General features: G+C 41.1%; 2 protein-coding genes across 3 annotated transcripts in view; one reads left to right on the plus strand and one right to left on the minus strand.

Moving 5' to 3' along the window:
- Positions 1-15757: 15757 nt before the first annotated feature.
- On the plus strand, positions 15758-70452 carry KDR (kinase insert domain receptor). Of its 2 annotated transcripts, XR_014224869.1 has the most exons (31): positions 15758-16018; positions 17951-18023; positions 24310-24506; positions 25699-25829; positions 30483-30651; positions 30748-30887; positions 32425-32590; positions 34948-35062; positions 35145-35299; positions 35402-35558; positions 39531-39654; positions 42093-42201; positions 44736-45062; positions 45170-45316; positions 46747-46878; positions 49504-49610; positions 50028-50163; positions 51702-51806; positions 51886-51999; positions 53798-53886; positions 56566-56719; positions 57977-58071; positions 59625-59747; positions 59842-59953; positions 60396-60495; positions 60585-60690; positions 62543-62688; positions 65480-65573; positions 65668-65753; positions 68432-68921; positions 69452-70452. XR_014224869.1 is itself a non-coding variant. In XM_082244168.1 (30 exons), exons 1-30 carry the CDS (start codon positions 15772-15774, stop codon positions 68643-68645), a joined length of 4170 nt encoding a protein of 1389 aa, XP_082100294.1. In that variant the 5' UTR covers positions 15758-15771; the 3' UTR covers positions 68646-68948. The 2 variants fall into 2 exon arrangements, 1 of the variants encoding a protein (XP_082100294.1); XM_082244168.1 differs by lacking the exon at positions 69452-70452 and having other exon boundaries at positions 68432-68948.
- A 65580-nt stretch (positions 70453-136032) lies between these two features.
- The window catches only part of LOC309549292 (uncharacterized protein), a gene marked incomplete at both ends in the record, with an annotated part of 12944 nt that continues 4797 nt past the window's right edge, over positions 136033-144179 (minus strand). Inside the window, one exon of the mRNA XM_082249442.1 lies at positions 136033-136124. Within this exon, the coding sequence (XP_082105568.1) occupies positions 136033-136124 (92 nt within the window). The remainder of the gene's footprint in view (positions 136125-144179) is intronic.

Consider the following 144179-nt stretch of genomic DNA (forward strand, 5'->3'; position numbering starts at 1 on the left):
CGGTCTCCGATGCTCAGCCAGGGAAAGTCATTTCTGCCAATATATTGGACGATAGTGACCACGGATGCCAGTCTATCCGGATGGGGAGGAATTCTCGGTCAGTTATCTGTCCAGGGACTTTGGTCCCTGGAAGAATCCAGGTTGCCGATAAATGTATTGGAACTGAGAGCGATCAGACTTTGTCTGATTCACTGGACCGAGCAGCTCCAGGGCAGCCCGGTTCGGATCCAGTCGGACAACGCCACGGCCGTGGCTTATGTCAATCACCAGGGGGGCACCAAGAGTGTCCGAGCGGCCAAAGAAGTGGCTTGCATTCTTCGCTGGGCGGAACGATTTGTTCTAGCTATCTCTGCGGTGTTCATTCCGGGGGTGGAGAATTGGCAGGCAGATTATCTCAGCCGTCAGACTCTGGATCAGGGGGAATGGTCCCTCCATCCAGAAGTTTTCCACCAGTTGTGCCTACGGTGGGGCACCCCGGATGTGGATCTGTTGGCATCACGATTCAACAGGAAAGTACAGAGATTCGTGGCTCGCTCCCGCGATCCTCTAGCAGAGATCGCAGACGCACTGATCGCCCCGTGGGGGCAATACCAGCTAATGTATGCCTTCCCTCCTCTCGGGTTACTGCCAAGACTTCTTCGCAGGATAGAGGAGGAAGGAATTCCAGTAATCCTGGTAGCTCCGGACTGGCCTCGCCGAGCTTGGTACGCCTACGTGGTCAGACTGGTGGCGGACGTCCCGTGGAGACTTCCTCTCAGGGAGGACCTACTGTCTCAGGGACCGATCTTCCATCCTGCTTTACGATCGCTGGCTTTAACTGCCTGGCTATTGAGACCCAGGTGCTGAAGGACAAGGGATTGTCAGCTTCAGTTATTCCTACTCTAGTTAAAGCAAGGAAAGCGACTTCCAGAAAGATTTATCATCGTACATGGAAGTCCTACATTGCATGGTGTGAACCTCTGGGGTTCCACCCACAATCTTATTCGGTTAGTCGAATATTAGCTTTTCTGCAACAAGGGGTTGAGCAGAAACTGGCCTTGAGCACTATCAAGGGTCAGGTCTCAGCATTAGCTATCTTCTTTCAGAAGCCTTTAGCTACTCATTCCTTGGTGCGGAATTTCATCCAGGGGGTGCGACATCTGGCTCCGCCAGTGCGCGCGCCGTTACCACCCTGGGATCTTAATTTAGTATTGTCGGTTCTTCAGAAACCTCCCTTTGAAGATATTAGGGAGATTCCTGTACCTACGTTGTCCCAGAAGGTGGCCTTCTTGGTGGCTATCACTTCTGCACGCAGGGTGTCAGAACTGGCCGCTTTATCTTGTCGTTCCCCATATCTGGTGGTTCATAGAGATAAGGTGGTTCTTCGTCCGAATCCATCCTTCCTACCAAAAGTGGTTTCAGAATTTCATCTGAATGAAGAAATTGTATTACCTTCCCTGTGTCCTAAGCCCAGTCATCCTCGGGAGTTTGCTTTACACTCCTTGGATGTGGTCCGGGCGATCAGGGTATACTTGAAAACGACAGACTCGTTTCGCAAGACGGATTCACTTTTTGTGATTCCGGATGGACCCAAAAAGGGGTTGCCTGCATCTGCTGCGACTATTTCCAAATGGATCAGACAGACGGTGGTACAGGCTTATTCTATTAAGGGTCGGGAGCCCCCGTTCCCTGTTAAGGCGCACTCCACTCGGGCACTTAGTGCGTCATGGGCCTTTCGCCATCAGGCGTCAGTGGTCCAGGTGTGCAAGGCGGCTACCTGGTCGTCGGTGCATACCTTTACAAAACATTATAAAGTTGATGTAATGGCATCGTCTGATGCCTCGTTTGGCCGCAAGGTTTTGCAGGCCGCCATTTGAGGAGACCAGTGGTCTGCCTCGAGGGTTTTTTTCCGTTGGAAATTTTCATTTGAGTCTCATTCTTTGTTTATAATGAGCCTTTAAAACTTCTAGTTTGGCACCGGTTGGGCTTTCTAGATTGGATTTTGATTTCGGTCAATCCCACCCCTCATTTGTGGCACTGCTTCTGGATGTCCCAGTTCTTGTGAATCAAGAAGACTACGTCTGTCAATGAGCGACAGAGAAAATCGGATTTTTGTAAGATCTTACCGTAAAATCCTTTTCTCTTAGCTCATTGACAGACGTAGTACCCGCCCCTCTATCATTGAGTTGGGTTGGGTTAAATTCTCTGTTGCTGCTTTGTGACAGAACTGATGCCTTGTAGCAGAGAGAGGGAGGATATACCCTCAGGGACTGCCCCTAAGGTGGAGCCAGAACGTTTTTTCTTTCTGCCTAGTCCTGCTCCTGCGGAGACAACATAACCCAGTTCTTGTGAATCAAGAAGACTACGTCTGTCAATGAGCTAAGAGAAAAGGATTTTACGGTAAGATCTTACAAAAATCCGATTTTTTTAACTTCGTTCACTAGCTGTCAAGTTCCAGCGTCCAGAAGAGGTTTTCAAACGTCCAGTGTATATAAGGCCTTACTGTGGTCATTATGAGAGGGTCCTACTCCTTTGCTGGACTTTTTAGATTTATTTTATAATACAGAGAAAACAACCGGAGGAACACAAAGAAAAGTTATGAGTTATGGCTGGGAGATCTCATTCTTGGAGCATTAACGTAAAACATTTATTTCTTATTAGACTCAATGACGTGTTTTCTAATTAATTAATTTAGATAAAGAACAATTTATTATATACTGTATATATGTAAAATATTATAACATCATTTTTATTAGGTTTTAAAATTTTGTCTCACCCACTTCTCCTTCAAAATAGGTTGTTAAACAGGATATATGCGTAAGCTCAGTACATTTTAGGGCTCAACCAAAACTACAAAGCACAACATGTCTTTTAAAACAAAGATGTGTGCAACTAAAATCATTTTTAATGCAAAATTATTTATGCAGGGTGTCATTTGTATTTTTTTTTCTTTTTTTTTTTTTTGCTGGCTAGCTGGTAAGTGAGCTGGAAAACATTTTTTTTTCGTCCATTGAGGCACATTGCATTATCTAAATAACCAAAAGATTTTAGATTGAAGATTTTATATAGAGAGCACTACATTTCTCCTTTTATTTCCTAATACATCATGGATTTACATAGAGAGTGTGGGAACTATTTATGAGAATACCATCAGAAAGCAGAGCTGCTGATAGAAATTACGGGGGCCCTGTACAGACTACCTGACAGCCCCCTTCCCCCCCAAAAAAATATTAAAGCTAAATTTCTAGAAAAATTCAATATAATCATTATTAGCATACACAAATACAACATAACTCACAGAATTCCTGCTAAATCTAAAAGATGAAACTGAGTTAATAAATATATCTGTGTGTGTGGGGGAGGAGTTAGGGCTCATGCACATGGGTGCTGTGGTCTGTGAATCAGTAGTTCATTTATGTGGCTTGAGCCACCTGGAGCTGTATGAACACAGGTGCAGGTCCTAATTTGACAGGTGTGCATTTGGGGGCCGCTCACCTGCACACCTGTCCAATTAGGGCCTGCAGGTGTGTTCATACAGGTGCTGCATCCCCATAGAATGACAGGTGGTTCCAGCCCAAACCCCTCCTTCACACAGCCAGAGTACCTGTGTGAATGAGACCTTCATTATATTTTTCTAACCTAAAAAAACAGATCTCTCCAGGGGTGTGCTGTCACTACTAACCACATAAGCCCCAGGCCTTATTTCGGACACTTTTTGTTTACAAGTTAAAATCAGTATTTTTTCCTAGAAAACTACTTAGAACCCCCAAACATTATATATATTTTTTTAGCAAAGACTCTGGAGAATAAAATGGCAGTCATTGCAATATTTTTTTGCACGCTCTTTTTTTTAAATTATTGCTCACGCTTTGGCGATCGCGGCGATACCTCACATGTGTGGTTTGAACAGCGATTTCATTCGGCTCGACTTCCATATACGTTTTCTTCATGCACAAGCTAACACCGACGGGGGCGGCTGAAATTTTTTTTTTACCTATTTATTTTAGTTATGTTTTTTAACTTTATCACCGTTTTAAAAAAAAAAAAAAAATTGTATCACTTTTATTGCTGTCACAAGCAATGTAAACATCCCTTGTGACAGCAATATGCAGTGCCAGGTACTCTTTATGGAGGGATCGAGGGTCTAAAACACCCTAGACCCCTCCACTACAGTTCCATGTATTCAAAACGCCGAAAACTGCATTTTTGAATGCACTGTTTTTTTTAATCTGCCGCCTTTAGCAGCAGAGTAACCCGGGCGTGACGTCATGGACCTGGGCAAAGCCACGGAAGGCGGCAGGAGGGGGGGGGGCGTCCCCTCCCGCTCGCCGGGGAAACGATTGAGCGGCTCCTGAGCCGCATCAGTCATTTTCGCCGGAAAGCCAACCGCCGACTCTAAACAACGGTACCGGGGTGATGCCTCTGGCTAGAGGCATCTCCCCGGTATAACACCGCAAAATCTGCCGACGTAGCCATACATCACTTTGCGGTAAGTGGTTAAAAGGGATTCCATCTTCATATGGTCTTCTCTCTGGTTTCTTGGGCTCCAGTTGTTTGTCCAAACTGCAATAATGTAACTCACATGCATATGCACAGGTGTCATGATCACAGCACAGCTCTCTCAATGGATAGTATGCCCTCCATTGAGAGTGCAGTGCATGTGCGCTGGTGCTATCACCGGCTTCTACCCTGAACCTACAGGTAAGCCCTATTATAGGCTTACCTGTAGATACAGGATACAAAATGGAGTTTACTACTGCCAGATCAGTTAGTAAAAGGGTAAATAGGAGTTGATACCTGGATGCAGAGGGAACCGACAGTGTATGGGAGAAGAAGCAAAGTTGCATAGGTCAGGAAGAAGTCTGGGGGAGAGAAGTGGGAAGCCCAGCTACATAAAGGGCACTGAACTACACTGGGACAAGATAACAGGCAGCTATGGAACCGGGTGTAACAGTAAATTCTTCACCCCATGGGAATGCAGCTGATCAGCTATGACTGTGTCAGGAAGACAGAGCAAAGGGGGAGAGAGATGAAAAAAATATACAGGCTGGGACAGGGCCGGATTAAGAGCATCGTGGGCTTGGTGCTGAGGATTTTGAAGGGCCTTAAGGGCCGTGCCTTGGCATGCACCCAAAGGAGGAAGGGTGCAGCCATGCATGCCTAATTCAACATGGGATGCTGTCTCTGAAGCCCATAAACACATCCATGCATCGGCAACTGTCCCTCCTTGTCCGGCCTTCGTGCTGTGTGGGGAGGTTCTGAGGGTGCTGCCTGGGGAAGCGAGCATAGAAGCCAGACTTCTGTGTTTACAAGTGACAGAAGAGCGGTAACAGTGAATATGGCCAACCCGGGGCCTATATAAGGTAGGGGCCTGGAGCTGCAGCTCCAATAGCCCCTACGTTAATCTGGCCCTGGGCTGGGACAAGGAGTATAGGAAGAATTTCAGGGAGAGAAATACATTTACAGAGATAACAAACTCAGGAGCAGAGCTAACATTAGAGCCAGTGCTGGGGGGCACACAGGGAGGGGGATTAGTGAGAGACAACTGTTCTACTTCATGCTCCCCTCTATCTTCCCCACTCACCAGACAGTGGAGAGATGTAGGCACAACAGATAAACCACTGTGCAGCAATACGCAGGATTTCTCTTCTCCTTCTGGGCTCCTATATCTCTAATCCTTACGCTCCCACAAAGGTGATGCCATAAAATAAAAGTGTTCCATAGTGTAGTATTTAATTAATACTTTATTGGTAAAAACATATATCGCACTTACAGAATAAACCGCGTAATACACACTCTTCCTGGTCTATGGTGGACGTCGCACTCGGCTTGCATTCCAACCACCGGATGCGGTAAATCAGTGATTTGTAAAGGATTAATTAAATACTACACTATGGGGCACTTTTCTTTTATGGCATCACCTTTGTGGGAGCGTAAGGATTAGAGATATAGGAGCCCAGAAGAAGAAGAGGAATCCTGCATATTGCTACACAGTGGTTTATCTTTTGTGCTTAGTACATCTCTCCACTGTCTGGTGAGTGGGGAACATAGAGGGGAGCACGGAGTGGAGCAACTTATATTATCTGAGCACATCACTCACTGCAAGATGGGTATCTAATTTAAGACTTCATAGAAACTTTTTTATGCGGTTATAGATGTAATCTGTGTATATAACTATACAGATTTTTTGTCACTTATCACAATACTGGCATCATTTTTAGTACAGCATATTGTACCAGTAATAGACACTATTATAAGTTGTGGCACTTGGCACTTTGTATTTATTTAATTGCACCTGTCACCCTGTATTTATTTAATGTGTATATATTTTATATTGAAGAGGTCACCTTATATTTATTTAATAAGTGTATATTTTATATTGGGGCGGCACAGTGGTGTAGTGGTTAGCACTTTCACCTAGCAGCAAGAGGGTCACTGGTTCGAAACCCAACCACGACACTACCTGCCTGGAGTTTGCATGTTCTCCCTGTGCCTGTGTGGGTTTCCTCCGGGTACTCCAGTTTCCTCCCACACTCCAAAGACATGCTGGTAGGTTAATTGGATCCCGTATTAAAAAAAAAAAAAAAAATGGCCCTACTATGTATGTATGTATGAATGTGAGTTAGGGACCTTAGATTGTAAGCTCCTTGAGGGCAGGGACTGATATGAATGTGCAATGTATATGTAAAGCACTGCATAAATTGACAGTGCTATATAAGAACCTGAAATAAATAAATAAAATATTGAAGAGCACATTATCATATATGGTATTTATTGAGGAATTGATTGCAATTGGCATTTTATATAGCTATTGTGTGCAATATATATATATATATATATATATATATATATATATATATATATATATATATACATTGAAGAGCACCTTATACTATATATGAGTAAGTTTGTGTTTGGTAATAATAGCATTAGTTATACACACAGTCACATCATTTACACTGATAACACTTTTTATCTAATGAGCACGATTCGTTTTATATAGAGAGCAGTGCTGATATATTTATTTATGTACATTGAGTAAAGAATTTTTGTCCTTTTTATCAGCGGCAGCCCACAAACTCACTGTAGAGCACAGATTTGATAACCATAAAATTTGGTAATTCCTAAGCGCAGGACAGGTACACCCCAACATTAACAAAAATTTGACTGCCATTTTGTTTTGTAGCACAGCACATCATGACCACATCAGGGGAGATTTATCAATTCTGCCAAAATGATGGCACTGCAATACACCAAAGGGCATGCAATGTGTTGCACTAATGACCATGTTTTACCATGCACTACAGCAGTACAATAGTATGCATGAGCACTTTAACTTGTAAACAACATGAACCCATTGTGTCTGCTTGTACAAAGAGACTACAGTATTCTTCAACATCCTAATACTAAACATCTGTCCCTTTGTATAGATACTGTGTTTTTTTTTTTTTCTAGTGGCTTCAGTACCTTCTTCTAGAATACAGAATTATGGCTTTGACATCACTCTGACTTTCCTTAAAGCGTTTGTTACCCCCACACTTCATATTCCTGATATGTGCCCACTCTACCATGTACTTGTATTAGAAAGTCTCCTGTTATCTTTGTATTACTTCCTTTATATTGAAATCCCCACTGTTCCTGCTAGTCCCCTTGCTTCCCTATTAAAAACTGACCACACTGAGTAGGAGAGTACATCGTGGTCAGTTCTCTAGCTATGCTGGGAACTCAGTGTACTCTCTTCCAATAATCAGACTTGTCCTGACACGCCCCTGATGAACAGCCATTCACTTGCAAGCTCAGTGTGCTGCTGCTTCCCCTTCCTCCCCCAGCTCTTATGCAGCTGAGAACAGAGGGAATGTGATCACTTATAAAAAGGGAAAAAGGTATTTATGACGTTTTTATATATATATATATATATATATATATATATATATATATATATATACAAAAAAAGGTTTTGCCTTTCGTTTCAGTTTTAAACTAAAGGGGCTGTTTTACAAGGTGATTGTTTACAATCACTTTAAATCAGACTTTCATGCAAAAGGAAAGACGCCACCATAGACACAGGTGATTCCTACAGAGCTTGAAGCTTGAAACCACACAAGAAAACACTCCAACCCATTGCAAGGGTGCATTCTCGCAGGATTTCAAGCACCCAGTTATCCCAATAGGCAGCAGTGAGGCATGGTGACATCAGCCATTCCTCCTAGAAGCATTATAGGCCAGGACTGTGGTAAGTAATTTTTCGGAGCGATCTGTTTGTCTATCAATGGCTTTTTAAAGCCAATGGAGTTGGGGGGACATGGGACTTCAAAAAAGTGGACCTTCTGTTTTGAAGGTCCCCTTTAAAAATATGCTTGTTCCAGTTCAGTGTCTCAAAAAGTAAACAGCCAGACAGATAGTATTTTTTCAAGGAGGTCAGCAATGATAGCCTTCAAATTACTTTCAGTATAAGTTTTCTTCAGACCTTCTACCTTTCTGAAGGAGCTGAAGGCCCCCTACTGGCCACTCTGTAGATAATGGGGTCTGTGTAGTCGCTCTTTTTATCTAAATAGTACACAGTTGTATAATGTTTTCTTTTATTATGAATTGTGCTTATTTGTGTGCATTTATCAGACATATATAAAGATTGATGGGCAAAGAGCAATAGTTGTTTGGATAGGAATAATTTGCTAAAATGTATCATTTTTCATTTGATATTGCAACATTCCAGTTTAGTTGGACATTTGTATTTTTGTGGATCATCACACTAGTTACATAGTTTATAAGGTTGCAATATAAATGATAAAATATTATAAATTATAAGGTTCAGGCCCAACAATGCAGACGAGCTGAAGGTCACTATCAAAGCACCCTGGGCTTCCAGAACACCTCAGTAGTGCCACAGGCTGATCGCCTCCATTCCACGTGGCATTGATGCAGTAATTCATCTAAAAGGAGCCCCCGACCAAGTTTTGACTGCATACTATACTGTACATGGACATACTTTTCACTAAGAAAACATTTCTGTATTAAAATTCCTTTTTTTTTTTTTTTTTTTTTATTGGTTTTTATGTAATATTCTAACTTTCTGAGATACTGAATTTTGGGTTTTCACTAGCTGTAAGCCATAACCATCAAAATTAAAAATAAAGAAATGCTTGAAATATATCACTCTGTGTGTAACGCATTTATATAAAATATATGAGTTTCACTTTTTGACTTGAATTACTGAAAAAAAAAAAAAACTTTTTGATGATATTCTAATTTTATGAGATGCACCTGTTTATGTCCCTGCTAAACCAGCTGGGATTCGATCCATCTATGGCCGCCTTTACTCTGTATGCATAATACAGTCACAAATGCCATTGTTTCTGCTTAGCTAAAACCTTATAGGACAGCTGAGATTCTACAAAAAAAAGTTTAAAGAAGATAGAGCCCAAACCAGGGGCGTAACTACAGGGGTTGCAGAGGGTGCAATTACAACTGGGCCCCATGCTCCAGGGGGCCTGCGCGGCTCCCCTATACACCTGGATAGGAGGGGCAGTGGGGGCAGCATGTAGAGAAATCACTGTCCTCCTTTTTCTCTTCCTGTAGCTGCAGGAGGAAAATGGAGGAGATTGGTTCTTCTGTATGCTGCTCCCGCCACTCCTCCTATACAGTTCACTTGTGTTCTGCTGTCTTTGCAGGACTTGTGAAAGGGTCCCATTGCGGGACCGTAATAAAGGGCCCCGCAACGAGAGTAAAGGGTCCAAAGAGCAGTGGGAAGAGCCCCAGGCTTGAAGGGAAGGGCCCCGGGCAGGGGTCCAGGGGGCCCTTCATGTTTTTTTGCACCGGGGCCCTGAAGGTTCTAGTTACGCCTCTGGCCCAAACTACAGCTTCTATAAATAAAACATGATCTATGAATGGAGGGGTGGAGCTTTCAAACATCCACCCATCCTCCATTCATAGGTTATGTTTAATTCATAGAACATATAGTCTGGCTTCTATGAATGGAGCAGCTGGGTGGAAAGGGCGGGCATAGTCTGGCACTGTTGCTGAGAGCCTATGACGGAACCTTAGCTCTTTTACCCCCCTGTTGCACTAGAAAATTATGGTGGAGGGTAGTGGGGAAAGAGGGGAGGGTGGGGGGGGGGGGGGAGTGAGCACATAAAGATGGAGGAAAATCTCAACTAAAATAACAGGCACATCACAAGTGACACGTTCACTGACTGGACTGTTGGCTATGTCCCTTGTGCTGATTTTTCTGGGGGGGTTTTTGGCTGATAGCCAGGTATAGTTTTTATTGCTGTGGATTTTTTGGATCCCATACTGAGCGACTGCCCTGCTGCACATTAATGACACGGGGTTGTTTGATCGCCACAGGTTCCATTTAGAGAATAAAGTTAAACAAGCTGCGCTATTACAATGAGACAGTGTTAATCAAACACACAAACATATATAACCTATAGTGAAAATTATAAAAAATGGTGATTGTAATGTGTTATAAAAATATATCCCCCTATTGTGAGGAAGAGAAAATATATATTATATAACACATATATTAGAAAAGTTCATAAAGTCTCTTGATCAATGAATTTCCAAAAAATTAAGATTCTGATGATCGCCAAGCTTCACTAGGTGTAAATTAACCGCCACCAATAGTAAAAACTGCTTACCAGAATGAAAATAAATGCAAGCCAAACAAGCAAAGGGACTTGACACCCAAAAGTCTCCAAAAGGCAACACATTCCAAAGTCAAATGCTCCACTACACCACCAAGGCTTGGACCGTGTATTGGGATCATCCAACATCAGACCGCATACATATGAGAAAAGATAAATGGCCCCATAGTGTAAAACTGATAAACAATTTGGGGTAATAGAGGAGAAACACTTACAAACGTAAAAGAAAGTGAGCATAAAGGTATATCACACAAGCCGTGAAGAATCCCAAAGATAGTAGATGATTTGGATGAAAACCAGACTCCACCAAGAGTGTAGTGACCGCCACTAGTGGTACAAACTGCTTACCAGATGTTAATATAATGAACGCAAAAATGGGAAGGATTTTTTCTCCCAAGGTCTCCAAATATCCAGGTACTCCAGGAATAGAGACTTCACTACACCTCCAGAACTATGGCGGAGCCATCGGTAGTGGGTAAAACGATCCAGTCCTCTCAGGTGCTGTGCAGGAAGTCAAGAGAATACCTTGCATGGGGCAATGGCGTCACATGCTCCACCTCGTCCAATCATTAATTGATTGAGAAAATGCAAAGCGTTCTCTGACTGGCACCCATGCAGAGTGAGCGACCCCCTGTGTTCACTATGCAGCAGGGTAGCTGCTTGGCATTGGACCCTGAAGACAGCAACCTCCTGCGTCAGTGAGAAGCTGTTGCAGGGGAAGCAAGAAAGCACCAACAATGGCTGGGCTATGGGAGCCTATGGATGATGTCACAGCTTTGGAAATTCACAGCTGTTTTCGATTGCTCCTTTGCACAGGGTAGCAGCTTAGATGTGATGGCTGTATTCGTTTTCTTTTTAGGCTTTCTTTCTTAAAATTCTCCTTGGTGATCCAGACCATAAGTCTATTGTTTTTCAACAGAGCAAGCTCTCTTGCAGATGTAGCAGATTTATGGATGTGCCAAACCATTTAACACTAGCAGGAGTGCTTACAACGATCGGCTTTTATTCATTTATTTTAAGCCTTTATTCCAAAAATAAAAAATAAAAAAAACTGTTGTTGTAATTGATTAAAAAGTGTGAACTGGAGCTTGGCTTCAATTTGCTAATGTATTTAAATCTGCTCGCACATCTAATACTCCCCTCGCTCCAGATTGGTAATGTTGCTGTCCAAATGTGCCCCTGTGCTCATTCATCCAGAGTGGGGGCATGCTAATACAGGAGGTGTGTTACTGGCCAGATCACCACGGGAAAACAGAGGGGAAAAAATGTAATGCAGCTACAACATCTAACGATTGGTAAGCTGCAATATATTACATTTTTGGTTTCGTTTGTTTAAAGTGATTTTAAAGGTAAGACATTTTTACCTTAATGCATTCCTTGTATTGAAGCGGAGCTCCATCCAAAAGTGGAACTTCCAAAAGTGGAACTTCCGCTTTAAGTGCTCCTGACCCCCACATTTGGCATGTCATTGTTTTTTTTTGGGGGGGGGGAGCGGGTACCCAGCTTTTGACAGGTACCCGCTCCCACTTCCACTCGAAACACTGAAGTGCCACAAGCGGGATTTCTCCTCTCCCCCTCCCTCCCGGTAGCCTTCTGGGACAGATAAAATAAAAGTGAGGTAGATGGTGCTGCCAATAATATATGAGTAAATTCATATAAAAATATATAGTTTGTAAAATCACAAAGTATATAAGACCAAGACACAAGCTTAGAATAAATATAGGTAAAATGACAAATAAAAGGAACCAGGTATGTAAGATGATAACAGAAAGGAAATAATCAAAAATGCAAATCAAATGCAAATCCTAAAGTCAATATCTTCCAATAAATAAACAAGGTGCATTGAAGTGTAGAAATATGGTAAGGTGCAAAAATATATATAAAGTGCAAGTGGTGAAAATGGTAAATAATTGGCCAAGAAAAAATTGCCAAAACGGAAAATTGAATAAGGTGCAACGTTCTGGGACACATCACAGGTCCAAGAAGATTGCCCGACCATTGAGGAGGCGCAGGGCGACTCGTGCATGCGCAGTGCGCACCAGGCTGTGAAGCCGCAAGCTGTCACAGCAGGGTGCCCACACTTGATGCTGGTGCCAGCGAAAAGAGAAGGAGAGAAGCGAGGCTTCGGGTGGTCGCATTGCTGGATCCTGGGACTGTGAGCGAGCCTGCATGTGTGCTCCCATAGCAAGCAGCTTGCTATGGTGGAACATGTAAAAGAGCCAGCAAGGAGAATGCCAGTGGGGGTCCCCAGAAAAGGAAGTTTGGGGCACTTATGTGCAATACCATTACACAGAGCAGGTAAGTATAATATGTTTGTTATTTTAGAAAAAAAAAAGTAAGCTTTTGCAACCACTTTCACAATCAGCTAGTTTGGCTGTACTTCTCCTGTGGATCACAGGAGTGCAGTTTGTTCTGCCCTCCTGTGACCCGTTTTCCGCAGACAGCGGGCTGAAGTCTGCTGTCGGCTGACGCCACAGAGCTGGTCCAGGCTCTGGCAATATCGCGACAATGAAGTTGGGATACGCCCAAATGCCTGGACTGGCACACTCAGCTAGTGCGGGCAGGGGGCTGGGCAGAGCAGAGAGCGGGTGACTGACAGTCGGCAGCTCTCTGCTCAGGGAGCTGTGTTAACTGAGTGAGCCACAGTATGTGTGTCTATGGATGCACAAAGCCTGGCTTGTGAGCGAGCCTGCATGTGTGCCCCTAAGCAGATTGCTATGGTGGCACATGTAAAAGAGGCAGTGTGAAGAATGCCAGTGAGGGACCCCAGAAGAGGAAGTTTGGGGCACTTCTGTGCAGGGCCGGTGCTTCCACTAGGCAAACTAGGCAGCCGCCTAGGGCGTATTGCAACCTAGGGGCGCAGCCATGAGTTGGCACTCTCTGTCCATCATGAATGATCCTTGTGAGCTGAAGGGAGGGGGCGGCAGTGGGGGAGGAAGTATGGACAGAGGAAGATGCCAGGTGTCTGGGGCAGTGGCTGAACTACCAGGCCCTGGCTTTTCACCACTGTTGGGGGGGGGGGGGCCCAAGAGGCAGGAAGGGAGCCCACAGGAGATCTGCCTGCATGATGATCCTCTTTGGCTGGAGCTGAATGGTGTAAACCCTGGGCAGGAAGTGACTCTCTGCACTGAGCTGGTGGGCAGCCGTTCATTTCCCTGGGTCGGTATTAAGCAGGGAGTGGAGGAGAGCTGAACCTGACCCCAAGCTTGGCACTGGAGCAGAAACGACGAGGCACCGGAATGGTCTGAGGAGGTTTGGTATTAGGGACGTGCACAGTTCTCGGACTGCTGCTTCTCCCTTCACCAGGAGCCGTTTGGAGCTGTGGTGAGCACTGTGGTACAGAAGAGGAGCATCCTAGAAGAAGGAATCAGCAGGATCACAGTGAAGGAGGGCAGAGTGCGGGCCACTCTCTTCATACCGCCCAGTGAGTGTCCCCAGAACAGGGGATCAGGGTCCCTGGGCGTGACATGGAGGTTCCCTGGTGTGAAAGGGAATCAGGGTCACGACGTGTGCCATGGGGGATAGGGGTCACCGGGTGTAACAGGGTTTCGGGGTCACCAGGTGTGCAATGAGGAATTGGGGTCCCTGGGTGTGCCATGAGGGACTGAGGTCCCCAGGTGTGACATGGAAAAACATCAGGGTCTCTGGGTATGACATGGAGGAACATCAGGTGCCCCTGGTGTGACATGGAGGATCATCGGGGTCCCTTGGTGTGGCATAGAGGGACATTAGGGTCCCCAGGTGTGACATGGAGGAATATGGGGGTCACTGGGTATGACAGCATAACATAGAGGAGCCCTCAGATAAGGGTCACTGGGTATGACATAGAGGAGTTTTTAACCCCTTCCCTTTTTATTTTTTTGGGGCGGGGGGCGCAAGTAGCTGGTCTTGCCTAGGGCGTAAAATAGTCTACCACCGGCCCTGCTTCTGTGCAATACCATTACACAGAGCAGGTAAGTATAATATGTTTGTTATTTTAGAAAAAAAAACGTAAGCTTTACAATCACTTTTACAACCGTCTCATTTGGCTGTACATCTCCTATGGATCACAGGAGTCCAGTTTGTTCTGCACTCCTGTGACCTGTATTCAGCAGACAGCGGGCTAAAGTTCGCTGTCGGCTGACGTCACAGAGCTGGTCCAGGCTATGGCAAAATAAGATCACTACAATGGAGTTGGGATCTGCCCACATGCCTGGACCGTCACTCTCAGCGAGTGCGCGAGGGGGGGGGGGGGGTCAGAGCAGAGAGTCGGTGACTGAATGTCAGCAGATCTCTGCTCAGGGTGCTGTGAGGACTGAGCGATCGGCAATGTTTGATCACTTGGTTCTCAGTGTTGGAGGCAACGGGGGACAGATACCGCACCCACCTAGGTAAGTATGATCCTTAAAAAAAAAAAAACAACATACAAAAACATTTGGCTGCTCAAAGACCAGGCCCTATTTTGCGATTCGGCACCGTATGAATTTAATGGACAATTGCGTGGTCATGCGACGCTGTACCCAAATGAAATTGACGTCCTCTTTTTCCCACAAACAGAGCTTTCTTTGGGTGGTATTTGATCACCTGTGTGATTTTTATTTTTTGCACTATGAACAAAAATAACAATATTTCTCAAATTTTTTTTTTATATGAAATTCTCAGAAAAAACTTTGAGGTTATCATTATTATGATTGCTACTACAGCTTTACCTTTATCCAAAGCACCGCTCCCTAGTAGTAAACTGACAGCTCTCCTGCTGCCTTCCCTTGAGTTAGGTGTACTTTATTTTAAGATCAATGACAGTGCCAGCTGCTACAGAGAGACTGGGGGGCATCTTACTATGGGGCCCCATGGATCATAGGTATGCCTCCTTATTGGCATGGTGCAAAAATGACCACAAGCCGGCCAATGGAATCACGCAAAATGACATGATATGAACTGATCAATGTCTACAATAAGTAAAAAGAGGGAGAAAGTTATATAGAGTATCGCTGATCTATAGTGTAGAGGTGATAGAGCCCAGGGTGAAGTTTCCACTTTCTTTAAAAGGGGTGGGGACTCCTTGTGTGGGCGGGGCAGGTAAGTTCAGGGAGTAGATCAGCCTGCCAGCTAGACTCGCACATAGTGATGCGGCTTCATAGCCGGACAGAGACAGAGAGACACACCGTGTATGTTGTATGATCGTCTCCACCACTGGAAGCGAGCGGCACTGATCCATCACTGGGCACAGGAGCTGACCATCATCCAGTACTGGGCACAACGTCTGGGGATCTATATAATACTATATTGTCATTGTCTTCAGTCCATGAGAGCTTCTGAATTGGGATGTGATCTGTCTACAATGGACAATACAAGGATTAAGATGATGCTGGTGGTAATTCTGCACTGCTGTCTGATCGGATCTCTTATGGCATCAGGTGAGAGATCAATGAAAAGTATTATTAATTAGTATTTTATCAAATATGGCAATGTAAATAATGTGTAAATAGAGAAAAAGTAAACCTTGCTTTAGTATGGTTTGTATGATAGTATATTTTATACAAAAAAAAAAAGGAAAAGTTTATATATATATATATATGTATGTGTGTGTGTGTGTGTGTGTGTGTGTGTGTGTGTGTGTGTGTGTGTGAATCTTGCTCTAGGATGGTTTGTGTAATAGTATATTTTAAATGAAAAATAAAATAAAAATAAATTTATATATATATATACTTTTATTGTCAGAGGATATTGTACTATATATTGTATTGTCAGGGCTGTTCATTTAAATACTTTTTCATCTTCATTTTTTTTTTTGTAGTAAAAATCAGTGTGACTAGCAAGAGAAATAGTTCCAAAATTTTAGTAAAATACTTCCAAAATGTTAGAATAAATTGTAGGCACACTGTTCTGTAGTGACACTCTTCTGCTGAGCTTTGTACCTAGATATGGTTACTGCACCATCTCATTAGATAGCAACCACCAAGCATATTTATTAAATACGATTATAAAATATTTAGAAATCAAAAACTGATAAAATTACTTTTTTTTTTTTACCATGTGGATGAATTACAACATCCACGTAGCAGTGATTTTATTGTGCAATTGTTTAAAAGTGTTCAAAATCCCAACAAAATTCCCCTGGACAGATAAAAAAAAGAGTTGTATTTGGAAATAAGGGACAGTTATTAGCAACATAAATAGGACTGTTCCCCAACGCACCATGATAAACTGTGCCTTACCTGATCATATTATATATTGTTTGCAGCATATGAAACATTTTTTAGTATGTATTTGCCATGAGCTCCTAATATGTTATAATATTATAATATATAATATAACATTATAATATGTTACAATCCATACATACACTAAGAATGACATATGGAGTGGGGATAACCAGTGTAGTTCCTTTACTTGGTATTTTGCATTCGCTTTTTATAAACATCTCTCTGCTTACCATTTAATATTTATGTCATTTTTTACTATTTCATATGTAATATATGTATGCAAGCTATATGTATATGTAAGCTATTTGTGTATAAATATATGTGTGTGTATATATATATAAATATATATATATATATATATATATATATATATATATATATACATTTTTCAATATATGTATATACATTTATATATATATATATATATATATATATATATATACATATACATATATATATATATATATATATATATATATATATGTATATATATATATATATATATATATATATATATATATATATATATACACATTTATGTGTGTATATATATATATATATATATATATATATACATTTTTCAATATATATATATACATAAAAAAATATATATATATATATGCACCTTTATTAGTAATACTGTCTGCATTAAGTATTAGTAATTTTCTTCTGGTGCGTTGCGCAACATTACGGGAAAGGAGATTAGAAAGTACGGAGTACACGTCACTTTCTGTAAAGTACATAGGAAGGGTGTAGGGACACCACAGTGGGAGAAGGACAATGGTCACATGCTACCTCAGTGTGACGATATAAGGCCAGGTCAATTTTGTCTGTCTGGTATTTAGAGGTCCACTTGTTTTATTATAGCAAAATTATTTCAGCGTTGGTCCAAACCAAGTATAATCATCAGATGAGGACTCATTAATTCCTTCCAATGTCACACATCCGTTATAAGGGACATTGGAGCTAGCCTGGCAGAATAACAGGAACTCCACCCAAGTCTAAGAATTGATTTGCTTTGCATTTCTCCCAGGACCATCTGCACCATCTTCCTGTTATGATAAGCTGAGTGGTGAAGGTGTACAGAGAAGAATGTATTATCCACTTTGCCCTTACACCCTGTTATTTTTTTATTCTTTGCAGATTTTCCAACTTTAAGCATTAAAGAAAGTAATCTGGTAATACCTTCAAACAGTACACTAAACATCACATGCAGGTATGTCATCGATACCCTCCAAGTACAATGTTTATGCTGCTTTGGTACTTTTAGATATGGGTTGGGTGCCATGTGTTAATAAATTTTCCATGTTTCGGTTTTCAGTTTTGTTACTAATGATGGTCTTTTACAGTTGACCGCTGCAATAGAAGGTGAGGTCCCTTCTGTGTCCTAGAGAAACAAGAGTCAGCTTGACACTGATACTGCAAAATGAAAGATAAAACATGGCATGACTCTTCTTTTTTATCCATAACTGAAGTGTCATCTTTCCTCCACACCTGAAAATTAGGGAGCCCCTCACAAGTCATAGTGTGTATACACATGTAACAATATAATTGAGCAACTTTCTTGAGAAACCTAATACATACATCCCCTAGAGTAGAAATGCTCCTCAGACATATAAAGATGAACCCTCACCTAATGATGGTTATCGATACACTTGGGCTTTGGGTTATCGATACACTTGGGATTTTACCCCCTTCCTGACCAAGGCCTATTTTGCGATTCAGCACTGCGTGACTTTAACAGACGATTGCGCGGTCGTGCGACGCTGTACCTAAACGAATTTGACGTCCTTTTTTTCCCACAAACAGAGCTTTCTTTTGGTAGTATTTGATCACCTGTGCGATTTTTTGATCATGCACTATAAACAAAAAAGAGCGTCAATTTTGCAAAAATAACAATATTTTTCACATTTTTTTATATGAAATTCCTAAAAAAAAAATTTAAAAATCAAATTTTTTTTTAACATTTTAGGCCAATTTGTTTTATGCTACATATGTTTGGTAAAAAAAATCGCAAAAAGCGTATTTTGATTGGTTTGCGCAAAAGTTATTGCGTTTACTAACAAAGGGAAAGATTTTTGTAATTTTTGTTGTTTTATTTTTTTAACGAGTAATGGCGGCGATCTGCAATTTTTTTTGCGGGACTGCGACATTGCGGCGGACAGATTGGACCCTTGAATGACATTTTTGACACTTTTGGGGTTACCAGTGACATTACTACAGTAATCAGTGCTATACATATGCACTGCTACTGTAAAAATGACACTGGCAGTGAAGGGGTTCACTTTTTTTTTTTGAGAGGGAGGGGTTAAGTGTGTCCCTAGGGGCGTGTTTATTACTGTGATTGGATGTGGCTTGAGGTGTAAGAACAGTGATCAACGATCCTACATAGCAGAACCGTAGGATCACTATTCTTACATGGGAGAATGACAGGCGGCTTTGTTTACATTAGCTGCCTGCCTTTCTCCCGCTGTAACGGACAATCTCGAGTGCCCGGCGGACATCTGGTCTGCCGGACACACGCGCGAGGGGGTCCGTGAGCGAGCGGGAGCACGCCTCCGGCGGTGCGCGCTCGCTCCCTCCCTAGAGCCTCACAGGCTAGCGACGTAGAACTACGTCGCTTTGCCTGTGAGGGGCTGACTGCCTACGTAAATCGTCGTTATGCAGTTGGCAAGTGGTTAAAGTGGCCCTGCAGACTTAAAGCATTTGTTACCCCAACATTTCAAATTCCTGATATGTGCCAGCTGTACCATGTACTTGTATGAAAAAGTCTCCTGTTCTCTTTGTATTGCTTCCTTTATGTGAAGTCCCTGGTGTTCCTGCTAGTCCCTCTGCTTTCCTATTAAAAACTGACCACACTAAGCAGGAGAGCACACCGTGATCAGTTCTCTAGCTATGCTGGGAACTCAGCCTGCTCTCTTAGTTGTTTGGCTATCCCAAGACAGCCTTAGCATCTACTGAAGCCAGTGATCAAGTAGACAACTAGCATTTTCAGAAGTCAGCAATGGCTACTTACATTTCTGTCATACTAGGTTGCCTTTAATATCTTACTCATTTGCCTGGTAAATAGTAGGTATAGGCTGATACAGTGAATTGCACAGTAGGATGCATTTTTCTTACATGAAATGTTTTGTTTTGGGTATGAAAACGAATCACTAAAGTCTGGTATCTCCTTGTCTTACCATCAGTTAATACTATTGCTAAATACTTCTAGATCCTTTAAAAAAATATTTTCATAGACAAAAGATATGATATCTTGTGTCATAGCTAATAGCTACAAAGTTTGGACATTTTCAATGTTTTACTTGTCTTGATTGCACAATGACACCAGAACGTATTTTACCTACAACATACATTATATGGCTAAAATGGTGTGGCCACCTCTCCAAAGGATTTTGTTTGAGTATTTCCAGTGAAGATACTGTTAATGTTACTTTGAAAAGTATATGAAGAGCCAGCAACACAAACACCTGTGTTTAAAACTTTATTGGCCACATAGCGGTGAGATTAAAAGAGCAGCTTACGCATTTCGGCCAATAGCCTTAATCATAGCATGATACATACTGAACAAGCTCACAATTTATACAACCCCCATCCATTAATAAACAGGTCTAGACCATTAAACAATTAAAATCAAATGGAAAAACAAGGGGTGCAAGTCTGGACAGCCACAAGCAAGATGGTATAGCATGTCAAATGGATCACAATACAGAGAAAATGCTTGCAAAAAATGTACACATTGGAAAGAAAACATTCAAAAATAGTTACAAAAAATTTGTACAATATATATGATATAAATAATATACCGGAAGCAGGTCCTGGAATAATATCACTGGCAAAAGGCTGAATCATATCTAAAGAAAAGAAAAGATACTTTGGATATGGTTCTGCCTTATGCCGCTCCCAGTGATATTATCTCAGGATCCTCTGGACCTTCTTCTGTTCTATTATTTATATCACATTTATTGTGCACAATTTGAATTATTTTTTTAAACTATTTTTGTATGTTTTCTTTCCAGTGTGTACAGTTTTTGCAAGCATTTTCTTGGCAATGTGATCCATTTGACATGCTATACCATCTTGCATGTTGTTGCCCAGATTCACACCCCTTATTTTTCAAATTTGATTTTAATAGTTTTACACACTGTTTGTTAATGGTTGGGGGTTGTATAAATGGTAAGCTTGTTCGGTATGTATTATGCTATGATTAAGGCTATTTGCGAAACGTGTAAGCTGCTCTTTTATACTCACCGCTATGTAGCTAATAAAGTCTTCATATACTTTTTCACGGTTTGTTTCAAGTGCTTGGAGTACACTCTGAGCCAGAGCATGTTATTCAGAATTCCTGCCTGGATATCTATCTTTTCTGAAGTGAGTGCTGCATCTTTTTCTTTTTACTGTTAATATTACTGCAACAATAAGACATTTTGGACAATTGTGTACTTCCAAGCTTGTGGCAACAGTATAGGGAGGTACTTGCCCTGTGGGGCATGCCAACTGCAAGGGGTGAAGATGGGGCCTTTAGCCCTGCAGCTATGGCGCAGTAGGTGCAGACCTGTACGATGGAATAATATGGCAGTCCTTGTGCCTTTGGGGCACCTGTGTTGTGTGCTGTGAGACAATACCTGGCCATATTCAAAAGGGCAGACAGGCTGCATTGGGCACAATGAGATCATTGAACATGTCTCCACAGGCACGGTTTTTAGATTGGGCTGACTTGCTACATGGATATTGTCTGGGTGGATGCTCCCATTCTTGGGGGTTATTGGCCTGTTGACATAAGGGTGTGCTTCCTTTTGCAGTTTATTATGTAATAGCTCCCATAAGACAAATTGGTTCTGAATCTCTGCCCAATTTTGGTATTTGTTACTGTTTCAAGGACACGCTCCTCTAGTTCTTTGTGTCTAGGGAAGAATTGTCAGCAGCCACCTCTGGTTTTGTATAACTGCGTCTCAGGGGTTTTTATTTGGGTAATAACATGGGAGCTTTCCTCCTACCCCTCTTTCCGTCTGTGGAAGGATGAAGCTGTTGAGGATCAGGAGTCTGCATCATCTCAGGAGTAGACTTAGGGTATGTGGTAGTCTGAAAAAGAAAGGGTAACAGTGGGCCTCCTGGTGACATGGATGGTGTGAACAAACTGGGGATGCAGCTTCTAGAGTCAAGTCACTGGATTTGGGTTCTGGCAGCTGCCTAATAATCCCAAACTTTCTGTATCTCAGGAAGGGGTGAATGCAATTGGGCTCACCCAGGAAAGGTGTTTTCTTCACTCCACTCAGCAGTACCCCATGGAGGAGTTCTAAAAAATAGTGTTCTCTAGCTGTTGACCTGGCCACTTTCTGCTTGAGATCCCAATAGGTCCTGGTATGGCGCCACAGATGAGAGGTTGGAGGCTCTTTTTAATCCTGTGGTGGGAGTAGCTCTGTAGGAGGTAGTGGTTCTAATGGGGAGTTTTGCCAAGTCCTCAGGTTGGGCAAAGCATATGTGAGTTTGTGGATGCGTTGGCTGACTCTTCATAGAGCAGCTTCCCATGTTTGTCATGGTCTGTCCATATGAGGATGCTATGGCTCAAATGACAGGAGGTATAAGGACTACTGTTACAGCATGACTGTGGCCTTTGCACAAATTCAGGTGCATAAATACCTGTTTTGATAGCCATAAAGATATTGTTTGGGTTTGATGAGTTTGGTGTGGTGGAACATGAGAGCCCTTATCCCAACCCTAATGAACACCTATGGAATTATTTGAATGCTGATTATGAGCCAAGCTTCTCATCCAGTATTGGTACCTGAATTCACAAATGCTCAAATTCCCACAGGCACACTCCAAAATCTTGTAGAAAGCTTTCCCTGAAAGTGGAGACTGGTATACAGTTAGGGCCATATATATATTTGGATACAGGCATCATTTTAGTTTTTTTCAGGTATTTACCAAAACATATTCAAGCTATATTTATATAATGGAAATGGTCTGAAAAGTGCACATTCAGGTTTAATTTGAGGGTATGTACATCCAAATCGGGGGGAAGGGTTTAGGAATTACAACTCTTAAGAATAGCCATCCAACCTTTTTCAAGGGACCAAAAGTATTTAGACAATTGAATCAAAAGCTGTTTCATGGCCAGGTGTGGGCTACTCCTTCATTATTTCTTCACCAATTGAGCAGGTAAAAGGTCTGGAGTTGGTTCTAAGTGTGGAATGTGCATTTGAAATCTATTGCTGTTAACCTACTGTATATCATGCGTTCAAAGGAGCTGTCCATGCAAGTGAAACAGACCATTGTAAAGCTTCAAATATGAAATAAATCCATCAAGTGAAGGACACTCTCTGGGAGGTGGGCGTATCATTGTCAAAGCCTACAATCAAAAGAAGACTTTACAAGAGCAAATACAGAGGGTTCACCACAAGGTGCAAATCATTCGTAAGCCTGAATAATAGAGAAGCCAGATTAGACTTTGTCAAAAAACATCTAAAAAAGCCAGACCAGTTCTGGAAAAGCATTCTTTGGACTGATGAAACTAAGATTAAGCTGTACCAGAATGATGGGAAGAAAAAAGTTTGGAGAAGGCTTGGAACAGCTCATGATCCAAAGCACACAACGTCATCTGTAAAATATGGCAGAGGCAGTGTGATGGCATGGGCATGCATGGCTTCCAGTCGGGCTGGGTCATTGGTGTTTATTGATGATGTGAAGAAAGCAGCTGGATGAATTTTGCAGTGTTTAAAGATTTACTGTCAGCCCAGATTCAGCCAATACAGCAAACACACTGCAAAAGCAACCCAGGAGCTTTTGAAGGAAAAGAAGTTGAATATTTTGTAATGGCCGAGTCAATCACCTGATCTCAACCCAATTGAGCATGCATTTCACTTGCTGAAGACAGAAAGACCCACAAACAAAGAAGCAGTTAGAGGCTGACAAAGCATCAGAAAGGAGGAAACCCAGTCTTTGGTAATGTCCATGGGTTCCAGACTTCAGGCAGTCATTGCCAGTAAAGGATTCTCAACAAAATATTAAAAATTAACATTTTATTTATGATTATATTCATTTGTCCAATTTCATTTGAGCCCCTGAAAATGGGGGACTGTGCATAAAAATAGTTACAGTTCCTCAAATTTGTTCTTGATATTTATGTTTAACCCCTTGGATTGTTTCATTTCGTTTTAGATTTATTCTGGTAGCATATAGAGCCAAAAGTTTGAAAATTGTTCCTGTGTCCAAATATATATGGATCTAACTGTAATTGCAGAGGGGCCAACTCCATATTACCAAATTCCAATTGTTTTGGATTGGGATATTCAATAAGCTCATAGAAATGTGATAGTCAGGTGTCCACATATGTTTGGCCATAAAGTGTATATACTGTATATGCATGGTGAAATAGGAAAAACATACCTTCCATATTACTTTTTAACATAACAATTTGCATCATTTATACAAACTGTATTCTGCAACTAAAGGACACTAGGCATAAATTAACAGAATGGTGCATTTCCTTTATTTCCTAGTGGGGAGCAGCAAGTAGAGTGGTCGTGGTCTGTAAACCTCAGCACTGATGATAGCCGTATATCCCTGATTCAGTGTAATGAGGATGTCTCTTGCCAAATCCTTGTGGTGAGAGAGCTCACAGCAAATGACAGTGGAATATTCATGTGCTTCTACGAAGGAACTAATGCTAACTCAACTGTTCATGTGTCTGTCAAAAGTAAGTGGATTTGTGTTGTACTTTTAGATTGTGTGCACACTGCATAGCACTCTCCATCCTACTGATCTACTATATTACCTTACAGTAAGATATATTATTCCTTATCTATGACAATTAGGATTATTTTTTCCAGAGCTACCAATCTAATTTAAACTTTTAGATTCCAGTTAACTTCCAGGGCAGATGTAAATCTCAGTTTTGGTTTATTGAATTCATAACAGTTATTTACTGTTTATGTCTTGCTAAATCCTTTTTTAATTTTGGGTACAATTAGGAAGAGTTAGAACATCTATTGGGTTGTCATTGCTGTTTATGCACCCACTGGGTAGGTTCACCTTCTCTATTTATACTGGTGACCATTGTCACAGGGAAAGAAAGTGATGGGAAATCTAAAATTTTAAAGTTGCCACCAGTTAGGGGTTTTCTTTCAATGAGAAATTCACCCCAATGGGGCACCAACAGGGATCCTGTTTCCTACTCTATTCAAAGTTTAAAAAGAAAACAAGTTTTCACCTACAATGTTAGGCTCTATTTATATATACGCGTTTCAAAATCACGGCAAAACCTTGATTGTCACGTGACAAACCATGTGAGAACGGTGGCAAAGCGTGAGTGCTCAGAGCCAAAATTTGGTCCCTGAGCCTCTTTGGCATGACAAACATGCATCAAGTGAATGGGCTGCCCTATGCGCAACATGCCTTTCTGCATGTGAATCGTGCTTTTTAAATCGTTAGCGGGATCCCTTTCTGCTAAGTGATGTGTTAGCAGGGCTGTAATTCTGACGCTTTCATACATGAGGTACAATGAAAGTCAACCTAATGAAACTACTAAACTGAACTGACAATCCAACCTAATCTAGGAATTACAGCTGAGGGCTGGAATTACAAAAAAGGGAGTAATCTTCCGATCTTAGAGTTTACAGCAGTGCACAGTTTCTGTAGACAGAATATGAAATGCCAGTTGTAGCCAGAGTTGAATCGAGTAGCCATGCATACAATATGATTATTTACATTCACTCTAATTATAACTGCAAATTTGTAGACTTTTGTCTGACGCAGGATTAGTCTATCAGTTCAGAATACTCCAATGAAATCTACACTCTAACTAGGAACTTGTAATGTCACAAATGAAAAGTTTTAGTGAATACCACAAAAAAGTAACATTTGTAAGAACAATGTAATGTCGTCTTTAGACCAGGAATCTCCATTGGTGCCAAATGATAACCCTGTTGTTGTGACCATCCATGGAACTGCTTCCAGCAATGAATCTGTCACCATACCATGCCTAGCCTCAAGACCTGATCTCAACATGACTCTGCGTACGGTAAGTGACACACTAACGTGTTTTATGTTGACTAAGGAATTATGGATTTTTTAAGTACTAATATATCCTGGTGATTATTATGTAGATTAAGGCCTCTTTCACACGGCCGCTCCGGTTTTTTTGTCCGCTGCGGCACTTTTTTTTTTTTACGGACACGGATGACACTTGGTCCGTATGTCCGTATGTCCACATATCATCCCCTCCGTTTGCGGATGATATATACGGACATAATGTTAGTCTATGGGGATTGCGGATGTCAGCGGATGACACCGCTGACATCCTATTTTGCTTCAGTTCTGTTTTTTTAACGGAGGAAAAATAGGGTTCTGTTCCGTTCCAAAAAAACAGAACAGAACTGAAAGGACAAAAATCGGATGTCAGCGGATGTCCGCTGACATCTGCAATCCCATTGACATGCATTATGTCCGTATTTCATCCGCAAAAAAATGGGATGAAATACGGACATATGGAATGCCCGTGTGATAGAGCCCTAAAGAAAAACTATCATTAAAAAAATTGTTAATGGTATGTAACATTCCAGGGGCCCAAGCACATATAACACGTAGTGCTGTTCAAATTCACCCCCTGGTTTCTAAACAGTGTGTTCAAATAGATTTCCCACTCCCTCTGTCCAACAACGCTGCTAGAAAGGACATGGATATGTGATTGATAGCTCTGGTTTCTGGAAGCAGGGGCCTCTCTGGAGGATAGCACTGCCATTCATAATGATCACACAGCCTGCAGTGCTGTTTGTCTATGAGCAGCTGCTTTCTTCCATACACTTTATGAATGAGCATATACTGTATACATTTTATGAATGAGCAATCAGCACTGTTGGGCTGTGTCATACAGTGCACCGTTCAGGGTATTACTGATTTTTCAGTATGACCTATTGGCTGGACTGTGGTTGATTTATTACGACTGGAGAGAGCAAAATCTGGCACATTTCTACATAGAAACCAATCAACTTTTAATTGAACAAGCTGAAGTTAGACGCTGATTGGCTATAATGCACAGCTGCACTCTCCAGTTTTAGTAAATCAACCCCGCTGTGTATTTGCAAAAGCCGTTGTTGATAGACACACAGCTGCAGCTCTATGTGATCTGTCACTATTATAATATAAATGATCAGCACTACTTTTTCATTCATAATAGCGAAAGATCACTCTGTGTAATATATCTGCAGCTAACTGTATACACACAGGGAACTGGCAGATACATTACTAAGGCTACGTTCACATGTGGGCGCAGCAGATCACGGGCAGAATCACAGCGATTCTGCCCGCGATCCGGAAATCATTGCAAATCGCCGGACGCCTGTGCGATGCCCGTAATTTGCAATAGCACCCCAAACGCTGTATGATGTTGCCACGATTTCCGCCTGCCGAATCGCGGAAACATTGCGCAAACAGAATCGCGGGGCGCATGATGCCCAAAAAAGGTACAAGAGCTTCTTTTGCGCATCATGCGTCCCGCGATTCTGTTTGCGCGATTCAGGAGAAAATCGCGGCAACATCGCACAGCGTTTAAGGTGCCATTGCAAAGCACGGGTATCGCACAGGCGTCCAGCAATTTGCAATGATTTCCGGATCGCGGGTAGAATCGCAGTGATTCTGCTCGTGATCCGCTGCGCCCACATGTGAACGTAGCCTAAGGGCGGCAGTTCTGAATGATCTTTTAGTATTATAAAGGAACGAGCCATGCTGTTTGTTCATTCATTAAAAAATACAGATCTCCTAGCCTGGAGGTGGAGCTACAGCCAGCATATAGAGGTGCATTTTGGGGACAACAGGGCCATAGATGAAATCGAGATCAAATGCTATATGCACTTGGTCCCCTTGGAAGCTACATTTTTTTTGTAATTAACAATAGTTCTTTGGAGCCTAACTCCAGTCATGCAAAAAATATTTGTTTTGAGTAAAGTAGTATACAATTAGCATTCTGACTTTTTTTTATTGCTTTCTGTTTTTCCATTGGGAAGATTTTTCCCTAATTTACTACCTCTGTGACACAAGGACAAGACGCAAGGCTCCATTCACCAGGCTCCAGCATCTTGGATCGTGGGCAGAATCGCCGCAATTCTGGCCGCGATCCCGAATCATTGCAAATTGTGCGATTCCCATGACTTGCTATGGCACCCCAAATGGGGCGAGATTTGGCCGCAATTGTCGCCGGACTATTCGCGGTAAAATCGTGCAAACAGAATCGTGGGACGCCTGTCGTCCGAATTAAGTTCTTGTACTTTTTTTGGGTGACAGGCGTCTTGCGATTCTGTTTGCGTGATTTTACCGTGATTCGTCGGGCTAAAATCGTGGCAAAATTACACCGCATTTGGGGTGCCATTGCAAGTCAAGGGAATCGCATGGGCGTCCCACATTTGGCAATGATTCGGGATCGGGGGCAGAATCGCAGCGATTCAGAGCCTAAGAGGAGTGGTTGTTACTGGGAAAGGAAAGCAGAGAGAGCAAAAAAAGTTTTGGCAGAAGTTGTAACACTTTCCCACTCTAAAAAATGTGTTTTGTTCTAGTTGGAGAAATTTCCAGACAGAAAAAGAGAGATCTCCCCAATAGGATGGCATTCAAAACCTGACAGATTCTAACCTTTTCACACTCTGTCTAAAACAAAATAAAATATGTGGGCTGGAGTGGTTCTAAAGTCAAACTGTTTTTTTTTTACCCTAATGCATTCCCTGCATTAAGGTAAAAAGCAACCCAGTATCTGTTTCTTCCCATTCCTAAACATTTACCATTTAGTCCAGTCACTGTTTCTGAGTTGCCCTGGCTGCAGCACCAATCCTCTCACTTTCTGCTTTTAGGGCCAGTTCACACCGAAACGTGGTGCAGGTTTCCCGCACATCGTTAAAAATGCACTGCACTTGGGATCTGCAGCGGGTCTCAGAGTTACATAATGACACCTCAAACGTAGGTTGCAAACACAGTGCGTTTGTCTGCTTGAGTTCCCATGTTACAGTATTAGCATGCAATCCGGCTGCTGTGCATTTGTAAAGTAGTGCATACACTACTTTTGGTATGGTCTGGTGCGATTCAAATGAATAGGGTGAAATCGCACTGCACCCAGATTGCATATGAATCACAAAGGAATACACAGTATGTCCCTGTGCGATTCATGGTGTGGCCCGGCCCTCACAGGAAACACTGAAGGTGGCAAAAGCTACAGGCTACAGGTGCCCGCATAGTCTTGGGCAGGGAGATGCAGACAGCGCCAGCAGGGGACTTTCAGAAGAGAAAATATTATTGTTGCACAGAGCAGGTAAGTATAACCCATTTTTTCTTTGAATTTAAAAAAATAGCCTTTAATATAGCCTTTAAGTTGCAAGTAAATGGTGTTCTTGGGCATTAAAATTCTGTAAAAGCATTTAGTGGTTATTAACAAAACTACAAAATGGAATTTCCCACATTAATCCTATGTAGTAAAGTTAGAGGGTATTTTTTTTTATGGACCCCTTGAGTTGTGGACCATTCCCCATATAGTTATAAACACATAGGTGGATGTCCTGCTGTAGGCAGATCAATATACTGTGATCAGCCTTTCGTTTTCAATTATTTTTATTGAACATTTTCAAAATACAAATAGGAAACAGTAAAAGATAACAGCCAACAGTGGTATAACAGCATCAGTAATCAGTAGGTACGGCCTTAGAACAGCCAACACAGGAACACACTAAAGGCCCATATAGCAGGTGATAAATAAAAAATTTTAAATGTTGGGTGCCAAGAGCTGCCATTAAAATGAATATTCAGGTGTTGTGAACCGAGATATTCGGCAACTGTTGATGCCATCCCCAAGGTGAGCTGCGGAGTTAAGACTCTGCTGCCTCCTTCCAGAGACACGCACTAGGATCAGTGTGATCAGCCTTTCTAGGGGGTGTTCATAGTAAGCCCATGTCCTCTTGTTACCCTGGTATTGCAGTGATGATACTGTTTATGATGTTTTTCAATAGATTCGATGCCATGCTGCTGCTAAGTGTCAATGCATGCCTCTGTTGTATGCAAAGCCCGATTCCATAGCTTTGCTTGCTGGGTGTAAATCTGAAAAATGAGTTAATAAATGTAATTTTTTAAATTATTTATTAATTTTTAGGTTTTATTTTCATACCCTCTTTCATGCTAAGCTGCTAAGCTATTTCACCAGATCGGTGTGCATTTACTTCGCTTCAAATTATTCATATTTTCCAAATCTTCTTTGAGACTTTCGTATATATCAGTGCTCTCCAAACGTTCTAAGTGGGGGGCCGGTTTACTGTCCTTCAGGCTTTAGGGGGGCCGGACTGTGGCTATTGGTAGTAGAAAATGCTCCAGCATCAGTGCCCCATCATTGATTTAATGGGAGGAATAGTGCCCCATTGATGGTGTCAGTAAGGGGAATGAATACAGGTATGTACGTGTTTCCTCCTTCTCTCATCCCAGTAAGGGGAATGGCGCTCCATCATTGGTGTCAGTTGGTGGAATAGTGCCCTGAGGACCAGATAAAAGGCAAGCAAAGGGCCACATCTGGCCCCCTGGGTGCAGTTTGGAGACCACTGGTGTAGATCATAAAATATGTTCCCGCTTTATCTCTGAACTAGGTGTGACCAGTAAAGAAAAAATACATTCCATGAGAACATGTATTTATTGAACAATGTTTATTTCTTAGAAATATGCAGACAACACGTTTGTTCCCAATGGACACAATATTCAGTGGCATTATCAGAAGGGGTTTACAATCTCCAGTGGACTGGTGAGGTTTGCGGATATGGTCTTCTGTGAGACAACGGTCAATGGAGAAACATACAGCTCCCACAAATTTATTATTGTAGTTCAAGGTAAGAACATTTCAGCAGCTCTTCAGTAATAACCATACATAGGATATAATTTGTTCTTCAGTATTATTAATTAATAATAATTTTTTTTTTTGTCAGATTTTATGATTCATAGCCTGTCAATGAATCCATATCCTCAGATCAGACTGGCTGTGGGGGACAGGTTGGAAATAACCTGCAAAGCTCACATTTCATTAAATGTCAGAGCTCAATTCAGCTGGGACTATCCTTCAGTAATGGTAATTATAGTTGTTCTTCAGTGTATAGTTTTTTTCACACTTTAAAATTCAACTAATAATTTATTTTTTCATTTTGGATAGAGTAAGGGAGGATTATACCCACTGCCAATCTTTTTGCTATCTGTATACTATTGGGGAAATGACGCATAGCCAAAACCGAGAATGACAAGAAATACCTCCATAGTGAGAGGATACCTTTTATGTTACCAGGGTCACCAGAACTAGTGTCCCCATTAGAAGAGTTCCTAAATATTCCAGTTCTGGCAAAAACACAAAATGTGGGATTTTTTTTCACTTTCACTTGTAACAATAAACAGGACAAATAGAGCGTTTGAATTGCCCCAACAGGGACACAGCAATAAAAACCTGGCAGGTGTTCCAGTCTTTCTCCATTCTAAAACTAAATAAAAAGGTGGCTGGCATGAACATGCACCATCAGAATAGTCGGCAGCATCTTCTTCATGTTCCCATTACCCATCATTGACTGTGTGTGTATGTGACCAGTTCTGCAAGTCATGTACTATATTGGACGTACGTTTGGATTCACGCTTGAGCTTTTTGGGGTGTGTTTTTTTTCTTTTTGCCTGTTTTGCTAATTGTAATTTACATAGATGTTACCTGTTTTCTTAAACTGGCTATAATTGGTTTTTTTTTTTTTTTTTTGCTACAGCCAGCAGGCTAAAGGAAAAAAAAATGAACGGGTGTTTCCATCCATGCAATTGAGTTGGAGAGAGGAATCCACCCCATTGAGACATTGTGTTCTAACAGTGGGGACTCTCTGCTATCAGAATACACTGATCGATGATTGCAGCCCATTGGCTGCAATCGCTCATGAATAAAAAAATTCCAACAAGCCTGTTTAACAGTCAATCGTTAGAGCAACCACGCATGGAGCAAATTCAGGGGGTCCCTGGGGAACCGGCCCAATTTTGACCAATCTGTGTCTAGCTTTAGGTTCAAATGCATGGTGAAATAATTTTTCAGACTTTTACTAGTACAATAGTCCAAGGGACAAGCTCCAACATTGGAGTTTTTACCATCATCATCAGCTAACTTTTGTTTTCGACACCTTGTAAGACAAAGGGGCATAGTTGGAAAAAAGGGGGACTGATCTTAAAATACAGGTAGTTACTCTATGACAGAATGTATTTTCTGAAAAATAAAATATAATGAACATGATCTGGGGTATAAGTGATGACTCGACCTCTATCCCTAGTGTACATATAAAAATAAAAGAGGAACAAGGGTTGTGGGACTTTGAGTGAGGTTGGTCATTAGTAGATATCAATTGAATATAAGATGTAGAATAATGAATAATTTGTTTAATATTTCATAAAGAGTACAAAAAATAGACATACACAATCAAAGACTGAACATGAATTATATACATTCATACAAATATTTCCATAATAATAAGTCAAATGTATTTTGTCAAGTCAAGAATGTATTTTCTCTTTGTAATAGAATAAAAGTATGGTTGTATTCCTTTGTGTTAGAAAATGACTGAAGTGAAGGGTATGATGTTTATAAATTTTAGGATAATGGAGTTGCGCAAGGGAAACTAAATTCTGCACCAAGTGAAATGGAGCAGTTAAGTACACTAACCATAGAAGAAGTAAATTTGAGCAACGGAGGGAATTACAGCTGCACAGCAGATACCGGAAAAATGAATAAGACTAACGTCACCACAGTCATTGTGTATGGTGAGTACATTAGAATGTCACTTCTGTTCAGAGCCAGTCATGGCTGTTGCCTGGGTTGGATTTATATAAGGCGAGCTGTGCCGCTGGGGCATTGGGTTGGGACCTTTTTCCTTGGGAAGCTCCAGCTGGCTCATACGGACACACTCGTTCATCTGGCTGTTTGCTCTCCTGAATTGCTGCACTGTCCAGGGCTATCTGATTGAGGTCTGTAGTTGTGGTAATTTGGTATTACATTTTGTAAGCTGATTTATTTTTATTGGACTTTCTGTTTATTTGGGACCCGTGAATTGTATATTTATAGATTTTGATTTATGTGGATGTATATTTATTTATTTTTGACATGTGAACACCTAGTGCACATTAATTTGTAATGGCATCCCATCACACACGAAGAAGCCTTGTGGTATTCTGTTGGAGTCATTTTTTTAGTTTCTTCCAAATGAATATGCTATCTTAATATACTGCATTTGTAGAAAATTGGACATTAAATTTATTATTGGACATTTTGTATTTATAGTGGACATGTCAACATTTATGTTTATTTATTGTGCCTGCATGTTTTTTATTTAGCTTAAGGGCCCATAAACACATAGAGGGAGATTTACTAAAACTGGAATGTGCAAAATCTGCTACAGCTCTGCATAGAAGTCAGTCAGCTTCCAGGTTGTATTGTTAAATGATAAAGGAAAAGGAATTGGCAGCACTCCAGGTTGAGTCAAAATCCAGATTTATTGACTGGACATCCAAATATGACAATCGTGACAAGGTAGACGCGTTTCACACACTGACTGTGTGCTTAATCATTACTAGTAAATGATTAAGCACACAGTCAGTGTGTGAAACGCGTCTACCTTGTCACGATTGTCATATTTGGATGTCCAGTCAATAAATCTGGATTTTGACTCAACCTGGAGTGCTGCCAATTCCTTTTCCTTTTTCAAGTTTTCACGGAGGCGAGCCGGGGCATGCACCGGTGTGAGTCATCAAGCAATTACACCACCTTGAGCAGTGAGTTCTTGTCACTTCAATTGTATTGTTAAAGCTTACTTGAGCAAGCTGAAGTTAAGTCGGCCATAGATGATAGAATTTTCTTTGGTTGCAGGTACGAAAATCACTCGAAGCCCGCCGGTTGAGTTATTGTGTTCTCCTGGCGGGGTGGGGGGGGGGGGGAAACACAGTGATTATTGCTAGCAGCTATAGCCACTGATAATATATGCATCCTGAAATTCAACATGCTAATTGTACGCAAGTCAATTGATGGATCAACTTGGGTACAATCAGCCTGCCCATACACCATACATGTTTCAAATCTCGGCCAGTCCTGGCTGAACTGGCCAAAAGTAGAACCGTCTATGGATGACTTTAGAAGCTGATTGGCAACCATGCTTAGCTGCACCAGATTCTAACTGCTGCTGTTTTAGTAAATCTCCCCCATAGTGTATGTGCAATGGACTGTGTGCTCGTTTCTTTCTGATTTTTGTGCTCAAAACAGCTGAATCTAACCATCATGCTGCAGTGCATACAGGAATAATCACATGTACTGACTTGTGGTGCATTGAAAAAATAGATGCATTCTTTGGTCCATGGATGTGCACTGAAAGCTACTTAATGCATGTCAGCATTAAAAAACATGTAAATGGGCCTTTAGACTAGCTCTATTCAAGACTTACTGCAACAATGCAGGCTTTTGGAAGGCCTATGTCACACTTACTGCTTAAATGTTCCTAGACTTTATATACATTAATGGCATTCAAATGTATGCTGAATGCTATATCTACCTGCATAATGCCAGAATGTTTTGGGCCTTCTATGCAACTTGGCCCCATGGTAGTCTTATGGTTTGATAAGGCTATAGTAATGCCATTGAGTAAAGCTCAAACAGAGGATCTCTACTCTCCCAGCCTAGCTGGGGTTCAATGAACATTATATTATTGCTGGATTTTCCGTAGGAATTTAAAAAGGAAGTGCTCCGGTGAGAGAAATCAGGAAACTCAGCCCATAGCAGACCCATGGCTGTCACATTCGAGTTAGATGTAGGCAGAGAGCTACTCTCCAGGGTTACAAACAACAATAAAGATCCAGCAGGAAATTGCACCCTACATTGTTTCAGCCAAAACATAAAACATTGGATAGCTGGACGTGATTTCCACATCCACATGTAATATTATATGTAATAAAAAAAAAAAAAGCACTTTAGAAAAAAAAGAGAAATCTGTTTCTCAGCTCAGGTTTTCAGCTTAAAACAAGTTATACATTTTGGTAAATGTTTTATGATTTGACTAGGTGACTTCAATAGTACTTTCACACTGTAGTATAAAGCGCAGCATGGTTAATCTGCTAAACAAATGTATTTTCAGAAAAACCCTTTATATTAATTGATGACAATATGGAGAAGGTCTTCATAGTGAAATCTGGAGATCGTGTAAGGATACCAGTGAAATTTACAGCATTTCCTGATCCTGAGGCAAAATGGTAAGAGCTTTTTCCTGAAATCCTTCTGAAATGCACTTATATGTTTAATTCAAGAAGTAATATTGCTGTGCCTTTCTTACAGGATCAAAAATGGTAAAATCTTTCACAATTACAAAACGCCATACCTCCTGTCTATCAATGAATGCAGTGAAAGGGACTCAGGCAATTATACAGTTGTTCTTACCAATCCACGGACAAAGGATTTTGAGAAGCACAGTTTCCAGCTCATTGTACACGGTGAGCTCATTCTTCCCAAAGAAAAGAAGTAAAAAAATGTTTCATTAGAAAAAAAATTGAAAAAAGTAAAAAGAATAAAACCCACTTTATATTTCTTCCTAGTTCCTCCACACATATGTGAAAAGGCAGTATCCACTTCTGTGGAATCAATCAAGTTTGGCAAACGTTCTACCCTAACTTGTACTGCATCTGGGATTCCAGCACCAGTTAACATCCAGTGGACATGGCAGCTGCTGGACGAATGCATCTCATCACCTCAGTAAGTGAACTGCCCAGGTCTTATAAATATGAAGTTCCCCTTTAAAGTGGTTGCATTCTATGCATAAAGGCAAAAAACCTTACCCAAGTCCAATCTTAATCCAGCTCCCGCTACTGTCATTAATCACAGCCAATGAGCATGCACAAGTGCCCCCATAGCAAGTGGCTAGTTATGGGGGCACCCGGGGGGGGGGGGGGGACAAGAGTGCCAGAGGGGGACCTGAGAAGAGAAGGATTGGGGCTGTTCTGAGCAGGTAAGCATGCTTTGTTTGTTATTTTAATGAAAAAAAATGAGCCTTTGCAACCATTTAAAAACCACTTCAAGCTAAACCTTTTTTATTTCAGTGGGTAAGAGTCAGAACATTTATCACGTTTTTGTTGCTTATGAGACTTGAGAGACTTACCCTCACTTACCTTCTGGTTAACAGAGTATCACAAGGACAGGAAACAGTGTGATATGTCTTTGCTGAAGGCATGAACATGAACAAAAGCCCCCTTTATTGAGTAAGGTGTGGAAGGGTAGAAAATCTGTCTGGGTTTTTATATTGTCTTGGATCTTAATGTACGCTTGATGCACAAATAACTCAGTTGCATTTAAAAGTGAACTCTTGGATATTAATATACACCAAGCGCAATTAATCCCGTTGTGCTAAAAAGCACAATTCTCAGCTCTTTTGTATAAGATAATGGAGCGCGCTCAGCAGTACCCAGTAATACAGACACACACAGGCTGTTATCACATTGGATGCACGATAGAATTTCCCACGTAAAGCATTGAGCTCCGTGTATTTATGGGACAACAGGGATAACAGCAGGAAGTGATAGCTATACAACATCAGCCAATCAGTTCCAAATGTACAGTCACATGACATAGTGGAAATCGCACCTAACACTACACAATGAAACCAGTGTGTAGAACCGTGAACGCTGCTCTAATTAAACTCGTTCATGCACTCCCGTCACTACCAGCAGGAATCCCACTCAGCAAGGCTCAGAGAACAATGCCTAATAGGATTATACTACTGTTCCCATCGATGTGAGGCTATCTGCAGACAAAGAGCCATGCTTTTTCCACTATGGTGATCAGACACAGTAGAAAGACATGAGTGTGTATCCCTTCATAAAGGCAGATAGCATTTCAAAAAGATATTGACTATAGAGAGCAAACATATCCCCAATGAGCGAACAAATCTGCACATTATACAGGGGCCCCTGCTGGTGGTCATATCCTTGCTGCTTGATCCTTGAACTCCGCACCGTAATACACATAGATCTCTTCCAGGACAACAGACCCACGCATGGAGGGTTCTACGGCGGAGATGTCTATGCAGAGTGAATGCGTCTACACAACTAAGGGAAGGTTTTCACTGCCAGTAGGCTTTCCTCAATGCCGCTTCGCCTGTACACGCCATGATAACCGACAACAGGAGCCATAATGGCAAGCTAAATAAAACACATCCTGAAAAATGTCAACACTAGTCCTAATAAAAGTTCCACACCAATATCTTCTTGTGCAAGTGACACCCAAACTTCTCATTTCTTGTCTCAATGTCACAAGGACTGTGACTGAAGGCAAATGTCTGCAATTAGGACACAAACAGCATGAACATAACAAGTTCAGACTCTTAGGACCAGTTTCACATGGGCTTCAGCTTGCATAGGAGCAGTGTATAGCAGTATATGAAACTTTCAGACAGCTTTTTCAAAACTTTTGGAAATCTTCAAGCAGCTTACTCTAAAACATTAAAGCACCCTTCATCTTCTGTATGAAAATGTGATCTTAATGGGGGTGCTAATTGTCTCTGAAACAAGAAGCTAGCAGTCTTCAGCAGCCATTCAGCAAGCTTCCAGTAGTGTTGAAGTCTGCCAGCAGCTTGTTTAAAGTGGCAATCAACACTTCCATTAGAATGTGTGTTCAGCATTTAGAAACTGGAGCTTAATGGTACCTTAAAAGCTTTAATAAAGCTTGCTGTTCATACTGCTTTTATGCAAGCTAAAGCCTGTGTTAAACTGGCCTAACCCACTATGTGAGAAATTAAAAATAACACTTTGGAGTTTAGTTTAGCTTTAGGTGGTTAAAATCAAAAGGAACCCATAAACATGAAATGGCAATTAGGTGTACTGACTCTGTATTTGTGGTGCCAGCATCATCGCTCTTTGTTGGTGGTACTCTTACACAACAGCTATTTCCTAATTTAGTAATTTCAAATAGAGGTCATCTTATGTCTTTGGTTTCAAATAAAGTGATTGATCATGCTACAAGCACGCATAAAGTTTACTACCTAGAGTGTCAGAACTTTACCCGTTCAGAGTGGCCCAGCATTCAACCATAGCAAAGTTCAATGAAAATATCCCTAGATGCCTTTATACATGCTGTTAGCTTTCTGACAGTCTTGAATTAATTATTTAAAGGTAGTCTATGATAGACTTATGTACAAATATACACATATTTCAGTAAAAGCTAATTTTTATTGTAATAAAAAACAGTATATTGTAATTAAAACAGTATAAATTGACCCTGTGCTGAAACCTCTATCTAAAAGTCATTTATTATTTATTTCATTGTCAGATAATGAAACAGTTGTTGCCTAATTTAAAGATTAGTTACCAAAATATGCTACTAGGTGTTAAAAAGTATTTATCATACCGTATTTGAAACTACTATACATTTTTTTCTTAAATAACAAACATGTTATACCTACTTGCTATTTGAACTGCACAAAGTGGCCCCGAACTTCTTCTTCTGGGGCCCTCCACCGGTGCTCTTGACTTCTCCTCTTCCCAGTGTGCCACCATAGGTAACTGCTTCCTATGGTGGGGCAGCTGTGGGCTCCATCATGAGCCGGACCACATGTGTCTATTGACTCACACAGCGCGGCTCAGCCCCTCCCCCACCCCCAGCTCTCTGCTCACAGGATTTGGTTGACAGCAGCTAATGGCTCCTGCTGTTGTCTCTGTGAGGAGAGAGAGAGCAGAGAGCCGCCGATTGGCACAGTGCTGGATCGAGATAGGACTCAGGTATGTATACAGGGGGGTGGGGGAACAATACAAACACTGGGACATTTTGTTTACTTAATGTAGGGAATGCCTTCAGGTAAAAATTGTATATCCTTTAGAACCACTTTAAGTTAGCTATTCCCAAGCCAAAGGGAAGGTCATGAAGTGTTTAATATTGTTAATGATGGCAGAGGCATCTTCTAATACTCTTAAGATTGACTCAACTAAAGGGTATTACAGAGGCATTACACTTCCAGAGAGATCACTACTGTAATGGATATCTTTCTGATCAACTCAGTCATCAGACTGATCAACTCAAACTCATCCGACTGATCAACTCAGACTGATTAACTCAGTCTTCTCTGAATGAACATTTTATCATGTCTTCTTTGGTATAGTGGTTTGTAGTCATAATTAGGCTTGCAGTGCTTAATGTTATCTGGGTAAAAGGCCATTCGAGAGGAAATGTGCTGATTGATGCACAGATGACAGACAAGGATCCTGTGCTAAGCCCACATGGCTTCCCTTATCAGACCCCTGCACAGGCTCAGGCTTCCTGCTTTGGAGACCAGAGCATTCCGCTTTCCTGCTGTTGTTGACCAGATGACTTCCTTTAGCATCTTCCTTTGGAACCATAGCACTTCCTACCATCCCACAGAAAGGTCTTAGGAGGCTTATTTGGCTCTTCTATTTAGCTTCACATGGAGAATTAAGAACTTATGAATGAACCTGTTTTTTCTATCTTCTATGAGTCCCCTCCTCTGCTTCCTCCCAGCCAAATATTGGATCTAATTTTGGAGAGGATGTCGGCTGTTCACCTTTTCACCCGGATAATACTTTATTTACCATGTATTGATCTTCACATGCTCCATTGATCTAGAATGGCACATAATACTTGAGTGTTCTTTTTTATAGTTCTTTATGTATGCTGATTAATGTTTGTGTTATTAAATGGTCTGCATTTCCTTTTATTCAGAGTTCACAGTGAAAAGAAGAACACTTATAGCTGCCAAAGTTGGAGGAATATTCTGGACAAACATGGAGGCAATATAGTTGAGATGCATGAAAGTCACCCAGATTTCATAGAAGGAAAAATAAAGGTGAATTTAGTTTTAAATTATATAATAATTTTTATTTTTGGTATACTTTAAAAGGGCAATAGGAGAGAAAAGGGGGTTAATTTAAAATTTATAGGTAAATGTTATCACTCATGAAAGCATTAACATGTTAAAGCACTTTCAAATGTATTTTCAATCTTTTTAAATCTGCAACGTTTATTAAAATTATACCTGGTGATTCCCTCCATGTTGGTCCTTGTTGTAGGATGACATTGACATTGTCTCCTAAATGTTTCCTACATTGTCACCCTGTCACACACTCTCTTAGTGGAGAATGTCGTTGCATAGGAATGGTCCGCTGGATGGTCAACTGTTATCACTATCAAGAAACCCACCCTAAGCAATGATGTGGATTGGTTGCTGCTGTGCATGCTTTCAATTTTGTGCTCATTAAAAATTAGGGAAAACACAATATAGCATATGGGATAATGCATCCCATTGTTTCATCTTTGCTTAAAAGGTATAGAAGACTAAAATGAAATTTGTAATGCTGTGTACTAGGCAGTAATGGGGGCAGCATTTATTGAAGAGTTTTATGTTTCCAAAGAAATAAAGTCTATGTGAGTTTCTGAATAATCAAATTCTTCTATGCCTGTTAAGCTTCAGGCAGATATAAAGACACACGTTTTTGCAGGTAGGCAGTCAGTAATAAATTATTATTATAATTTTTTTTTATTTTTTTAACCACCTCCTTCCCAAACCTATTCTGACACTTCACTCATACATTTTTTCTAGAAAATTACTTAGAATCCCAAACATATATACATATATATATATATATATATATATATATATATTTTTTTTTTTTAGCAGAGACCCAATAGAATACAATGTGTTGCAATTTTTTATGTCACATGGCATTTGCGCAGCGGTTTTTCAAACGCAATTTTTTGGGGAAAAAAACACATTCATGAACAAAAAAAAAACAAAACAGTAAAGTTAGCCTAATTGTTTTGTACAATGTGAAAGGTGATGTTACACCGAGTACCTAACATGTCACACTTTCAAATTGCGTCTGCCCGTGTAATGGGGGCAAACTATGATGCCTAAAATTCTCCATAGGCGATGCTTTAAATGCCTTTACAGGTTACCAGTTTAGAGCTGCACAGGAGGTTGAGTGCTAGAATTATTGCTCTCGCTCTGATGTTCGCGACACTACCTCACATGGGTGGTGCGATCACCATTTACAAATGGGTGCAGAAGTAACATATGTCTTTGCAATTTTGCGTAAGCACGGTGGGACGGGAGTGCTTTAGAAAAATTTTTCTACTTCTTATTTATTTTATACATTTTTTTTTTGTAATAACTTTATTGCTATCACAAGGGAAGAACAACATCCCTTGTGACAGCATTGGCCATGACAAGTCCTCTTTATGGAGATATTTGGGGTCTATTAGACCCCAAATCTCTCCTCTGGCCCCCCATGCAATCAATCAGACCGAGATTGGTCCGATTGGCTGCTTCTCTGGCCTCTGGTAGCCAGGGAAACAAAGGGGCGGAACTGGAAGTGATGAATACTCGTCGCTCCCGGTTTCCAGGGTTACAGAGAGAAGGGAATGACATCAGTTCCTCTCTCTCTGTAACCAGGCAGCCATCGCTGCTGGCCACATCACTCCCAGGCTTCGCAACGGGACCGGAGAGCCCGGGAGAGGCAGCAGTGGGAGGGGGATGGAACTAATTAGCCACTCAGATCACTTCTGCCTAAAACAGAATCACCGGCTGCAAAAAATGATACCAGGATGATGCCTGTAGGCTTTGCGATGGGACCGGAGAGCCCTGAAGAGGCGGCGGGAGGGGGATGGAACTAATTAGCCACTCAGATCACTTCTGCCTAAAACGGAATCGCCGTCTGCAAAAAATGATACCAGGATGATGCATGTAGGTGTAGGCATCATCCCGGTATTACCACTGAACCCCAAGGACATACGGGTACGTCCATTTGGAGGAAGTGGTTTAACGAGTGTAAGTAACTGAAATAAATATAATATCGTGTTTCTGTTTCTCTCTATACAGCAACACTCACACACTCACAATGGGAGTGGTAGGGGCAGGACAAGGAAACAGTCAGGTGTGCTACATACAAATATTCTTACAAGGAACATGATGGTAGCAGGAGAGGGTAGAGGGATGACCTCATCTGTTTCCTGCTGCTCTTTCCTTGTCTACAACTATCACAAGGAAAGTAATGTCAGGAAACGTGGGAAATACAGAAATGCAAATCATTGTAGCTGTTAAATGGCATACATATATATGTATATATACTGTATATACATATATCAACAATCTGTGTATTTAGCTGCTTGCCTGGAGCTGAGCTTGCCTGCGTAACTTGAAAAAATAATTCTTCAGGATGTTAATCTTTCATTTTCTTAATAAAATATCTGCATTACTAATACCCAGCTTTTGTATCCTTTCTGTAGACTGTAAGTAAGCTGTCTGTTGCAGCAGCTAATGTTTCTGCAATTTACAAATGTTCAGCCACAAATGAAGCAGGAAGAGATGAACATATCGTTGCTTTTCTTGTTACACGTAAGTTTAAAAGAAAAAATAAATACATTTTCATTTTTCTTGATGAATCTTTGAGGTTATTAAAAAGTGTAAAGTGTACTCATGGCAAACAGTCTTTGGTTTGTTTAATAAAAAGTCAAATTTACTTTTACCTGATCTGGTACCTGAAAAAAAACAGAAGTTTACAGAATTTGAATAAAAAGCGCCTCTCTGAATGTTCTTTTAGATCTTGAGTTTCACTATAAAATTGTTATAGGACTAAACAGACGTTATAGTGAGACCAGCCATGATCCCACATCTAAAAAATGAATTTTCAGGTATGTTACATACTGGCCATAGATGGAATATTTAGTCATCTGACCAGGCAAGGATTCATTACACGTGTACATGAAATAATTGCCTTCATGTACAGAACTGATAGAACACTAACAACCTGGCAAGTAAATAACTGGTTTTCCAAGATAATGCAAAATCATTCTCTGTAGACCAAAATGAATGAGATATTTTATGACAAATACCCAGGGTAGGTGGATGGGATTTTCTGTGACATCATTGTAAAAGATACTACATCACTAGCATATGTGAACAAGATGATGTGGGATTTTCAGAAACATGTTTTAGTTTTTTTTTTTTTTAAAAAGCAGTCATTTGTCATTAATTGAGTAGAGTCAGCTGAAAAATTGTCCAATCTATGGCCAGTCAGTTTCTTTCATCCTTTAGTCAAAGCATTTTTCCCCACTTAGGACCATTGTTTTTTTTGCCTACTTCCCACAAGTGACTGGGCTGTAGGGAATCCATGGACTGCATAATAATATACATAGTAAATGCAGCTGGTATACTAGGGATCTATGGTAATTTTAACACAGTCGGGAAAATAATTATTTGATCCCCTGCAGATTTTGTAAGTTTTACCCACTTACAAAGAAGAGAAGGGTCTATGGTTTTTATCATTGGTGTATTTTAAATGATAGAGACAGGATAGCAACCAAAAACCCAGAAAAAAACTTATAAACAAATGCTATATATTAAGTTGCAAGTTGCGACTTAGTATTGGTGGGAAACCCTTGTTAGCAAGCACAGACGTAAGATGTTTCTTGTAGTTGTTTACAAGGTTTGCACACATCTCAGGAGAGACTTTGGTCCACTCTTCTTTACAGATCTTCTCTAAATCCTTAAGGTTTCTTGGCTGGCTCTTTGCAGCACCCTCCATAAATTTTCTATAGGATTAAGGTCTTCAGACTGACTAGGCCACTCCATGACCTTAATGTGCTCCTTTTTTGCTTTGGCAGAATGTTTTAAATCATTGTCATGCTGTAAAATCTATTCATGACCCATCATCAGTGTTCTGGCTGAAGGAAGAAGGTTCTCATCCAAGATTTTACATTACATGGCCCTGTTTATTGGCCCATCAATGCGGCAAAGTTGGTCTGTATCTTTGGCAAAGTAACAGCCTCAAAGCATCATGTTTCCACTTCCGTGCTTCACTGTGGGGATGGTGTTCTTAGGTTCATAGTCATCATTTTTCCTCCTACAAACACTGCGAGTCTATTTATTGCCAAAGAGCTATATTTTGGTTTCATCTGACCAAAAGGCTTTCTCCCAATCCCTCTCTGAATCATCACCATCCTTACAGTCAAGCACAGTGGTGGAAACATTCTGCTTTGGAGCTGTTTCTCTGCTAAAGGTACAGACGGACTTTTCCGCATTGAGGGGCCAATAGATAGGGACATGTATTGTAAAAACTTGGATGAGAACCTTATTACCTCAGCCAGAACACTACAATTGGGTCAAGGATGGGTCTTTCAGTATGACAATGACCCAAAACATACCCCCAAGGCAACAAGCAAGTGGCTCAAGAAGAAGCACATTAAGGTCATGGAGTAGCCTAGCCAGTCTCCAGACCCTTAATCCTATAGACAATTTATGAAGGGACCTGAAACTTTGAATTGCCAAGCGACAGCCAAGAAAGCTTAAGGATTTAGAGAAGATCTGTAAAAAAGAGTGGACCAAAATCCCTCCTGAGATGTGTGCAAACCTGGTAAACAACTACGTCTGTTGAGAAACAGATAAAAGAAACATCTTACCTCTGTTCTTGCCAACAAGGATTTCTCCGCCAAGTACTAAGTTATGTTTTGCTTGGGGATCAAATACTTATTTTACTGACTAAACTGCAACTCAATTTACTGTATAACTTTTGTATCGTGTTTTTTCTGAATTTTTTGTTGATATTCTCTCTCTATCATTATAAATTCACCTATGATAAAAATTATAGACCCTAATTTTTTTTTGTAAGTGGGAAAACTTACAAAATCTGCAGGGGATCAAATACTTATTTTCCCCACTGTAGTTGTCTTTTGGTTATTCACAGACAGTAAGCAATGTCTGAGATGTCTGCTTACTAAAAATATGGCATTCAGATTTTTTTTTTTTTTTTTGATAAGGCAGTTCAAGGAGCAATAACAATGTACACAATATAATAACCAAAATCAAATAATCAAATTTCACTTTCAGCTGTCAGCACATGCGAGATGATTACTGATACTTTTGTCTTTCAGGGGAGCTCAGTATCAGCATGAACCCTGAAGGCAAGCTCACCGAACGGGACAACGCGACCCTTAGATGCACCGCTGATAGAGAAACATATGAGAAACCAGCCTGGTTCAAGTTGCAATCTGCTAGACCAGGGTCAAAAGTTAGTTGTGAAAACCTGAATGCTTTCCGTAAAATGGATTCCACCATTGTGGATACAGATGGAGTAAATATCACCTCCGAGCTATATTTACAAGACATCTCCTGGCGTGAGCAGGGTGTCTATATGTGTAAGGCATATAACCGGAAGATGCAGAAGACTGAATGTTCTACCACAGAATTAAATATTCTTGGTAAGACTGTCATTTGTAATAACAGAGACACATTTGTATCCATATGCAAATTATTAAAGTACATGAATATGCTGCATGGTATCTAACATCTTGCTGTTTTTACACAGCACTGAAAGTTCCCTTCATTTCCCCTGAACTGAAGAACCAGACTACTAATGTTAGTGAGACGGTGGAGGTGCGCTGCCAAGCCACTGGTATTCCTGATCCAAAGATCGTTTGGTTCAAAAATTCACAGGCTCTGGTTGGAGACTCAGGTAACAAAAGACAAAAAATAATCTCATATAAGGATATCGGAAAAATGTATTACACTGTCAGCTGTCTCCATTAGAACAATGGTCAGGGAGATATTGGTCCTTCCTCAAATGAATAACTGGAGCATCATTACCCGCCACAATATCTGTCTGACAGTAATTGTAGTTTGTGTGTGGTATGACTCATTCATCCCTCTCCATAGAAAAGGAACGTTTCACTCAGACACATATTTTACAACTCGTGTGATGAAAAGAGGCCCTGATTGAAATAATGGGGGATTTTTTACATGACTATACTATTTGCCATCATAGAAATGACCACAACCTGGTGGGTACTGCTATAACTGGTCATTGTAATGTCTTTTAAACCTTAAAGTATTTCCAGTCAGAACTTTGTTTTTAGTTTTGGATAGATTAGAGAATAGTTAAAACCCCCCCTTTGTTTTTAAATTTTGATGTCATTAAATATTGTACTCCACTTTATATCTGGAGACACAGCAGGAAGTACTGCAGAAGATCTTTCCAAAAGAAGGGAAATCCTTAGACAGTTGTCCCTGGAATGAGTGTCCACATTGGAAGATGCTATCCAGAGTTCAAAGTTTTAGAGTTCTCCTCAGTAAGGCCCCATACTACAGCCGTTCCAGTTAAAGTGGTTCTAAAGGCTCTAGGTTTTTTTTTTTTTAACCTTCATGCATTCATGCATTCTATATGTAAAACTAAAACACCTTCTTGGTGCAGCAGCACCCCTAATACTTACCTGAGCCCAATCACAATCCAGCGATGTGCACGAGAGCGTCGGCTCTGCAGGAACTCTCCCCCTCTTTGGCTGAGGCAGCAGAGGAAGCCATTGGCTCTTGCTGCTGCCAATCACAGCCTGTGAGCCAATGAGAAGAGAGGGGGGCCAAGCCAAGCAGTGTGTGTGAATGGACAGGGAGCCAGCGTGCTTGGGTAACCCTATTACAAGTTGCTTACTCTGGGGACACTCGGCAGGAAGGAGGGACCAGGAGCACCGACAGGGGACCCGAGAAAAGGAGGATCAGGGTTGCCCTGTGCAAAACCGCTGCACAGAGCCGGTAAGTATAACATGTTTGTTATTAAAAAAAAATAATTGCCCTTAATATCTCTTTAAGGAGAGAAGGAGAATCACACCATCGAGAATACAGAAATCAATAAAAACATGACAGAGGTGCTATTACCCCGCCACCCTGTCCAAACTAATAAAATGGCTTTAGCTACACTTCAGACACTTCAGAGGTCCATCACACATGCTGGGTCTGGAAGTGAGGTGAAATCCCCCAACGGGCACACATATAGCAAAAAAAAAAAAAATTTTTTTACAGTGGTTCTAATCATTCTTCACTTAGTTAAAAAATGTTGAGAATTTGGCTTCAAACTCATCACTGTATCCAAATGATTTTGTTCTTCATTTATAGGAATTATATTAAGGGACCGTAACAGAACTTTGACTATACAACGTGTAAGAAAACAAGACGAAGGGTTTTATTCCTGCCGAGCCTGCAATGATTTGGGTTGTGCACAAGCAGAAATGTACTTTACAGTAAATGGTATGCACAGATTCATAAAAAAATAATATTTCTCTTTCTCTGAATATATATATATATATATATATATATATATATATATATACACTGTGTATATACATATACAGTCTTGTATTGACTTCCCCTCATCATTATATTCATTATATTATATTATTATTTTGGTACTGTTTTTAGTCACATCAATTTTCAACAATGTTTCAACATTTTAGCAATAGGCCGCATGTTTATTGGCAGGAGATATTTCATTCTAAAAAGCAATGTAATTCACTTATAGATTAACTGTGCATTGAGAATATTGTCACCAGAGGCCATCCATACATGTAAAACAGAGCTTTGCAGACTTAAAATCAACTAGAGGATTGTACAGAGATCTGTGCAAATGATAATTTCTTAAACATAAATTACTTTTTACATGTTCCAAATACCCCTTCGCATTATGACAGAAAAAATTAGAACAATGTTTGCTACTGCAGGAAATGTGTATGCGTATGATCCTCCGATTACTTTAGGACAATAAGAATCTGTTTAATTAAAAAAAAAAAAAAAATTGATGCAGGTGACAGGGTGCAATGTTTGTACGTAAAGTATATCTTAAGCAAAAACTTTTATTACATATTTGGTAGGGAAGATTTTTTGCTTTGCCATCTATTTTCCCATCAGGAGATTTCATTTCATGTCCTCTTGATGCAACAGGAAGCAAGAAGAACATTTTTCAAAGTTGAGAGTATGAGAGTTCTCACTGTGAAAAATGTCCCTAATGGAAGATTTCCCTTCTATTCCTGCTCTGGTGAGAACTCAAAATTTTACATTTTAGTTTACTTTCAGTCCTGGTGACAATAATCCCCGGGACAAACAAAGAGAAAATTGCTCTAATAATGAATAAAGCAAAAAAACTTGATAGGTTCTAATGCCTCATCACTCTATCCAAAACTTAGAGAAAAAGTTTTGGCTTTAAAAATACTTTAATAAATAGGTAACAATTGTTTCATAAATGATTAATAATGGAAGTTAAAAATGTGTGCTAATACTGCACTATGGATGTATGATGTTTACCCTCAATCCAAAATGCTGCTGTTCAAAAGTAATTAAAAAATGACAAAAAAGGACACACAGCGCAAATCGGAATATATAAAGTGACTAGTGCCAAAATTCTTGTGTAGGTGGGTGAAAACTGTGAATTTTGCAAATAAATAAATGAATAGTAAATTAATAAATTAAATAATTCATCCTAATCTGAATCATACAGTGCTGTGAAATCAAGTGCAAATACATATGCGTGATAGAAGGCAAATCAATATACCATACAATGGTGCATAAATAATTTAAATATGAATAAATGAATAAATAAAGTTCCAAAAAAGTCCTTAAGAAAGTAGCCAGTGAAGGTGCAATGTGCTTAAGTGCTCTTTATTGTACAAACTGGTGACAATCCGTGCCAAAAAGATAAGGTGCAATAGTGAGGGGGTCCCCTCCCCGTGGATACGTCCACTTACCAGACTGCCAGGACCCCTTAGCAATATTCAATATTGCATGTAGGTCAAATGCACTTAGTCCAGTGTGGGTCTTTTCTTTTCCTTTGAGACTAGTCTTGTGGACTCCAATACCCAATCTTTCCTCAATAAGCCAAAGAATGTGGGACTATAGGAGGGAAAAACTCTAGATAGTGTAATCCCGTTTCATAAGCTTTATTAAATAATGCAGAAAAAAACTCACATTTCAGGAGTGATAACAAGCCTTCAGTGAAGATACAATCTCTTGACGCAATTTCCGGCTCACGCTTGAAGCTTACGTCACTTCCGATCTCGGTAGAACGCTAGCCGGGACCAGCGCAACCCGTGCAGTCACCGCAACTCCGGAAGTCCTTTCTGCATAGGAGATTGTATCTTCACTGAAGGCTTGTTATCACTCCTTAAATGTGAGTTTTTTTCTGCATTATTTAATAAAGCTTATGAAACGGGATTACACTATCTTGAGTTTTTCCCTCCTATGGTCCCACATTCTTAGGCTTATTGAGGAAAGATTGGGTATTGGAGTCCACAAGACTAGTCTCAAAGGAAAAGAAAAGACCCACACCGGACTAAGTGCGTTTGACCCACATGCAATATTGCTAAGTGGTCCTGGCAGTCTGGTAAGTGGAAGTATCCACGGGGAGTGGACCCCCTCACCATTGCACCTTATCTTTTTGGCACGGATTGTCACCAGTTTGTACAATAAAGAGCACTTAAGCACATTGCACCTTCACTGGCTACTTGCTTAAGGACTTTTTTGGGACTTTTTTGGAACTTTATTTATTTAGTTATTCATTTATTCATATTTAAATTTATGCAACATGATAATGGAAGTTGTTTTTTTTTTTAAGATTTCTTACCAGCAGCTGGGAGGCCTGCTAGATAGGATGGGCCTGTGCAGGACTAGAACTAGGACATTAAAAGCCAGACTATACGTAAACCCCATGCAATGCTAAACTCATCAAACAGGAGAAGTGTTCTGTTGAACCAACATAGCTTGCCTCATTTTCCTCAGTAATCCTTCTTGCTCAGACTTAATGGACTGTTTTTGATGACTTTACAGCTACCCTAAAACAGAGAGCTGATATAAACTGTCACATGTCCAATTGTTTCCCCCCAGGCTCTGAAGAGAAAACAAATCTGGAGCTCATTATTCTGGTTGGCACTGGTGTGATTGCCTTGTTCTTTTGGATGCTTCTTGTAATCATCCTCCGGACCGTAAAGAGGGTAATGAATTAAGATTCTCTACTGTCCATTAGTATTTGCCTGGCATGACAAATGAAAACTGACTGCAAGTCCTTTGTTTCAAGTCCTTCCCATTGTACTTATGTCAACAGACACATTTTCCCTTTCAATGCCATCAAACTGTTCCATGATTTACTAAGGATGTATTAATTTGGTTTTAATTGCAATTGCCCATAAAGAAAACATTCCTGTGCATTCTTTTCTTGTTATGAAGAAATTAATTAATTTTGATCCGTGTGAACACTCTTTGGGAAACGTGTGGGACTGTAGAACTGAACTGTAGTGTCCCTGCTGATCTCTGCTTCTTCAGTATTATACAGTAGTGGCACAAAGGGGCATTATTTTTGTCATTTATTTCACCTTTATGGAAAGTTAACCAGATGTGTTGTGTGTTTCCAGCCCAATGAAGGAGAACTCAAGGCTGGCTATTTATCAATAATTATGGACCCTGGTGAAGTACCACTTGATGAGCAGTGTGAAAGACTACTCTATGACTCAGTACAATGGGAGTTTCCAAGAGATCGCCTCAAATTAGGTAGGCTATTGTATTGTTTTTATTACTACAACTTTCCAACAAAAGCACATCAATATTGTAAAAAATATTGACTCGTCCTTATAATTCTTGCCCATCTGAGAAGTTTATACTGTGATGTCCACCATAAACCTAAACTCTTGGGAAAAAAGAACACACAAACATGAAAAAATATCCAAATTATATTATATATATTGCCACAGGTGGATGCTTTTCTTTATCATTCAGCTTGGCTGATTAAAAAAAAAAAAGAATGGATTCCTCGATCCACACATTTGAGGTAGATGAAGGAATCCTCCCAGCTGCTCTGTGTTGTATTCTGACAGTGAGACTCCTCCGCTGTCAGAGTACACCGATCTGCGCTGCAGTGCTGATCGAATGAAACATTTTCCTTATTCCCATTCAAAAAAAGCCAATTGTTAGATTGACTTCTCTCAAGCAGGAACTTGATTCAGCAAAAAATTCTGCCGGTTTTTGCTGAATCGGTCAAAGTTCAATCCGTCTTTGGCCAGCTTTACTGTGTTTGATTGGTTACATACAATTGAATACCAAGTGGCATGATTTTCAGTAACATTTAGCAGATTTAGTTTCAATTCGTATAGTGCAGCCTAAAAAAAAAAGTGGTTGTAAACCTCAGACATGAAATATGAGTTAAGCACATCCTTCTATACCATGTACTTGTCTTTTTCTAAAGCACTGAGTGTCTTTTCTCTCTGCTGCCTGGTTCCTCTGCTATCTGCATGAGTCACTTCTGACAGTTTTTTTTCTAACTCCAAGAGATAATTGGTGACAAGAAAGGAGGGCTCCAGCTGTGTAAATTGTTAGTTTTGGAAGGCTGTAGAGAAGGGAGAGCTGCAGATAAACATGTACAACTTATGTAGGAGGATTTGATTAATCTCTGTGTATGACCTGAGAATAGTCACTTCACTGGGGTATATGTTAGGGTTTACAACCACTTTAAGTGTGACGTAGAAATGGCATTTATGAAATACAACACTATACAGTACACTGTGTTTTTCCTTTATTATATCAAGTTGAGTATTTAGACCATGGGGTTGATTTACTAAAGGAGTACAGTCTGTTCACTTAGTAAAGTTCATGGTAACTTTGAAAAGTGTATTTTCATATTGCAAAGTTAATAATAGTAATAGGGTGAATCTGCTGAATTATGTTCAGGGAGAGTAACAAGAACAAGATTTTTGCCAGCACATGATTGGCTTATTGAAATAAACACATCTTTATCTTATTTACTAAGCTCAATGAACATTAGTTTTGCTAAGTCAATAATCTTTAATACTTTAGTAAATGAATCCCACTTTTCATATCAAATTCTACAAACAGTGATACCTCTGAGGCCACAATGCTATCCATGTCAGAGCTATGAGTTTATCCCACATACAACCAATGCAGCATTTATTCCTGTTTTACTAAATATTAAAAGATGTATGACTTGGATTCATTATTTTCGATGAAATTTACATTGTAAGGCTAAAATCCTTCCTTCTAATGAAATCTAATTTATAATATCTTGCATTACACAGGGAAACCCCTTGGCCGTGGAGCATTTGGGCAAGTTGTAGAAGCTGATGCCTTTGGAATCGATAAAACTGGCACTTGTAAAACAGTTGCAGTGAAAATGCTGAAAGGTAAATTTGAAAGTTCACAACCAATCTTAACAAAATGTTGGCTATTTTATATTTTATGACAGTATGTTCTTTTTTACAGAGGGAGCAACTGATAGTGAATACAGAGCCTTGATGTCAGAGTTAAAAATCCTCAGTCATATTGGTAATCACCTGAATATTGTGAACTTGCTTGGAGCCTGCACCAAACTAGGAGGTGAGGACTCCTCATTTCTTCTACCAGCTTTCTAGTTTTTTTATATCCTTCTCAGTGCTGAATGGGCAACTGCCAACCTACTCTCAAAGTAGCCTGACATAAATATTTTTTTGTGTTTCAACTTTGATTTTATATTTTGCATACAGTTTGGAAGCGTCAGCTTTGATTGCTTTTGGAGTCACAGTGTAGGATTTTACTTTGTTCCCTGTCCTATTGATCAATGTCTCTGAGACAGGAAATAAGAGTAATCTAGCAGGAACACAGGCAGCAATAAATACTGATACTCTAAGGCCCTTTTAACACGATCGGACCGATCATTTTTCAGGGGAACCTGATCTGGCCACTCATTCTCCTCTATGGAGAGGTGGATGTCAGCAGATATGTGTTTGCCATCCATCCAGCGGATCGGATGGGATCAGATGAAAATGGACTTGCTGTCCATTTTCATCCGATCTCCCCATAGAGGAGAGCCAGACTCTGACAGGCACATCTCTGCACAGTGAGCAGAGACGGACCTGCCATCCGCCTGCTCAGTGGGGATCAACGGAGCGATCCCCGCTGAGCAAGCGGAGTCCGCCGAGTGGATCCGCCCCTTGTGAAATGGGCCAAAGAGATTTACGAGGCAAAAAAATAAAATACTTTGCAAACAGTTTCTCATGATACGCTCATGTTTTAATTGCTTTTTTATTATACCGAAATTACCTGTTGATGCTGCCAGTTCCCTGTTTAGTAATGGAGCTCCAGTGCCAGGCTGACAACGCTATGTAGCTGCCATTGAAATCAATTATCCTTCAGCGTTGGCGGTACCTGGAAACTTCCCCACCTCTTGAGTATTCATTCAGACACGGCACCATTTGGGCGCTTCCTCTAATGCACCTGCGCTGTAATTCAGGAGGTAGCTACAATGGTGCCCAGTTTAAACCAGCCCCTCTTCCCGGTCTTACTTTGGCTTATAGTGAGAATTTGCTGTATCTCACTTTCTGCTTTATTTGTCAGTCACTTGAATATTCTCCACCTACTGCCCACAAAAGAAGGGACATACTGTACCTCGGAGGGTTTGTCATCATATGACTGCACATAAATATGGAGAAGTAGGAAATAGGAAAAATGTATTTAGCTTTATTGAATTGTTTTAATAATGAAATAACTGGAGAGGGCTTGAAGTGCAATGGAGACGTTGGTTGTATTTTGCCTTTCCTTCTACTGAAAATAGTTTTCATTGATGCTTTGATCTTCCTTAAAAAGATTTCCCTCGTGTCCTTTTTACCAATGACTGCTGTCACTGGGACTAAAAATGAGGGTCAATTCTACCCAATGGGTACACAGGAATATAAGCTTGCAAAGTTTTAAAGTCTTTTCCAACCCATCCAAATCAATGAACAAACAATGTAACTTGAACTTCATTTCAATGTCAATTATTTTAAAACGTCAATTCTATAATTGCACATACTACATGCTAGGTGGGATCAATGCAAAAAACACCACTGAAGTCCGTCATGTAGACTAGACTATATTGGACTGCTTTAAATATTCAAAGACTGCGAAGTACTCCTACAATCCATATTTAGGATTTTTATGTAATTATTATTTATGTTCTTTTGAGAGTTTTATCTTTTATGGTCGTGAGCAGCAGGTACCTGGCATGCGAGGTCGCAGAATAATGGTATAATGGTGCCCTAACACTAGTTAAATGGATAAGGTTTTTACTTTCAGTGAAGATTTAGCAGTTTTTGCTAACTCAATGAGGGACAGATTGGAGAGATAAGAATACAAAAAAGTTTCCATTTCTTTCTTACAGGTCCACTGATGGTAATAGTTGAATACTGCCAATTTGGAAACCTATCTGCATATTTAAGAAGTAAAAGGAATGACTTTGTTCTGTACAAGGTATTTATAAGTTAATGAAACACACAACATATTCTTTTAATCATTAAATGTGTTTACATTCCAAAGTGTTTCAGCCTTATTGTACTGAATTGCTGTAGATGGAGTGCTATTTGGCCTCCTTCCTGTCTCCGCTGTCTGATCCCACAGACAAGAGGCAGAATGCTGTTACATAGAAAAAAAATATATATACAGTAAATGCAGCCTTAGCACTGGGCAGCATTTTACATTTTAATATTAATGTGTCTACACATGAACAGAATGGGTATCTGTCCCATTAAAACTTTTTAATTAAGTTAAGCCATGTTCACTTATTGCTATTCTGATCTAACTTCATCAGTGTGGTGCTTGGAAGCATCCAATCTACACAGGGGAATAAAAACTACATTTTGTAATAATGTCTACATTATTACAAGAGATACACAAGGTCTGAATTTTGAGTGGGATGTTTGTAGACATTGTTGTCTTGGTATGGGTATGGATGAAAAGGAGATGTGTTTTGTCTTGATGGCTATATACAGTATATATATATATATGTGTGTACACGCATATGAACTTTTAATGGAATCCCAGTCTTAGTCTGTAGGGTTCAATATTGAGTTGACCCACCCTTCGCAGCTATAACAGCTTCAACTCTTCTGGGAAGGCTGTCCAAAAGTTTTTAGTGTGTCTATGGAAATTTGTGACCGTTCTTCCAGAAGCGCATTTGTAAGGTCAAGCATTGATGTTGGACGAGAAGGCCTAGCTTGCAGTTTCCACTCTAATTCATCCCAAAGGTGTTCTATCGGGTTGAGGTCAGGATTCCGTGCAGGCCAGTCAAGTTCCTCCAGCCTAAACTCGCTCATCCATGTCTTTATGGACCTTGCTTTGTGCACTGGTCCAAATCATTTGGTGGAGGGGGGGTTTATGCTGTGGGGCTGTTTTTAAGGGGTTGGGTTCGTTCCAGTGAAGGGAACTCTTAAGGTGTCGGCATTCCAAGAGATTTTGGACAATTTCATGCTCCCAACTTTGTGTGAATAGTTTGGGGATGGCCCCTACCTGTTCCAACATGACTGCTCACCAGTGCATAAAGCAAGGTCCATTAAGACATGGATAAGCTTTGGGATGAATTAGAGTGGAGACTGCGAGCCAGGTCTTCTTGTCCAAAATCAGTGCCTGACCTCACAAATGCACTTCTAGAAGAATGGTCAAACATTTCCATAGACACACTCCTAAACCTTGTGGACAGCCTTCCCAGAAGAGTTAAAGCTGTTGTAGCTGCAGATGGTGGGCCAATTCAATATTGAACCCTTCAGACTTAGACTGGGATGCAATTAAAGATCATGTGCGTGTACAAGCAGGCGTTCCAATACTTTTGGTAATATAGTGCACACACACACCCACTTAACCAGGACACCCACGTAACCCAGAAGGATGGGCGGATTTGCCGGGTCGGTGGCTTTGATTCTTTTAGCATGCATACTCTGCACTATTGCTTATCTTGGCTGTTTGAATTTGGCTGCTCCCTCTGCCTTGATGTTCTAAGCCCATTCCAATTGGTCTCTGGTAAGCAGAGCTGATATCGTTGGCAGATTGAGCACCTGCGGGGGATTTTGCACAGTTTATTTAATTTTATGCACCGTGTTACACTCTCTAAATGGGCCTGGTATTATCTATTATTATTTTTTTCATGTTTTGCATTTATTATTAATATCACTTAGTGCACTTTCTATAATATCCCAGGTATTTATTTTACTACCTGTATTACTTGGGACATTTTGTTATTATTTTGTACACATTCAAATTCACATTTGGATACTTTTTAGCCTCGGTTCACACTTATGCGATGCGGAAAGGCTGCGAATTCTCTGCCTGTTCCCGCATCGCAAACGCACCCCCGGCAGTTCACGCTGCCATATGCGATACGCTGGGGGTGTCAATGTAATGTTAACGACACCCCCAGTTTGATCACATATCGCAGTGCGATCTTGCAGTTCGCACAGGATCGGATCGCACAAGTGTGAACCGCTGTGCGATCCGATCCTGATGCGGCTGCAAAAAAGGGTCCCTGTACGTGTTTGCTGCGGGTGCGGTGCGAATTTAGCCATACAAAGTGTATGGCTAAACTCGCACCGCACAGCCGATCGCATGTAATGAAGGAGCAGTGCGCTCTGACATTACATGCGAACGCCGCAGCCGCATAAGTGTGAACCGGCTCTTAGAGTGATTAATTTATTATTGGTCACCCATTTGATCATTTAGCGCAGCTTGTTTATTTTTATGTGTTTTTGTGTTATCTCACTTGAAGCTGCTGCTTTCTTTGTTTATATTCATTAGCGCGGTTATACTTTTTGGGCAACCTTTATATTTCATGTATTCTGCTTACCACTTGGCCACTATTGGGTCCACATATTTTTCCCTGTACTTAGGAATAGAATATGATGTGAACAACATTTTTAGTGAACCTAAAGCTGGATACACACTATCCAACTTTTGTGGTTAGATTTCCTTCAGATTTACCTTTTCTATGTAGTGTAAGGGCCTGCCAGATTGCATACAAATTGAAAGTGTTTAGGTTTGACCTCATATTATATGATTTTGGTAAGTCTAAAGGAAAAAGTCTTCAGAAAATCTTATAGTGTGTATGGCCCAAAGTGCAGAATATTCAAAAATTTGAAGCCGTTATATTTTCCTGTTTTGCAGACCAAGTCTGTGAGGTACAGACAGGCCAGACAGCACTATGTGGAAACACCTAGGGATCTGAAGAAGAGACTGGACAGTATTGCCAGTAGCCAAAGCTCAGCTAGTTCTGGTTTTGCAGAAGAGAAATCTCTGAGTGATGTGGAGGAAGAAGAAGGTAAGACCTCTTTATTTGGCGAGGCTTAAAGTTTTTTATGCAATAACAGAAAAGGGATCTGGCGCCTAGGTTATCAATAGTTACAAGCAACAAGAAAAAAAAAGGGTTTATTTATTATTTATGACCGCTGCTAACTATCTGCAGGTACACCAAACATAATGAGAAAATCAGTCAGCACAGATCTACATTCCCCTAGTTGATGAATTGGGGATAATTAAATGAACTATCCCCTATTAAGAAACAATTTCTTTGTGCTCTATCCTAAAGTGCTAATGCAACTATTGTAAACAATTATTAGAAACAATCACTCTCATAAAGGAGTGATGAATAAGTGCCACCAGAAAAATAAATATATCATGTAAAAAAAAACAATCATAAACTATAAATTCATATGGTGCATGACAAATATATACTGTGAATCCAAAATCAAATGTCATAATAAACTGATCCAAATATCAGGGGCCGCAAAAATTGTCCCATATTTCGTAAAGTCCCAGACATAAGGAAATAAAGTGCAAAAAGTGCATGTAGCAATATTCAAAAATCTTCAACAGGCAAAGCTGTGCAAACACCCTGTGCAATCCTTCTACCGATCACCCCAACCTGACTCACCAGATGGAGTTGCTGGTAATGTTATAAACCAGCTTCAACACCTTCTATTAAAATGTCCAGCAGACCAGCTCTTAACTTTATAGTTGATATTCCCATCTTTATAATCAGGCTCTCTCATAGAGATGTATGGAGGTATGTAATTTTAAAAAGAAAGGAGAATCCACATAGCCTAAATCCATAAACACTATATCAGTTTATTTAAAAAAACACAATTGTATCACACACATTTTTTTGTGTCCATCCAACACTAAGGATCAAACTCTTTTTGTTAAAATGTATCCGCATCACCTCCATCACCTCCAGCTGTCACTCCAAAGCCGCGAGTGCGATTCTGACATGCACGGTGGTGTCCAATGTCTTAGCCCCGCCCGACTAGTTTCGTCATTCGACGTCCTCACAGAGCGGAAGTACGTTGGACACAGCCGCACCATCTTTACAGTGGTGAATCAACCCACTCACATTTGTGAATCCAAACAAGATATTCATTATAAAAACATTAGTTATTACATCAAATAGGAACATGACATCCACTTAATATATCCCTAATCTATCAAAACTTCATTAGCGTTTTATCAAAATGAGAGTTAGAGACCTATAGGATTGTCAACAGCATTCTATTTCTAATGGGATTTTTTCTTTTCTAAGTTGAAGAGGTTTGCAAGAACCAGCTCAGCATGGAAGACCTCATCTCATACAGCTTCCAGGTGGCCCGTGGCATGGAGTTTATGGCCTCACGTAAAGTAGGTGCTTCCTTTTTTTTCTGAGATCTTAAAGCTAAAAAATGATTGAAATAATTGGTTTACAGTGTTAATCTGAATGTTAAAGAACTTAATATAAATACCTGATCCTTCAAGGTCACCATAATGGAAATTTCAGCCACAGGCAACATTTTTTTAATGTTTTAAAAAATGTAGCCAAACTGTATTATTATAGTAAAATTCAAATAGAATATACTGCTGGGAGACTCAGCACCTCACTACTTGTGTTGCTACAGCTTCTGTTGGTGTTAGAAGATTCCAAATAAAGTAGGGCTAACATAAAATTTTCACAGGTACAACATCGTGGACAGTGAGGAGAAGTCCAGGAAGTTTAACCCGGTATATCTTTAAATTGTTACACTGAAATGCTCTGTGACCTTCTCCAAAACCTAAATAAAGTATATCTAAAGATTTCTTTAAAATTTGAAAAGAGTAGGAAATAGTTAAAATCATAGTCTTTTTTGTAGTCGGTGTCCCATTAGGGAGATTTCTATTCACTTTCTGTACCCTGACACAACAGAAAGTAATGGGAAATATCTCCAAAGTGAGGGGAAATCCCCGCTTAGACAGTTGCCATTTAAAAAATGTGTTCTATTTGGAAGATTTCTCTTCTGTTCTGGTAACAGTGGTAAATTATTGAATTTCCCCATCATTCTTTATCCAAGTGATATGGTTCCCCAGTGAAATAAAGGTTAATTTACTAATGGAGGGGATCATGATTACTTTTTAAAGTGGATTTTCACTTTGCAGGAGAATTTTTATTTAAATTAGTCATATGCAAGGACAATTAAAATAACTGGATTTTTGCTTGCACATGCAAGGAAAATTCAAATAACTGGATTTTTGCTTGCACATGACTGGATGATTGAAGTCCACTTCAATTATTTGCCAAACTAAGTGAAAATTCACGTAAAAAACAGCCTTATCTCTCAGGAGAAACACAGACAACAATAAAAACCCAACAGTGTTCTAACTCTTTCCTAAATGTATTTTGCTTTACATTGTATTTAATAGACATATATGAAAGTCTTCCTGAAACTGATATAAAATATGCAATTGCTACAAAATATGCTCTAAGGGTCGGTTCACACTGGTGCAATGCCAGACGTTGCATGTGATTCGCACGGCATTGCTGTGCAGATCACATGCGATGTGAATTTAGCCATACAAACTGTATGGCTGAATCCACATCACATTTGGACCAAACTCGTGTAGGACCTTTTTTTTTGTCTGCATCAGAAACGGATCGCATGAGTGTTAACACCCATGCAATCCGATTCCTGTCCGAATCCACATTTTGCACTGTGATCTGTAAATCGATCTTGGAGTTTCATTTACTTTGTAGTGACACCCTCAGCGGTTCACAGAGGAAGGGTGAACTGCCCGCGATTCAGGTGCAATGCCCACACTGGATTTGCAGGGTTCCCGCACCGCACCAGTGTGAACTGAGTCTAAAACAGAATGTTTTTTTTTATCTCAATTTAAATAAGTTGTAGACACAAATAGCTTAAAATTCTGTACTGCTGTTTTTACAGTGCATTCATCGGGATTTGGCAGCCCGTAATATACTTCTGGCTGACAACAACGTGGTTAAAATCTGCGACTTTGGCTTGGCACGTGATGTCTATAAAGATCCAGATTATGTACGGAAAGGGGATGTAAGTAATCACAGTTCTAGGATGTAATATCTCTTTTTGTAGTGTTATCTAGTTTTTCATTATTTGCTTCTAACTGCTCAACTTCCTCCTGAAGGCTCGTCTTCCTCTTAAATGGATGGCGCCAGAGACCATTTTTGACAGAGTCTACACAACACAAAGCGATGTGTGGTCATTTGGGGTTTTGCTATGGGAAATCTTCTCTTTAGGTGAGTCACACAAATATATTTCCGCCTTCGTGGAGGAAAATAAATGCAGAGGAAATCCGTGTGTTAATCTAACCATGATGCCAATCTAATGATTCATCATAGAAGTTGCTGGATGTAGTGTGCTATTAATTATTTCATTTTGTAGCCCTTTTACAGTTCATTTTTATTTGTATTGGCTAATTCGAACAAGTTGATTCAACTCCAGTCTGTGAGAACCATTATTATATGATTACTATATGATGTGCTGCCACAAACAATACTCGTGTATTATTTTTTTTTTTTTTGTGCCCTGAAGTGCATTGAGAGCATATTTAAAATGAATAGGTTCCTTCAACTTTACATTAACACAATACGCATTAACAAATGAATAAACAAACAAAACAAAAACGCATTTCCGCAACACAATCTGAATGGTCCTAAATGACCAACATTTTTCTTTTAGGTGGATCCCCATATCCTGGTGTCCAAATTGATGAAGATTTCTGCAGAAGGTTAAAAGAGGGGACACGGATGAGAGCCCCAGATTACGCAACTGTGGAAATGTAAGTCACCCATACAGCAGAAGGAACATCAAGTAAGCCTATCAGTAAAAAAATGGTTTCACCTACTGACTTGATTTTTTTGGCACCAGATATCAAACAATGCTGGACTGCTGGCAAGGAGATCCCCTACAGAGACCCACCTTTACTGAACTAGTGGAACATCTGGGAAATGTTTTGCAAAGAAATGTGCAATTGGTAAATAATTTTCTCTTGTTTTACCTCACTTAGACATATTTTCAAAAATTATCAATAGCATATAAAAAATCATAATTATGTCAGACATTAAGCATTTGCCCCAGGAATTTGGCGCCACGTTCCTTAACCACTTGCCGACTGCTCACAGTATATTTACTGCGGCAGTCAGCCCCTCACAGGCAGAGCGACGTAGGTCTACGTGGCTAGCCTGTGACGGTCTCAGGAGCGAGCGCGCGCCGCCGGAGCCGCGCTCCCGCGTGGTCACGGACCCCCCCGCGCGTGTGACCGGCGGACCCGATCGTCCGCCAGTCACTCACGATCATCGGTGGAGAGGGAGAAAGGCAGGTGGCTAATGTAAACAAGCCGCCTGTCATTCTCCCCGGTGTATGAATGATGATCATACGGTTCTACTATGTAGAACCGTTGATCACTGTTCATACATCTCAAGCCACAGCCAATCACAGTTAGAATCACGCCCCTGGGGACACACATAGCCCCTCCCTCTCAAAAAAAGTTAACCCCTTTACTGCCAGTGTAATTTTACAGTAACAGTGCATATTTATAGCACTGATTACTGTACAAATGTCACTGGTAACCCAAAAAGTGTCAAAATGTCAGTCAAGGCTCCGGTCTGTCCGCCGCAATGTCGCAGTACCGCAAAAAAAATCGCAGATCGCCACCATTTTGCGTTAACAAAAAATCAACAAAAATGACAAAAATCTTTCCCTTTGTTAGTAAACGCGATAACTTTTGCGCAAAACAACCAAAATACGCTTTTTGCAATTCTTTTTTTACCAAACATATGTAGCATAAAACAAATTGGCCGAAAATGTTAAAAAAAATTTGATTTTTACCTTTTTTTTTTTTTGGGAATTTCATATAAAAAAATGTGAAAAATATTGTTATTTTTGCAAAATTGACGCTCTTTTTTTGTTTATAGCGCATGATCAAAAAATCGCACAGGTGATCAAATACCACCAAAAGAAAGCTCTGTTTGTGGGAAAAAAAGGACGCCAAATTCGTTTAGGTACAGTGTCGCACGACCGCGCAATTGTCCGTTAAAGTCACGCAGTGCCGAATCGCAAAATAGGCCCTGGTCAGGAAGGGGGTAAAATCTTCCGGGGCTTAAGTGGTTAAAGGGGTTGTAAAGTCAGAAGGTTTTATATGCATTAAGATAAAACACCTTCTGTGTTCAGCAGCCCCCCCCCCTCAGCCCCCCCCTGAGCCTCGTCTCAATCCAGCATTGGCTCCTGCTGCTGTCATTTAAAGTCAGTTAGCCAATGAGGAGAGAGAGGGGCGGGGCTCCATGTCTGAATGGATACACAAAGCTGTGAATCGGCTTGGGTGCCCCCATAGCAAGCTGTTTGCTGGGGGCACCTAGAGGGAGGTAGGGGCAAGGAGAGCCAGCAAGGGACCCAAGAAGAGGAGGATCTAGGCTGCCCTGTGCAAAACCAACTGCACAGAGCAGGTGAGTATAATGTGTTTGTTATTTTTATTGAAAAAAAAAAAAAAAACTAGACTTTACAATCACTTTAATGAACTAGAAAAGGAGAATGTCATGGTGGGAGTTTTAACGGCACCAGAAAAACCATACAACTATAAAAAGTACAAAACGTTTATTATGCATAGTATTTAAAAGCAGACACAAAAGATTTAATTTAATCTTTTGTGGCTGCTTTCAAATACTATAAATAATAAACTTTTTGTACTTTTTATAGTTGTATGATTTTTCTGGTGCCGTTAAAATCCCACCATGACATTCTCCTTTTCTAGAACATTCAAAAAAGCAATTTAAGAACATAGAACTCTACCATGTGCCATTTGTAAGAGTTGCTTCCATTTTTCTTCTTAGGATGGAAAAGACTACATCCCAATATTAGTGACTTTGAACACTGAAGAAGATTCAGGTCTCTCAATGCCGACCTCACCTGTTTCCTGTATGGAAGGAGAGGATATGTGTGATGCAAAATTCCACTATGACAGCACAGCCGGAATACGGTACTGACCTAATTATAACCTGTATTTCCTACAAACATGACATATGTGGCAGAGCATTTTTTCACATTTATAATTTTGATTGCTGCCTCTTGTTTTTTTTTTTCTTTTTTTTGAGAAATCCACAAGTCAAAAAAAATATTATATTAAATCTTGACTTCAGCTAAAACATTTTATTTTGTTTTGCAAAAAGTGGGGACCAGTTGGAGCCACTGTAATGTTTTTATTACTGTCTGTGTTCCTGTTGGAGGGATTTCCTCCAGCGTGAGTGGGAAAAGGTTAGAAATTCTGACATAGCTTTTAATGCTGCCCGCGCCTTGTTATCTTGGTAGCTTTTTAATTTCTTGTAACACATACCAGTCAAAGTAAGTGAGGCATGAGCTCCCCAGCGGGATCACAGACAGAAATAAAAATAACACATTTTTTACTGTTTATCTATCCTAAATTAAAAAATGGCTGTAGTTAAGCTTTAACCACTTCCAGACTGCTCACGTTGCTGTTACTGCATTAAAGTGGCAGCCCTCTGTCTAGTGACGTAGACCTACGTCGCTGGATACCTCCATGTCTCGGCGGCGCCGCACGCACCGCCGGAGGCTCGCTTTCGCTGTGTTTAGACACAGCGGGAGTCGGCCCGGAGGAGGATAGACGGCGATCACCACCTCTCTTCCCCGATCGTCGGGGAAAGAGTGAGAAAATCCTCCCGCTTGTGTAAACAAAGCAGGCGGATCTCCTCTGTGACAGACAGGGACAGATCACAGGATAGCTGAACCTACGATCTCTGTCACAGAAACCCCTCCCCCCACACACGTCAGTAAGCATGAGGCACACATTTAACCCCTTGATCACCAACAGTGTTAACCCCTTCCCTGCCAGTGTCATTATTACAATAACAGTGCATATTTTTAGCACTGATTACTGTAGTAATGTCACTAGTCCCCCCAAAAGTGTCAAAAATGTCAGTTAGGGGTCCGATCTGTCCGCCGCAATAGCAGATCGCTGACATTACTGGTAAAAAAAAACAAAAAAAAACAATAAAAATGACAAATCTATCCGGTAGTTAGTAACTTTTGCGCAAACAAATCAAAATACGCTTATTGCGATTTTTTTTACCAAAAATATGTAGCAGAAAACAAATTGGCCTAAAATTTAAAAAATTTTGATTTTTCATTTTTTTGGGGGGGATGTTATATATCAGAATGTGAAAGATATTGTCTTTTTTTCTCAAAATTGTCGCTCTTTTTCCAAAAATTAAAAATCGCACAGGTGATCAAATACCACCAAAAGAAAGCTCTATTTGTGGGGGAAAAGGGATGTAAATTTAATTTGGGTACAGCATTGCATGACTGTGCAATTGTCCGTTAAATTAACACAGTGCCAAGTTGCAAAATAGGGCCTGGTCAGGAAGGGGGTAAACTCTTACAGTCTTAAATGATTAAAAATACCCTCATTGAGAATTTTTTTGTCAAAGACATGTAGCTAAATACATTTTGGCCTAAATATATGACAAAAATTGAATATATTGGATATTTTTTAACTGTCAAAGTAGAAAATGTACATTTTTTGCAAAATTTTCGCTATTTTTATATTAATGTTGCAAAACATAAGAAGAGCAGAGGTGATCAAATAACTACCAAAAGAAAGCTCTGTTTGTGGGAAAAAAAGGACGTAAATTTTGTTTGGGTATATCATTGCATGACCGCGCAATTGTCAGTTAAAGTCGCCCAAGTTGAAAAAAATGGCCTGGTCATTAAGCAGGAAAATCCTCCGGTCTTAAAGTGGTAAAGATAATTTGCATTGGGGAGCTATGTAGGCTGCTGTTGTTGACAGCCCCTTCTAAAAATGCAGTTCCCCTTTCTGTTATAATGATCCAAAGGCTTCAAAACTTTGGGAGCCAGAGACCCAGGACAGAGAAAAAGTATGCAAATTAGATGAACTGCTTTCAGTTTGAGCTTCATGGACTAAATTTGTCTTTTAATTCCTGTCCCCATGACTGTAACTTTAACCTTTCTAGCGGTATTCCCGAGCGTGACTCGGGGTTACATTTCAGAGCCAAAAGCGGTAACCCCGAGCCACACTCGGGGTAGCGCTAGGAAGATCGCTGGATCCTGGAAGAGGTTTTACTTGCCTTTTCTCCGGGATCCAGCGAAGTATGCGGGCGGTATGCGGCGGCGGAACTCTCTCCCGATCGTCTGCGAGCCCCGGCTTCCGTCTCCGGCGACGTGACATCCGCCGGGGGGTGGAACCGGCGGCAAATTCAAATGTAAAACACACCAAACACACTGATACCATTCAAAATAAAATAAAATCACATTACATTGCCCCCCAGTGCCCTTTCCTGCAGTTTTACTGTACTTTTTATGTTAATATATGTATATATATATATATATATATATATATATATACATATACCTATACATATATATATATATATATATATATATATATATATATATACGTAATTCTTGTGAATGAGCAGCCCAAACCAACTGTATACATTATATATATATATATATATATATATATATATATATACATACATAATATATGTATACATATATATATATATATATATAATAAATGTATACAGTTGGTTTGGGCTGCTCATTCACAAGAATTACATGCAAAATAATGGTACCGCTTTCAGCACCTAAAATCCAAAAGAATCATACCGCCAGGGAGGTTAATAATTGATCTGTTCTATAATCATACAGGGTGTGCAGGCAATGGCGGATCATATTTAGTTTGCATTTAATTGCTCTTTTAAAATATATCTAACATCATTTATTGTCTACAGGATAATCCAAAACACAAAGAGAAATAGCCGACCTGTCAGTGTGAAGACATTTGACGATATCCCTGTAGAGCCCACAGTGAGAGTAGTCCTGGATGTAAGGATGATTTTTATTGGCTGCAGGCTGATTCATATATTACAATATTCTTTGAATTGTCTACCAAGTATTAAACCTTTTGTTCATATTTTAGGACAACCAAACAGACAGTGGGATGATACTTGCATCAGAAGAGTTGAGGACACTGGAGAACACACAAAAGGAAGCACAGTTATTTAGGTAGATTAAATGACTTTTACTTTATTACATTTGGCCTCATTTCACACTTTTATTTGGTAAGAACTGTTTTGTGTTGCTCCACATTTACCTGCTGAATTCTAAACTCTTTTCTCCAGCTGTTTTCCAGCTGAATTCTAAACTCTTTTCTCCAGCTTTTTTACAGCTGAATTCTAAACTCTTTTCTCCAGCTGTTTTCCAGTTTAAATTTTAATCGGATTGGTGGTTATTAGGCAACATGAATGGTTCTTACTTTACACCAATGAAAAGTTTGACTGAAAATGATCAGTAACTACAATATGATTTCTTTGACCTGCTGTTAAATTGATATCACCCAGAATTATATTCTGGCCCTTAACCGTCAGCATGGTTGTATTTTTGATTTTCTCAGTTCAGGTTTGACAAGTGAAAAATGAACTTTCTTTTTCACAAGTATCAGTTTCTTTCTGTATTCCTCAATCCATTTAATTTCAGTTCAGGGCTAATTCTAGCCGTAAGCATGTCCTTTCAATGTCAGATGCTTTCAAGCAGTGGGGCTAGTTTTAAGATTTTTGGTGAATGTAGGAATCAAAAATGGCTGCGTATCCAAAATTTATATTTTGGTTTTGGCTATTTGCTGTAGTGTTCACCTATATCTCTCAGAGACTCTATTTGTGAGATATCTGCGTTGATCCCTGGGTCTGCACACCAGTTGTGTTGTTTATGGGGGCTCTTGCCATCCCTGTTTTTGTTTTTATTTTAGTGATTTTTTGAAAAAAATGTAGCAGGAAGTGCTGGAACAAGCAAAGCTGGACAGGAACAGCCATATTTCCCAGGTGGACAGAAACACAATAACACAGTATGAGATTGTTGTGACATTTTTGTTTGATAGACAGAAACAGAGTCAGGAATTATTACAGGAAGATCTTGCTGTTAGTGTATCTAAGACATACAGTTTAATAAGTAGTATACAGTATATAATAAGACAGGGGCTCACATAGCCCACCTGGTTCAACCTTTGGCTTAAATATCAGTTTTAGTAGGCTGACACTTCAAAGGCTATGTCCAGCTTTCACAAAAACAATGCATATATATTTGCAGAAAAAATTTGCATTTTTTATAGTTTTTTTGCAACTTGGTCTGCAAAGCATTTCAACAGTGATCGGTGGATCGCGGTGGCAAAGCCAGGCTTGTGCAGACTCTTCCTCCGTTCCAAGGTAGGGACTTTCAGTTAGAGAGCTGTAGAAAGTGTCAATTGATTATGAATGCGGTTATCACATTTTCACCATGTTACACCCTAAATACTGGTGTAACAAGTAACATGGTCCAAAAGTCTTTAACTCCTTGGCAGCAAGTTTGCTGCCTACATAGTTCAAAATCTATAAAAATGTTGACTGTTTCCAAAAAAAAAAAAAAGAAATCTGTATAGTCAGCTCTCATTGAAAGAGCTGCCTTTTTTGTGGCTAACCTAAATCTGGAATTTTTAAATGCCTGGACCCAGATAATGGCCATTCATAATTCTTGACCATTACTTTATGAAAAACTATACTTTGAGTTAATTTTTAAATTTGCAATGGCCTACCAGTATTGTTGAAAAAATTAGAAGTTACAATATGAATATTACATTTTGTGTGTTTAGACTATTATTTGTCTATAGTAATCAGCATTCAGGTGTTATGGCTCCATTGTAGAGAATATATTGTACCACTGAACTAGAGCTGCACGATTTATTGTAAAAAAATTGTGATCTTAATTCAACTCCCCTCAGGATCCTAATTCAGCATTTCCATGATTCATGTAACAAGTGCAGGGCAGTTCTCTGCTCACAGCTGTCAAAAAAAGCAGCAGAGTTTTTATCACAACATTGCTCAGTGCTGAGAGATAAAAAGAAACATTGTATCATTTGGTACTTTTAGAGATCAAAGGGATGAACTTTGGTCTGCAAATTAGGTCAGTTTAACCTCCTAAAGACTAAGCTTTTTTCTGACACTTGTTGCTTACAAGTTAAAATCAGTATTTTTTACTAGAAAATTACATACCAAACATTTTATATATATATATATATATATATATATATATATATATATATATATATATATATATATATATATATTATATATATATATATATATATATATATATATATATATATATATATATATATATATATATATATATATAATTAGAAAAAACCCTAGAGAATAAAATGGCGGTTGTTGCAATATTTTATGTCACACTATATTTGCGTAGCGGTCTTTCAAACGCAAAAATACATTTCAATTAACTTACACTTCAATTAACTTAAAAAAAACTAAACAGTAAAGTTAGCACATTTTTTTGTATAATGTGAAACATGATGTTACGCTGAAAATTGTGAGAGAATTGTAATCTTTATTCTAAGCAAAAAATGTGTGATTCTCATTTTATCCAGAATCGTGCAGCTCTACACTGAACAGTTTTGCACAGAAACTCTACAGTGTACTACCAACAGCATCACTAGTGGTACATGTTGTACCCAAGTCCTAGCTGTGACAAATTTAATTACACTAATAAGCTATACTTACTTCTTTAATATTTGCTATGGTCTTACCACTCAAAAAGGTCGTTTTGCAAAGTTTAATGATTTAGTATTTTTGGACATAGCACACTGTTTAATAAACCTGAACTGCAGTCACAAATATTGTATTTCTAATTCATTTTAGTATTCTGATGCCAAGTAAAAGCAAAGAATCAGTCACATCTGGATCCTCAAACCAAACCAGTGATTACCAGTCTGGATACCACTCAGATGACACAGAAACTGCACATGACACTAATGAAAAAACACAGCTGCTAAAAAGGGAAAGTTCACTTGATATCTGCTACATGGAAAAAAAAACACCTCAAGCTGTTATCGAACTGAGCACTGAGGTATAGACACTCAGAACTGTTATCCTCACATAATGCACTAATAGAGACTGAAATTATGAAAATCTACTCTACATGAGTGCCGTTGAAGGACAGTATTTCAGTTCTCTACAGAACTAAGTCCCGTGGATGTTTCAGTATCAAGTCATGAATGGCTTGGTCTTAAACGTATTGACAATTCGATATTTTTATACTCTTATAGAAACTCGGTATGGATCATTGGGAGCCATATGTCATATCTGGATATTAAGTGACTCCCAACTAGATTTCTTGAAGACTAGTGAGGCTGGCAGTGTACGTGTATGACTTCTATCAATGTCAAGCCCGGGAACAGTGAGACTGGCAGTGTACGTGTACGCCTTCTATCAATGCCAAGCCTGGGAACAGTGAGACTGGCAGTGTACGTGTATGCCTTCTATCAATGCCAAGCCCGGGAACAGTGAGACTGGCAGTGTACGTGTACGCCTTCTATCAATGTCAAGCCTGGGAACAGTGAGACTGGCAGTGTACGTGTATGCCTTCTATCAATGCCAAGCCTGGGAACAGTGAGACTGGCAGTGTACGTGTATGCCTTCTATCAATGTCAAGCCTGGGAACAGTGAGACTGGCAGTGTACGTGTATGCCTTCTATCAATGCCAAGCCTGGGAACAGTGAGACTGGCAGTGTACGTGTACGCCTTCTATCAATGCCAAGCCTGGGAACAGTGAGGCTGGCAGTGTACATGTACGCCTTCTATCAATGCCAAGCCTGGGAACAGTGAGGCTGGCAGTGTACATGTACGCCTTCTATCAATGCCAAGCCTGGGAACAGTGAGGCTGGCAGTGTACGTGTATGCCTTCTATCAATGCCAAGCCTGGGAACAGATCTACAGTTGTTAACAGCAGTATTGAACTATAAACAGACACATCCAGACCATCACTGATGGAACTGTACTGGGTTCCATGGAAATCTAAATATGATAATAATGTTATATGCAGAATTTTGGATGCTATCGACATGTAATTGTATACCTGATTACAGATATGCCACATCTAGTCCAGTATTCAATGAATACATTTTACAATACTGTGTATCCTTGTTTGAGACAATTGTACAAAATTGTTTCATAAAGGAAACAAAATAAACTTCAGTTTGTGGCCCTATTTAAAGCTTCTTTTGATGGCACAAAACGTACATCTTGATATTTGTGCTGCAAATCTGAGATTATCGCAACCATGAACCTTGTATCACGTATTTTATACAAAGCCTGTTTGCACTGAGCTAGTGGTCCACAAGAAACGTTGAAAGTCTCATTTTGACAGGATAGCCTAGTCAAATGTTCACTATTGATCTCAGTTGTAGAATAAGCACAATTGTATGTCACTTAAAGAACAGGAGTCAATAAATAATACACTGGCTACATGCTATATATTAGTTGCCAAAGCTTAGTCTATTAATGATGTTTTTTGCCTATGCATTCTGTATTATAATAATACACAATAAGTCAATTAGAGATATGTAAGATATAGCGCTAACTTTGCAGTAACTGTTTTGTTTAATGTTTTCAAAAATATAAACCTGGCACCTTAATACTATGCAAGCTCAGTTTTTACAGATTTACTGGTCTAAAGAAGTGTTTATCACCCATTATGCACCACCTTATACCGTCACCAAGAACCTCCTTGGGTGACATTGGATATTGTCTCACTAGGGGGCAATACAAACGGTTCAACATCTAATTATGTACACTTAGTACGAAACTGAGATCTGTGCCTTTTTTTTTACTGCCACATTCTTAGGGTAGATCTATGAAAGGGCTAGAACATATTTAAAGTAAAAATTCAAGTGCAAAGAAAATTTAAAACGGAGGATTTTTTTCTTGTACATGATTGGTTAAATTAAATCAGAAGAGCTTCACCTCATTCACTAATCCATTGAAAAAAATTCAAAGTGAACAGTCTACACTCCTTTATTAAATCAATCCGACACACAAACACTTATCGAATGTAGTGTTAACACTAATAGAGATCAAATAAATTGTATATAGCTTGTAATTATTTTCTTGTAAAGTCAATTAGAACATAGCGTTGTACTTATTTATAGCACAACGTAATGGAAACAAATGTAATATATGTTATTTATAACTATTTGTACCACAGTGTCTTATTTTTGTATTAAGATAAACAAATTTTAAATTTACATCATCAATAGCTGTGATGTATTTTTATTTCATTTCCTTTGAGGAATTCTAGGTGCCTGGCTTAAAGTGAACCTGTGGCTAGGCTATGGGCATTCACATGTTCACATATTTTTATCTTCCCTTGTTACCCCCACCCAGCATTGACTAACCAGCTGCTACTCTCTAATGTAAGCACAGAACAGGAGCTCTGGGAGGAGGGGAGAGGGTGAGCTGCTGAGAGAATTACCTGAAATACTTCAGTATCCCTGCTGTGAACTGTGAGAAATATTTACTCCACAGTGCTTACAGCTGAAGGGTTAAGTGAGGGCTTGGTTTAAGGTTTATGGTTTATATACTGCTTGTTAAGACTGTGTAAATACATGCATGTCCATAATCTAGCCACAGTTTACCTTTAAAGAATAAGTTAACAATTATATGTTTGTGCATGTATTGAAATGTTGAGTGGTGAATGCATGATGGCTGCATTGATAGATGCAGTCATGCTTTTAACATTGGCTGTGTATTGAGTATACCTTTATGTGTTCCAAATGCAGAGCATTTTTCCTGTAGATTTGTGCCCCCTGCACCAATTACCAAATAAATGTCTGTACAATGCATACAGTCCCTATGCAAAAAGGGAGATGCATCTTTTCACCACAAGGGAAAGCACCAACATATAAATGTGTAGAAACTCACATTTTTAAAGTTCACCAATAAGTCTACAATAAAATTGGGGTATTACAGTTGAAGACATTTGAAATGAACTGTTGATTGTATATATAGAAGGAACCTCTTTTCCCTATGCAGAGGAGGCTCGGTGACTGTAAAAAACCTGTTACAGAGCATCTAAAATGTTTGTTACCTAATATATGGCTCTACTCAGCTCAATGTATGAACTGTAAAATATTATATTGATGAATGTTATTGGTACACCGAATTTGTAGAACAATTTTATTTTAACTTTATGGTCAATATATGTTGAGCGAATGAATGTGTTGACATGCTGCATATTAGCTAATGGATGAAAAAGCCATAAAAACTCTCAATACAGATTTCAGATAAGCTATTTAATGCATATTTAGATCGACTTTCTTTTGTTATTTTTTTAATTATGTAAGATGTATAATTAGTTTGAATTTAAAGATGGAATAAACTATTTTTACAAATAATGGTTCCTGACCTGTTGATGTGCAATGTGCATGGTATACAGTCATTGCTGTATAAATTACAATATACCAGTGAAATGATATTTAGCCTTTAGTTCATTTATTAAACTTAAAGAACACCTATAAACGTTGATTGTTGTACCTTTTTGAACTTGTAAGATGCAATATATATATATATATATATATTTATTTAATAGTTTTTTTCGGGGGGGGGGGGGATATAGGTTTTACGGATTACAAGGAAAATCAGTAGGTGTAAAGTGGCAAGACTAATTACAACTTTTAATTTAAAAGTTAATGTTGGTCATGTTCCTACAACCTCCCAAGCCTCTTTATCCACTAATGGTATAGTCAGCCTTAAAGCAGAACTCCTGTTTGCAAAACTGATCTACCACAGACTGTGCTAATCTGATCTAGCAAAGACTGCTGTTTTCTATCATGACAGCTGCTTTTAATGCATGCAATCATCCTCTACAAATCGCTCGCTGTGGCTTTAATTAAAATTCTGTATGTACAATAGTACTGAAGTTCTGCTTTACGATTAATAGGAAGACTTGGGACATGGAAAGAGGCTAGACTATACATACTTTAAAGCAAAAGTCTTGCTTGGTTTTGCCACTGAAACTTCCCATTTCTACTACTGGTCCACCACTTGGATAGCCAGCCTTAAAGTGGAAATAAACTACAACCTCCATTGATGCAATCCCCAGCACCCAACCTTACCTATTGATGAAATTAACATGCCAAGATGCTTAAAATGATCATCTACACACGTATCTTTTAATGGCAACCCTCTGAAGCCCCATCTGTTATCACGATTTCTATCCATCCGGAAAGTTGAAGATGTGGATGTGACATTAGTCTCTCCCACTGGTCTATACCCACTGTGGATCTGCCAGTAACCCACCTTAACAGGGTGAGCGGAAAAAAAAGAAAGGCAAGAGAGTGCCTCTAAGTGTAATATTTAATGCAAGTAAGACAATCAGCCAAATAAAAACTCACGTAGAGTACAGGTTCAAACAGCTCATATAAGGGTGATGATCCAGCAGCAGAAGGATCCATTCCTCCAGTCCAGATGGATGTAATGCCGCTGTGTAACAGGTAGCTCGTGAGCGAGGACCGAGTGTTTCCGGGTAGTAGCTGGGTGGATGGCAGTGTGGAACGCAGCGCCGACTGGCGTGTGACTTCACCAATGGGAAGGAGACACAATGCATTTCAGAGCATGTGCAAGGCCTGTACAGAGCATGCGTGCTCCTTTCTCAAGTGCCCTTAGTGTCTGCTCATCACTCACAGCCTGATTTACAGGCTCTGCTTATTTTAATGGATATTTTTATGGATTTTAATGGATATTGTCATGGACTTTATAAACTTTTATTTTACTAATCAATATGATTTACCATCTTAAGCGCTAGCATTTCATCTTTTTTTCACCTTAACAGAGAAATCACTAAAGCCAATAGAGTGTTTTCTAACCTTTAAGGATTCAATTGACCAACAGCTAGAATCCCTCCCAAAGCACTCTGTTTAAGGGGTGGTAGATGCTGTATCCAAGGAGCACCTGCCTTGCTTTGTCTAGGATGTCTAAGGAAAGGAGTCCCATCCTCTTTCACCTACTCCTGAGTCTGAAAGCAAGAAAACTGCTTAGCTCTCAGAGACTGCATTAGCATGAAGATGTGTCCCAATTTTTCCATTTGGGAGGATGGCTGCTAATTCTTGTGGATCCTTGGGTAGTTTGACCTTCAGCCAACCAGATGCAGGGACCGCCCCTTTAAGTTTGCAGGATAATCTCTTGCCCCTGGCACTCTCTTCAGCTGCTCACCCTTTACTCCCATGCCACTGTACAAATAACCAGACATTCCCTCTGCTGCCTTGGGGGTCTCCTAATCCCAGGGGTTATTGCTCTTACTCAGATTTGACCTTATGGGTTGTGCCCCACCCTTGCTACCACCTTCTCCCTCAGGACAATACTTTTGCTTTGGACCATGTAGGGTCAGAAATGGTACCTGGTACCCATTAACCACTTCTGGGCCGGAAGGATTTGCCCCCTTAAAGACCAGGCCATATTTTGCGATTCGGCACTGCATTATTTTAACGGACAATTGCGCGGTCGTGCGACACTGTAACAAAATAAAATTGATGTCCTTTTTTTTTCCACAAATAGAACTTTCTTTTGGTGGTATTTGATCACCTGTGCGATTTTTTTTTTTTGCGCTATAAATAAAAAAAAGCGACAATTCTGAAAAAAAAAACAATATTTTTCACATTTTGCTATATAACATTCCCTCAGTGGCTTGATCGCTCAGTTTGCCAGTCAGACAGCTGTTAAGGATTTTTCTCCTCATCTTTGGTGGCTTCCTCTCTATGCGTTATTATTGCCTTCTGTGCTACATTCTAGATTTACACAACTAGTGGTTGCTTCTACATCACGGAATCCCTCCATGATCTAGTCTCCTGGTTCAGACACAATGGGAACACCATATAGGTACTGGCGTGTATTCATCACCAAAGAGGAATACTGCAGGAGTCCTTCCTGTACCAAGAGAGGTAATTTGGTTCCTATTGTAGATGATACTATTGGTCTAAAGGCCCGTACACATGAGTGTAAATTCGGCCGGGAATTTTCGTCCGGCGACCGATCTGCCGATTTTCGGCTTGTTAGAATGGTGCTCTCGACAACCGACTCCGACTTTTCGGGCAAAAAAATCCTGGTGTGCAGGCTATAAAATTTTTGTCCTCCGTCAAAACACGTCTGATTTTCGTGCAGTCAGTACAGATTTCGATGGGGAAAAATCTTATGAGCAAGACTAGGCATGCTCAGAGATGAAAGAAATTTTTTTTTTTTTGGCATCTGTGACCCATAGGGGAGATTTCTATTTACTTACTATTCCCATAGCCAAAACAGAAAGTGAGAGGAAATCCCTCTGGTGAGGGAATCCCAGGGTGGCACCAGGTCACAGGAACTAATGTCCCCATTGGAAGTTTTCCTCTCTACGACTGTTCTGGTATCAATTCAGAATTTGGAATTTTCTTTTACTTTCACTTTTGATGGCAACGGTAAACAGGACAAATAGAGAGGGTGAATATACCTAATGGGAGCATGGACAGCAATAAAAACTGTGTTCAAATCCCATTGTATTCTATTCAAAACTAAAAAATAAGTTTTGCCTTTAGTTGCACTTCAAGGATTCTCTTGGACTGCTTTTGTACTTCTGGACAGTAGATGACCAAAAATGAAAGACTTTCTGTGTCCCTCAATAGACAAGAAAGAAAACAGGATTTTTGTACTTACCATAAAATTAGGGTCCTTTCACACGGGCGGTCCGTATGTCAGTTTTTCATCCAATCCGTTTCCGTTATTAGACATAATGCATGTCAATGGGATTGCGGATGTCAGCGGATGACCATGCCGTACCGTGTGAAAGGACCCTTAGTTTGGGGTTGTATTAGGGACTTAAGGTACTTTGTGTTTATGATCATGCTCTTGGTATTGCTTGCTACAAACTGACGCATGCTGGAAATAGCGGAGGTTATCCTAGGCTGTCCAATAGATTTTGTTTGTGTATATGAGTATGCTCTTGGTACTTCTTACTACAAACTGACCTGTGCTAGAAATAGTAGGGGTTATCCTGGGCTGGTCAGCAAATTTTTTGTTTGCCTGTGTCTGGTCCTCCTGTAGGTTAAACTGTCCCTGGGTATGTTTTCCAACTGTGTATTTAGCTGCTTGCCTGGCATTCAGCTTCAATACCAAACATTAGCTAAAATGCTTTAGCCCCAGTCACATTGTTTTAGGTAAAATGCAATGTCCATTGTCTAATTAAACTGGCAAAAAATCCATGTACCTCTCCATATGGCAGGGGTTATTATGAGATTCCCAGATGATTCCCAAAACAGAAATAAGTTGAAGCGCAATTCCGTAGAATAAATGTCATCAGTATATGACATAACCACTAAAAACACCTGGCCATTGTTATTGCCCAGCTGTGTTTCTAAAAAATAAACACGTACTTCAATCTTTTAGCAATATGTATTGTACAATATTACATTATGCAAAGTAGATACTTGTTCAATTTGAGTGATTTTAAGAAACACTATGAACACTAGAATCATTGGGACCCCTACAACATACCTGACAGCCACCCCCTACACTAGGGAGTCAAGAAGAATGAGGGAGCACACACAGCATGCCACTGCATATTGTACAGTGCATCCGAGAAGTATTCACAGTGCTTCACTATATCCACATTTTGGTATGTTACAGTGTTATTCCAAAATGGATTAAATTCTTTATTTTCCTCAAAATTCAACAAACAATACCCCATAATCACAAGGTGAAAGAAGTTTGTTTAAAATCTTTGCAAATTATTAAAAATAAAAAAATTACATGTACATAAGTATTCACAGCCTTTGCCATGACACTCAAAATTAAGCTCAGGTGCATTCTGTTTCCGCTGATCGTCCTTGAGATGTTTCTACAGCTTGATTGGAATCCACCTGTGGTAAATTCAGTTGATTGGATGTGATTTGGAAAGGCACACACCTGTCTATATAAGGTCCCACACTTACCAGTGCATGTCAGAGCACAAACCAAGCCGTGAAGTCCAAGAAATTGTCCGTAGACTTCCCAGACAGGATTGTATCGAGGCACAGATCTGGGGAAGGGTACTGAAGGGCCTTAGTCAGGGAGGTGACCAAGAACCCGATGGTCACACTCCAGCGTTTCTCTGTGGAGAGAGGATAAACTTCCAGAAGAAAAAACATCTCTGCAGCACTCCACCAATCAGGCCTGTATGGTAGAGTGGCCAGATAGAAGTCACTTCTCAATAAAAGACACATGACAGCCCGTCTGGAGTTTGCCAAAAGGCACCTAAAGGACTCTCAGACCATGAGAAATCAAAATTCTTTGGTCTGGTGAAACAAAGATTAAACTCTTTGGCCTGAATGGCAAGTGTCATGTCTGGTGGAAACCAGGCACCACTCATCACTTGGCCGATACCATGCCTACAGTGAAGCATGGTAGTGGCAGTTCATGCTGTGGAGATGTTTTTCAGCGGCAGGAATTGGGAAACTAGTCAGGACTGAGGGAAAGGTAAATGCAGCAATGTACAGAGACATCCTTGATGAAAACCTGCTCCAGAGCACTCTAGACTTTAGACTGGGACGAAGGTTCATCTTCCAACAGGACAATGACCCTAAGCACACAATCATGATAACAAAGGAGTGGCTACAGGACAACTCTGTGAATGTCCTTGAGTGGCCCAGCCAGAGCCCAGACTTGAACCCGATTGAACATCACCGGAGAGATCTGAAAATGGCTGTGCACCAACGCTCCCCATCCAACCTGATGGAGCTTAAGAGGTCCTGCAAGGAAGAATGGGAGAACCTGCCCAAAAATAGGTGTGCCAAGCTTATAGCATCAAACTCAAAAAGACTTGAGGCTGTAATTGGTGCCAAAGGTGCTTCACCAAAGTATTGAGCAAAGGCTGTGAATACTTATGTACATGTGATTTTTTTTTTTTTTGTTTTGTTTTTTTTTTTTAATACATTTGCAAAGATTTAAAACAAACTCATTTCACATTGTCATTATGGGGTATTGTTTGTAGAATTTTGAGTGAAAATAATTTACTCAATTTTGGAACAAGGCTGTAACGTAATAAAATGTGGAAAAGGTGAAGCGCTGTTAATACTTTCTGGATGCACTGTAAGTGTAGAAAACTACACTAACAGTGGTAGGGCTTTAAAACTATGTTCACAGTGCAGGGATCAGGAGTATGTAATGTACAGAGTACAGGGATCAGGAGTATGTAATGTACAGAGAGTTGAGGATAGAAGTATGCTGTTTACAGTCTACTATATCATACAGCTTTCAGGTCATGGCAGACTCCCCTGCCTGTTTGCCCTCCTTCAACAATGACAGGACTGTGTTGAATCTTTGTCGCTTCCTCCTTCAGTGCCTCCATCTTTTTTGACACTTCTGGTTTCCATGTCACTCCACTTTGGCTTTTGGCTGGCACATGTGCCACAGGCAGTGTACACTAATTAAAAACTTGTATGAGGAAAGGGGAAAGGATTTTTTTTTAGCAAAAGCAAGGAAACTCCATCTCCTAGCAATGTTTAAAAAATTAACTTGCCCATGCCCAGCATAGTCCCAACGCAAAGAAACAACAACTTTCCTAACTTTCTATGTCGTCAGTTCACACCATTGCGCTGCAATGGGGTATGCTGAAAAAAGAAAATACTGCATTCAGTGGTGCAGCTCCCTGGTGTGAATGAGCCCTAACTCACAGCATAGATTTCTGGCATTCAGGTAAACATTACCAACATCCCCCCCCCCCACCCCCAACCCCAACTGCAAACAAAGACTTCCCTAGCCTAAATTTGCCCCACAAAGAAAATATACCCCGCACACCCACCCAAGCACAAATCACTGCCATTAAAAGGCTACGAACACTAAGAAAGAAAAAAATCACTGCCAAATGCTTAAAGCGGTTGTAAACCCTATGAAAAAAAAAATAAAAAAAAAAAAACCTGCAAGTCAAAGGCATAATGAGCTAGTATGCATCGCATACTAGCCCATTATGTGTAACTTACCTTAAAACTAAGCCCCGACACGGACCCCCGGACATCGATGCGGGTGCTGCCATGATCCCTCGTCGTCTCTTCCGGGTTCGGCGGCTCCGGCGCGCTGATTGGCCGGAAGAGACGGCTCCAGCGCGCTGATTGGCCGGAGCCGCGATGACGTCACTCCTGCGCATGCGCACGGGAGTGATTTTTCCGGCAAGCTCCCGGCAACTTAATTGAAGGTCCCCCCGGACCTTCAGAGCGCATGCGCCGCTCGCGCGAGCGGCTGCATGCACTGTAAATATCTCCTAAACCGTGCCGGTTTAGGAGATATTATTTGTACCTACAGGTAAGCCTTATTATAGGCTTACCTGTAGGTAAAAGTGTCAAAAAGCGGAATACAACCGCTTTAAAAAGCAAAAATCTCCCCTATCAAGTCAAAATACTCTCCCACCAAGCAAAATTTCCCACCCAAAGTAAACCACACCTTCCATTAGGAAACCCACTTCAAGCAAAAACCTGCAGTAGCATACATTTCCTCCTCTTACCCCTAAGCATTTAACCCCCAGCAAACACTGCCCCCCCCCCCATATATAGCAAAAATCTCTCCCTCCTCAAGATCCCCCTAGCCCCTGGAAAAGATTCAACCCAAAAGCAACCCCACTCCTCAAGCAATCATTTCTCCTCCTTACCTCTAAGCCAAGATCTTGCAACAGCAAAAATCCCCTCCTAGGCAACCTCCAGCAAAGATGTCTTGCAACTGCAAAACTCCTCACTCCCCCTGCCTTAAATAAATACCCACCCTAAAAGTAACCCCCCACAGCAAAAATATATACTTCGAAAAACACTCCTCCCACAAATATTCCTGCCGCTAAAGTAAACCCCACTTCGCACAAACCCACCCCCTTACCTTAGCCAACTTGCCCAGTAAACTTCCCAAACAAGAAAACTCCCTCCTTACGTTTTTGTGAGAAGCAGGAAGTGCTGAGACAGCGTGGTGTGAAGTTTGTTGGGTGCTGCAGAGCTGCAGACCAGACCCCTACTTAGACCCCCACTGAGAACCCCACTCAGACACCCCACTGAGACCCCCCACTGAGACTGAGAACAGCAGCTGCGGGTGACCTGGGGGACCAAGAGCGGTGGCGGGTGACCCAGGGACCAGGTGTGGCGGCAGGCGTGGACCATCGAGAAAGCAGAATGGGAGCGACAACGGGACCGGGAAACCATGAGGTGACAGGTTGATAGGTGAAAGACGGCGGGTAAATGAAAACTGCTGACCGGACGAGAACTGTGACAGGGAAGCGGCGGGAGCAGTGAGAGGCAGACTGACTGAAAGAAACTGCTGACAAGTGTCAGTTCACAGGGGCGGCTGAGCAGAAACAGAGAGGCATATATAGAAAAGACTGTGACAGAAAAGACTGACTGACTGTGTGTAGTGGGGACACTGGCTGAGGAGGGGGTAGTGTGAGTTACTGAGTAGGGATGAGCTTCGAGTTCGAGTTGAACGTAAGTTCGACTTGAACATCATGCGTTTGCGTGTTCGCTGAACACACGAACAAATGGGGAGCTCAGCGGGAAGTTCACCCGCCGATGAGCACCTCTATAATGCACTCTGCTGGTGCAGTGAATAAATTACTGATCGTCTGATTATTGGCCAAGGCTTCCAAGCCTGAGAGCCAGGGCCTTAAATAGGTTCTGCCGCATCCAAGATGGAGTCATATGGGGTGGCAGCATTCAGTCGCATAGCTCCCCATAGAAAACATAGAGAATTTATGGTTCTCTCAACTTTCTCTCCCCCAGCAATGCCACTGCGGTTAAGCGCAACCTTCAGTGGAGAAAATAGACTGCACCTCCCTACATGTTTTTTTTTTTTGTGGTATTCATAAAGACTGGCACAGACAGATTTTGCTAAAGTATTACTTATGCGCTCTAAAAGTGGTGCAGAATGCACCAAATTCATGTGCCTGTCTAGAACTTATACTTGAATTTGGTATATGCTGCCTCGCTTTTAGAATGCACGTGGGACAATTTTGCAAAATCTGTTTCTGTCTCTGTACACCACAAGAGAGAATCAGCTCTACTTTTGTAAGATATGAAGTGTCAGTATTTTTTTTTTTTTTTTTATTTGAGCATTCATTCTGCTACGGTGTAAAAGCGTCACATTTTAGAAATACCTGAATTTGCTGTCAGAACCAAAAGTGTTGCAAATGCTTAAACATTTGGCACAATACATTAACAAGAGCGATTAATGCCAGAAAAGTGGCACAGCAGCTTTATTAAATTACCCCCCACACTGTCTGCATCCAGGTTCAGTCAGGGGCTCCATTTGTATGTAACTCTGATGAGCGGTTACATGTGAACAGCAGCGACCCCAGACATTAATTTGTATGGAGTACAATGTGACAACCGCCACGGACAGCAGCAGCAGTGCATGCAACCAGTGGGGCTGGTACATAGGGGGAGCAGGGGCTTCCTTTAATTGCAGTGGGGCGCCGGCCAGTGCTGCTGCTATGGAGGGGGTGGGGTTTTTGTACTCATGTGCTTTTTTTCCTGAAGCTTATTGGCGGCCTTTAGAATGTGCTCAGGGCACAAAGCGATGCACCCGAAGACTCCCACCTCTTGCTTGCTGTCCTGTGATTGGTGCGGTGGCGGTGGGCGGTGCTTGGGCGTCACCATCACCGCCTCCTTCCCGCCTGAGCCGGCCCAGACGACGAGAGAGGATCCAGAGCCAAAGCGTTCCCGTCCCGACTCCCGACCCCTGCTGCCTGCTGTGAGCCTCAGCCTGACTGTCTTCAGTACTGCAAGTGACTACTTAGTTCTTGTTTAAGCCAAAGGCCAGGGACACACTGTTTTAACTCTGCATTGAATGGGGGCACGCTGTATTAACTCTGCATTGAATGGGGGCACGCTGTATTAACTCTGCATTGAATGGGGGCATGCTGTATTAACTCTGCATTGAATGGGGGCACGCTGTATTAAATCTGCATTGAATGGGGGCACACTGTATTAACTCTGCATTGAATGGGGGCACACTGTATTAGCTCTCCATTGAATGGGGGCACGCTGTATTAACTCTGCATTGAATGGGGGCACGCTGTATTAACTATGCATTGAATGGGGGCACGCTGTATTAATTCTGCATTGAATGGAGGCACGCTGTATTAACTCTGCATTGAATGGGGGCACGCTGTATTAACTATGCATTGAATGGGGGCACGCTGTATTAATTCTGCATTGAATGGAGGCACGCTGTATTAACTCTGCATTGAATGGGGGCACGCTGTATTAACTCTGCATTGAATGGGGGCACGCTGTATTAACTCTGCATTGAATGGGGGCACGCTGTGGTAACTCTGCATTGAATGGGGGCACGCTGTATTAACTCTGCATTGAATGGGGGCATGCTGTATTAACTCTGCATTGAATGGGGGCACGCTGTATTAACTCTGCATTGAATGGGGGCACGCTGTGGTAACTCTGCATTGAATGGGGGCACGCTGTGGTAACTCTGCATTGAATGGGGGCATGCTGTAGTAACTCTACATTGAATGGGGGCATGCTGTAGTAACTCTGCATTGAAGGAGGCATGCTGTAGTAACTCTGCATTCAATGGGGGCATGCTGTAGTAACTCTGCATTGAAGGGGGCACGCTGTAGTAACTCTGCATTGAATGGGGGCACACTGTAGTAACTCTGCATTGAATGGGGGCACGCTGTAGTAACTCTGCATTGAATGGGGGCACGCTGTAGTAACTCTGCATTGAATGGGGGCACGCTGTGGTAACTCTGCATTGAATGGGGGCATGCTGTGGTAACTCTGCATTGAATGGGGGCACGCTGTAGTAACTCTGCTTTGAATGGGGGCACGCTCTGCTAACTCTGCATTGAATGGTGGCACGCTGTAGTAACTCTGCATTGAATGGGGGCACGCTGTGGTAACTCTGCATTGAATGAGGGCACACTGTGGTAACTCTGCATTGAATGGGGGCAAGCTGTGGTAACTCCGCATTGAATGGGGGCACGCTGAGGTAACTCTGCATTGAATGGGGGCACGCTGTAGTAACACTGCATTGAATGGGGGCACGCTGTAGTAACTCTGCATTGAAGGGGGCACACTATACCTTGATTACTGAAGGCCCCTTTCACACTTTTGTGACCTCAAAGTCATGCAATTTCTTGCCGCGTTTTTTGCCGCAAAGCAATGCCTATTATATTTTTTCTGTTTGCGCCCCCCCCCCCCCCCCCCAAAAAAAAAAATTTTGAACACTAGCCGCCACTGCATGCAACGTTGAGAACCTCTGGCAAGAGTCCACTGATTCTCACTGGTGGTCACTCCAATGCGACCTTGTAAATGTAGCCTTTCTAAGAAAAGATCACCAAAGAAATTAAAATTGTAAATTGTCCATTGTAATCAAACATGTTTCATTTTTATCCTCTATGAAGATGAAACAAGTATTCTGAATGGTCACTACATTTTCTCACATTTTGCCCACATTTTCTCTTGTTTTTTCATAAGAAGCCTCCAAAGTCTTCCTCCTTGTTTGTAAAGCTGTGCAGTATAATTTCATCTGTTAGACAGAATCCCATTTCCTCTTCCTTCCGAGGCATTGCAGTGCATTCTTCTCCTCTTCCTGTGCAGCCGGCTACTGTACATACCAAGTCATTTGCTCACCTACATAGTCATGCTTTCTCACAAATGTTTGATGTCCTTCTTACTGCATTCAAGTATGGGGAAAAGGATATGTTTCTATTTATAGTTGCATTGCTGGTAATTTCTCCTCAGACAGCACCTCTTTTTTTTTTTTTTTTATTTGCATACCCATTTGTTAATAAGTTATAATTCATTTATTGAAACCTAGAAATCTAAGTGGTGGGAAAAAAAAAAAACACCAAGCACTAAAATGATAGATAGCAGAAATATAAATTATCACAAACCAATGCAGATGTGAAATAATCTGCAGTGTGTGAAATTTTAAATATAAACAGAAACTATTCAAATATTAAATGTTAACGTCATTTTTACTATGGTTGTATCAGGGCTGTTAGAAATCACGGGGCCCCATACAGCCTAGCTGACAGGGCCCCCCCTCCCACCGTGGCCGCAAGGGACTGAGGACAAAGATTTTTCAGTCCCTTTCTTTGTAGCCTCAGCTGCACAGATGAATGACTAGAATAAGCTCTGTGGATTCCTGCTCATTAACAAACTGAAGCATGGACACACAGTTATGAATGAACACCATTTACTATGCTTCATTGATGAATGGACACAGGAGTGATTGGTATGGATTGCTCACTGTGTTCCCCAATTCTCCATTATGAAACATCCCCCTGTGTGCCCCTGGCAGCTGCCGGCGGGAGAGAGGGGAAGCCAGCAGCGATGCAGGGGAAAGGGACACACGGGGGGGGGGGCCCGGGCAGCAGATGTAAGGGGCACATGTGCTAGGACCAATCCCCCTGCAGTATACCCAGGCCCAGTACAGGAGGGCTGGCTTTACTGCCCTATCAGCGGCCCTGGTTGTAATCGACCAGTGTTACATGATTTTTACATAAAAAGTATCATCTATACATATAATCATTTCACTAACTGGAATAAAACTGGAATCAAAGTAAACATGTGTACTCCGATTCTATTACTTTATTCCAGTGCAGATTACATCAAGTAATTCTAATGGAATAAAGTTATGAGTACACAATCCTATCACTGAATTTTCTTTTCACAGGTTTCTATTTGGCATGCAAGCATTGTCTATGGAATGAACAGAAACCACTATAGTCAGCTTTATCTCAGGAGTGGAGGTCTAATACAATTGGTTCTACAATATCTTTAGGACTGATAATGTGGGTAGACGGTCATGTGGGTAGTGTAAGGTCAGGTCACCTGTCTGACAGGGACAGTGATTAGTGGCAGGGAGAGGTTACATTTGAGTAGGAAAAGGATAGGGACACACCATCCTTCTCAAGATCTCCCCATTTGGGCTTGGACTGGCCAGGCCGCATTCTGCCCCTCAAATCAAATGCTGTCGGCACATCTAGATCTGCTCTGCTACATGCTGCTGACATTGCTGTGAGTGTTCCCAGTCGGGTGCCTTCCCACTGGGTTTTTTGTGAATTACTGGATTCTGTATTAATACGAATTCTGTTCTCTGCAATTGGACACATTGTGTGTTTTTACTGTCACCCCCCAATGCTGCACCTCCCCACAAATTGGCCATAGCTAGTCAGACAGTTTGTATTTAGCCATAGCGCAAAAGGTGTTGCTGTGTCTAGAGGGACCGTTTTATTTGTAAGGAAGAAAAACATTGTTCCATAATATGTTAATTCTTTAGTAGGAAAGAAAGCCAGTCTTAGCAAGCGCCCTGTTTCCATAACTCCTGCCGTTACACACAATGCACTTTTCTTCAGCACCTCTCCAAGAACACACATGATATTATGCAAGTTTACTGGCTTTGTCCTGGAGGTCTTTAACAGTTCTTGATCTGTACACAATCCATAACGATGGCAATGTGCCCGCATGCAAAGGTCTGTGTAATTATTCTTATTATTATTATAATATCATTATTTACTGGAGAAAATAAAAGTCTTCAGGGACATCCTCTATATCCATTTCCAGGTATTGTGCTATATTTACCTATGTGTTTTAAGTAACTGTCATATTTCCGTAATGCACTGCTTTAACATTACTGTGGGTACAGAGACCATCGCTTTGGGATAAATATAGAATATCCTGTGTATTTCTAGATGCTGAACATGATGTTTATTAGACAGACAAAATTCTGTGAAAGATAAAGACACCTACATTCTACATATATCAGTATGTCAGCATTACCTCCATTAAATGTTTGTGACTATGGAAAAAAGCCAAACAAACTGATTTTCAAAATACAAAGGTGCTCTGAATTCTGAATTTACATACATAGATTTACAGATTCACAAATCAGATTCCTCTAATTGCACTGTAGCAAAATAAATAAAGAAATAAATTAACTAAATAAAAAAACAAATTATTAAAAAAAGCAAATCCCTGCGCTGCCTATACAAACCACAGTGTGAAAAAAAACAGTGTAAAAAGAGAAGAGCAGCTCCCACCCTTTTTTTATTCACCAACTCAGAACTAAATAAATGTAAAAGATAGTGTACCGCTTTTCATATATCCAATGTAAGTGAACCAAAATAACTCTTGCAAAGTGTAAAATACCAAAAATAAATGCATCAAATTTACAGAATATAAATATCATCCTTTCCATAAGTGCTAAAGTGCTTTATAGAAATAAATATACAAAATCCATAAAGTTAATTTCAAGTACCTTAAATAAATCTTTAAATTTCCATAAAATGCTGGCGTACCTCATGCAAATGCAAATTGCCAAATTCAAACAGTACACATCAAAACATGCTTCCTTTTTCTCATATGCAATATCATGTAAAATTGAACAAAATACTGTGCATAATAAAGAATTTATTCAAAAGTCCACCATAAACAGTGATAAAAATGTTTGCAGCAATCTGCATGCAGTGATGTAAATTCTCTCCAAGCATCCACCACAGTCCACTTCCAGTGCATCCCTGAGTGTTCACTCTACCACCACAAAGGTATTTGGATGTGTCACTCCGCTTGCCTAGCCACATTATTCATTCACAGTGCTCTGTGAATGGGAAACTACAAATACCAACAGACTTTGCGGCTGTTGACTTAAGCCTCGTACACACGCAACGAATTTCCGCCGACCGGTCGTCCGTCTTTTGTCCAGAGTCGTGTCTATTGGTTGGAATGTGCTCTAGACTGCACACGAATTTTCCCGCACGACAGAATTCTACTTATTGATGTCATGTGTTGGATTGCTTTCTTTGTGTTCTTTCATCTCTGAGCATGCCTAGTCTTGCTCATAAGATTTTTCCCCATCGCAATCTGTACTAATGAGACGAAAATCGGACGTGTTTTGATGGTCGACAAAAATTTTATAGCCTGCACACCAGGATTTTTTTTCGGCCGAAAAGTTGGAGTCGGTTGTCGGAAGCATCATACTAACAAGCCGAAAATCGGCAGATCGGTCGTCGGACAAAAATTCCCGGCCGAATTTCGACTCGTGTGTACGGGCCTTAATACTGTAGTTCTCAATTAACTACCATGGCGCTGTTGAGCGCTTTGATACTTCATTCTCCCTTCCTGTCAATGTGTATCTGCCTGGCAGAATGAGGTACGAGCAGACAGATACACTGACATGTCTGCAGGAGTCCTGCATGGCACCTGCAATCTGCTGATTGCAGGTGTAATGTTTTTCAAAATAATAAATGCACATTTTTTACCTGCATTTATATATTTTTTTTAAATGGTGAACTTATCCTTTAACCACTTCAGATTCGGAAGGTTTTACCCCCTTAATGACCAGGCCATTTTTTGTGATTTGGCACTGCGTTGCTTTAACTGACAATTGCACGATCGTTCGATGCTGAACCTAAATAAACTTTAACCCCAGAAGTCTGGTTAGACCGAATACATAACAAACAAACAAAGAGCTGGGGGGGCACACCCTGAACATGGATTTCTAAAGCTGGTGCAGCTATGAACCAAGCAACATGCATATTTACAGAGACTTCTGGGGCTGAGCACCCCACCCTCGCACACCTGTACTCTATCAGTGTCCACTAGCAAGTAGATATAGGAGGAGTCCCTTATAGTGCAGTTGCACATCTCTGCCAGTAAGGAGTAAGTATCTCCAATGGTTTAGAGAGGCTGGATTCAGCCTTCTTTTTATGGCTAGTGTAGGACCCACTGACAATGGGGTACTTTGACGTAGTGGTGGGTTTGAGCACGATATGGCCATATGGTGGGACTAAATCTCCATTTTTATTTATTGATTGCCTTTATATTTGATAGTCATTTCACATTTTGCATGTGTGGGCTATTCTCTGTAAATATGTATGTTGCTTGGTTCATAGCTGCATCAGCTTTAGAAATGCATGTTCAGGGTGTGCCCCCCCCCCCCAGCTCTTTGTTTGTTTGTTATGATAAATATTCATGCTGGCTATTTGAATTTCCCTGCCCTTTATTCTGGAAGCTAATTTCATAAACAGGCAAGAGAAATTAAACAGCCAGCTCAGGAAACCGAACAGACAAATCCAATAGATCACTGCTCCACTCACCACGGTGAAACTAAATTCATCCTAGAAGCCTAACGGCAATTGGATGCTACAGCATTAAGTGATGCTTTCAAGAAAACCTGTGCTGAGAGACTGTGATGGCTGCCGCTGTTGACCACTACTGAAAATGTTAGTTGCCTGGCCTTCATGTTGATCAGCAGTTCTGACTTCACTTAACCTGCATGCTTGTTCCTCCAAACTGCATCCAGTGATTTAGAGAATATGGAAACAGCCCGAGTCCGTCATATAATTAGCATTTGTAGGAGTAGGTATGCAATGGATGATTTCCATTTTTTGGGTTCCAAATGTTTTTTTAACTTAAAGGATGTTAACCTTTGTAAAAAATGCACATTTTTTGCAGGTAAAAGAATGTGCATTTATTATTTTTTTACTAGGAGCCTGCAAAGCATTGCACCCACACTCAGCAGATCACAGGTTCTCCTGCAGACTTTCTGTGTAAACTGTCTGCTCTTACCTTGTAGAAGCAGGTAGTTACACACTGACAGGAAGCATCAATGAACTACCTAGAGAGCTTAACTGTGAATGAAGGACGTGGCCTGGGTAGGTGAAGCCCCACGCGGAAGCGTTTTAAAAAAAAAATTGTCACTAGAGCAGGCGGGTTGGAGAGTGCCTGCACCATAGGGAACATGTGCACGTATGGAACATGTAACGTGTTCCCAAAGGTAAACATATCCTTTAATGCATTCCCTGCATTAAGGTAAAAATGCCACATACCTATTCTATAGCCCTCCCAACCCCAAACACTTACCTGGCTCCTCTGTAGACATGTGCAATTAGTTTCGGTCCGAATACAAATTTGGACAAAATTTTAGTTATTCAGAGATTCGGATGTATCTGAATCTCCGAATGAAACAGTAACGAATAGTAATTTAATTGAAATCCGTTAAATTCATTTAGTTTATTCGTTTTCTAATGCATTCCAAATTTTCAGAACAATTAGAATTTGGAATGGTTGAAATATGATTGACCGATTCAAATTCTGTGTGAAGAATATTTGCTTCTTAAACAGCGGGCCAGGAAGCTGGCCGCTGTGTTCTTAACTAGCGATGACTCATCAGCTGTCAGCAGGCTTCCCAACTGACAGCTGAAATATAAACAAAACAATGTCGGCAATACAAAAAAAAATGATGTGGGGTTCCCCCCAATCCATGCCACGCCCTTCGGGTCTGCTATAGATTTTAGGGGAACCCCACAGCAAAATAAAACGGCATGAGGTCCCCCTTAAAATCCATACCAGACCCTTATCCGAGCATGCAACTCGGCAGGTCAGAAAAGGGGGTAGGCGAGAGAGCGGCCTTCCCTTCCTGAACCATACCAGGCCACATGCCCTCAACATTAAGGAGGTGCTTTTGGGTGAGGGGACAAGTGTCTCTTCCCCACAACCCTGTGCTGTTGTTGTGGGGGTCTATAGGCAGGGGACTTATTGGAATCCTTGGGGGCCCCCAGATCCCACTCCCCAATGTAAGTGAGTATGTCGTACATTGTACGCCTACTCATTCACCAAAAAAAAAAAAAAACATTTAAAAAAGTACACAGGTTTTTGACAATTCCCCCTGTGGGTGGTATTGAGATGTTCTGGATTTCTTTATGCCCAGTAACTGGCAATGCTAGTGTAAAAGTTTGTCTCTGCTTTGGTCGGAATGTATCCTTATGGTTAGGCCATAATGCACAAAGAACTTCTCCACCAACACTTTCGCCACCGTGGTGGCTTGTTGATCCTTGGTGGGGTAAGCTTGGGCATAACAGGTGAAGGGATCAGTCACCACTAGAACATTGCTTCTTCCTCCTGCATCAGGCACAGAAAGCCAATGCAAACCAACTCTATGGGCCCTTGACTTTGCATATGTCCCATGGGTGCAGCTTTCACTGGTAGAGTCTTCCTTTGGATACACAGTAGACAAGAGTGGCAGAAACGTTATACCTTTGTTCTCATACTAGGCCAATTTGGTTAACTGAGGAATCTCCTCATATTTTAAATGTGTCAAATCACAGTGGCACCCTGGTATTCCTGAGGGGTGGGCTCCTATGGACTTGACTCCAACTGTCCTTTTCAGTCTCTGGGCAATACCCTGATACAGAGCTCACACACCTTCAGCTGTCACATAAGCCAGTCTTCTGGCTCATGAACTGTTCTGTCCGGTCTTCGGGACAGAGCATCAGCAACTCTATTTACGGCCCCAGGTCCATATATCAGACTAAAATGAAACCCCCATTGGGCCGCCAGCCAACTTTGTCTCATGGCACCCAGCTTAGCTGAGATCAGTAGATATGTCACGGGATTGAATAATGTGTGAAGATATGGTTGTGGCACTGCTTATTAGTGTGTACCCCTATAAACGTCCGAATAAGTGTGTTATAAAAAATTTAAAAATGCAAGTATAAGAAGTGATAAATATGTAAACAATACTTTTACAAAATCCGCCATATGCTTTACCTAATCCATAAACAACAAAACACAATGTTTATTAGACTACAATAAAGTGACTTTGCTGTGTTTACAATAACATATGTGATTAAAGTGACATATGCTGAGATCTAATGAAAAAATCAAAAATCAAAAGTGACATGTGCCTTTAAATCAAAAAAGTCCTTATTCCAGTAACAATTAGGATGCAAAAATCATAGACTGTTGGTGGTTTGCACACGTGCTCCCCCTTCTCCACCTCACTCACCAGAAATTCTCCTCATACTAGGGGTAAAACAGCGCTCACAGCACTGTGTGGCAATACACAACATCCAAGTACAGGACTTGCTTGACTCTTCCAGCAGGTTTATATCCCTCCAGATACAATTATAATTACTTTCTTCTTTTTCATTAGAGTCAACCCCAGGCAATTTTCACTGCCTCTTCTTTCTTCCCTTCCTTCTCATGCGAGCTACGGCTTTTCATCAGTGTCATGAAGAACATGGTCTTCTGCTGCCCACCTATCTCAGCTTCAATTCCAACCGTTAAAGTGGATTCCAGGTCAGTAAATATGGTACGGGATTGTTATCTGTCTTCACCACAAACGCAGCCCCATACTTGTCCATCACTGCCCATTTTAAAGCCAGAAACTTCTACTTGTGCACTGGGTAGTTCTTCTCGGACTGGGTCAAACTGCACCTCACATAGGCGACTGGTCTAATCCCCCTGTTCTTGGTATAGAACTCCACCTCTTGGCTGGTGTCCACATGGAGTTTGTAAGGCATAGCCGGGTCAGCATAAGCCAGAATGGGTGCTTCAGTGAGACTTCTCTTGAGGCACTGAAACACTTCTTTGCATAAGGGAGTCCATTGTTGCAGCTCTTTGAGTGGTCGAGTGGTCGAGAAATCTTTGCAAAGTTCACCACAAATCTCTGATAATATGAGCAAGACCAAAGGAAGTATCTCAGCTTCGTCACGGTCATGGGTCGAGGCCAGGTAGTAACCGCCTCCAACTTCTTCAGATCTGTGCAGAGATGACACGGAGTAGGTGACTGAAGTCCTGTAAAACTGAAATTTCTCCAATGACAATATCAGCCCTTCCTCATGAAGTCCTGCAAAAACCTTCTCAAGCCTTGCTTCATGTTCTTCTAGGGTTCGTCCATAGACAATGATGTCGTCCAAGTACACCAGAACCTCAGTCAAGTTAATGTCTCTCACCGTGCGCTCCATGAAACGCTGGAATGTGACAATTCCTGAGGCACCCTGTTTTTCTCTGTCGTCGTGGGTACATGGATATTTGGTAATACCCACTCTTCCAATCCAGCACACTGAACCACTTCACCCCTGTAAGATATTGAAGGGCATCTTCAATACGTGGGGTTGTGATTTGATCAGGAATAGTCCTGTTCAAAGTCCTGTAGTCGATACACATCCGTAATGTCCCATTCTTCTTATCACTACCACAATAGAGGAAGCATAAGGACTCCTGGACTCCCAGATTACTTCTCCAGCACAGCCAACTGCTCTGTAAGATCTTTTCAGGTCGCTGAGTGGAACTCTTCTGACTCTTTTTTTTAAACGGTTTGTCTTCCTGCAACCAAATCCAATGCTGGGTACTCTTGGCACACCCAACATCAAAGTAATTCTGGGAAAATATCTTCTCCCACTTGAGAAGCTGATCTAGAACTCTTCCCTGCCACTCAGGAGGTAACATTTTGGAAGAAGAAAGAAGCTCCTCTTTCAGTTTAACGTCATCTCCCCTCCCAGCCATCTCTGCTGGGGTCACTGGAGTGGCTGCACTTACTCATTCAATCAATATGCGAGCTCCTAGAGTAACTGGATGATCCATGACATTCCGAACCCTGACTGGCACCTACCCTCCCTTCCGGGACAAGACTTTCTCTGGGACCATCTCCACCCTGGCTTTGCCTGGTTGAGAGTCTGTCACCAATACAACAAAGGGACCTGGCTAATTCCAAGTCAAATTGACTGTGGCCTTCATAAAGGCTGTCTCTCCAGGCTGCAACACTCTTTCCTTGCCTCCCAGTCTCCACAAATTCCTCACTAGGGATGATCAAACTTTTCAAAAGTTTGGTTCGGCCAGAACATCCGAACTTCCCGAAAGTTCGGCCCGGATTTCAGAACCCCATTGAAATCAATGGGACCCAAACTTTGGTAATCAAAAAACACCATTTTGAAGCCCTAAAACCCAATAAATGCCCCTAAAAAGTGCCTAGGGTTCTGGGTCATACCCCAGGGACTATTAATCACACAAAAAAAAGTTCTTAAAAATTGTCATTTTTGATAGAGAGCCAATTATTGAAAAAAAAAAAAAAATCTTTGGATTTAGTATCTGGGGGGTCTAAAAAGTGTACCTGTGAAGTTTCAGCTCTGTAGCATGTCCAGAACCATAAAAAAAGATTGTTTGTATTTTGTCACTTATAGAATAGGTAAGTGGCTTCTCTCTTTTCACACCTTGCCGGTTTAGTAGCAAGCGTTTTTTTGGGCATTTTTTGGGGTCTTTTGAGGCAGGCAAAACATCTGAACATGTGTATAGGGGGTATATATACACACCCATGTATGTATATATACACCTAGACATATATAGGTGTGATAGTAGCAGAAATATATGCTTGCGCTAATGAAATCATTTACACTAATTTGGCTCCGCTCCTATCACACCTATATATGTCTAAGTGTAAAATACATATAAGTATGTGTGTATATATACCACTATACACAAGTTCAGATGTTTTGCCTGCCTCCAAAGAACCCCAAAAAATGCCCAAAAAAACGCTAGCGCCAAAAAAAAACGCCCAGGTGTGTTGTTGCAGGCATTTTTGGGGGGTTTTTGGAGGCAGGCAAAACATCTGAACTTGTGTATAGTGGTATATATACACACATACTTATATGTATTTTACACTTAGACATATATAGGTGTTATAGGAGCAGAGCCATATTAGTGTTAATTATTTCATTAGCTTAAGCATATATTTCTGCTACTATCACACCTATATATGTCTAGGTGTATATATACATATAAGTATGTGTGTATATATACCCATATACACAAGTTCAGATGTTTTGCCTGCCTCCAAAAACCCCAAAAAAATGCCTGCAGCAACACACCTGGGCGTTTTTTATTTTCTTTTTTTGGCGCTAGCGTTTTTTTGGCCATTTTTTTGGGTTCTTTGGGTGTGTATATATACCCCCTATACACATGTTCAGATGTCATGCCTGACTCCAAACATGTGCTCAAAAAATCACTATAGACGCCTGCAGCCAAAAAGCAAGCTGACAGGGGCGAAGCCATATTACTGCAGCGAAAGTGACTTCAGAGAAACTAGCTTTTCTCTATAGCGGTCACCCTGACATGGAAGGGTTTGGTCACCCTGCCATAGCAGTCACTGTCAGTTCACCCTACACTACATTACGGTCACCCTGATATGGAAGGGTTTGGTCACCCTGCCATAGCAGTCAGTTAAACCTACACTACATTACGGTCACCCTGACACTTCACACTTTCCCTACAGAAACTACATTTTTGCATCTAACTAAAGTGTAAAAGAGCAACCTAACTACACTAGATATCCCTTTCCTCACACTGATAAATGCTAAATGACACTTTTAAAGTAAAATTAACAGAACTGCTTCCACTCTCTTCCATGTTCCTGTATAACAATGCTAGGAATTTGGCGGGGGCTATCTTATAAACTGGGGGGCGTATTCACTAATGATTGGACTATGGACCCCCTAGTCACTCCAATCACATTCCTAGCATTCTCCCGCCCCCTCAATTGGCTTTTGCTAATGGTTCTGGTCCAATCACGGGCTTTTGAAGCCCATTTCCTGAACCATTGCATTTTGGTCAGTTCTGGTTGCCGAATTCCAAACTTTTTCAGCAAAAAGTTCTAAATTCGGCCGAACCTCGAACATCCAATGTTCGGGTCGAACCGATGGTCGACCCGAACCGTTCGATCATCCCTATTCCTCACCCCTTCAGCTGGGGCATTCTGCTCCTGGACTATCCACTTAAAGGCTTGACATAGCTTAAGGGTGTATTCTTTTATGTACCAAGTCTTCCTTTTCTACCAATGGGACCAATAGCTTTCTCACCAGGTAAGTGTTAGTCCCTATTAGCATAGAGTTGCGCTCAGCCCCCTAGGGCATACAACAGCCAATGTGTCGAATGTTTCCATCTTCCCAGCCACAGCTGAACCATACATGAGCTTAATTGCAAAGCATCTGTCATAGGGGAACTTCTTGGTGCCAATTCCCCAAATCTCCAGCTCGCTTCGCTTACGCAGCGGAATGTATCTCAAGTACTTGTTCTAGAAATCCCTGTATAACAGTGTTACCTGTGCTCCCGTGTCCAGCTGGTATAGACACCTTCACCTGTACTGACACCATGGGAGAGTGCCCTACTAGTCGTGTGACCAGATCAACCGTTGATTGAGAAGGGGCTGAATTTCTTCATTTTTCTGCGAGGACCTAACTTTGGCCTTAGGGAGTGGGGTAGCATTGACTCTCTGTGCCTGTTTGACCGACCCGGTTGGTTGGTTACTCAACTTAGGGTAAGATACAGCTGCACATCTAGAGGCCCTATTCTGGTCGCCTCCGCTTGCTCTTTTCATTTCTTCCTCCTTTGGAGCTTTTGACTTGGTCATGGTCCTCAGCTTGCATCTTCACTGAGACCCCTTGAAGTTTCCTGCCTTCTGAGTGAGAAGAGTTTCTGCAATGCCTTCAACACTTCTACCATAACATCAGGTTCGGCCTTCTTCGGAGGAAACCCTGCAGAATTGGTTCTAATCTAACCTTGCCAACTTCACAGGAATCAGTCTCCTTTTGCAGAATGATCTAATGCAGGATTCAATCCACTCTGGCAACATAGTCAGACTGTCTCTCCTTTATATTGGTTAGTGTGTTCGAATTTGTACATTAGAACGGGAAGTTTCTCCACCCTGCCATAAACAGTGCATAGGGCTTCAATGTAATCCATTGCCACACAGTCTGGTTTCCCCCTTTGTAGGTTATAAATGCACCTGCCGCTTGGTTTCAAAGACTTTTTCTTATTCTCTGTCTCTTCACCACCTCTGGGATGCTCCACTCTTCCACCGCTTGTATAGCCTGATCCATCCAGCTTTCAACCCCTGGAGTGGGAATGCACCCTAAAAATAATTGGAGTCCTTGATGGGCTGAGATGGCACTGTTCTTCACCAGACTTTCAACCAGTTTACTCATTTCAGCATAGAATGAAGCAGGTAGCAGACTGGTCGTTGCCGCTTTAACTTCCTCAGATGCCGGGTTTACTGACCTGACCTGTGAGTGATCCTCATCCGAGTCCCTGATAGTAACGGCAACACTTGAATCGCCTGGCCTCCGGCCAAACTCACAGCATTCTTCTGGAAACAGGTCGGTTTGTCTATCCTCCATTCTAACAGAGCATAAGTACAATCTATATCATACTCAGTTCTCAGGTCTATGACATTGGCCCTTGCTTGGGCACAGCCTTTCTCTCCCATGGCTAGACCTCCCTCTCAGTCCAACTAACCCCAGGAAACTTCACAACCGTGCACAACTCCAATCGGCTGCCTTGCTTCTGGCCCCATGCAACTGCTGCAGCTGGGTCCATCTGCGCTTTGTCCCTTGGCTTGTTACTCTGCTTGCTAGAGCCAAACAAAAGGGCTATCCCAGAAGAGCCTCGAAATGTAATGCTACCCCCCCCGCCCACGAGGGCCGCTTGAAGATGTTTGATCCCAGTAGTTGCCTAGAACTTAAAAGTTTTCTGACCCCCCTATGACACCCTGGGTTCAGACATTTCTGGCTGTAACAGTGCAGATGCCAAACTATAATGCAGTAAGCAAGTAATTCTTTACCTGATATTTTGCAATTAGCAAATCAACAAGGTATAGCATAGGTACACATGAAAGTATTAAAGTTAAAAGAATAAATGTGGGTGTAAGATATGAAAGAGAAAGAACAGCAGCAACTTGCAACCTGAATAGAGCCTATGACCCCCAGGTAAGGAAAAGAGAAGGAGAATGACCAGGTTGATGTCAGACTACTCCTTTCTGCACCTGCAGCCACAACCCCACAATAAACACAAATGTCAAGGAATACTTCACAAGTTATCCACTATTGTTGTAGATGTTCTGTGTCTTCAGCTAGCTCAAAATGCAATTACAGCAAATGTACAGTGTCACCGTTAAACAGGCTCTAATAAGGGAAGATAATTAAATGGGTCTTTTTTGTGAGGCTTTGAAGAGAGAAGCAAGTGAAGGTGTCTGCATGCAGTATCTCTTGGGGTAAAAATAGGGTGGGCTTCCACCCACTCACCAATCTGAATGACACCAGGCTTGTAGAAAAAGTGTGAAGGTACTGAAGCAGGCTCCTGCAGACACTTTGATCAGGAAAAGGGATGCTCCACACCCTGCACACAGTGATTCAGCCAAATCTGGATTCCAGATGATGAGAGCTACCTCTCGATTGCTACCTGGCCGACCAGAAGTGTCTTTAGCAGGTACAACACCACACCACACTCCCGCCAGAGGCTTTTCTTGCTGCCTAGGCCGTAGCACTGACTCACACTCCTCAGACTATCTGGGTCACTGCTGTATGGATCAAAGGCCGAAGTCCCAAGAGACTGATCTCTTCCCAACACAGGCTATATATCACCTCTCCTAGCATTCTGTTCTCTCTCTCCAACCGGCTGGAACTTGTAGTCCATAGCAGTCCGACTTCAGTGCAAAACCTGCCTCCCCAGACTACATGTCCCAAGGTTCTTTGCTCCGCTCTGCGTTCAGGATATGACAACATAGAGATGCTGTTTGGTGAACCGCTGGCCCAGAGGGAGCCCAGTCTCTCTTCCACCTATTCATTGCCAGTGTTGCATTCAAATTGTTGTATCTGGTTACATTTCACTGTTTAAGCCTGCTGAACATTGCTAATTGATTGCTGCTACTGTAATTGGTGTATACTGTTTCTTTGCACTAACAGAGACTGTTTTGCCCATCTGAATACTTTCTTTGGTATGCTTGTTGACCAAACTTTAATATGGAGGTGTTACTAAATAATTGTGTCTCTTATTCCATTATTCTCTATGGCTGAAATATGGCTGAACCTAGAGTGTCAGAGGGGTCAGTAGGCTTGCAAGGTCAGGACAATAATTGGGGACAAGCATCATCAAATGGTCATTACAGGGGTATCGCTACATTTATTTTCCTATTTGGATGAGGATGCCAGTTTACTATTGGTATTTAATTTGAGGAGCCATGATTTTACATATGGTAAATACGATGCAAAGTAAGAAAGGCTATCTTATGCAGTGAAAATGAAAGGCTATAATGTCCCAACGATATGCATAAACCAGTGTGTTTATATTCTTCTGTAGCAATGCAGAAATGCAGACTTTGTTTTCTTGGATACTGGGTGTGTTGGTTCTCTAGAGCTTTCATTGTCATAGCATTTTTTTTTTTTTTTTTTTACAGGACATAATAAGTAATATTTTAATTCTGAGCAGGATGTGTAAAGAGTTATGTAGTCCCACCCATGAGTTGACTATGCCTAAATCTAATCCCAAATGTATAAAAATTGAAAAAGGGCTTATAACACTACAGTAATAATAGTTTAAATGAGCTGTAAAAAACACCACAAAAAAAAAAGTAATTTATAAATTTCAATGGCATTAATGTTATTTGGGTTTACAATTAGCGTTGTCTTCTATTGGGGCAGATAGTATGTATTGTGGTTTCAATTAGATTTGCTGATATTTCTTAACCAGTGTTCCATGGAACCCTAGAGTTCCTCCAAAGCTTGCAAAGGTTCCTTGGGCAGTGGTAGTTTGATCTTCTACTTGCACTGACCATCAATGCAAGGAAGCAATTTTTCGTTGCCATTCAGTGTATGGGAGATTTCTACACGCATATTCAAAAAGCAGTGACTCTGACTTTCACCAGATATTCACTGCAGGTATATGTTTCTGGTGCATGTGATTACAATTACAGTGATTATTTAACTCCCACTGAAAGTTTGGTAAAAGTCACATTAAGGTTGGGTTCACACTAGCTACAGTGAACAGAGTCCCTGTTCACCATTTTAGGTGTGAATTAGGTCCAAATTTATGCCCGAATTCAGACCTGAAACGGAGCCAAAGGTGCACAGGACCCTTTTCCAGTGCTGACCGCTGGCCGCCCCGGAGCTGTGTGAACTCACATCCCATATCCAAGTTGCATAAGTGTGAACCCAGCCTTACTGTTTTATGAATATACCTCTTAATATAAGGAGATATTTCTACACTGACCACTGATGAAGCAATCTTCCATTGACATTCAATGTATGGGGAAAATTTTACACTGGCCACTAATGTACTATTTCACCAATCCTAAATGCAAGGGGCACGTAACCACTTACCACAAATGTTAGGGGCACTTGCCCACTGACTGCTAATGTAAAGCTGGGTATACATAAACCGAAAATCACCTGGTTCAGCAGGAATTGCCCAAATTTTACTTTGTACCATTTTGCTCAACAGTAGTCAGTCATCAGAACGGGTTCAGTCAAGCGGACCTGCTGAAAAACCAGCATTCAATCAGCACTTGCATCCAATGGCTGAACTGCTTATCTGTGTATTTTGATCCTAGGGAGTCCTCGCTGTCAGGATACAATAGTGCGGCAGGGGTGATCCCCACATCCACATTGTTTGTGTGGATGATGGGATCTGTCAATTTTTGGTTGAACTCTGGTTGAATGAAAAAAAGAAAACTGTCTGTGTATACCCTACTTTGCAAAGCACTTTTTATTAACTACCAGTGTAAGGGGGCATTTATACATTCATCACCAAGACAAGGGTTCCTACACTGGACATCAATGTACAGGAACATTTCTTTACTAGTGTAATGGGCATAATTATGACTTATTTTCACCCTCTCAGCTTGTCTGTTGTGTTAAGGACATCCAAGAGAAACTTCACAACCCCCCCTGTTTTTTTTTTTTTTTTTCAATCCCCTCTTACCTATTTTGAAGGGTTATCTTGAATTCCCATTCTCACATACTCAGAGAATTCAGCTTTGTCCTGCTGAAAGCCGTACCTTGCCGCCATCTTCTCTTCTTTGTCATTCCTATCACATATCTCAGGAGGCTGCAGGAGCAGGGACACACAGACCTGGAAGTGCATCATGAGGGGGCCAGCTCCAAGAATCTGGAATGGACAGCCGGTACCTCTATGACATGCACCAGATCCACCCTCCAGCAGCTGTGTGTCCCTGCACCTGCAGCTTTCTGGGATATGTGACGGGGATATTCCTGGAGGCTGCAGGAGGGACACATTAAGCACATCTAGGTGCTATTGAAGGAGAGAGCAGTCTGAAGTAAAAAAAAATGTACAAAAACACTAGAAAAAAAAGGATTATTAAAATAATTCAAAAGGAGATGGTTGCAGTGGGGAAAGGTCCATCTTTGGAGTGAAGTTTCACTTCCCATAAAATATTTAAATTCTCTTGGGTGATGCAAAAGTGTGAATGTCACTGGTTAAGAAACATGTAAAACAAAAAATGCTTACATGTCAATATTAACAGTCTAAAAATATTTTTAAAATCACTTTTTAGGTATATTTGTAAATTTTTGGCACATTTTTAAAGTATACTTACCATGAGGGAAATATGGAAGCTGCTATTGCTGACTTCTTCTGAAAAGACTAGATGCCTGGATATACTGGGCAGCTGGACATTAGGGAGCTCCCTACTTACACAAATGGCAGTATGGACTGATTTCTATGATGGCAGGGCACTACAGTCATACTCCCCCTTTATTGGATCACCTTGAGCCACTACGTGCCTAAACATAGAAGCCTGTTTACACTTACTTTGCTTTTATGCTTCTCCCTATGGCAATCCCCAAACCTAGTGACCTGAGGGCTACTTACCCGGAAACCCTATTTTAATAATCACAGGGGGGTTTACACGGCCATAGACACATCTTTTGTAAGCCCTGGTTGTTGCTGCCTGTAAATTGAGCCCCTTTATCTGCTTTTATGACCTGCAAGGCTGCAAGGTTCCCTGATATCTCCTCATCTGCTCAGATGCTCTGCCTTACTGGCACTATACGCTATTACTACTATTATTATGTGATTTTCTCCTGAAGAAGCACGTTGTTGCGTGAAACTGGTCAAGCATAGACCAAACCAATACCGACCAGAACAGACATAACCTGAGCTGACTTTGTTGACCCCCAAAAACAATTTAATCAGGATAGTACCTTTCTGGTCACCTATGGTGTTACATTATTGGGGTATTTAGCAGTCTTAGGGATGGTATGACCATATTTAGCTCATTTCTATTTTTACTGAACATTTACTGTCCACTAATTAGTAAGTGAAATTTTTAACCCACAACTTTTAGTGTATGTGTTTTTTATATTTGTCTATGTTAATGTATTCATTTTTTGTATACATACACTTTTTGTATAAAAAGTTTTAATTATGCCTACAAAATCCATCCTCCCTTTATTTTCAAATTTCCCTTGACTAGATGCCTGGCTGTCAGGCTAATGGCTTTGCTTTTATACTTTCTGAGAACAAATACACAAATCTGGAAATGTGACCTTTCACTGACTGTCTGTTGATGCTTGCAAAAACATAAAGGTATTGAAGCCATGGCAGTATGGACTGATTTCTATGATGGCAGGGCACTACAGTCATACTCCCCCTTTATTGGGTCACCTTGAGCCACTACGTGCCTAAACATAGAAGCCTGTTTACACTGACTTTGCTTTTATGCTTCTCCCTATGGCAATCCCCAGACCTGGTGACCCGAGGGCTACTTACCCGGAAACCCTATTTGAATAATCACAGGGAGGTTTACACGGCCATAGACACATCTTTTGTAAGCCCTGGTTGTTGCTGCCTGTAAATTGAGCCCCTATATCTGCTTTTATGACCTGCAAGGTTCCCTGATATCCCCTCATCTGCTCAGATGCTCTGCCTTACTGGCACTATGCGCTCTTACTACTATTATTATGTGATTTTCTCCTGAAGAAGCACGTTGTTGCGTGAAACTGGTCGAGCATAGACAGAACCAATACCGACCAGAACAGACATAACCTGAGCTTACTTTGTTGACCCCCACAAACAATTTAATCAGGATAGTACCTTTCTGGTCACCTATGGTGTTACTTTATTGGGGTACTTAGCAGTCTTAGGGATGGTATGACCATATATAGCTCATTTCTATTTTTACTGAACATTTACTGTCCACTAATTAGTAAGTGAAATTTTTAACCCACAACTTATAGTGTATGTGTTTTTTATATTTGTCTAAGTTAATGTATTCATTTTTTGTACACATACAATTTTTGTATAAAAAGTTTTAATTATGCCTACAAAGTCCATCCTCCCTTTATTTCCGATTTCCCTTGACTAGATGCCTGGCTGTCAGACTAAGGGCTTTGCTTTTGTACTTTCTGAGAACAAATACACAAATATGGAAATGTGACCTTTCACTGACTGTCTGTTGATGCTTGCAAAAACAGAAAGGTATTGAAGCCAGAGACAGCCAGTAAACTAGAATTTTCAGAAGCAGGTCGTCCATGGTATTCTCATGACAACTGTACTTCAATTGCATTTTCTGCAATTGTTACATTTGCACTCTGTTTTAATCTTAAAAGAAACAGAGAATTGACCACAAACTATTTGTTCTACCTAATAAACTTGCTATTATAACAAATAGGAAGTCACTGGCCACTTGGGAAGCTAAACACAAGGCCAAAATGTTAGGGATTTCTGGTATTCGGTTCACACGGATGTCTAATTAAAACAGAGATCCTCCCAGTCTATTTTTGGACCCTTCTTGTCCATTGTGTTGATCTTTCTTTTGTTTTACACAAACAATCTTCCATTGATTTATGCAGAGGACACAGCTTATATACAGCAGTGCTGGGGAAACACTATAAGACTTTACCAACCATTGTATGAGGTGTCGCAAGCCATACAAACAAAGCAGAGTTCATCTTTCTCAGCCTTGGCCTAAAGTAATTGATAAAGATCCAGCTGGTCAAAACACATTATAGACGAAGAGTTCAATTTTTAAATGCCGGTCTTGTTTTTTTTTTTTTACAGTAATGCAATAAAGAGAAGTCTTACCTTCAAGTAGAGAGTGCTAATCCCCCTCTAAAGAGATCCTGTCACCAGCTTATAAAATTGCACTTAAAGCCACAAAAAATCAAATATTTTAAATGCTTTCCCTAGATTATTTTTATTCACTTGTAATATGCCTTTGAACTTACAAGAAAATGTAGCTACCCCAAGAAAAGTCCATTCTCTAGTACAGCATCTTCTCCTTATTGCAAATCATTACCCTTTTCTCTTTTGGGAGTGTCTAGTTCCTCTCTGTGTTGGCCCAGCTCCTCCTCTCCTCCCTTCCCCTTCCCACATAATATTTCATGTAGCACCCAGGGGTGGGGTGAAGGAATCTGCTGCAACTGATATGTTCAAGATGATAGCGCTCAGCAGCAGTTTCAGGGCTTTTGAAAGATTTTACAAGTAAATATAATGCATAAAATACAGTAAAATAATATTTTGGGAATATTTTTGTTAGAATGAAATGTCTGGCAAAGGGGGCATGCCCAGAAGCTGTTTAGCAAGGTATGACGGCGCCTGCACCGGAACTGACGTCGGGGCCGGTGCAGGCGCATTGATTCATGGGAGCAATGACCTTCAGCTCCCAGGAATCATTGCAAGCCAGGAAGTGACGAATCGCCATGGCCGCCGAGGGGAGGAAGAGGAAGTAAGGTGAGTATATTTTCTTCTAAACCAGGTAAGTAAAAAAAATAAATAAATTGCAATTATCCATTTGTTTTTCAGGTGACCCGGAGCAAGAAGTTGGAGGTAAGTATAATTTTAGGGTGGAACTCCGCTTTAAAACTCACCACACACATTACAACCTGATTGCACAATTCTCGTTAGATCTATCAACAACTGTGTAGTACAAGGACCTGCCTACTTGGATAAAGATTGAATGGATAGGTTAGCTAGTCCCCCATATTGCATAGTTGTGGTAAATCTAAAAATCATTGTACAAAAATTGCATGGTCAGATTGTAATTTGTATGGTGACCCTTAGGTAACTACTGTTTATCTTCATGGAAAATGGAAGGCTGTTTGGAAAAAGTAAATCACATGTGAGTTGGCCAGATAGACTTGCTTGACTAAATGTATAGTCAAAACTTATTATTTATTATTATTTTTGAACAGAATGGGAGAATGGGGGAAACCCTTACCAGATAATTTTTTGCTGTCTTTGTCCTACTAATAAAATTTTCCTTCACTTTGTCAGGGGATAAGTCGGAGAAGATTGGCCTGGCTAACTTGCAAGTACCATTCCTGGTAGCATGTGCCTGCGCAGGAATGCACACAGATGTAATGGAAATGAGCCACCCCCGCTTGGCGCTCTTTGGCCTTTATAAGGATGACAGTTGTTTACAGACTGTCACATACCTGAGAGGAGATTAAAATGATGAGGTTGTATTGTGGGATCTCTTGTATCTCCAGCCCAGGCCCCACTGGAAGTGGAACATAGGGCACCAGGGGGACAGGAGGAACAAGAGTGCCTGCAGATGTAGACAGAGGGTCTTGCAGCAGTAGATGCATTTCCGAGGGAACAGGCAACCATCACATCAGGAACAGAAGCCATGCACAGTAGTCCAGTCGAGTTTAAAGAAGCACTCCACTTGGGCTGCAGGCCCAGGAAGTGTGGCTGGTCAGAACTCTCAGCGGACTTGCAGCAGGAACACTCAGGGGGGCGCAGAACAGCAACAACAGCCAGGCACACAGGATTAGCTAAGATCAATAACAGGCGAACAGTGAAGTACCAAATCATGAGTAGCGTCAATGTCAGAAACAAGCTGGGTCAGGAACAAGCGACAAGACAAAAGCAGGATCCAAGATCAGGTCAGGAGTAAGCCGGGTCAGCAACAAGAGGAACACACTGGAAGAACACATGAAACGAAACAGCTGAAGACCATGTAGCACTTGAGCACAGGCAGGAGCATCCTTAACCATTTCCCTACTGGCGCATTGTAAAATGAGGCCAGCAGAAACACTTTCTCCCTCCGGGCAGGTGTCATATGACATCCGCCCGTTCTCACTGCTCTCGTATGCTAGTTACCACATACATTACACAGTAAAACACACTGATTGCCCCCAGTAATAAAGAGGACCTGTCACCAGCCCATCAGAGTACCTGACACCAGCTCATCAGAGTATCCGAGTACCTGTCACAACCCCTCAGAGTACCCGAGTACCTGTCACCAGCCCATCAGTGTACCTGAGTACCTGTTTCCAGCCCAGAGTACCTGAGTACCTATCTGCAGATCTTCAGAGTACCCGAGTACCTGACTCCAGCCCAGAGTACCCGAGTACCTATCTGCAGCCCATCAGAGTACCGGAGTATCACTCTGCAGCCCATCAGAGTACCAGAGTAACTGTCTTCAGCCCATGAGAGTACTGGAGTACCTGTCTCAAGCCCATCAGATCACCTGAGTACCTGTCTCCAGCCCAGAGTACCCAAGTACCTATCTCCAGCCCATCAGAGTACCTGAGTACCTGTCTCCAGCTCATCAGTACTTGAGTACCTGTCTCCAGCCCATCAGAGTACCCGAGTACCGATCTGAAGTCCATCAGAGTACCCAAGTACCTATCTGCAGCTCAGTAGAGTACCCGAATACCTGTATTTAGCCTATCAGAGTACCTGAGTACCTGTTTCCAGCCCATTAGAGTACCTGAGTACCTGTTTCTAGCTCAGAGTACCCGAGTACCTGTCTCCAGACCGAGTACCAAAGTACCTATCTGCAGATCATCAGAGTACTCAAGTGCCTGTCTCCAGCCCAGAGTACCTGAGTACCTATCTGCAGTGCATCAGAGTACCTAAGTACCTATACTAGAGTTAATATCAATGAAAAAATGGGCGCTGGCAATGGTATGGGTTAATGGGAATTAATTCATTAAGGCTCAAGATGTGTTTGGAAATCTGGATGGTTTTAAATGTGTTCTGGTAGTTATATTAGTGTTCTTTATCCAATTTAAAGTGCAACCAGTGTGTAACTCAAATAAAATTATGATAATACCATTAAATTACCATTTTTGGTAAAATTCGAATAATTTAAAATATTTGGACACAAACAGTGTGCATAATTGGTGACTTGTTGTGAAAACAAATAGTGATGTGAAATATTAATAATAATGATATTAATAAAAATTCATAACATATTTATAAAACATATGCAATAAAAAGATGTATCCACAACGTTAATTGTGCAACAAGTGAGAATAGTCCGTGAAAATAAATAAGTTCTTCAAGGTGATTTTGTGCTCCAAATGTGCTCTTGATAAAATAAGCAATCTCTGCCTCTTACCAGATGGCTTTAGGTCGCCAGGACCTAAATCGCTTTTGATCCCTTTAAAGGATGAATCAGTCCTACACCGAACTCCTCCACTCCTATTTCTGGATCTCACTCAGGTGTATATAGGAAAAATAGTGGGGAAGCCAAATATAGTATAATAAAGTTTTTTATTTTTTTAAATAAATGTAAAAATAAGAAATGGCTGCTTACAAGGAAAAATGCCTTTCCTGGCACTAGGTGAAACCGCAATTTGTATGTAAAATGGTCTGTCTCTGGTGCTCTGTTTGTTTGGTTCCATATACAAAAAGAACCAGGCGCCTTCACCTTGATAAGAAATACCTATACTAGAGTGCCCGAGTGCCTATCTGCAGCCCATCAGAGTAACCGAATACCTGTCTGCAGCCCATCAGAGTACCTGAGTATCTATCTGCAACCCATGCCTCATAGATTATACATTGGGGTGTTTGCTTTGCAAAATGGGGTCATTTTGTGGGTGTTTCAATTGTCCTGGTGCTCCAGAACCTTTAAAAGTGTGATAGGTAGGAATGAAATGATATGTGTAATTTATGCTCCTAAAATGCCTGGAAGTGCTACTTGGATGTTGGGCCTCTGTGTGTGACCAGGCTGTGTAAAAGTCTCACACATGTGGTATCGCTATACTCAGGAGGAGTAGCAAAATGTAATTTAGGTTGTAATTTTTGCTATTTACATGCCATGTGTTAGAAATATCTTATGAATTGACAACTTTGTGTTAAAAAAAATACATTTTCATTTTCTTTTCACATTTTCCAAAAAACTTGTGGAAAAAAATGACATGTTCAAAAAACTCATTATGCCTCATAGAATATACATTGGGGTGTTTGCTTTCTAAAATGGGGTAATTTTGTGGATGTTTTGATTGTCCTGGTGCTCCAAGGCATTAAAAATTGTGATAGGTAGTCAGGAAATTAGATGTGTAACTTATGCCCCTGGAACGCCTGACAGTGCTCCTAGCATGTTGGACCTCTCTATGTGGGTAGGCTGTGAAAAAGTCTCACACATGTGGTATCACCATACTCAGGAGAAGTAGCAGAATGTATTTTGAGGTGTAATTGCAAGTATGCATATGCTGTGTGTGAGAAATAAATTGTTATTATGACAATGTTGTGTAAAAAAAAACAAATTATTTCTTAATTTTCCCAAGAATTGTGGGAAAAAAATGACAACTTTAAAAAACTCACAATGTCTGTAACTAAATACCTTGGACTGTCTACTTTCCGAAAAGGGGTCATTTGAGGGGTATTTGTACTGTCCTGACATTTCAGGGCCTCAAGAATTTAGGTCGTCAGTGCATCAGGTGTGATCAGGTGTGATCAATTTTTAACGATTGGCACCAGAGCTTGTAGACTCTATAACTTTCACACAGACTAAATAATATCCACTGATTTGGGTTATTTTTTACCAAAGATATGTAGCAGTACAAATTTTGGCCCAATTTTTTTTCCAAAATAATTTATTTGCAAAATTGTATAATAGAAACTAAAAAAGTGGGCTTTTTTTTTTTCAAAATGTTTGCTCTTTTTTCACTTATATTGCAAAAAATAAAAATCCAGTGGTGAATAAATACCACCAAAAGAAAGCTCTATTTGTGTCAAAAAAATATAATTCTGTTTGGGTGCAGTGTTGCATGACTGAGTAATTGTCATTCAAAGTGAGAGAGCACTGAAAGCTGAAAGGTGGTCTGGGCAGGAAGGGGGTGAAAGTGCCCTGTATTGAAGTGGTTATATAATCCGTCTGACGCCAACATGCACTGTGTGCACACTACTTTCATTACAGCGGTCCCAAACTGGGGCCTGTTGTCGGATGCAGCTCTTTGCTTGTCTTTGTATGGTGCTAAGGACACTATTCCTCCCCCTGGTATGAGGCATTATTCCTCCCATTGACATCAACAATGGGACACCATTCCTTTCACTGATACCAACAGTGGGGTACTATTCCTCATCCTACTGACTACAGGTGTTATGTTATTATTTTTTTTACCCTGACTGACCACCAATCCTGAGGCATTGTTTACTTCCTATAAGCTGGAGCATTATTCACTTCCACTGACAACAGTCTGGCCTCTCTGAAGTCTAAAGGACAGTAAACTGTCAGTAAAGTTTAGAGACTCCTGTTTTATTATATTGAGTGATATAAACAGAGTTGTATAAAGTACTCGAAACCCATACTTGAGTAAAAGTACAAGTGCTCGATCAAAAAGTGACTTGAGTAGAAGTGGAAGTGCTTGATCAAAAAGTGACTTGAGTAGAAGTACTAAAGTATTCAAAATTTTTTGTACTTAAGTATTGCAAGTAGTTTTTTTAAAAATTTTGCTACTCAAGTACTGAAAGTAAAAGTACCAGTAGTTTTGAAAAAAATTGCTACTCAAGTACTGAAAGTAAAAGTACAAGTACTGTGTTATGTAGTTATTAAAGAAAGAAGTCAAAAGTTTACACATCATATTGTTTTTTATTATTTCAAATGCAGCTTTTATTTATGCATACAGTAGCAATTATTTTCGTATGCGCTGATAATAAACATGTTTTGAGCTTCATGAAACCTGCCATCTACTGTTCTGGCATTGGTAATTTTTATAATAGTAACGAGTAACTATGCAGCACAAAAAAAAATATCGGAGTAGAAGTATTGAAATCATCGAAAAAATGTAGTGAAGTAAAAGTGGAAGTAAAAAAAAAATTATACTCTAGGAAAGTACAGATATCGCCTTTCGGTACTTAAGTATAGTAGTGTAGTAGTTCTACTTAGTTACTATACATCTCTGGATATAAAACATACTTTTGATCTATTTCCCACCTATTTTACTTTGATTTACACATCTAAATATCCCTATTTCTTCTTGTGTGTACTTCTCTATAAAGGTTTGGGATATGGTGTCATATACATGTGATATTTCCTCCAAGCACACTGCTCTAATTCTTTTGATGATACATGCTTAATGTCACATATTGTCAAAATTAACATGTCTCTTTGGCCTTTTAGGTCGGATTTCCAATGTGTTCTTTCAAGAATCTAGCCCATGGATCAAATTTCTATTTATGCCTCTTTTACTAGGACAGACCTCAAATGATACTTTGATTAATAATTGTTTTCAATAATAATTATACTGCAGTGTGACTAATATTGTCTTGTATGGTTCAAGGACACTTTATGAAGACCATTTAGTCCCTTTATGTATTTACTAACTTCTTTTAAGATTTTTAACTTCCAATTTTCAATTGTAATTGTTCCTATATACACTATTGCCCAGCCAGATGTAATAATTATGTGGTGGAAAGCATTAGGGACAGTCCCTCCTTTGTAGATTTTAATGTGGGTTTTTACCTCCTCTGTGACCAATCCTTTTACATTCTTTGGGGATTTTAAATAAAGTGCTGGCTGTATAGTCTTAATTCAAAATGCCTAGAGAAAGTGTACGCCAAACATAAATGGTGCTGGCAATGTAATGGCCACTAGGAGATTTTATCTATGCTACAGTAAAAAAAGGTGTTTCCAGATGCAAGCGTTCTGCAGGATTTATTTGATGGAAAACAAATTGGATCATGCTTTGCTGGGGTTTTTTCACCTTCCTCTGGACCATCTGTGGGTATAGGATTGTGTATATAAGATTGTATAGTTTGGGTTTTCAATACTGTTTTTTTTTTTTTTTAGTTCAACCAGATGGACCAGATCTTTTTTCAACCTGACTAACTATGTAACTATGTTTGTAGGCTAGTGGTAAACGAGTGGTGATCTAGTGGAGAACCCCCTTATTGAAGTTTCAAGGAGAAAACCCCTTTAACCACTTTAATACAGGGCACTTCCCTCCCTTCCCGCCCAAGCCAATTTTCCCCTTTTAGCGCTGTTGCATTTTGAATGACAATTGCGCGATCATGCAACACTGTACTTACACCAAATTTATATCATTTTCCCCCCACAAATAGAGCTTTCTTTTGGTGGTATTTGATCACCTGTGCGATTTTTACTTTTTGCTAAACAAATAAAAAAAGACAGAAAAGTTTGAAAAAAAAAAAAGTTTTTTTGTTTATGTTATACAATTTTGTAAATAAATAAGTTTTTTCCTGCACTGATGAGCACTGATGAGACTGCACTGACAGGCACTGATGAGGAGGCAATGATGGGGTGGCACTGATGGGGTGGCACTGATGGGGTGGCACTGATGGGGCGGCACTGATAGGCGGCACTGATAGGCGGCACTGATAGGCACTGATATGTGGCACTGATAGGTAGCACTGATATGCAGCATTGGTGGGCACTGATAGGCGGCACTGCTGGGCACTGATAGGCGGCATTGATGGGCACTGATAGGCGGCACTGACAGGCACTGATAGGTGGCACTGACGGGCACTAATGGGCACTGATAGGCAGCACTGGTGGGCACTGATGGGCACTGATGGGCGGCACTGATTGGCACTGACGGGCGGCACTGATGGGCACTGATAGGCGGCACTGGTGGGCAATAATGGGCACTGGTGGGCGACACTAAAGGATGGCAATGATGGGCACTTGTGGGCAGCACTGATAGGGAGGACACTGGTGGGCATCACTGATGGGGAGGGCAATGGGGGGCTCCCTGAGCCCTGATTGCCATCCCTGGTGGCCATAGTGGGCATCCCTGGGGTCATAGTGGGCATCCCTGGGGTCATAGTGGGCATCCCTGGTGGTTCTAGTGGCATCCCCCCCGGGGGTCTGCACTGGTAATCAATGATCTGATTACCAGTGCCGACCCCCCCCCCTGTCAGGGGAGCCGCCGATCGGCGCTCCTTTACTCGTGCCTGTCAGGCACGAACTAAGGAAAGCCGATCAACGGCTGTTCCTGTTTTACTATGTGACCAGCCGTGATTGGACACGGCCGATCACATGGTAAACAGCCTCCGTCAGAGGCTCTTTACCGAGATTGGAGATGCAGGGTGTCAGATTGACACCTCGCATCACCGATCGCCGCTCTGCGCGCCCCCGGGGGGGCGCCCAGAGCGGTGTTATCCTGCCGCCGTCATATGACGTCCGGTCAGGATAACTCAACCACATTCCCGCCGTCATTTTGTAATAGGGCGGGCGGGAAGTGGTTAATAATATGCATCCACTACCATGGCTGTGACACTTCCTTTACACCCAGAAATCCCTATAGTTGCAAGAATCTTTATGACCTGAAAAACCTGTGTCTCAGCCTATGGAGATACTGGTCTGTTTTACCTTCACTCATCATGCAACAAACTTTGAAAAGTTTGAAGACCAATTTAAAAGTAATGGAAGATAAATGTGGCTGCTGGGGGATTGCCTAAAACTCATTCAAAATTCAAATGACTTTTTGACTTCTGGCAAGAAAACTTCCTTAGTTCCGCTTACTTTATGCCTAAATAAACAACAACATTATAAAACAACAAAAGGACGGTTGTATGGTTTTCAGCACTGGTTTTTGCATTAAGACTAAATATCTCTTGAAGTTTGTTGTAAAGAAGTATCCTAGAGGGGGCTGTAGACGACACTTGATACAGTGATTGTTTGGAAGAAGACTCTCAGTGCTAAGATCATGAAATGTTTTACTGGCTACCATGGCTAAAATGACTACCGCTGCAAACACCTCTCAGTAACACCTCCGCTTCATTAACCAAGATCACTTCTGTTTATAATGTAGGATGTCGTGGTCCCATGAGTGAAGCAATAACACTACATAACATTAATGATCCGTTTGTAAAAATTGGCAGACTAACTTCCTACCTTGTTTATTACATTTCTAGCAAGGTATATTTTAGATTAATTTAGGACTACATACAAGTAATGCTAAGTAATATTACATTTTCGTTTTAAATTATTGGTTTAGACGCAATAGTGTTCTTTTTCTGACAAAATATATCTAGCCTTTAAAGCCTATGTAAACAGTCTAAATCAACGGAAAACATTCTGGGTGTTTTAAAACAAAAAAATGTGCAAAGTCTTACGGCTTGTTTTTTTTTTTTTTGTTAAAGTAGCCACAGAGTAGAAAAGCCTGTCCCTGTCAGCATACTTTCTCCTTATTGTCTACGTCTTTAATAACTATTTAATTGTTGTGTTTTACGTTTACTCAGTGTTGTGATGCCCTTCTTCCCAAGAAGTGGCAGTTTAGCAACAAAAAAAAAATATTTGTAAGAATGTAATAAATCCTTATCAACACTTTTCAAAAAAAAAAAAAAAAATCTGCCATAACTTTACTGACACATGTGGCGGATTCAGGTTTTACAAAGTGATGCTGCTAATGCAGAAAATTAAAAAAATAACTATGACCAGTGTAGCACTGCCCCCGTAAGGACTGCCAGTTATTCATTCAATCAAGTTCTTAATTTCTTCTCTTCAGCTCACTCCAATAATCAGTCCAGGGGTATTTGGTTGTTTTGTGGTTTATTGTAAAATGGGGATAGGAGAAGGGAATAGTGGGATACTCCAGTTTAACTATAGAAAATGTTGAGGACTCCTATCTTCTGATACAGCCACCCTGCCACTATGGATGAATTTGAATTGAGTCTCTTTTCCTTAAGACGACTCGGTGAACAGACAATTATTTTCAGGACACTCTCCCCAGTATCCTCTTTCTTTTCCTCTGCTAACAACCCATCCACTGACTATCATACAAGCAGGGGTGGCCCCCCTCAGGTCAGGCCCCTTGGCACGAGTCCCTGTACTCACGATACTGTAGTCCCAGGGTCTCCAGTGTCTTACCTTTCAGTCAGCTTCTCTCAACTGCTCCTCTGGTCCTCCCCTCTGTCAATCACCAGGACTGTAACAAAAGCCTATGCACCCAGTCCTCAGGTTTCCTCCCACTGTCCAACATGCCTCCCTATTGGACCAGCTTGAAACACTCTTTAGACTGAATGAATCTCATGCTGAGCACAATGAGCAGACCTCACTAATAGATTTTGCTCCCTGATAGGCATAGAGCAATATAGATTTACCTGCAGCTCCTCTGGTAAGCAGACAGAGCTCAAAACTATACTCTCTCTCACTAGCACCTACCTAGGAGGGTGCTACACCAGTTTGTACATAACAGAACTGGAGGTAATTAAGACTTATTCTAAGCTGTGGCAGAGCGACATATTTGCCCCAGCTATTCCGACCCTGTCACTCGTTGTTAAAGTGTAAGATCCACTTTACAGAAAATCAGATTGCCACGATCCCCCGCTGTCAGACACCGTAAAACCGATTCACTGGTCCAGGGATTTGAAACCCCCACAGCTTAATCTCCTGTCTGTATTGTTTGGCCGGTATGGACTACAGAGATTGTAATTTGTCAGCGCAGTCAAATGGACAGCGCTGACCAATAAGAAACTGTCTAGCCTGTACTGTTAGCACTGCGAGGAGAGGAGTGAAAGCTGCCGGGATTTCAAATTCCCAGACTGGTGAAACGGCTTCTCGGTGTCTGACAGTGGGCGATCGCGGCACTCTGGTACAGCAAGACCGGGGGGATGGGGTCCAGTGAAAGGTCACCTTACTGATTTTCTGTAAAGGTGAACTTACACTTTAAGGATGCTGTTAGCCTCACAGCCTCCTGGCAACCAGTGACAAGGAAGTAGACAGAGCCTGATGGGGAAGTTGAGAAACCAGTTCCCTATCATGTCCACACTCCTCTTGTAATTGACATCAGGCAATTGATTCTAAAGTCAATAGAATTCTCTCTCCCGCTACCCTGTCTGTATGACAGCTGAAACGGAAGGGAGGACGAGCAGTATGGACACCCTAACCTCCACAGGCAGTGGACACTTCAGATTCAAGTACCTGTCTACAACAGGTAAATTATACTGTTGCCCGCACTGACAATTGTTATATGGAATCACAGTGAAATTGAAAAAAATTGTCTTTTGAAACAAAAAAGAGATTTTTTCTGAAAATCTTCTGACTAATCCCTGCAACCTCACCAACACATCTCTTGCTAAAGTCAGAGCTGGAGCTCTCCAATTAGGAGGGAGCATGAGTTTTGCTTACTCACACAGAGCAAGGGCCCTTCATTACAGCATGTTGGTGGGGACAGGCTTTTCTACTCAGGCTGTGGCTGCTTTCTAATGGATACAAAGTGTAAGAATCTGAAAACCTATTCTTTTGATGCACCCGGAATGTATTTTGCTAATTGAAACTGACCTTTTAATTGAGTTGTTGGCTACAGGCAGTCCCCGGGTTACAAACAAGATAGGTTCTGTAGGTTTGTTCTTAAGTTGAATTTGTATGTAAGTTGGAACAGGTACATTTTTCAAGTGCAATTCCAGCCAAATGAAAAATTATGTTTTTTGGATAGCACAGGGAAGGGTTAACGCCCCTGTTATATATGTTTTGCTTATTATTTGGGTAAAATAAGGTGCGCAAAACTATATAATTACAGTGGCTGCAACTAGGACTCCAACCGTATTGGAGTGAATAAGAATACAGGAAAATGCAATTAGTGCACTCAGTACTGTATGTAGATTAGGTGCACATCAAAACATGTAAATAAATGTGTACAATAATGACAACACAGTGTCAATTTACATATACATAAATCTCCACATAAATCAAGTCCAAAAAGTCCAAAAGAATATGTGACTAATGAATCTTCATTAGGATGAAGGATAAAGAAAGTGAGTTAGGTGTGGATTCACAGACTCCGATTCCCGCTACCACGTGTCAGCTGGTACTGTGATGGTACCCTTACCAGCTCCTGTATATCAAAAAGTCAAAAAACAACCAAATCAAAAGCAGGGATTGGTGGAACAGGGTGTCTTCCCACAAACCAGATGAATCACCATGTGGAATAAATGGGGATTGAACTCTTACCAGATGATTAAATGTCATGCGCTAAATGCTGAATATTCATAAGAGAATCACAAACTCCAGGACCCTGGTAGTGCAGATATATCACTCTCCACGTTCCACTAGCTCCTGCTTGATCCCCTCACTGTGTCAATGCTGGCTCTCACCGGAGATAACCTTTCAGATTAGCACAGATACAGCGGTCCCCATATGGGAAAAGGAAGAAGCGGGCAATAGTGTATTATCCCCAATAAACAATTTATTGAAGTAAAATAGGGCACTTACATGACGAAACGATAAATTAGACACAAAACTTCCAGCAACAGATGTTCGCGGCCGCTCTGCAGCTCGGATGGCGAGAAGTGACGGCGCCTGCTTCTCCAGCTGACGCGTTTCCCCTCAGAAGGCGTCAACTGGGATTGGAGGACTCTCCAATTGTAGAAACAAGGATTGGTGATAACACTTCAATGGAGACACCTTTTTCCCATGATAACTCTTACACAAACAAAATTTCGTTACTAGGGTTAGATTTCCTCTCACACCTTGTTGTCTCCCTCTGTTTGTAAGTAAGTATGAGTCGTATGTAAGTCAGATGTTTGTAACTTGTGAACTGCCTGTATTTTACAAAAAAAGTAGAGCCACTCTTTATAAAGAAAATTATTCATCCCACCTGTCCCTTCTATGATGCCGAACGTTGACATCTTAAAAAAATAACCTTGCTGAGGAAACTTCTCCATCCAGCTTATTTCTAGGTGTGTTGAATGTCTGGTTCCCTGCTGCAATCAGTGGTTCCTTCCAGAGACCTACATATCATTACTGTGTTCTGCAGTAAAGGTCAGATGATAAAACCACATAGTGCATTGGGGGATAAGGCATTTGACATTGATTTCTATAAGTATATATTATTTTTAGGACAGGATAACTAAGTTTAGTATTAGATGACATAGCAGTTATTATGTTTGCTATAATATCATTATGTCTATAGCCTGCCTTGGTGATCAGGTGGGAAAGTGCTGTCCTGCTTGCCCTTCCACTGAATGTACAATGTTGGACTTATGAAAGGCTCATTGGTTGCCTGGCCTCTTATTGGACTATATCACAAAATGTTTTGCAATACAAGTTTTCTTATAGTTGACTACCCTGGGTCAGTTCCTAATACCCAATAGTGGACTTCCATGGATTCCAAGGACCTTGCTTTGTGCACTGGTGTGCAGTCATGTTGACACAGGAAGGGCCAACCCCAAACTGATCCTACAAAGTTGGGAGCATGAAATTGTCCAAAATGTATTGGTATGCTGGCGCCTTCACTGAAACTGTGGGGGCCAAGCCTAACCCCTGAAAATCAACCCCAAACCATAATACCCCCTCCACCAAATTATTTGGACCAGTGCACAAAGCAAAGTCCATAAAGACATGGGTGAACGAGTTTAAGATGGAGAAATTTGACTGGCTTACACAGAATCCTGACCTCAACCCGACAGAACACATTTGGGATGAATTAGAGCAGAGACTGTGAGCCAGGCCTTCTCCCTGCTCACAGCCTGACCTCACAAATGCGCTTCTAAAAGAATGGTCAAACATTCCCATAGACACACTCCTAAACCTTGTGGACAGCCTTCTTAGAACAGTTGAAGCTCTACCCCTTGACATTTTCCACATTTTTAATGTTACAACCAAAAACATAAATGTATTTTAATGGGTTTTATGTGATAGACCTACACAAAGTAGCAAATAATTGTGAAGTAGAAGGAAAATTATTAATGGTTTTAAAAATTTATTACAAATAAATACCTGAAAAGTGTGGCATGCATTTTTATTCAGCCCCCCTGAGTCAATACTTTGTAGAACCCCCTTTCCCTGCAATTACAGCTGCCAGTCTTCTACCAGCTTTGCACATCTAGAGAGTGACATTTTGCCATTTCTTCTTTGCAAAATATCTCAAGCTCTGTCAGATTGGATAGAGAGCGTCTGAACAGCAATTTTCAAGTCTTGCCACAGATTCTTGATTGTATTTGGGTCTGGCTTTGACTGGGCCATTCTAACACATGAATGTGCTTTGATCTAAACCATTCCATTGTAGCTCTAGTTGTATGTTTAGGGTCGTTGTCCTGCTGGAAGGTAATGACAAACGGGGGAGGGGAATATAATTAAAAAATACATAGGACAGACGGCATATATGTATATCATATGGTAGAAACAGGTAAAATGTGGATGAATCCATGCCACAGTAATATTTTTAGAAAAGCCGAAGGCCTAGCAGCCCTAACACTAAGGGAATACGATGAGGAGGGGGAACAAGTGGGACTTTATATGAAGTGCATATTGGTTGGGGTGTATAACATGGCTAAAGTAGGTAAACAGATGGGTGCAAATCCAAATAAATGACGTCACACGTGATGGCACGGGATGCGTGACGCCGATGCACGATGACCAGGGATGGAGGCACTCAGCCTTGTCTAGGTGATGCCTCATATAAAGTCCCAAACTTCTCTTTTTGTTTGCTGCTGGAAGGTAAACCTCCACCCCAGTCTCAAGTCTTTTGCAGACTCTAAACAGGTTTTCTTCTAAGATTGCCCTGTATTTTGCTCCATCCATCTTCCCATCAGCTCTGCCCAACTTTCTTGTCCCTACTCAAGAAAAGCATTCCCACAACATGATGCTGCCACCACCATGTTTCACGGTGGGGATGGTGTGTTCAGGGTGATATGCAGTGTTAGTTTTCCTCCACACACAGTGTTTTGCTTTTAGGGCAAAAAGTTTAATTTTGGTCTCATCTGACCAGAGCACCTTTTCCCACATGTTTGCTGTATTCCCCACATGGTTTATCGCAAACTGCAAATGGGACTTCTTATGGCTTTCTCTCAACAAGGGCTTTCTTCTTGCCACTCTTCCATAACGGTCAGATTTGTGGAGTGCATGACCAATAGTTGTCCTGTGGACAGATTCTTCCACCTGAGCTGTGGATCTCTGCAGCTCCTCCAGAGTTACCATGGGCCTTTTGGCTGCTTCTCTGAATAATGCTCCCCTTGCCCGGCCTGTCAGTTTAAGTGGACGGCCATGTTTTTGCAGTTGTTCCAGACTCTTTCCATTTTCGGATGATGAATTGAACATTGCTTCGTAAATTGTTCAAAGCTTGGGATATTTTTTTTTTTTTAAACCTAACCCTGCTTTAAACTTCTCCACAACTTTATCCCTGACCTGTCTGGTGTGTTTCTTGGCCTTCATAATGCTGTTTACTCACTAAGGTTCTCTAACAAACCTCTGAGGGCTTCACAGAACAGCTGTATTTATACTGAGATTAAATTACACACAGGTGGACTCTTTTTACTAATTAGGTAACTTCTGAAGACAATTGGTTCCACTAGATGTTAGTTAAGGGTATCAGAGTAAAGGGGGCTGAATACAAATGCATGCCACACTTTTCACATTTTTATTTGTAAAAAATTTTTAAAACCATTTATCATTTTCCTTCTGTAGCAAGGTTTCCAGGCCTGTGGCCTGATGTGGTTCTGCCATTAGTACCGGTAGTCTCTCCTGCCCATGTGAGCTGTGACCCTGGGTGTGACAACTGAAGCAGCGACAACTCTGGCATCTTTGTTTGTAGTTTTTATTGGAATAAAGGGGATGGGAGAAGGGAATGAGTGGGATACTCCTTGAGGCTTAAAATAGTTACAATTGGGACTTTTCTCCTAAAATGCCCGTTGGCGCTTCCTTGACACCAGCCGGCGCCAGCCAACGCTCACTGGCTCTAAAAACACTCTGTATAACAGAAGAAGTGTTGAATCCTCGACTTATAGTCCAGTAGATCCAAGACTGAGAACTGTAGAACTCCTGACACTGTTGTACTGTGAAAGTCACTGAATACTTTCCCCCGCCTGGCACAGCTTGAGGTAGTATATTGTAGAACTCTGTATAACTGTCACTGTAACTGGCATGCTCTGTACAATTCAGGGCCCGGACGCAGGTGCCCCCTTTAACCTTGAACTCTTCGGGGTTGACTATGTACCCCCTTTGCAACTTCAGGGTCCTCAACCTAGGCACCCCCTTTTACAGCTAGCTGACACTGGATCCCAGAACCTCTCCCGGAGTGGTCCCCTCTGACTCTAGGCAGACCCCCAGGGGCAAACCGTGGTACTCACGACCTGTGTAGGCTTTCCTGGGACTGGACCCCTCTCTTCCTCCGCAGGCTCTCGGCACACCGGATCCCCGCAGCTCAACTCAGCACTCTCTGGACACTCAGGCGACACCCTGAGAAATCCGCCTTCCTCAGACAGGAGGAGATACAGCTGCACTCTCCTTCCTGGCACTCTGCTCCCGCCAAAGACAACGTGTCACGCACTTCCCCCAAACTTATACCCACTCCCAGAATACTTTGCAGCATAATCTGCCTTCAGGGTAGTTACAAGCTTGGATGTGTCCCCTGATTGGGTTTCCCTCACTGCCGAATGAGAAGCCTCTCACAGAGCCAGTGAGGAGACTCCCCTCTCAGCAGACACATTTGGTAGCCATGAAAACCTACCTGCACAAAAAAAAAAAACATGGCTCTGCTGTTAGGCAGACAAAGCCCACTATATTTTGCCTAGCACCTACCTGTAGGGTGCTACACTTCCACGTCACAATTATGTGCCACTTTGTGTTGGTCTATCCCATAAAATTCCAAGAAAATACATTTATGTTTTTGGTTGTGACATGACAAAATGTGGAAAATTTCAAGGAGTATGAATACTTTTTCAAGGAACTGTATAGTGGGGGAAAATAATTATTTAATCCCCTGTAGATTTTGTAAATTTGCCCGCTTACAAAGAGATGAAGGGTCCATAATTTTTATCATAGGTGTATTTTAAATGATACAGACAGAATATCAACCAGGTTTATGTATTTTTTCTGGATTTTTGGTTATTTTTCTGTTTCTATCAATTAAAATACACCTATGATAAAAATCATAGGCCCCTCACAGCATATATATATATATATATATATATATATATATATATATATATATATATATATATATATATATATATATATATATCCCACAATTGTAAGTGCCAGAATTCCTTCCTTGTTGGAATTCCTGAGTGATTAGAGGGAAGTCTAGAAAAACAATAGAACTCACAGCTTTAACGTTAAAGCTTGCAATCTAGTGTCTAATAGAGTTCAGAGCAAGGAAAATATTCCTGAAAAAGTGTTATTTCTGTTTACTGATGTTACTTTGAGGGTCATCTTACTGGAGAAAAACAAGCTTGGCATAAGGCCACTTAATGTAATGTTTATTCTTCAAAGTGTCAGGGCAGGGCCTGCATCACCCATGAAATCCCAATTTCATGGACATTAACTCTGAGTAGTAGAAGTCAGGGTTATCAGGAAAGTGGAGGTTAAAGGAATGCATAGCTTTGTAGATTTTCTATTCATTTGTGTAAATAGCCAAAAAAAAAACAATCACTCTCAGAAAAAGAAATAGCTTTTCGTGTGTAATACTGACTACTAGAAAATCAAAAAAATATTTTGATGAATATCATAGACATAGTGTTAATCATTTTATATCATATTATATGACGAAGATGATATGATGATACTCGTTAAAAACCTTGTTGTGTCTTATCTATTAAAGCATACCCATGGTCAAAATGTAAAATCATATATTCATTTCCACATTGTATGTCAATTTGTTCTAGATTACTCATGTTAATCTGAAGTTTGTAAACTTACTTTGGGAAGACCCTACACATTTACTTCCTTGGATTGTGACATTTATTCACTATGCCATGTGATTAGATACTGCTGTGTCCAGATTTCACAGAGCCTGCCTTCTGAACTAACAAAATACCTGAGAAAAGGAATTTACGGATATGGAGTCAGTACAGAAACCACTTCTTGCATGGGTTATGTTATCCTTAGATAAACAGCAGTGGAGAAGCTGCAAAGCATGCTGGGAATCCAGAAAATTGTGGAAAGAGATGGCCAGCAGACAGACAGCACTTATAACATGAAAATAGACTTTTCAAGTAAGCTTATATTAAATTGTCAAAAATAACTATTGTTAGTATTGTTATTACTACACTATGTTATAACACTATGCATGTGAGGGCTTACCACAACACAACAAATTGTATCCCATAAGGCTGATCCTTGCACTATATAGCTGTTAGTAGATCTGATGTAGATCAACACATACTGCAATCTGAAGTCCTTTAGATATACCAACAACAACGTATTGCAGGGGCCTAATTGCTTAGATACAAAATGATTGGATAGTTTACCCATTACATAGGTTTGATGAATCTACAGGAGATTTTACAGAGATATTTACATGCATGGGGAGCTTAAAGAATATGTAAACATTTTATATTCCTGTTCTGTTTGTATTCCTTCCTTTGTGGGAAATCCCAGTCCTTCTGCTTTCCTATTAAACACTGACCACACTAAGCAAGAGAACACACTGTGGTCAATTCTCTAGCTATGCTGGGAACTCAGCCTTCACTCCTCCAAGGATCAGACTTTCCCTGACACCCACTCCCCCTCTGCACAGCCTATCATTGGGAAGCTCAGTGTGCTGCTGCTTCTTCTCCCCTGCTCTTATGCAGCTGAGAACAGAGGATATGTGATCACTTATAAAAAAGGAGCTAGAAAGGTATTTATAATATAATTTTTAATATATATATATATATATATATATATATATATATATATATATATATATATATATATATATATATATACCAAAATGTTTTGCCTTTCTTTTCTATTTTAAACTGAATGTGTTGTTTTACAAGGTAATTGTTTACAATCACTTTATTGAGGGATGTACAATTAGCTTGTAATGCATATGATCAGCCTAGCAGGCATCCCTCCTTACCTTCCAGCAGTTTTATACTAATACTTATGCAATCCACAGCCTAGCCCCCAGCTACATCACCAGCCTCATCTCAAAATACCAACCAAATCGCTCTCTTCGTTCCTCTCAAAACCTCCTGCTCTCTAGCTCACTCATCACCTCCTCCCATGCTCGCCTCCAGGACTTTTCCAGAGCCTCTCCAATCCTATGGAACTCCTTACCCTTATCTGTCCGATTATCCCCCACTCTATTAGCTTTTAGGCGATCTCTGAAAACCCTCCTTTTCAGAGAAGCCTATCCTACCAACCCCTAACAAATGTACCTGCTTTTTCTCCATCATCCCCCACGGTTATTGCCTTTTGTTTCACTTGACCCTCCCTTCTAGATTGTAAGCTCTAACGAGCAGGGCCCTCTAGTTCCTCCTGTTTTGAACTGCATTGTAACTGTATTGTCTTCCTTCACATTGTAAAGCGCTGCGCAAACTGTTGGCGCTATATAAATCCTGTATAATAATAATAATAATAATACTTAACAGAACAAGTGGACTGTAAGCACTATGTGGATTATTTACTAAAACTGGAGAATGCATAATTTGGTGTAGCCCTGCAAAGAAACCAATTAGCTTCCATTTTTTTTTTTGTCAAAGCTTAATTGAATAAGCTGAAGTTAGAAGCTGATTGGCTACCATGCACAGCTGCACCAGATTTTGCACTCTCTAGTATTAGTAAATTGATGGTATGGGTTTGTTTTACTAATTAAAGATGGCTGTTCACTTTGCAAGTGATTTTTGCCTACTCACGACTGGATGATGGAAGTCAGCAGAGCTTCACCTCATTCACTATTCTCTGGGGCTAATTCCCTTGCTTTTAGTAATCCAACCCCTATGTCTCCATTGAGCAATGATGTCTGCATAGGGGCCAGGTAATGAGCAATTACATTTTAGGATCTGGGCAAATTCCAGGCAATTATATATTGTGTATTGGTTGGGATTATAGTGTGTGACTGCACTTTGCCTGAGGTGGCTCAGGCACTCTAAAGCCCCGTACACACGTACCGATTGTCGGCCGTAAATATTCGGCCGACGACTGATCGGCCGATTGTAGGCTTGTTAGTATGATGCTTCCGACAGCCGACAGCGCACTTTCGGCCGAAAAGAATCTGTCGTGTAGGCATTAAAATTTTTGTAGGCCAACACCAGAACGGCCGATTGTTCGCCAGTCAGTACAGAATTCGGCCGACAATCAGCAGATTTGCAAGACTGGGCATGCTCAAAAAAGAAAAAACACACAGAAAGTTAACCATCACATGACATCACTTCTGCAGTTGGCTGCTGTTGGCCGAAAAAATTTGTGTGCAGTCTTTTGCAGTTTTCAACAGACACGACAGCCCTGGACAAAAGACGGCCGATCGTTCGGCCGATGATCGGTACATGTGTACGGGGCTTAAGCCTTGACCCATATGGCCTCATACCCACATATTTGTGCTTGCCAGGCCAGGTATGATATATGCCTAGTTACAGTACAAAACATTTTCTTTTAGAGGGTTAGCACCCTGCTTTCTGTCAATGGGTCAAAAGAGGAGAAATCTCTCCAAGGGAGACTCAATTAGCAATAAAATAAAAACATTTTAGTGTGCCACGGTGGGACATGGTGTCACCAAGACAGGGAGGAGCAGGCATCTCCCCAACAGGGCAATAAAAACCTTGACATTGGTTCTACTAACCGTTCCATTCTTTATCCAAAACTCTGAAAAATCAAACTTTTTGGCTCAGTTGGGCTTTCCATTATCTAACCGGCACCAAATAAAGGACAGCTAGAATTCTGAAATGTATTTATTTCAGTTTTCAGTGCTACTTTATGTTACATCTTGACCTGAATTGCAAAGGGGAGCAAAGAGAATGGTAGATAAATAAGCAGAAATAATTACTTCTGTTGCTATTTTGGCTGGATCCAGGAAACACTTCAGAATACTATTTGCCATTTCCTGTTTTTTAGCAAAGCACGAAAAGGAAATACATTGACTCTAAACACTTATTTTTGTATATTTTCCGTTGGAATGCACTTTGAACATTTGTCTTTCCAGGAACATAACATTACGCAATAAGAAGCAGAATCACACTTATCAGGAATATTCATGATGCAAAGTACCTTTGTGTGAAGCCTCAGATTGTTGAAGTTCTTTTTGACTTTAGGGAGTGCATAGTAGTTTCAGGACAGGGGCACTACCAGCAGCAATGCTGAATAGGTTAAAGTAACACCAAATGTTATCCTTATTCATGAGCGAACAAGAGAGGGTGGATACATTCCTACATATAATGGGACCATGGAAAACAAATGTAGACACACTCTAACAGGAGCAACAAAAAAATGGAATCTTAAGATTTGGACGAGGCTGAGAACAATAGAAGGTACTTTTTAGAGCTAAGAATACATACTTGAAAAGAGTCTATTATGAAAGTGTGGAAAAATATACAAAGATTCACAAATGCGACTGTGGCTCTTCTCCTTAGGGTTTATGTACACTGGTACATAGGTACTGTACTGTAACTCATACTACATACATACATAGACACAAGTTAGACTGTGAGTATATGGGAGAGTTATAGTCACAGATCATGACATTTTATGTTAGCACATATACATGCAATTATTAGACAATTTGTAAAGGTCAAGGGTTGTGCCGCCTTTTTCCTGAAAAAGGTAAATAGTTTTTAGTTATTTATGGTTTCAGTATTTCAGTAAACTTTTTACTGCACCTGAACACATTTTTCTATATGTTTAACAGAACAATAAGGGCTCTTTCACACGGAGCGGACCGTATTGCGATCCGCATCGGGCACTTTTTCTTTTTTTCACGGACACGGATGACACTTGTGTCATCTGCTCCGTGTGTTCACATATCATCCCATCCATTTGCGGATGATATACGGACATAATGTATGTCTATGGGCATTGCTAATGTCAGCGGATGAAACCGCTGACATCCGATTTTGCATCCGTTCCGTTTTTTAAACAGAACAAAAATAGGGTTCTGTTCCATTCCAAAAAACGGAACAGAACTGAAAGGACGAAAATCGGATGTCAGCGGATGGTCATCCGCTGACATCCGCAGTCCCATAGACATTTATTATGTCCGTATATCACCCGCAAACGGATGGGGTGATTTACGGACATACGGAACGTCCGTGTGAAAGAGCCCTAAGGCTCAGGAGTCATGACCTGTGTCCTTAAAGCAGTTGAAAAGGCAGAAGTTTTTTTTTATTTAATGCATTCTATTCATAAGGATAAAAAAAACCTTTTGTGTGCAGCAGCCCCCCTCACCTCCCTAATACTTACCCGAGCCCATCCTTATTCAGCGATGTTGCAGGAGTGTTTCAGCTGCCCAGGACTCCCCTCCTCATTGGCTGAGACAGCAGCGCGGCACCATTTGTTCCCTGATGTCAACCAAGGTCAGTTAGCCAATCAGGAGAAAGAGGGGGAAGGGCTGGGTCATGACTCCATGTCTGAATGGACACAGGGAGCTATGACTCGGCTCGGGTGCCCCCACAGCAAGCTTCTTGCTGTAGGGGCACTCAACAGGAGGGAGGGGCTAGGAGCACTGAAGAGGGACCCGAGAAGAAGAGGATCTGGGCTACTTTTTGCAAAACCACTGCATAGAACAGGTAAGTAAACAGTATCTCACAAAAGTGAGTACACCCCTCGCATTTGTGTAAATATTTTGTTATATCATGTAACAACACTAAAGAAATTACACTTTGCTACAATGTAAAGTAGTGAGTGTACAGCTTGTATAACAGTGTAAATTTGCTGTCCCCTCAAAATTACTCAACACAAAGCCATTAATGTCTAAGCTTTTGGCAACAAAAGTGAGTACACCCCTAAGTGGAAACGTCCATATTGGGCCCAATTAGCCATTTACCCTCCCCGGTGTCATGTGACTCGTTAGTGTTACAAGGTCTCCGGTGTGAATAGGAAGCAGGTGTGTTAAATTTGGTGTTATCACTCTCTCTCATACTGGTCACTGGAAGTTCAACATGGCACCTCATGGCAAAGAACTTTCTGAAGATCTGAAAAAAAGAATTGTTGCTCTACATAAAGATGACCTAGGCTTTAAGAAGATTGCCAAGACCCTGAAACTGAGCTGCAGCAAGACCATACAGCAGTTTAACAAGACAAGTTACACTCAGAACAGGCCTCGCCATGGTCAACCAAAGAAGTTGAGTGCACATGCTTAGAGTCATATCCAGAGGTTGTCTTTGGAAAATAGACATATGAGTGCTGCCAGCATTGCTGTAGATGTTGAAAGGGGTGGGGGGCAGCCTGTCAGAGCTCAAACCATATGCCACACAGTACATGAGAATTGGTCTGCATGGCTGTCATCCCAGAAGGAAGCCTCTTCTAAAGATCATGCACAAGAAAGTCTGCAAACAGTTTGCTGAAAACAAGCAGACTAAGGACATGAATTACAGGAACTATGTCCTGTGGTCTGATGAGACCAAGATAAACGTATGTGGTTCAGATGGTGTCAAGCGTGTGTGGCGGCAACCAGGTGAGGAGTACAAAGACAAGTGTGTCTTGCCTACGGTCAAGCGTGGTGGGAGTGTCATGGTCTGGGGCTGCATGAGCGCTGCCGGCACTGGGGAGCTACAATTCATTGAGGGGACCATTAATGCCAACATGTACTGTGACATACTGAAGCAATGGATGATCCCCTCCCTTCAGGGATTGGGCCACAGAGCAGTATTCCAACATGATAACGACCCCCCAAACACACCTCAAAGATGACCACTGCCTTGCTAAAGAAGCTGAGGGTAAAGGTGATGGACTGGCCAGGCATGTTTCCAGACCTAACCCTATAGAGCATCTGTGGGGCATGCTCAAATGCAAGGTCTCTAACATCCACCAGCTCCGTGATGTCATAGAGGAGTGGAAGAGGACTCCAGTGGCAACTCCATGCCCAAGAGGGTTAAAGCAGTGCTGGAAAATAATGGTGGCCACACAAAATATTGACACTTTGGGCCCAATTTGGACATTTTCACTTAGGGGTGTACTCACTTTTGTTGCTGGCGGTTTAGACATTAATGGCTTTATGTTGAGTTATTTTGAGAGGACAGGAAATTTACACTGTTATACAAGCTGTACACTCACTACTTTACATTGTAGCAAAGTGTCATTTCTTCAGTGTTGTCACAAGAAAAAATATAATAAAATATTTACAAAAATGTGAGGGGTGTACTCACTTTTGTGAGATATTGTAACATATTTGTTATTTAAAGAAAAACAAGACTTTACAATCACTTTACCGCAGAGAAAGCTTTTTTTAATAGCCATGCTTATGTAAGGTCCCTCTACAAAAAGTATTTAGAAAAATCCTGAAAGAATTGTCAAGGCTGTCTTTGCTGCTTTTATGTTCTGTAAAGCCCTAAGTAAAATGGGCCTGTGTTGCCGGGCTATTGTTAACTTCAAATAGGTTTTGCACTCCCATACAAGTTCTGTGGCATTGTAAAACCCACTTGAAGCAGGTCAGATTCAGGTCAGAAGGAGGTCAACTGCCGGTCAAATGAAACTGCCATTGAATTCTGAATAAGCTCAGAAGCATTACAAACTGATGCCATTTGCAAAAACTGAAAGTCAGTTGACACACACCCAAAATAACATGAAATTGCATTATTACACTACAAATTGCAATGAATCTTGTCCTCCAATTGAAATAAATAAGCTAAAAGAATTATGCAGATTGATTCAGATGCGACTGATTTGGATCATGTGCTACTGTCCTACGACCAATTCTTTTATTTAGTTACTAAAGTCAAATATAAGCTTGCTTCCATTTTCTCTCACGCATTCCAATGAAGGCAAATGATCACTTAGGACAAAAAATGACACCTACATTACCAGTCTTAAGCACTTGCCGACTGCCTAACGACGATTTACGTCGGCAGTCAGCCCCTCACAGGCAAAGTGACGTAGTACTACGTCGTTAGCCTGTGAGGCTCTAGGGAGCGAGCGCGCGCCGCTGGAGGCGCGCTCCCGCTAGCTCATCCGATGTCCGCCGGTCACTCGCGATCGTCGGTTACACCGGGAGAAAGGCAGGCGGCTAATGTAAACAAAGCCGCCTGTCATTCTCCCCTGTTTTACAGCACAGATCATACGGTCCTGCTATGTAGGACCGTAGATCTCTGCTGTTAAAATCACAAGCCACATCCAATCACAGTTAGAATCACGCCCCTAGGGACACACTTAGCCCCTCCTTATCAAATAAAGTTAACCCCTTCCCTGCCAGTGTCATTTTTATAGTAACAGTGCATATGTATAGCACTGATTACTGTAGTAATGTCACTGGTACCCCCAAAAGTGTCAAAAATGTCAGTCAAGGGTCCGATCTGTCCGCCGCAATGTCGCAGTCCCGGAAAAAAAAAATCACAGATCGCCGCCATTACTCGTTAAAAAAAAAAACAATTAAAATGACAAAAATCTTTCCCTTAGTTAGTAAACGCAATAACTTTTGTGCAAACCAATGAAAATACGCTTTTTGTGATTTTTTTTACCAAACATATGTAGCAGAAAACAAATTGGCCTAAGATGTTAAAAAATTATGATTTTTACATTTTTTTGGGGGGAATTTCATACAAAAAAAATGTGAAAAAATATTGTTATTTTTGCAAAAGTGTCGCTCTTTTTTTGTTTATAGTGCGTGATCAAAAAAATCGCACAGGTGATCAAATACCAACAAAAGAAAGCTCTGTTTGTGGGAAAAAAACGGCCCTGGTCAGGAAGGGGGTAAAATCTTCTGGGGCTTAAGTGGTTAAAGGACATAGCATTGACATTTGTTTGTGGGTTCAGCCACCAAGCAGTTTAAAATGAATGTCAGCCGTAGAGTGCATTACCCTAAAGGGAAGGATTTCATATTGGCACAGGGACCCCTGGGCCCAGACTCTTAAAGGCCTAGTTCTAATTTGGGTAAAAACAGGAAATGTTGACCCACAAGCAGCTCTGTGGTGCCACCTTCTGCAGCATTTAGGATCCACCAATGGCTAGAGAAAGAAGAGAGAGAGAGAGAAAGCAAGAGACCTGTGATATTACAGGACCAGACCCAAGATACCGTATCTACTATTTTGTTAAGGCTGCAGCTGTGTTCCATTGTGGGGGAAGTGTGGCAGATTGGGGGGCATTTTCTGAGGATTGGATTCCTAGGGTAAGATATGAGTACTGTGTTCAATACGCCTTTCTACAGTGGACATTGTCTAAACAAAAAAAAAAAAACAAAAAAAATCAGTTTTGTTTCCTAAAGCATTAAAAAATTTGAAAAAATAAAACAGCGGCAAAATGTTAAAAATGTGTTTTCTTTGCTCTTAAAATTCTTCCTACATTTTCTCATTGTGTGTCCTCTATCTATAAAAAAAATATCAGTAAAAGTCACTAGTTTTTCTACCTGTAAAAAAAAAAAAAAACTCACTTGTTTTTTATTGTTTTAATGTTTTGAATATGGAGGCTATTTTATATTTTTATAAGAAATCTGTTCCTGTTGAACTGTGTCTGACGTCCGCTCACAAAGAAAATAAAAACATGAGCGGGTGCTTTAGGAGCTTCTTTGTAACTACAAGGATATGTTTGTAGGAAAGTTAGGAGCCATTATTTGTTTTAAAATGTTCCTGCTGGGAGTGTCAGAGCTTTGATTTCTTCAATGAAAAAGAAGGGTGTGTTATCACGTATTTCATGTGTTTTCTGCATTCTGACATTTAGCATATTGCGTTCGTAAAACCAGGCCAATTTCAAAGCTGTTTTTTTACTTCAATAACTTCCTTCCTAAAGAATTATTGGACCGGATTTACATTCTCCAGAAAGATGGACATATTGACGTAGGACTCCAAGAATAATGTATACAAGAAGACTCTGTAGGTATGTAAATAAACAATGAAATTAGGCCTGCATGACATTCTGAGAAGAGAATTTTATGAGTGGTAAAATAGTCATTTATGGAGGGTAATTGTTGCAAGTGATTTTATAGCAATCTTTTAACCACTTGCCGACCGCCGCAAGTACATATACTGCGGAGCTCAGCCCCTCACAGGCAAAGTGACGTACCGGTACGTCACTAGCCTGTGACGCTCTGGGGAGCGAGCGTGCGCCGCCGGAGGCGCGCTCCCGCTCCCGCGTGGTCACGGACCCCCCCGCGCGTGTGAGCGGCAGACCAGATGTCCGCCGCTCACTCACGATCGTCCGTGACAGCGGGAGAAAGGCAGGCGGCTAGTGTAAACAAGCCGCCTGTCATTCTCCCCTGTGTAGGAACAGTGATCATATGGTTCTACTATGTAGGACCGTTGATCATTGTTCCTACACCTCAAGCCACAGCCAATCACAGTTAGAATCACGCCCCTAGGGACACACGCAGCCCCTCCCTCTCAAATAAAGTTAACCCCTTCACTACCAGTGTCATTTTACAGTAACAGTGCATATGTAAAGCACTGATTACTGCAGTAATGTCACTGGTAACCCCAAAAGTGTCAAAAATGTCAGTCAAGCGTCCGATCTGTCCGCCCCAATGTCGCAGTACCGCAAAAAAAATCGCAGATCGCCGCCATTACGCGTTAAAAAAAACAACAAAAATGACAAAAATCTTTCCCTTTGTTAGTAAAATTGGCCGAAAATGTTAAAAAATTTTGATTTTTACATTTTTTTTGGGGGGAATTTCATATAAAAAATGTGAAAAATATTGTTATTTTTGCAAAATTGACGCTCTTTTTTTGTTTATAGCGCATGATCAAAAACCACCAAAAGAAAGCTCTGTTTGTGGGAAAAAAAAGGACGTCAAATTCGTTTAGGTACAGCGTCGCACGATCGCGCAATTGTCTGTTAAAGTCACGCAGTGCCGAATAGCAAAATACCCCCTGGTCAGGAAGAGGGTAAAATCTTCCGGGGCTTAAGTGGTTAATAACTTCACTAAGTAAGAGATTAACGACTGAAAAGTAGACCATTGAGTCCTAGCAGTGCTGTCAGAAGAGATTTGTTCTATATTGGAAACTATTCAAGATTCACTAGTGGACCCTGCTAATACAACAGATATCACCAGGAAAAGGAATATGCTCTCTAGGAACGTTGTTTAAAAAACCGTAATGGTCTACAATTACATTTTTTTTTGGTCCAAATATATCTAAAAAGCCTTCAACATATATAGCTAACATGTAATTACATGCAAAAGGAACTATAGGTAATCTAAACACTTGTAAGTTTTTTCAGAAAACTTCCAGTATGCTGGAAGATGTAATACAACATTTAACATAACCCCTAAACCTCAACCTAACTCCTCATCCTCGAAATCTAACATTGTCATCAATTCTCAAACTACCCCCTATTCCTCCACACATACTAATATTCCTGAACTTCAACCTATCCTATCCTAACTAAACACCGAACTATCAACGCCTAATATTATCTATAAAACTCAAATTAATATTTAATCTTTAGCACCTAATGTTATCCTATAATTGGTTTCTTATTTCTACACCCCAACCTAAGCCATGACTTTCAACACCTAATATTATCCCTAAACCTCAACCTAATCCTAAACATCTAACAATATCCCCAAACCTAACCTCTAGCCTCAGCACCTAATGTTAATTAACCCTATCCTCAACTTAGCCACTAATTATCAACATGTAACATTATTCCTAAACCTCAACATAGCCCCCAGCTATCACTGCCAAAAACTGTTCCTGAATCTCAAACCAACCCCTAACCCTTAACACCTAATTTTGTCCCATACTTTAACCCAGCCCAACCCTACAACATGTAACATTATCCAGCTGATGTTATCCCTAAATCGCAACCTAATCCTAAACACCTAATGTTATCCCTACATCTCAAACTATCCAAATACATCCCTATCCTTAAACTTGAAACTAACCCCTAATCATCAACATCTAACAATCTAAGCTTCAACCTACATGTCAAAAATATTATCCCTAAATCTCAAACCAAGCCTCAACACCTAACCTGATAATGTATACAAATAAATAGCAACCCAACCCCCAATCCTTAACACCTAATTTTGTCCCATACCTCAACCCATCCCCAATCCTCAACATGTAATATTATCCCTAAACCTCAACATAATCCCTAGCATTCAACACCTAAAATGATCTCTAAATCTCAACCTAATCATAAACATCTAATGGTATCCCTAAACTTGAAACTAGTCCCTAATCCTCAACATAAAACTCTATCCCTAAACTTCAACCTAACCCCTAATCCTTAACATCTAACAATATCCCTAAGCCTCAACCTGCATGGAAAAACCCAATTTTATCCCTAAACTTTAACCCAACCCTCAATAATTAACCTGATAATGCATACAATAAATATATATTAAAAAGCACAGTCCTTAAAATGTCCACTCGCCTGCTTGCACTTGGCGAGTGGAAATAAGCTCAAGATGAGTGTGGAGCAGGGGTAGACTGGGCTGGGGGGACAGGGAGGCAATTGCCCCCAGGACCGCTTTGATGCCCTGTAAAAAAAGGCCGCGCTGCTTCTTCCAGAAGCGATCAGGCAGGAAACTTTTGAGAGGAGAGCTGGCCCAATCTAGCAGAGAGAGGATCTCCCACTGTGACACAGCTTGGATCTGAAATGCTGGCCGCTGTCAAACAAAGTCCAGCCTCCTGGACTGGCTCTTATGATAGACAGCATACTGGTCCAACGCCAGGAAATTGAATCAGTGTGCTGTCTATCTTAGGAGCCGGTCCAGGAGGCAGGACTTTGTTTCAGATCCACGCTTTGACACAGTGGGACATTCTCTCTGTGTGTGATCTAGCCAGCTCTCCTCCTAATTCCTTTCTGTGATCCCCATGCAGTGATAGGCTGCATTGATGGACACTGATAGGCTGCACTAATGAGCACTGGTAGGCTGCATTGATGGACACTAATAAGGCTGCACTGATGGGCATTGATAGGCTGCATTGATGGGCATTGGAAAGGCTGCACTGATGGGCACTGATAGGCTGTATTGATGGGCACTGATAAGGCTGCACTGATGGGCACTGATAAGACGTCACTGATTGCCACTGATGAGACAACAGTTTCCTGACAAACCTAGACAACATTATAAAAAGCAGCGATATCACCCTACCGAAAGTGCCGTATAGTCAAACTATGGTATTCCCAGTTGCAACCTATGGCTGTGAAAGTTGGACCATAAGGAAGGCTGAACGCCGAAGAATTGATGCTTTTGAACTATGGTGTTGGAGAAGACTCTTGAAAGTCCCTTGGACAGTAAGAAGATGAAACCAGTCAATCCTGAAGGAAATCAACCCTGAATATTCACTGGAAGGACAAGTCCTAAAGCTGAAACTTGAATACTTTGGCCACTTAATGTGAAGAAAGGACTCACTGGAAAAGTCCCTGATGCTGGGAAACATTGAAGGAAAAAGGAGAAAAGGATGACAGAAAACAAGATGGATAGATAGCATCATTGAAACAATGAACATGAAGTTAAGCAAGCTTCAGGAGGCAGAGGAGGACAGAAAGGTCTGGCACGCTATGGTCCATAAGGTCACAAAGAGTCGGACAAGACTAAACAACAAATGACAATAATCCGGCATGTGATCTCTTACCCACTGTAAAACAACCCATTCAGTTAAAAATAGAAATTCAAAGTAAAATATTTGTGTGTGTATATACTGTATACTATATATATATATATATACATATATATACTAGGGATTGACCGATTATCAGCAAAGCCGATTATCGGAGGGGCGATATTCACTTTTGCTGATATATCTGTATCGGCCCGGGAACTGGCCGATATTGCCGATATTCCAAATATTGCTCATGTAAGGGTAAAATTATGTCATATAGCATAATTCCATTTACAAATGTTATTGAATATGCCACTCACATATGTACAAAAGATATAAGCGATTCCACATTAGCAGATCTGCTGGCAGATCAGTATCTCTCACCCACTTGCTGTAAGTGATACCCGGGTGATACCGCTCCATTTGGCATCCACTCAATACCGCTCCATCTCTCACCCACTCTGTCTCTCACCCGCTCCATCTCCCACCCACCCGATACCTATTCGTCTCTCCCCCACTTGCTGTAAGTGACAGCCGGGTGATACCGCTCTGTCCTGCATACGATCTCGGAGGTCACGTGGTCACGCCGTGACCTCCGAGACCGTATGCTGGACGAAGCTGTATCACCCGGGTGTCACTTACGGCAAGTGGGTGAGAGACGGAGCGGTATCGGGTGGGTGGGTGCTAGACGGAGTGGGTGAGAGATGGAGTGGGTGAGAGATGGAGAGGTATCACCCAGGTATCACATACGGCAAGTGAGTGAGAGATGCTGATCTGCCAGCAGATCTGCTAATGTGGATTTGCTTAAATCTTTTGTACATATGTGAGTGGCATATTCAATAACATTTGTAAACAGAATTATGCTATATGACATCATTTTACCCTTACACGAGCATCACCACCTAATGGTTGGAGGAGGAGAAAACTAGTCTCGGACCCTGACATAGGATGTACAAATATCAGCCCATATCGGCCGATACGGATACGTTGTGACCAATATATCGGTATCGGCCCCGAAAAAAAAACAATTTGGTCTATCCCTAATATATACTGCTCACAAAAATGAAGGGAACACTTTCTAACCAGAGTGTAGCATCAAGCCAATGAAATATTGATCTGGTCAGTTAAGTAGCAGAGTCTTTGGTGTTATTTAAATTAACAACAGGTGCACTAGATGGGCAACAATAACACTGAAGGTCATTGACATTTTTTTTTATCTATTTATCTTTTCTGACTGTTTTTCACTAGTTTTGCATTTGGCTAGGGTCAGTGTCACATCAATACATGCCATTGCCTGAAGGTTTGCTGTGTCTCCCAGCAGGTTTACACAGTCTCAAGAGCATGGAGGAGATTCCAGGAGACAGGCAGTTACTCTAGGACACCTGACAGGGCAGTAGAAGGTCCTTAACCCATCAGAAGGACCAGTATGTGCTCCTTTGTGCAAGGAGGAATAGGATGAGCACTACCAAAGCCCTACAAAATAACCTCCAGCAGGCCACTGATGTGAATGTCTCTGGCCAAACAATCAGAAACAGACTTCATGAGGTTCATTAGGTTGGCCAGAGGGCCCGACGTTCTTTAGTGGGCCCTGTTCCACTGCCCGGCACTGTAGAGCACAATTGGCATTTGCCATTGAGCTCCAGATTTGGCAGGTCCACCACTGGCACCCTGTGCTTTTTGCAGATGAGAGCAGGTTCACCCTGAGCACATTTGATAGATGTGAAAGGGTCTGGAGAAGCCATTGAACGTTAAGCTGCCTGTAACATCGTTCAGCATGACCAGTTAGGCGGCTGGTCAGTAATGGTCTGGGGAGACAAATCCATGGAGGGACGCACAGACCTTTAAAGGCTAGACAATGGTACCCTGATTTCCATTAGGTATTGGGATGAAAACCTTGGACCCATTGTTAAACCCTACACTGCTGCAGTGGGACCTGGGTTCCTCCTGGTGCACAACAATGCCCAGCCTCATGTGGCGAGAGTATGCAGCCAGTTCCTGTAGGATGAAGGAATTGATACCAATGAATGGCCCCCATGCTCGCCTGACCTAAATCCAATAGAACATCTTTGGGACATTATGTTTCAGTCCATCCGACGCTGACAGGTTGCACCTCAGTCTATTCAGGAACTCAGTGATGCCTTGGTTCAGATCTGGGAGTAAATACCCCAGGACACCATCTGTGGTCTCATTAGGAGCATGCCCCGACATTGTCAGGCATGCATACAAGCACGTGGGGGCAATACAAATTACTGAGTACCATTTTGAGTTGCTGCAATGAAATTTCAGCTAAATGGACTAGCCTACTGCATAATTTTTTTACTATGATTTTTGGGGTGTTTTTGATTTTAGCCTTCTGTAGGTTTACAATTTTAATTTCCATCAAACGTTGTGGCATCCTTTCATTCCTAACACATTACCCTGTCCATATCAGTATAGATATCCAGCATGATATTTTTCCCTATTGAGATCTGATGTGTTTTCAAAGTGTTCCTTTAATTTTTTTTAGCAGTGTATACAGATAGACAGACAGACAGACAGATAAAAACATTATAAATACTTATTTTTCTGGTCCCCATTTAAAGTGTAACTAAAGACAAAATCTTTGTTTTTAATTTTGGGTGATGGTTATTATAACCCTCTTCAGTTTTTTCCATCTGTGTCCCAGTGAGGAGATTTCCCTTGATTTCCTGTCCCAAAGCTAAAACAGGATGTGAAAGGAAATCCCTAAGTGAAGGAATCCCAGTGTGTCACCAGGGTTTCTTGAACTAGTGTCCTCATTGGAAGACTTCCCCCCCCCGATTGGTGTTCTGATACCAAAATGTGGGATTTTCTTTTACTTTCATTTTTGATAATAACGATAAACAGGACAAATAGAGAATAGTGAATCTGCCTATTGGAGGCACAGACAGCAATAAAAACGGAAGTGGCTCTAATCCCTCTCCACATTTAAAGTGATATGGCTGAGTAGTACTGTACACTTAGTTTTAAAAAATTGTTTATTTTTCAGGACAAGCTTATAAGACACAAAGCTTCCAGGTCTTTTCCTTTGTAGAAGAGGAACACAGCCTGAGAAGGGGGGGCTTAGGCAACCCTGCCATGTGCTTGCTGCTCATAAGGCCTCTGGTGGGCAACCTGAGGGCCTGCTTTGCTGGAAGCTACTGAAAGTGGACTGAGTGGCTGTCATCTGAAGATCTAGACTGGTATCACAGGGAAAAGGTGTCACATGGATGTTAGAAGGAGGCAACCAACTTTTCAAGAACATAATGAGTACTGACTGCTGTGAGGGATCTTAAAGATTTTGGGCTGATGCCACCTCGTTGTGTGTGCGTAAAGGGGACATCAGCTGATGTCCTGAAGAGCTTAGTTTATCTAGTTCTCTGTGAATGGACTCTGCTCTGATTGCTCAAAGAAGGAGGCTTTTGTGACTTTAGCTACTACTACTTCAAAGTCATGTCCACAGTCTAATGGGATATAAAGAAGTTAGAGGATTGCCTAAAAAGCCAAGTCCATGGTCTACTTTTGCAAGGACTTTTGCTTCAGTTCTAAAGAAGGAAGTTTACTGTCCTCATCTTGTACATCGTTTTTTTTGGCGTATCCCACTCATGTCCCCAACCCTATCCAAGTTACCCCCCCCCCAAAAAAAAAACACCCAAAAAGAACACCCTTAGGCTAGAACATTCCATACATGGCATCATAGAGCAATAGGTCTTTGTTTTTTTCTTTGTTTTTTTTTTGGTAGAGAGGAAGTGCCCGATAAAAGGGGGTTGATTTACCAGTGCCTGATAAAAAGGGGTTTTTAATAGGGATTGATTTACTAAAGACAAAAAGACTGTTTCCCTTTGCAGGGAAATTTGAATTTTGAAAAGGAATTTACCCTGGAGCTAAGTTAATTTGGTGCAATACTTTGCAAAAGATACCCAAACATGTACAAGGTAGATAAAAAAAACAGCATTTTTGCTTGCACGCGATTGGATAACGGAAGTCAGCAGAGCTTTTTTCATTCACTAAGCTCTGGAGCAAACTTCTTTGCAAAGTGCAACTTTCTCTGCAAAGTGAATAACCTACAGTATGTGCTTTATTAAATAAACCCCAAAGTGTGCATGTTTCAAAAGCTCATCCTGTGACATGAACTTTTAATAGGAAAAAAAGGTCCGCTATATAGCACTCGACTTTGCTTGAAGAGTACATGGAAATGCAAGCCTTTAGCATACAAGTACGTCCATGTAAGGCTTAGTTTACATTTGCATTTGGTGGGGGGAATAAATGCGTGCAGTTGAGCTGTGTTTTTACTGCCCCCCTTCAATTTTGCAAAGAAAGGGGTATACACATGCTGTGGAAAAAATGCCCCCCCTCCCTCATCGGGTTCGGCAGGCAGTACGTTCAAGTGATTGCAACCGCTCTGCAACCGCAGTCCACCACAGATGGTTCTTCAGAGGGCATTGCATGTGTAAACAAGACCTTAGCCTTGTTTGTGGCAGAAACCTTTAAATGTTGGATCACTAGTAAGTAACCAGCTGCCAGTTTGTGCTTCCTCATATACTAAGCAATAAACTAAACCAAGGCTTTGCACAAAATTAATCAACATTCATAATTTTTATTTAAATAAAATAAATAAAAAGCATTTCATAAGTAAATCAAAATTCATCAGCTTGCAAAATTCTCACCTTGCAAACTACTATTTTCTACTATTCCATGTTTTTTTTTAGATTTGCAGTCATCATATGGTTGAAGTGATGACTTGTCCAAGCAAATAGTGTTGCAAGAGTTCCATCTAGTGTTGAAAGAACTAACTGTTTAAAGACACTCAAATGACTGTTTTAACATTTTTTTGCCCCCTTTGCACAAACAGTGATTCTGTGCTTTTTATACAGATTGATGTGTATAAAACAATAAGTATGACATACAACTTATTATGCATTATTATAATTCATTCATTCATTTTTTATCCCTTTATCACATGTAATTATCTATGTTTCCAAATGAAATCAGCTATATCTTAGTGCCGGTGTAACGTTAAAAAACCATACCCCGTGAAGAAACCATACCCCTCGTCACTTCCGGTCTGAAACAGCAGAGCAGCGCAGCAGTGCGCATGCTCAGAGCCCCGCAGACGTGATTGAACAAGAAAGAAGTTAGCAAGTGCGCATGCTCGGAGAGTATGATATGTTAACGGCACTAATACTTGCGGCGGTAACATTAAAACAGTTCTGCTGCAACATCAATCATCTCCTCTCCTCTCCCTGTCACTTCCCTGATCTCCCCTAATAAATATAAAAGCGGCGGCGGGTGTACCTGTGCTCCGTGATCCGCTTTTATATTTATTAACGGAGATCAGGGAAGTGACAGGGGAAGGAGCGGACATGAGGCATGATGCAGGGGAGCTGTTATAATGTAAGCGCCGCAAGTTAAAGTACCGTGAGAAATCCATACCCTCCGGAAGTGACGAGGGTATGGTTTTCTCACGGGTATGGTTTTTTCACGGAACACCGGTTCACACTAGGTCGCTCCGACTTAGGGGGCGACCTGTGAAGTCGCGTGCAGCGCGACTTCGGCGCGACTTGCACGGACTTCATAAAATGAATGTCAATGCAAGTTGCCTCCAGGTCGCCCCGAAGTAGTACAGGACCCTTTTTCTAAGTCGGAGCGACTTGTGTCGCTCCTATTAGAACCGGTCCTGTACTACACAATGACCGCGACGGTGCACAACTTGCCAGGCTGACCAAGTCGCCTGACAAGTCGTATTAGTGTGAACCGGCACTTAAAAAAAAAAAAAAAACACTAATGTTTACACTTAAGATTACTGTACAATGCAATAAACAATTTTTAAGCAATAATGATGTTTGTTCTGTCTCAGCATCGATTGTACCTGTGACCTTCTTGTAGACCCCCAGTCTCTAAGTGTGTGCAGCAGGTTGAATGATGGCTTTAACAGATAGTTTACTCAATGAATAAAGACTCCAGAGGTGTTCTCCAATGCTTCTTTATGCTTCAAGTTAGCAAAGGCATAAACATAGAGGCTTTTCCATAGGTAAATTTACAATGAAGTTACACAGCTTCCACACTCTGCAGTCTCCTCATAACAACTAAACAAAATGGTAGATACAGCAGGAAAATGGAGATGGGAGAAACCATCTAGCCAGAAACAGCAGGGGTGCAAGGAAGATACCAATAACATAGCATAACATAACATGTAATAACAACTGCTAGACAGTTAAAGCTGCGTGGCAGCACACTCCCCGCCTGGTATCGTGAGATACCACTACACAATTATTTTCCATAAACATACAATTAACATTTGTGACAGGAAGTCAGGTAAATCTGGGAATGTAGTCACTGAGAGGAGACACATTCCCACCTGCTTTGAAAGTTCACTGATACTATAGGGTGTTGGCTGCAGAGAGAGCCAGCAGGAAGTTGAAAACCATTCAGCTGTTCAGAATGAGGAGATCAAGGACTCTATAATTTGTCCAGAGAAAATCTATTGAGTGCTGCCTCCTGTCGCCGTGTAGGCTGGGAGAGGAGGACAGACATACGTGTACCTCCCGAAGCTGGTGGGCATGGGAGAAGGACTGCTGCCGCCTGTCGCCGTGTAGGCTGGGAGAGGGGGACAGTCGGATGTGTGCCTCCCGACAAGCTGGTGAGCATGGGAGAAGACCCCCTAAAGCGATGTGAAGCTAAGGAGGGTAACCACGAGTGAAGACGTCTCAAAGGTGAGAAGACAAAGTGTTCCATGTGAAGAGTGTGAAGAGTAAAGGGACCTGTTAAATGAACTGTGTTCAATATGAAGAATCTGAAGAGTAAAGGATCCTGTTATAAATGAACATGTGCTGTGTGAAAGAAAACAAAGGGACATGTTCAATGGACAATGTTTGTGCTGTGTGAAAAGCAAACAAATGGACATTTGAGTGTCTGCTGTAGGATCAGCAGTGTCGGCCCAACAGTAGGTTGGAAAGACTTCTTAGGTAGGTTCCAGCGTGAGAAGGTAGCCGCCCACAGAGGCAAGGATTTATTTTGTCTTTTATTTTATTTTGGCTGTTTTGATGCTTGCAATTGTGTTAAGTAAATTGCATGAATAAATCAGTCTTGTTTTCAACCTCTAATCGGCTATCTCTCTGTGAAAACGCACCCCCAAAGGGGTCATCCACGCCTACCACCGAGCTAATCCCTTACATATGGTGGAGGTATGCAGTGGGCAGAAGCAGCAAGATCCCTGCAAGGAAGTGCAAATGTTTGATGAACTTTGTCTGGTGCATGAGATTGCACAATCTATGTGTGCAGGAGAGAAGATCCTGACAAAAAAAAAAAAAAAAAAAAAAAAAAGTGTTTTAAAGAGACAGGGGTCTCAAAATTTTTTGATGAACTTTGTTGTGTCTGGTGCAAGTGACTGCACAAACTGTGTGCGCAGGAAAAGAGATCCTGCAAGAGAGAGAAAAACTACATGTGTTGAAGAGACAGTGGTCTGAAAATTGTTTGCTGGACTGTGAAAAATTTGTTTGTGGAGTTATTGAAGATGGGGCGGTCCAAACGCCTGAAAAATGCAAAGATAGATGAAATGAGAGACCGGATTCTTTGGATGGAGGGGATGTTGCCGTCTGAACCAGCCCCATCCATGCCTAAAGAGAGTCTACTAAAGAGGAAGGTTGTTGTCCCTAGCAACACTGATGAAACTGCTATGGAGACGCAGTGTGCTCAGATGAAAAGTAAACTCAAAATGGAGGAGATGTTGAAACATCTGATTATATCAAATGCAGCTCAACAGCAGGCAAATGCGGATTTTCAGCGGAGCTTTGCAGCTCAGCAAAAGGCTCACCAAGAGAGCATGGCAGGCTGGAAACAGAGACGCCAGCAGCCAATGGAGGCCATCGGTTTGGAGGAAACCGAGTATGTGTGCAGGGCTGAATTGGATGCCTTGCAACGGAAAATGGAAGAAAAGGAACAAGCCTTGGAATTGCTTAAAATGGAGCATAGAAACTTGCAGGAAATGAATGAACTACTCAAGTCTCATGTGTTACAGTGGGAAGAATCCACTGCTCTTCTTTTGGTCGAGTTGCAAAAACGCAGAGAGACTATAATGGAGAAAGATACCATCCTCATGGAAAAGGAAAGTGAAATTCAGACTTTGCAGAAGCAAAGTATGGCTGATATGTTGGAGTTGCGTAATCAGCTGGAAAAAAGTCTTCAGTCTTTGGGAGCTACAAAAATAGACCTGCAGGAGTCGCAGGAACAGAATGTTGCTCTGAAAGTGACATTGTCTCTCAGCGACAAAGAGAAAAGTGAAAGAGAGGCTAAATTACTGAGTACTGTGTATGAGCTCACTACTTTGAGCAATGTGGTAAATGAATGGCGTGCGGACTGTGAAAGTTGGAAAGGGGAAGCCCAACGTTTCCAGCAGCAGTTAAAGGAGAAAGAAGCCTGTGTGGCAGAATTACAGTCTCATTCCCAGAAACTAGCCAATGAGGTGAAGGCTCTTATGCAGGGAAAAGAAGATTGTGAACATAAGAGGGAAAAAGTAGAGGCACAGCTTCTGGAATCGCAAGTCAAGGTGTCAGAAGGTGACCGATTGTGTGCTAAGCTGTCAGAGAAGGCAAACCGACTGCAGGTTGAGTTGGACAATGTTACAAATCAGCTTTCTCAAGCAGACAGCAAATCTAGAGAAATTGCGGAAGATTTTTCTATCTTGGAATCGCAGCTGCAAGACACGCAGGAACTCTTACAGGAAGAGAGGTGTCAAAGGCTGAGTTTTAGCACAAAGCTCAAACAAATGGAAGATGAGAAAAATGGCTTCCTGGAACAATTAGAAGAGGAGGCGGAAGCAAAGAAAAACCTATCAGAGCAAGTCGCAACATTGCAAGCTCAGATAGCGGATATGAAAAAACGCATGGAAGAAAGCGTTGGTTCATTACAGTGTGTTGAAGATGTGAAAAAGAAGTTTGATCAGATGCTTGGTGAAGAGAAGACTGTGTCTGCAAAATATGCAGAAGAACGCGCACGTGCAGAAACGGAGGTGCGTGATAACGAGAGCAAAGCCCTGTTCTTGGCTCGCTCTTTGGAGGAAGCTCTAGAGTGTAAGGCTGAACTAGAAAGTGTTAACAAACAGCTGCGTACAGAAATGGAAGATTTGGTCAGCTCCAAGGATGATGTTGTGAAAAGAGTTCAGGAGCTAGAAAAGTCTAAACGAGCCTTAGAACAGCAAGTAGAAGAGATGAAGATTCCGTTGCAGGAACTGGAAGAGGAATTCCAGGCAACAGAGGATCTGTCCCAAAGAGGGGATAGTGTGCCTGATGCAGTTTTTAAAAGGATCAGTGTTTTGGGGTCTGTCCTGAGTGAGCCTCAGAAATGTGATGACATGTGGCTTGAATCACCCCTTTGGAATAAACCGTTCCTTCAAAAACTTCAAGCATTGGAAAATGTATCATTAGAGCTTCAGCAAACAAAGGAGCTGAGTAAGAAATGTGATGATTTCTCAGTTCAGGCTGAAAACCTAGTGGGGAAAACTAAGGCTGTTGGTGAAAACGTGAAGCAAATGAATAAGTGCCTTTCAGGGAGTGTTTCCAAAATGGAACTGGTGAAAGACGGGTGGCAGAAGTTTGATCGTGATCTTGAGATGCATTCCATGTGGAATTCAGATAGAGAAAAAGAACTAGGTGACCTTGAGCGGTCAAATAGTTCAGCAGAAAGTGCATTGAAGAAACCTGTAAAAGAATGTGTTGCAGTTCCATGCTTCTTCACTGATGCAGAGAGGAGGTCTATAATGGATACCACCCAGATCGCTGGGTTCAACTGTGTTGTTGCCTTTAACCCCTATGTTGGTGTAAGGAAAGTTGATGATGATCTGGTTGACTACTTCTGTGAAGAGTTTGGCAAGAAATATAAACTGAATATCAAATCAAATAGTAGGCCTTTACTGCGACTCGCTCAGGAGGGCGAAAAGTTTAAGAAGTTGATGAGTGCAAATGCTTCCGATCTGCCTATGAATATGAAATGTTTGGTGAATGATATTGATATCTCTGGGAAAAGGAACAGGGGTCACTTTGAAGAAATGTGTGACAGCCTGTTGTCTCAATTGGAAAATCCTCTGCACAGCATCTTAGAGCAAGCAAAGCTCAAGAAGGAAGATCATTCCCTTTTACAACAAAAAGTCAATGATTGTGTACAGATGTATGGAGAGGCAACTCAAGTCACAGAGGGATGTCAAGAGTCCCTACTTGGAACAAAGCTTAGTGAAGCAAAGGTTCTCAAAGTTTTGTGGAAAACATTTATGGATTGCAGAGAGAGGCGTCTTAAGAATGTTGAAGACATTAAGACTAGCCCAATTGAGTTGCCTATGGATCACGGTCCTCCATGGTGGATTGGACAGACGGTTATGAGGGACAAGCTGTCTGACATTTATGAGAAAGCTGTCAATGAAGATGACAGAAACGAGAAGGAGCAAAATGATGCCAAAAATGCAGTTGAAGAATGTGTATATGAGATGAGAGACAAACTGTGTGGCATTTATGAGAAATCTGTCAATGAAGATGACAAAACAGTTTCATCCGGAAGCTTGAGGATAATAGGAGGCTTATCAGTGAGTCAGCAGTGCCTGACACATGCGTGCCTGGAAATATGTGTCCCAACCCTAGGGTTGAAACAAGAGGGGGGGGTATGTGACAGGAAGTCAGGTAAATCTGGGAATGTAGTCACTGAGAGGAGACACATTCCCACCTGCTTTGAAAGTTCACTGATACTATAGGGTGTTGGCTGCAGAGAGAGCCAGCAGGAAGTTGAAAACCATTCAGCTGTTCAGAATGAGGAGATCAAGGACTCTATAATTTGTCCAGAGAAAATCTATTGAGTGCTGCCTCCTGTCGCCGTGTAGGCTGGGAGAGGAGGACAGACATACGTGTACCTCCCGAAGCTGGTGGGCATGGGAGAAGGACTGCTGCCGCCTGTCGCCGTGTAGGCTGGGAGAGGGGGACAGTCGGATGTGTGCCTCCCGACAAGCTGGTGAGCATGGGAGAAGACCCCCTAAAGCGATGTGAAGCTAAGGAGGGTAACCACGAGTGAAGACGTCTCAAAGGTGAGAAGACAAAGTGTTCCATGTGAAGAGTGTGAAGAGTAAAGGGACCTGTTAAATGAACTGTGTTCAATATGAAGAATCTGAAGAGTAAAGGATCCTGTTATAAATGAACATGTGCTGTGTGAAAGAAAACAAAGGGACATGTTCAATGGACAATGTTTGTGCTGTGTGAAAAGCAAACAAATGGACATTTGAGTGTCTGCTGTAGGATCAGCAGTGTCGGCCCAACAGTAGGTTGGAAAGACTTCTTAGGTAGGTTCCAGCGTGAGAAGGTAGCCGCCCACAGAGGCAAGGATTTATTTTGTCTTTTATTTTATTTTGGCTGTTTTGATGCTTGCAATTGTGTTAAGTAAATTGCATGAATAAATCAGTCTTGTTTTCAACCTCTAATCGGCTATCTCTCTGTGAAAACGCACCCCCAAAGGGGTCATCCACGCCTACCACCGAGCTAATCCCT

This window comes from Pelophylax lessonae (assembly GCF_965119305.1).
Source record: "Pelophylax lessonae genome assembly, chromosome: 1".
NCBI classification, from domain to species: Eukaryota; Metazoa; Chordata; class Amphibia; order Anura; family Ranidae; genus Pelophylax; species Pelophylax lessonae.

Coding starts and splice junctions, on each gene's coding strand:
- KDR (XM_082244168.1), top strand. CDS start 15,772: ATGTTGTATGATCGTCTCCACCACTGGAAGCGAGCGGCACTGATCCAT. Junction 35,559..39,530: donor GAATGCATCTCATCACCTCA/GTAAGTGAACTG, acceptor CCTTTTATTCAG/AGTTCACAGTGAAAAGAAGA. Junction 52,000..53,797: donor AGCCTGCACCAAACTAGGAG/GTGAGGACTCCT, acceptor TCTTTCTTACAG/GTCCACTGATGGTAATAGTT.